Source organism: Notamacropus eugenii, chromosome X (genome assembly GCF_028372415.1).
Source record: "Notamacropus eugenii isolate mMacEug1 chromosome X, mMacEug1.pri_v2, whole genome shotgun sequence".
Lineage (NCBI taxonomy): Eukaryota > Metazoa > Chordata > Mammalia > Diprotodontia > Macropodidae > Notamacropus > Notamacropus eugenii.
Genome location: NC_092879.1, coordinates 26,972,454 through 27,116,632, shown reverse-complemented (window position 1 = coordinate 27,116,632; position 144,179 = coordinate 26,972,454). Strand labels below are relative to the sequence as shown.

Here is a 144,179-nt window from a genome sequence, read left to right as displayed (position 1 = left end):
TCCATCTTCCTCTCAGCTGCAAAGGGATCTTCCTAAAGCATCAGTCCAACAGTGGCACTCCTTTATTCCACAAATTCTAATGGCTCCCTAGTGCCTCCAGTATCAAATATAAAAGTCTTCTGTTTGGTTTTTAAAGCCATTCGCAAGCTGGCCCCTTCCTACCTTTCCAATCTATTTATGACCTTCAACCACCTACCTTGTCCCATCTACTCTAGAAGGTCCTCACACAAGCCACTCTAGACTCCAAGTACTTTCCTTGGCTGCCTCCTATGCCTAGAATCCTCTCTGTCCTCACCTCCACCTCCTGGATTCCTTCAAGACTCCACTAAAATCTCACCTTCTAACAGAAGTCTTTCTCTATCCCTCTTAAGGACAGTGCCCTCCCTCTAATTTATCCATCTGATTTATCCTGTTTGTACATGTTGTCCCTCCCTGTTACATTGTGAACTCCATGAAGGCCGCAGCTGTTTTTTTGCCTTCCTTTGCATCCACAGTACTCGTATCCAAGCAATGCCTATTGATTTGACTGGATAACACACAGTGGGCCTGCTGTCTTACAGCGATGAGCAGGAGCAGAAGGAGAATCAAGACAACAGGGCTGTGATGCAGACAACGAGAATTCCAACTGAGTCACCAAAGGGGGTGGCCTTGAATTCTCCCCTCCCCTAGGCCCCAGACTGCCCAGGAATCAGTGTGCAAGAAATAGTGTGCAAGAAGGTCTTAATCGTCTCATCTCTCAAGGGTCTTGTACTTGCCAGCTTAACTCATTGGGAAGACTTTTCAGATCCTCTATCCTTCAAGGTATGTTCTCCATTTACAGAACTGAGGTGACTCTGAGACCTCTCTCATAGTAGATAGAGCCATTAGGGAACCTGGAGAAATAGCAATTCTCCTGTGCAGGGGCCTCTTCATTTAGCAGAGAAGGAAGGCCAGGACCAATGATCTGAACCTCAGAGTCACATCTTGTTGAATACTACCAGCCATACCTAGAGGTAGCTAGGTGGCTCAGTCAATAGAGCTCTGAGCCTAGAGTCAGGAAGACCTGAGTTCAAATACAGTCTCAGATACTTACTAGCTGTATGAGCCCAGGCAAGTCACTTAACGTCTGTCTGCCTCAGATTCCTCACCTGTAAAATGGGGATAATAATACCTCCCAAGGTTGTAAGCATCAAATAAGATATTGTAAAGCTCTTAGACCAGTGCCTGGGAATTAGGCAAGAAATGCTTGTTTTCTTCCTTTCTACCCACCACTGGTACCCATGACATTGCCCTGTGTCTCAGGGCCTACACTTTAGCTGCTGCTCTTTCTATGGGAGAGGAATCGCTTCTAGTTCTGCTGCACGGTACCCACTGCCTACTGCTTGTATTCATCATGCTGCCCAGTAGTCTGAGGCCATGCTGCCTCTTTTGGACAGTGCCAGCGTCTGTTGTTCTGATAAGTGTCAATACTTTTTTCTTGACTGTGTCCAGAACCAATTTGGCTCTCCCCATCCCCTCTATTTCCCCAAATTTGCCTGAATGAGCCAGACCTTTGACTTTCCTAGAGGTGATCTCCTGTCCCTTGTTCCTTGGCCCCTGTCCAACTGAAAGTCTCTCCTACCTCATCTTACCCAGTCAACATTACATAAGTGGTGTAGTGATGGCCATCAGCACTGTTAGGTATGGGGGCCTCACCCAGCTCATGTTCACCAGACTTTGGCAATGAGAAAAAAAGTTAAGGTAGCCCAAGATATAGTGTGATCCTTCCCATGTCAGCTCCCCTGACCAGTGTCAGCTGTAAGAACAGACAAAAATGCATTAAGAAGGTCAATGACCCAAAACCACTTGCCTGGACTGGAGACTGACTGATCCACAACCTAGAAGATTCCTAAGATCCACTGGAAATCTCTAGGTGCCATCTGCCTCAAAAGGAGGGTTATCATAAGGGGAGTTGGCATCAGAAAGTTCTCAGACCTCCTTCTTCTCCATCACCCCTCCTGGGTACCCAATATTATTTAGTGTTAAGTACATGGGATGGCTGGGGCAAATCCAAGTGTTTCCATTTAGTTCCACCCACAGTATCTGGCATAAAGGTTGCCATAAATGCCTGTATAGGTACCTTTCCTTCCCTCCAAGATTTTATAACGATTTTTTCTTTTATGTTCTCTCCTCTGCCCAACCCCATGGAAACAGGGATGCTCCTGAACTGGCATGATGACAATCTTGTTTTTATGTATCAGTACTTTATATTGAAATGGCATGGGGAATTTAGAGAATGTCTTATGCCTTGGTAGTCTTATACTTTGTTTCGAAGGGGACCAATGACTCTCATGCTAGATGTCAAGGTACATGTCGAGTTTTACCAGCACACCCCTAAAAGAACCATCGATCTCCTTACCAGCATTATGGACTTGACCTTGCTGCTACCCACAAGTATTTTACTTCTACATTTCATGAACTTGGAAAGTCCTTTATTTGATCATGATCTTTTATCATTCTAACTATCATTCTAGTAATCTTCCTAAGTACGCCAGCCCTTTTCTTCCTCACCATAACCCCCAGACCCTTTACCTCTCACTTCTTACCCAAGTCAGTTTCCCCACACTGGCTACACCCACTTTCCTTTCCTAGCTCTACTTCTTGGTGAATCAGCTCAAATCTTCCCCATCTCCTTCTCTCCTGTGCCCTGATCTTTATCTTATTCCCAATCTTACCAAGTCTTAACTTTGGATCACTCCTAATATCTGTTCCTACTAAACAAAGCTGGAGGAAATTACAAAACTGTTGTAACTGGGTCCATTACAAAAGGATTACAGATTTTCAACTGGGACCTCAATGGAGGCTTCATCCTCTGTACCAGTGAAATCTTAGGAAGGTTACCCTGCTTTAGGGGAAAGGGGAGGGACTAGTACAAGAATGTCAGAACTTGGAGAGAAGAACTACGACATCGGAGGGGCTGACTACAATATCAGTGTTCATTTCACTAAGCCACAAAATCAGACCCACCTCACGCTGCAAATTTTGGTGCCTAAGACAAGTGATATTTACTGAGTGCCCAGGTAGAATAACAGCTAGCATTCCTATGCTCATCAAAACAACACTGGGATGTAGGTACTATTACCATCCCCACTATACAGATGAGAAAACTGAGATCCACATGGGTCAAGTGTTGTGTCCAAAGTCATACAATGATAATGATAATAAAACAAGAGAAGAATTGTAACAATGATAGTAATGATGATAGCTAGTATTCATATAGTGTTTCTAAGATTAGCAAAGTACTTTATAAATATGATTTCATTTGATCCTTACAACAATCCCATAAGGTAAGTGCTATAATCATTTCCCTTTTACACATGAGGAAACTGAGGTAAGTAAAAGGAAACTGAGGTAAGGTAAAGTGACTTGCCCAAGGACATACAGCTAGGATTTGCTGGACCACCCAGCATGGCATGTGCACATCAAAGAAGTCTGTGTGCTCTCTGAGCAAAGCAGAATTACAGTAGCTCAAAGGAAACATAAGATGTGTAATAAGAGTGGAAGCAACGATATTAACAACATTTATCATTAGTTAAAAGTATGCAGACAGGCAGACAGATGTTAAGTCAGAGTCACACAGCTGGTAAGAAGAACAATGAAATTAACAACAATTGTAATAACAATAGCTAATATTTCAAGAGTGTTACAAGGTTTGCAAATTGCTTTACAAATAAGGCTTTCTTTGCTACTCAGAACAATGTTGAGAATTAGGTGTTATTAGTGTTCTTGCTTTACGGATGAGAAAACCGAGGTACGCAGAGGTCAAGCAAATTGCCCAAGGTCACTTAGCAAGTCACAATTGTACTGGAAATGATCATAATAAAAACAACAATAACAACTATAATAAAAATAATGGATGATATGATATAATAATATTACATTATTATAATATAATGTAATACAATACAATATAATACAATATTATTTAATAAAATACAACATAATATAATAATATATAATAATTATTATAATAATATAATAATAATGATAATGAATGATAATGATAACAGTGGTCAACACTTCCACAACACTTTAAGTTTTCTTTTTTTTTTTTGAGGGGTTAAGAATCACTTTAATCAAGCATATGTATCATCCCTTTAATCAAGCACATATATCATTCACCTAATTCAGGGGAGTCAGCACCCTGAACTTCAAAGAAAATACAGAGAAATCAAAAGATCAGCAGACATGGCTTCCTCTGTCTGAATTCAACAGACAATTGGACCCCAACTGTCTGAACATAGTTATAGAGAGGGAAGCATGACATCTGGGTTCTCAAAGCCAGAGGGCTCCTTAGTGGTTTCCCAGAGTCCTCCTGTAGTCAAACAAACACCTCCAGTCAGTACACCCCAAAGTAATCAACAGACAAGGCTTTCTCTGCCTGACCATAATTCAATAGACAGGTACAGCTGTCTTACCATAGTCACCAGAGAGGGAAGCACCACGTCTGAGTTCTCAAAGCCAGGGGGCTCCTTAAAGTGGCTTCCCAGGGTCATCATCTGGCACTCAAACCTTCTTGTAAAAACTAAGCCCTGCCTTTAAATTTTCCAAAGAGCTTTACAAATACTATTTCTTTTTTCCTCATAACAGTGCTGGGAGTTTGGTGATGATATTATCCCCACTTTACAGATAAGGAAACTGAGGTAGGGATCAAGTGACTTGTCCAGGGTTATGCAACCATTATCTTCTCTCTGAAGAATTTTAGAATTGATTGTGTGATATGGGAGATGCTGGCGCAGGACCACCTAGAATGGTGTGCCTGCCTCATCAGAGAAGGTGCTAAAGGAAACATGAGGTGCATAAATCTAGAGAATCCATCCCAAATGTTCACACTTACTATTTGTGCCCAACTGGTGGTAAGCATTCTGAACTCATATTGGTCTGGTCAGACACACGGTAACTCGATTCCAATGAAGTGATGTCATTTTGATCCTCCTCGAGCATGAAGGTCAACAACTCATTCACCAACCAGTGTCACAGAGCTATTAGTAGAAGAAACAGGAAGGGTGATGTAAAGGAAGATCAGGAACAATACCAGTAGCAGAAACAACAACAACAGTAATATTAGCAATAATAGTCACCATTCACATAGGGCTCTAAGGTTTACAAACATTATTTCATATGATTCTTGCAAGTGGGTGTTTTAACTATCCTCAATTGACATATGACAAGCCTGAAGTAGAGGTCAAGTGATTAGCCCTGGGTCATACAATTAGTCATAGTTGTAAAAATAATAGCAAAGATAATTGTAATAGAAATGGTGATATTAATAAATTTTAATTTATTTAATAATAATTTGTTTATTTAAATATTATAAATAAATTTATAAATATTTAAAATGATATTTAATAATTAATAAAAAGATACCTAAATTAAAATGATCATAGGAATATTGTAATAGTAATAAAAAATAATCTGGCATTCAGAGAGCACTTTCAGCTTGAAAAGCATTTTACCAGCATTATCTCATTTTATTCTCAGAACAACCCTGGAATGTAGGAGTTATCAATGTGCCCACTTTAAAGATGAGAAAACTGAGACAGATCTAAGTCAAGAGACTCAGCCAGAGTCACATAGCAAATAATAACGATAGAAACCATAACAAACAAAATAACAGTAGTCATGACAATAGCTAACATCTACGTATCATTTTAATATTTACAAAGCAATTTACCAATGTCTAATTTTATCTTTATAAAACCCCAAGGAGGTGGTTGCTGTTATTATAATTACTTTACAGATGAAGAAACTGAGGCAGAGAATGGTTAAGTGATCTACCCAGAGTCATAAAGCAATTATAACAGTAGTTTTATTTTTACTCTTAAGAATTATTATGTTATTATTATATCCAGCATATATTGAGTATCATAAAGTTTGAAAAGCACTGTATAAATATTATTTCATTGTATCCTCAGCACAAGCTTAGAATGCAAATGTTTATTATTCCCATTGTACAGAAGAAAAGAACTGAAGGACCCATAGATAAAAGAAATTGTCCTGGGTCACACAACAAAGAAGTAGAACAACGATAAGAATTAAAACATCAATAGCAAAAATGATAATCACATTATTATTTAAATAATAGTATATAGAGTTCGTGGTAACACCTTAATGTTTACAAAGAGTTTTATAAATACGATTTCATTTTGTCTCACAACAACCCAGAAAGGCGAGGCCTTGTCTTCACTTTACAGATGTGGAAACTGATGGACGCAGAGGTGAGTTGACTTGTCCAGAGTCACATAGCTCATAACAACAATAGAAATGTTAACAGTAACAGTAATAATTGTAAAAACAGTCATGGAGTTACAAGGTTTGCCAATCATTTTACAAATATAACTCCATTTGATACTCAAAATAAACCTGGGCCAGAGTTTCTATTCTTATTCTCACTTTACAAATGAGAAGACTGAGGCAGTCACAGATAAAGTAACTTGCCCACAGTCATATGGCAAGTTACAATGATACTAGAAATGTTATTCTAGGAGTAACAGCAATTAAAAGCAACAACAGAAAGAATAAAAAAATAATGAATGGAATGATGATGATGATGATGAAGATGATGATGATGATAATACAGGCCAGAATTTATACAGCACTTTAAGCATTCCAAAATACTTTACAATTTTCACTTCATTTTATTATCACAGCAACCTTAGGAATTTGGCTGTTTTATTATCCCCACTTTATAGATAAAGAAACTGAGGTAGAGATCAAGTGACATCCAAGGACACACAGCAATTAGCAAGAGTAAAAGTGATGATGATGATGGTGATACTAATGATAATAACTATAGTCAACACTCATGCAGTACTTTAAAGTTTACAAAGTTCATTACAAAAATATATGATTCTCTGAATGATTTTTAGAGCTAGGTGCTTTGATTTTATCTGTGATGAACCTGAGGCAGAGTTCAAATGATTTGCCCAAGGCCCCAACAGAGCTAGCTGTAGTTATAATAGTCATAGCAAAATAATAGTCCCAAAATACCAATATTTGGTCATTCATAGTTATACATATGTAGTCATATGTAGATATAGATAGTTATATAGAGATAGTTATGTATATAGTTATATTATATATAGTTTTATATATATCGTTATATTATTCATTCATATTATTGTTAACAACAATAATAAATAGATAATAGTTAACAATGACCATAGCCAAAATCACAGTAAGAGTAGGATAGTGGTAGGAATAGCTGACATTCTCTAAGCACTTCAAGGTTTGGGAAGCCCTTTATAAGGGTTAGCTCATTGAATCTTAGAACAACACTGAGATGAAGTTGATATAAGCATGCCCACTTTACAGCTGAGAAATAAAAAGTAGAACTCAGTAAAGGGGCTCACCCAGAATGACACAACCAGACTTGCCTAGGGTCACACAGCAAGTCATAGTCATAAAAGTAATAGTAATTAGAATGGCCAGGTTAATAGTAATGATAATGATCACGGCAATAGCAATAGTCACAGGAACACCTGGCATTCCCAGAGTGCTTTGATGTTTGTAAAGTACTGTACAAAGTACAAAAGTACTTTACCTCTTTTTATTCTCAGAACCACACTGGGATGCAGTTGTTACAAGTATCCTATTTTACAGATGAGACAATTGAGGCACATATAAATCCAGGTTAACACTATAAGTTACAAAGATACCAGAAGTGATAATAAGAAAAACAACCAAAATTAAGTTAATAAATAGAATGATAATGTCAATAATGACTACCATTCATCTACTGCTTTATGTTCTCCAAGTGCATTATTCATATTTTTTCCTTACTACAATCATGGAAGTTTGGTGATGTTATTATCTTCACATTACAGGGAGGGAAACTGAGGCAGTTGTCAAGTGCTATCATCATAAAGCTATAATGACAATGATTATAACACTAATAGTAATAAATTGTCAACACTCATGAAAGGTATTAAGGTTTACAAAGATCTGGACAAATATTTCATCTGATTATCAGAACAATTCTTGGAAGTACATGCTCTGAATAACCCTACTTCATATGTCAAAAAAACTGACATAGAGGTCAAGTGACTTGCCCAGGGTCTCCTAGCTAGTCAAAGTTTTAATAGTCATGTTAATAGAAATAGGAAAAGGAACAGGAAAAGTTGGCATTCATAAAGCACTTTGAGGTTGGTGAAGCTCTTTACAAATGTCAGCTCATTGAATCTTAGAACAGCACTAAGATGAAGGTGATATCCCAGCTTTACAGTTCAGAAAAATAAGGCAGACATAGGTAAAGTGGTGACCCGGATTAACAGAGCTAGCCATTGCTGTAACAAAAACGAAAGTAGTACTAGTCAAGGTAATAGGATAATGATGGTAGCCAGAATGCCAGCAGTGATAACAATAGTGTTGGTAATAGTCATCAAAGGAGTAATGACATATTAATAGGAGCAGTGAAACTCGTAGTAATAGTAATCAAAATCATAAGAACATTGACAGCAACTGTGAAAGTGACAAGAACAGCCAAAGCAGCAGCAAACGCAACAGAAATAGCAACTGTTATAATGAGAACTACAGTAAAAGTAAGAGCAGCCACAATCGTGGTAGTAATAGAACAATAACTATCAACAAAAGGAAGAACCAAAGTCCATGCAAAAACAGTAACAACAGAATCAGCAACAACAAAAGTACCATAATTGTAACAGAATAGCAAGAAGAAATGTAACAGCAACAGTAACTGTAAAAGTAACAGCAACAGCAACAATAACTATCAACGAAAGGAAGAACCAAAGTCCATGAAACAACAGTCACAAAAACAACAGCATCAGTAACAACAAAAAGTACCACAATAGTAACAGAATAGCAAAAAGTAAAAGTAACAGCAACAGCACACAGTAACCACAACAGCAACAATAACTATCAACGAAAGGAAGAACCAAAGTCCATGTAACAACAGTCACAAAAACAACAGCATCAGTAACAACAAAAGTACCACAATAATAACAGAATACCAGGAGCAAAAGTAACAATAACAGTAACTATAAAAGTAACAGCAACAGCAACAATAACAACAAAAGGAAGAACCAAAGTCCATGTAACAATAGTAACAAAAACAACAGTATCCGTAACCACAAAAGCACAGGAACAACAAAAGTACCATAATAGTAACAGAATCGCAGGAGCAAAAGTAACAATAACAGTAACTATAAAAATAATAGTACCAGCAACAGCAACAATAACAACAAAAGGAAGAACCAAAGTCAATGTAACAAGTCACAAAAACAACAGTATCAGTAACAACAAGAGCACAGTAACAACAAAAAGTAACATAATAGTAACAGAATAGTGAAGTAAATGCAATAGCAACAGTAACTATAAAAGTAACAGTAACAGGAACGATAATTATTAACAAAAAGAACCAAAATCAATTTAACAACAGTCACAGAAACAACAGCATCAGCAACAACAAAAAGTATCATAATACAAACAGAAAATCAAAACGCAAATGTAACAGCAACAGTAACTATAAAAGTAACAGTAACAGCAACAATAATTATCAACAAAAGGAAGAACTAAAGTCAATGTAACAACAGTAACAAAAGCAACAGTATCCGTAACAACAAGAGCACAATAACAACAAAATGTACCATAATAGTAACAGAATAGCAAGAGGAAATGCAATAGCAACAGTAACTATAAAAGTAACAGTAGCAGCAACAATAATTATCAACAAAACGAAGAACCAAAGTCATTGTAACAACAGTAACAAAACGACAGTATCAATAACAAGTAACAACAAAAGGTACCATAATAGTAACAGAATAGCAAGAGGAAATGTAACAGCAACAGCAATTATAAAAGTAACAGTAACAGCAACAGCAATTATCAACAAAACAAAGAACAGTAACAATGTAACAACAGTAACAAAACAACAGTATCAGTAACAACAAAAAGTACCATAATAGTAACAGAATACCAGGAGCGAAAGTAACAGCAACAGCAGCAATAATTGCATCCACAATAGCAACAGGAACAACAACAGAAGCAAATGCAACAGCAACAATAAAAGCAACACTACCAGCAATAATAACGCAACAGTAACAGGAAAAACAAAAGGAAATGCAAAAGCACCACCAACAGTAACAGTACAAGTTTGCATTCTTAGAATATTCTTAGGTCTGAGAACTACTGGACAGAGATAATTATTGTTGTAATATTAATAGCAATGTTATTAGCTGTATTTATGGTATTGATGATCTCCTATTATTCTCAGAACAATCCTTGGGAGTAGTTATTACTAATGTCCCCACTTGACAGATGAGAAAATTGAGGCAGATGTAGGACAAGTGACTGGCCCAAGGTCACATGGAAAGTGACAATGACACTAGAAATTTTAACAATAAGACAGCATCAAGAATAGTAATAAAATAATGAATAGAAAAATAATTGTCAGTATTGATAGAGTGCTTTAAGTTTTTCTAAGTGTTTTATTTAAAAAATCATTTGATTCTCATAACAAATCTAAGAGTTCAATGATATTGTAATCCCCACTATAAAGATAAGGAAATTGAGGCAATTGTCAAGCGATTTGGCTAGGTTCACACAGCTATTCATAAGAATAATAGTAGTGATCATAATGATAATTAAGATAACAATAATGACAGTTAACACTCATGAAAGCTAATAAGGTTTACAAAGTTCTTTTAAAATATTATTTCTCGTGATTCTCAGAAAAATTCTTGGAAGCACATGCTCTGATTTGCTCCACTTTAACATATGAGAAATCTGAAGCAGAGATCAAATGACTTGCTCAAGGTCACACAGCTAGTCCTGGTTGTAATAGTAATAGCAATGATAATAGTAGTAATAATGTTTATAGTAGTAATAATTGTATTAATAGTACTAATAACAACAGAAATAGAAATAATAGGAATAGGATTGATGAAGGTCTAGAAAGAGGGATAGTTGCCATTCATAGAGCAATTCGATTTTTTTAAAGTGTTTTACAGGTATTATCTCATTGTATTCTAAGAACAAGCCCAGGATGTAGCTACTAATAGTTTCTTTGTTTTACAAATGAAAATAAAATGGGATCATGTTTGTAAAGGACTTTGGGAAACATCATAGCCACCAACCATGGGAATTTTTTAATGTGATTATTCCCACTTTACAGACAAAGAAACTAAGTCAGAGATCAAGTGTCTGGTCCAGGATCACAAAACTATTAGGAGGAGTGATTAGTAATGATGATGATGATGATGTAATAATAAGAAGAACTAGCCAATACTCATGAAAGAGATTAAAGTTTACAGATATCTTTACAAATATGCCATTTCATTCTCAGAATGATTTTTTCAGGTAGGAACTCTGATTGTCTCTACTTTACATGCGATAAAAGTGAGGCAGATGTCAAGGGACTTGTCCAGGGTCACACAGCAAGTTATGATAATAAAAGTGAGAGCAATGACCATTGTAATAGTAAAGGGAATGGTCATAGGAATGGTGATGACAGCACCAACACCACCAGCAGTAGGAACTACAGGACTAGGAACAGGAAGATGAATGATTGGCATTCAGAGAAGGCTTTGGGAATTCATAGAAGGTCTGTGAAATGCTTTACAAATATTATCTAACTTCATTCTCAGAACCCCAAAAGGTAACTATTAGTATCCCCACTTTCCAGATAAGAAAACTGAGGTAGATGTAGGGCAAGTGACTCAAGCAGGGTCACATGGCTCATTGTAGTAACCAAAATATTAGCAATGATCATAGCAGTGGGATTGGTCGCTGTAACAACGTCAACACTATTAACGACAAGAATAGGAATCCTAGGCATTCACAGAGTGTGTTGTTGCAAAGTCTTCTGCCTCATTTTATTCTCTCAAAAGCTTGTCCAAATTTTACAGATCAGACAACTGAGGCAGATATAAATTCAGGTTAACACAATAAGTTACAATGATACTGGAGATGAAAATAAAAACAACAGCAACAACAATAAAATGAAGATAATGAATAGAATAATAATGATTATAATGAGCAACATTCATCCAGTGCTTCATATTTTCTGAAGTCTTTTATGAATATTACATCATCTTATCCTCACCTTGGGAGTGTAGTGATGTTATCTCCACCTTGCAGATAAGGAAGAGGTCAGGTGACTTGTCCAGGGTCACAAAGTTATTTACTAATAGTGATAATGACAATGATGACAATGAAAATAATGCTAATAGCAATAAATCATCAACACTCATAAAGGGGATTATCAAGGTTTCCAAAGTTATTGACAAATATTTCATCTGGTTATCAAAATGATTCTTAGAGGTATATACTCTGAATATCTCCACTTTCTATATTAAAAAACTGAGGCAGAGGTCAAGTGACTTGCCCAAGGTCACACAGCTGGTCATAGTTATAACAATAATATGAACAGAAATAGTTGGTATTCAAAACTCACTTTGAGACTTGTGAAGTGCTTTATAAATGTTATCTCATTCTACTCTCATAACAACCCTAGGATGTAGCTGCTATCAGTATCTCCATTTTGCAGATGAGAAAACAGAGGCAGACATGGGTCAAGTGACTTGCCTAGGGTCACACAGCTAGTCATAGTTATAATAGTAATAGGAATGATAATAATAATAGAAACAATCAATATGGAATTGTTAATAGTCTATTGACTTCCTCTGAGTCACACAGATAGGCATAATTATAATAATATTACAAAGATAATAATTAAAATAAGGGTAATAATAATTGCAATCATAGTAATAGGAATGGGATTGGAAATAGAAATAGGAAAAACAATAGGAATAATTAGCTTTCCCAATATCATCTCATTTCCTTCTCAAAACAACCCTAGGTTGGTGTTAGTACTAAACCATTATTAGCATTAAATATATTAAATTAATTTAAATAATGGTAAATAGTATAATAATAGTATTAAATTAAATATATAGTATTAAATGCTCGTATTAGCAGCCCCATTTTGCAGATGAGAAAATAGAGGCAAACATGGGTCAAATGACTTGCCTAGGGTCACATAGCAAGTCATAGTCATAAAAGTAATAGCAATGGTGACAGTAATAAGACTGGCCATGATGATAGTAATGGTGATGATCGTGGTAATAGGAATCATAGGAATACTTGGCATTCATAAAGTATTTGGGGATTTGTGATGTGCTTTACCAATATTATCCCAATTTATTCTTAGAATAGCCCTGGAATATAGGTACTGTTAGTCTTCTTCACTATAAAGATGAGAAAACTGAGGCATACATAGCAAATGACTTGCTCAGGGTCGCATAGCTGATTATATTATATTATTATATTATATTATTATTATATAATAGCACTAATAACAGAAATGGCAACAGTTAGAGTTAGAGCATTAACCACAAAAGTAGCAAAATGAATAGTTATATTAATGGTTGTAGTATTCGAAACACCAATAACAAGAGTTGTAATCATTATTAGTCAGAGAACACTGAGGTTTATGAAGTGCTTTACAAATATTCTCTCCTTTTATTCTCAGAACAACCCTGGGATGCAGTTGTTAGGAGTAACCCCATTTTATAGATGAGCCAACTGAGGCAGACATAGGTCAAGCTACTCGAGCACAGTAACACAATAAGTTATGGTGATACTGGAAATTCAAATGATAACAGCAAATAATAGCATTAACAGCATGAACAATAATAAAAAGAATGATTATTATTATATAATATAACATATAATTATATATTATGTAATAATCATTAGCTTTCTAAAAGCATTTTAGGTTTTCCAAAGCGCTTTACAAATCATTTCATTCTCACAGTGTTTGATGGTTTGTTTCCATTTTACAGGCAAGAAAACTGAGGCAAAAGCTACTTGTCCAGGATCACATAGCTCTTTGTACAAGTTATGCTAGTGATGATTAAGATTAAAATAATAATTATGACAATAATAATAATACTATACACGTAGGGCTTTTATCTTTATGTAGTTCTCTACCAATATTCTTTCATCTGACTGAGAATTACCCTAGAGGTAGATGCTCCAATTATCCCCACTTTACATATGACAAAATTAAGGTAGAGGTCAAATGACTTCCCCTGGGTCACAGCTATTTATTTGTAGAACCCTCTGAAGTTTGCAAGGTGCTTTCCAAATATCATCTCATTTTATTCTCAGAATAACTCTCAGATTTTGGTGCTGTTAATGTCTACCCTTTACAGGTCAAGCAATTTGCTATGGTCACACAGCAAGTTGTACTGATACCTTGAATTGACAGTAATAAAAATGTCAATAACAAAGAAACAGGACAGACAGAATGATAATAGTGGTGAGCATCCATACGGAATTTTGTTATCCAAAGTGATTTATAAATATTACTTCTTTTTATCCTCATTACAACCTTGGGAGTTTGCTAGTGCCATCATCCCCATTTTATAGATAAGAAAACTAAGGATGAAATCAAGTGACTTGTCCAGGGTCACACAGCAATTAGTAGGAATAATTGTGATGACTGTAGTAGTATTAGTCATACTAGTAGTAACAGGAATATTTGGCATTCATATTTCACCTCAAATTTTCCAAAGTGCTTCTCACAACAACCCTGAGAGTTTAGTGATGTTATTATGCCCTTTTTTACAGAGAAGGAAACTGAGGCAACAGTCAGGTGACTCATCCAGGGACACACAGAATGCTATAGGAATTATAGTGGTAGTGATGAGGATAAAGATAACAATCACCATTCATGGAGCTTTACTTAATTCTTTACAAATATTATTTCTTTTTATCCTCACAAGAACTTGGGCATTTGGGTATGTTATTATCTCCACTTTCCAGATAATGAAATTGAGGGATTGGACAAGTGCCTGTTTTAGGGTCATACAGCTAAGGGTAATCCTAGTGATGATGATAAAGATACTGATAAATAGTCAACATACATGTATTGTGTTAAGGTTTCAAAGCCACTTTGAAAATCTCATCTCATTTTTTGCTCAAAACAGCCCTGGGTTCTACGTGCTATTTTTATCCCCTCTCTACAGATGCAAAAACCAAGGCAGACACAGGTCAAGTGATGTCTTCAGGGTCACATAGCAAACAATAAAGCTGATTGTTCAGAAAATAATTAACATGGGAAGAAAAAGAACAAAAAACCAACAAGCCCCCCTACAATGCCAGCTAGGATTCATATAGTGCTCTCATATTTCACTGGTTTTCAGTCATGTCTGACGCTTTGTGATCCCAATGGTGGTTTTCTCGGCAGAAATACTGGAGGATTTCCTTCTCCAGCTCATTTTACAAATGAGGAAACTGAGGCACACAAGGTGAAGTGACTTGCCTAGGGTCATGCTGCTAGTAAGTAAGACTCATCTTCTGATCAGGCCCAGCACTCCATCCATTGCAGCACCACCTAGCTGTCTCTCCCTTCCTATATCCAAAATATTTTACAAATATTATTATCTCATTTTTTTCATCATAACAACCTAGGAAAGCAGGTGTCATTATTATTGAAACTTTACAGATGTAGAAATTGAGGCAGACTCAGGTCAAATGACATGCTCAATGTCACACCACCAAGTCATAATGATGATGATGATACTAACATTAAAAACAATAACCACAGCTGGACTTCATATTCTGCCTTCTGGTTTGCAAAGGGCTTTATAAATGTTATCATCTCAATAGCCCTTACATTTCATGCTGTTATTATTCCTACTTTACAAATAAGGAAATTGAACTTAAGGTCAAATGACTTACCCAGGGTCACGCAAGAAGTAATAATTAGAAAGTTTACAATCGTACCACCAAAAACAACCACCACCAAAACCTCAACAATAATAGTCAACATTCAATGAGGGCTTTGAGGTGTGCAAAGTGTTTTATAAATGTTATCTCATTTTATCCTTAGAAAAATCCAAGGAGGTAGGTGATCTTATTATCCCCACTTTATAGATGAGAAGACTGAGGTAGACAGCGGTCAAGCAACTCATACAGGGTCACACAAGTTGCAATTACAATTGAAATAGCAAGAGTAATGCAAATAATTAAGATAATAATGAGAATAATGGCCAGCATTCCTATAGTGCTTTTAGGTTTCCAAAAGGCTTTACAAAAATTATGTCATTTTATCCTCATAACAATCCTGAGAATTGGGAGATGTTATTTTCCCCACTTTAGAGATAAGGAGACTGAGATAGAGGCCAAGTGATTTGTTCAGGGTCACACAGCTAGTAATTATACAAACACTATCAGGGATAAAGGACTAATAGTTGACAATTACATTACAATTATGGATTTAATTTTTGCTATATGCTTTACAAATATTACTTCATTTTATCCTCAGAAGAATCCAGGGAAAGAGGTACCTTTAGAATCTCCATTTTACAAATAAGAAAACTGAGGCAGTCATAGGCCAAGTGACTTACCCAGGGTCATCTGGGAAGTACTAATGATAATGAGAACAACAGTGGGGCTACTGCAGTGGACAGAGCACCAGGTCTGGAAGTCAGGAAGATTCACCTTCCTGAGTTCAAATCTGGCCTCATACAATTCCCTAGCTGTGTGACCCTGGGCAAGTCACTTAATTCTGTTTGCCTCAGTTTCTTCATCTGTAAAATGAGCTGGGGAAGGAAGTGGCAAATGACTGCTATCTCTACCAAGAAAATCCCAAGTGGACTCATAGCCAGACATGACTGAAGTCACCAAACAACAACAAACATAACAATAAGCAAAAAAATAATAGCCAGCATTTGTATCGTGCTTTATAATTTATCAAGAATTTTACAAATATTATCTCATTTGATCATCATGAACATCATCAGTGCTGTTATGATTCCTATTTCAGATAAGGAAACTGAGACAGAGAGAGAGGTGCAGTGACATCACACAGCTAGGGTCTGGGCCAGATGTGAACTCATTTGTCCCTGACTCCAGGCCCAGTGTTCTGCCCACTGCTCCACCTTAGCTACACTGTGATGGGATATCTGCCAGGTATGATCAGTACCAATTCAGTGGGTTGGTGGGCCAGCAATCTTATGTGCTAGGAGCCCAGGAAAAGACATCCACACCTCAAACCTTCACCCTCTAGCTCAATGAACTCTACGGTACATTTTTAATATAATATTTTATTTTTTCCCTTCAATACATGTTAATACAATTTTTCCTCTAAGGAACAGGTTGATGCCTTTTAGGAAAAATTAAAAACAGCCTGGCCTACATGCAGGTAACGTAATAGATATCATTCCTGATATACCAGCCTTATAGGGGAGACAGGAAAAACAAACATTTATTACATACCTACTACATACAGGCCACTGTTCTGGGCATCGCAGAAGACCCAGAGCATGGGTTTAAAAAAAAAACAAATGTCCCTATTTCTGTGGTAAGAAACAATATTCAAATGGGTCTTCGATCTCATTGATTCCAGTGTTCCCCCAAGTTCACCACCAAGGGTGTCTCCCAAAGTGCTTGGAAGCCTTGTTTTCTCACTGTCTCCCCAGTGGGAGGTGGGGTTGGTGGAGCACTCTCCCTGGTCATGTGCCCCCCCCCCCCCCCGCCACATGCCAACAGATATCTCTTCCTCCTCTTCTTCTCCCTCTATATGTTCCCACTTGCTGACCTCATCAGCTCCCATGGATTCAATGATCATTTCTATGCAGATGATTCTCAGATCCATTTGTCCAGACATAACCTCTCTCTTGGCCCTGGGTTTTACATCAACAGTGCTTATTAGACATCTGTAACTGGGCATCATGTAAATCTCTTGAACAACATAGCCAAAGATGAATTCACTATGTCCCCCCCCCCCCAAACCCTCCCCTGTTTGGAATTTCTCTATCACTAATAACAACACCACTTTCCTCTCCAGCAATGCCCTCCTATGACCAAGTCTTGTTCTCACTACTTTTTGCACTCTCTCTCCTGGTTTCCACCCACCCACCCAACACAGCCAACACCCTGGTGCTGGCCCCCTCACTGCCTCCCTCCTGGATTCTTGCAATATCCTGCTGGTGGGTCTATCTGCTTCAAGCCTCTCCCCACTGCACTGTAGCTGCCTCTCAGCTGTCAAATTGATCTTCATAAAGCTCAGACCCGACCATGTCACTTGCCTAATCGATACACTCCTCTAGCTCCCGATTACCTTCAGGATAAAATGTAAAAATTTTCCATTTTCCTTTGAAAAACCGTTCACAAACTGGTGCCTTTTTCCCCTATCTTTCCAGCTTCACTCCCCCCCTCCCGTCCCCCCATGAGCCAGTGACATTAGCTTTCAGGCTGCTCTTCATACAGGACACTCCATCTCCCGCCGACTTCGTGTCTTTTCAGTGGTTGCCCCCCAATGCCTGCATGCTTCCCCCCCCCCATCTCTACCTCCTGACTTGTTTCAAATCTCAGCTCAAATCCTGCCTTCTGCAGGAGGCCCTTCCCAGACCCCCTCAATGCTTCTAGCTTCCTTCTCGATTGTCTGATTTTCCCTGAATATATCATACATATACATAGTCACTTCCATGTCGTCTGTCCCCCTATAATGGGGGCTCCTTGAGAGCAGAGCCTGTCATCTTTTTACATCCCTGGCCCTCAGTACTATGGCTGCTACATAGGACTGCTTATATAATATATGCTTGGCGATTTGACTTGATTTTCTTTTCCCAAGTTCCTATATTATTTTTAAGTTGTAATATCTTGCCTCTCTCCATTGCCCCCCAAGTGATGGCCCCATTTAGCTTTCTAGAAGCAGCTGTGTTCTAAGCCTCGTTGTTGTGTTTCAACACCAGGAGACCATAGGGAATGAAAAGCGAGGTCTTTGCTTTCATGAGCAGGTAGGGGGCAGCATAGACACATCATGATTTCCGAAAAGTACTTGAGCCAGGATTGGTCTGTTATTGTATTTTTCTTCTTCTGCTCCAATTTGGGCCTCAAATCTTGTCCATCGATACAGTCTCTTCCAAATATACATGCCGTCTAGCTGACAGGAGACATGCACAAACAAGGATGATTATAATTTAGAATCTATTTTGAAATTTTGAATCGTCTGGGATATGGTGCAAAGAGCACTGGACCTGGAGTCAGAGACACTGAGGTTCAAATATTGCCTCCTAGATCTAGAGCTGGAAAGGACTTCTGAGGCCATGGAAAATGAGGAAACTGAGACCCAGGAAGGGAAGGAACTTGCCCAGGGTCACTCAGGCAATAAGTAGTAGAACTGGGATTACTCCAAATGAAATCCTCCTTGAGGTCCCATTTACTACCTGGGTGAACATGAGGAAGTCACTTACTGAACCTCAATGTTCTCATCTGCAAAACAGGGAGAATTAAGCGAAAAAAAGGAATATAAAGTAGATGACAAATCTTAAAATGCCATAGAAATGTCAGTCATTCCTGTGATTCTAAATGCATTTAAGAGATCCAAAGTCAAGAGCCCATGGTCAACATGACAATAAGAAGTCAATCAACAAACACTTATTAAACATCTACTCTGTGCCAGGTCAAGCTCTGAGAATGAAAATGCAAGCAGAAAGAAAGACAGTCCTTGCTCCAATTCAAATGGAGGCTGAAAATTCAAAAGGAAATGAAGGTTTCCAGTGCAGGACACAGTAGAAGGAGAAAGAAAGGAGAAGAAAGAGTACTTCCTCTTAGAAACAAAACCCACACAAAACAACTCAGTCCTCTGATCACCTGACTGTGTAGTCCTTCATGTTTCAGCATGTCTACAGGGTTTTAAGATTCATTATCTCTTGTGTTCTCACAAACCCTTGAGAAGGAAGTAGTAGGGATAGTCTTCTCTCCATTTGATGGACCATACTCAGGGAGCATCAGTGAGGGTGAGAGCAGGACTCCAAGGCAGGGATTGAGATTCCTTGCCTAGGGTTCTTGTGACAGTCCCAGGCTTTTCATGCAAAGAGAAGTTTTTTGGAGAGAAAGAAATTTCCACAGATAACATAATAGACTCTTCTGGATATATTATATACATTATACATTATTTATTATTATTATTTTTATTACATTATTATTATGTATATATAATGATCTATGGCACTGTTCTATCACCCATTAAAATGTACACCTCTTGAGGGCAGAGAAGTCAGCAGCCATCTGGTTCAGGATAACTGGACAAGAATTCCTCTCTGTTATACCCAGAAAACAAAACAAACGAGCACTTCTGAGATTTGGAACTAGCTATCAAGACCCCAGTCAGGTGGCCTTAATCTGAAGAAACAGCTTTGATTCATTCAAACAGCCCTTACCATCCCTAAGGCCTTGTGCCTTGTGTTTGTCCTTCATTTTCAAAGAGAACCATGCCATGAAAGAAATAATGGCATGACTTGCACTTGGCTTTGTTTTGAGAGAGGGAGGGCTGTGCAAGGGCACCAGCCTCACTTTCAGCTCCTGAGTCATCTGGATCCAATGACCAGATATTCATCAGAATGACTGGAGATGGCCCAAGATGCCATGGGAGACCTTGGCCTCTTTGGCCTTGGGTTTATTCAGGTACTCCCTTAGGGTGAGGTAAGGCCCATACAGCGAATAAGCCTGTTTAAGAAGTAGTCTGGGAGTGGCCCTTGTAATGAGCAAAAGAAAAATAACTAAATCAAGATGGAAGAGAAGGGAAACGGTTACAATTGATGATCACTCTTTAGCCAGGAGGGGTCCAGGAAACAGCCTTTAAGTGGAGTTTGGGCAGGGACCCAGTCTATGGGCTTCAGAGTGCAGTAGGTTTAAGGTTTAAGATCAGGAGGGGAAATATCTCAGTGGCCCTTTTCTGGACATTCCACCTTATCAACATCCTTCCTAAAATGCAGTGCCAGATAGAGCAGGCACTTAGTCAGGACTAAGGCAGGGGTCAATGAGTCTAGCACCTCCCTAGATTTGGACTCTTAGTTGGCATGGTGACTAGAGTGCTGCACCTGGAGTCAGGAAGCTCTGAATTCAGATGTGCCTTCACTTCTGAGCTGTGGGACCCTGGGCAAGTTACTTAACCCTATATGCCCCAGTTTCTTCATCTGTAAAATGGGAGCAATAAAAGCACCAACTTCCCTAGGTTGTTGGGAAGATAAGGAAGATAATATTTGCAAAAGCACTTAGCATGGTGTTTGGCACATAGTAAGCATCTAATGCTTACTCCTTTCTTCCTCTAGTCTTCCCTCCCTTCTTTCTTTTACTTCTTTCCTTCTCTCCTTCATTCTTCTCTCCATCCCTTCCTTCACTTCTTTCTTTACTTCCTTCCATATCACACTATTGATTCATTTTGAGCACACAGTCTACTAGCCCCCCTCAGGTCTTTTTCAGACAGACTGCCACATGGCTCCCCATTTTGTGCCTGTGATTGTTTTTTAATTTTACATGCATACATTTTCATCATGCCAATCTAGGCTACCAAGAATTTTTTGTCATCCAGTGCCGTGGCTAAGCTTCCATCTTTGTATTATCTGTGTGACCTTGCACAGCCCTCCCTCACTCAAAACAAAGTCAAGTGCAAGTCATATCATTATTTCTCTGATGGCATGGTTTCTTCAGCAACAAAGGACGAACACAATCCGTGAACATAATAAGCATGCCATCTTTGTCTTCAGCTAAGTCAATGGTACACAGCTAAATTGCACAGCACCACAGGAACAAGCACAGATCCCTGAGGCCCTCCACTGAAGACCTCCACCAAGTTCCTAGGTTCATAGATATAGTTCAATCGCTTCCTTTGATAGTTGATATTAACCAAGTGATTGTCTACTATTTGGGTTCAGTCACTCCATCTGTCCAGATTCTGCCTCCCTGCACTATCTTTTAGTCTAGGGGTTGGCACACTAAGGAATCCTGTCTGTAGTTTGCTCTGGTGGAGGATAGGAGCTAAGAATGTTTGGGGTTTATTTTTACATTTAAGATACAAGAAGACTTTATTTTAAAATATGGCTACCATCCTTGGCTTGCAGGGTCAAACAAAAATAGGATAGAGCTGGATTTGGCCTGTGGGCTCTAGTTGATAGAGCAGTTCTAGCCCATATTTCTCTACCTGGTCCACATAACATAAGCTGTTTTGCTGAAATCTAGAAAAAATATATATCTATAGCATTCCCTTGATCAATCAAGCTAATAACTTTGTCAAAAAAGGAAATGGAGTTAGCTTGGCTTTATGTATTCTTCATCAATCACCATGGATTTTTTAAGCATCTGCCACATGCTAGACACTGGGAAAGCAAAACTAAAAATGATTCCCTGCCCTCAAGGAACTTATATTCTATTGAGGGAGACAACTGGCTGACCTACAAGCATATACATGGTAAATACAAGGTCATTTTGTCAGGGTTGAGGGAAATACTAGCAGTCACTAGTAGATTCGAAAAGACTTAAACTAGTAGATAGTATTGGAGACAGTCAGTCAGTTAGTCAACAAGCATTTTTCATAAGTACTTACTATATGTCTGACACTGCCAGGCCCTGAGGATATAAAACAAGTCCAAAGCATGGATTTTACCCTCCAGAAGTTCCCATTCTAATGGAGGAGATACCACATAAACACCCATGTACATCCTAGGTATCTGCACAGTACTAATGAAAGGGAGACTCATTGGAAAGGTCCCAGCAGCTAGGAGAGGTGAGGACTAGGAAAAGCCTTCTGAGAAAGAAGGGATTTAGGCTGAAACATAAAAAAGGTCAAAGAAGTTAAGAGTCAAGAGAGAATTCTAGGTGTAGAGGAGAGTCTAGGAGTGAAATGCACCAAGTTGGCAACTGATGGCCAAGTAAAGAGAGAATTGGACCTGAAATTCAAGAAGACTTGAATTTGAATCTAGGCTCAGCCACTGTGTGACCTTGGGCAAGTCTTTTAATTTGTTTTCTTCCTTAATTTCTTCATTTGAAAAATGCGGATCATAACAGCATCTAGTTCCTGGGATTTTTGTGAGGATCAAATGAGATATCTGGAAAGCACTTAACACAATGTTTGGTGCTTCATAAATGCTTGTTAATTGAATTTTGCCCCCAAATTTGCATGCAAAGAATGTAAAGGGGATTGAGGTGTAGCAAGACTACAAAGGTAGGAAGGTACCAAGTTGTGAAGGGCTTTAAATGCCAAACAGCATCCTCAAGATAATAAGGAGCCACTGGAGTTTGTTGAGTAGGGGAGTAATGGGATCCCACCTGGTCTTTGGTAAAATCTCTTTGGCAACTGAGTGGAGGATGGATTGAAATGCCCTATTGGTGTGGGAGACAGTATCTGCAAAGACATGATTAGAGCAGATAGATGGATGTACGTGAGGACCAGTTTGAGTGGCTCACCAAGTGTGTGAAGGGAAGTTATGTGTAATAAGCCTGGAAAGGTAGGTTGGAGGGCAGGTTGTGAAGAGCTTGAAATGCCATACAGATGAGTCTTAATTCCATCCTAGAAGCAATAAGGAGCCCCTGGAGTCTACTGAGCAGGAAAATACCAAAATCAACATGACTGTCACTTTGACAGTGAGGAGAATGGATTGATGAAGGCAGCTTTCCTCTGTGTCTGTGGCTTTCTTTTTCAGATGTTCACTGGTAATCTCTTTAATATGGATAGAGGGACCAGACCTGTGATTTGGATTGGTATTGAGGACGACTAGGTCCCTCCACCAATGCAAATTAGCACATTCTCTTTAACTTTTAGCCTTCAAGATTGAAGTCTTGTAAGGTTCAATGACTTGCCCAGGGTCACACAGCCAGTGAGTGTCAGAGGCCTCCCAGGCCTCCCTATCTTTCAGATCAGCTCTCTATGCCCTGTGCCACATGGTGCTTCTAAATGTTCACTAACTATCCCATTAATGTCCTAGGATTTGATAATTAATCAGAATGAAGAAAGAGTAACCTGTCATTTTCAGACTACATTTTTCTTCCCTTATCAGCCTTACCTATCCATGGACACACACACAGTGACTCAGTCAGACTCAGGGGAGAAAACAGATCTGCTGATCAAACCATTTATCCACATTCTGGGGCCTAACCCTAACCTTGAACGGACATATTGTATGGGAAGATCACAGCAGCTCCTTCTTTTTACCCCTCCAAAGTCAGCTCCCCCAGTCCAGCCTTACTGGGCCAAAATATCCCTTGCCTCTGAAAGGAAGAATCCCTTCCCTGCCCCCTCCCATCCCATTAATACACCAAACAGTTTGATGCTTTATTGGCCAATACGCTTATCACATGGTTAACAACTTAATGCAGAAGGTAATCATTTGGGGAAAGAATAGGTGACATCCTACCAGATTGGAAGTAAGCAAATGTCCCAGCGTCTTAAATATAACCCTTCTTTGGCCGTACCCATTGAGTTCAGAATTGAGAGAGACTTGGGGGAAGGAGCCAACCTGCTGGCCCAGTGACTCCCCCAACATTCCCAAGTTCCAGGATCCACCCCTGACCTTGAACTACAATGGGTTTGTGAGGAGAACAAAAGAGGAAAGTGTCCAGATCTGTCTTGGGCCACTGCCAGAAGGAACTGTTTGAATTTGTTTGTTGTGTGAAGACTTTTCCGATCCTCTACTTGTCTGTACTTTGTCTCTCTCCCTCCCTCCCCAAGTTCTCTTATATATAGTCACCTATGCTTATGTCATCTCCTCAGGAGAATGGAAGACCAGGCATCCCCAATGCCTAACACAGTGCCTTTGTACAATAAAACTCATTGCTCTTAATAGAGTTTGTTGAATTGAATTGTTTAGGCTGGAGTGAACTTTTAACATAGCCTGTTAAAAAGCTTATTTTCTTATGATCTTAGAAATCTAATCTAGTGTTTTAAATCAGAAAAGGATAGGTAGATAGAGAGCTGTCCAAATAGATCTAACAAGCTTGCTACCCTGGAGAGTAGCAGGTGTTTCAAAAGAGAAAGAACAGCAGAAAAGAGGACCAGTAATTCACAGGAGATAATATCCGGAAAAAGAAATAGCAATAAAACCTATGGCCTCAGATGTCTATACACAATGTACAAATTATGGGTAATAAACAGGATGAACCAGATAGCCTAATGCAAAGAGGCCAATTTAACCTCATAGGCAGCACTGAGATGTGGTTTGATGATTGGAATATGGATTTGAAAAGGTCTATTTTATTCAAAAGGGACAGGATAGATAAAAGGGAGGATTGGAACAGGATTGTATATTAAGAGAGCACCACGTGAGCTTAGGACACGGCTCCCCTCTCTCTCCAACATATGCCCACAGGTTGCAAATATTTTTATGCAGCTGCTCTCATAGATGATAAGCCTCTGGCAATATGTTTACTCTTACTAAGATGACCTGAAAGGATTAGTTCTAGGTTCCAAGTTGGAAAGTACTAGTTCAAAGCAAATAACATTTAATGATAGCCAATTGAGGGACCACAAGAAAAAAAATATTCCATCTACAACAACAGGAGCACAATTTCCCACAGGTTACCACAGTGTCACTGGGATGAGAACACACAAGCCAAGAACACAGGTGACTGAGGTCTTCCTCCTCTGTGCCTCAGTTTCCCCACCTATTTTGGGGGGGATAATAATACTCACTAGGTTGACCATACACTTAATTGTTGTGGGGATTATACTTAATTAAGGCAGAATGACAAAGAATAGAATCCTAGACTTGAAATCAAGAAGACCTAGATTTGTATCCCACCTGAGACATTTGCTAGCTATGAGACCATGGGCAAGTTATTTATGGTTCTTGGAGGCTCCATTACCTCGACTGAAAATAGTAATAGTAATAATAACCCCTACCTCAATACCGCAAAGTCAACCAACAGTATATGCAATATTACACACTCCTTGAAGGTCCATGCATGCAAGAAGGGGAAGAGATTTCACTCTGCTTTTTTCCTCTCTGTCTCTTCACTGTCAGCCATGGAACTTTTCCTCAGAGCTACTTGCCCAGTAGGAGATATCACACATGTCAGGGAGCAGAGGGGTCCCTAAAGAACATGATTCCTGGCATCAGAGAAAAGAGCAACCTATGAATCTGAGAGAATTAGCTTTGGCAGTCAAGGGTTAAGCTGCTGAGAAGAGCTGACCCAGATGAGTGACTGCTTAGCAGAGATGTTGTTGTGCCCAGTGGGGATCAATGTGAAGAAAAAAGACAGGTCAGGTGATACTGGAGAAAGGAGTTTCTTGGACCACCATATGTCCTATATGTACAATGAATTACCAGTATACTCTCAGTTTGGGCCCATTCTTCACACTGAGGTTCTGTATATATGTGCCAAAGTGCATTCTAGGTTTATGTGGAGAAGGGTTCATAGTTCCTGCTCTTACTATACCATCTTAGTAAATGTATCTTGAGTTAATTGTATCTACTAACTGACTTTTTAAAAAAATACTGACTAAATAAAAGTTTTTGTTTTGAGTTAGTCATCTCTACTGACTGAATATTAAAGGTAAATGCACTGGTAGGGGCTCCTAAGCTATAGTTTTATCAGTGTGGATGCACAGAGTACTTTTGAACATGGCATAATAGTTGTTCTCTGCAAGTATGTGTTGGTGGTGAGAGAAGGGAAAAGTAGCTGGTGGAGAGAGTACTGCATGCTCTGTAGACATTAGACATTATGATATAACCCTGACCCATAAACCCTCCATTATCACAACAGAAAACAATTAAGCAAGACCAACCAACACAGAAATCTCACTGGACAATCAATGTACCCCATCTATAGTCTTCCCTCTCTCTGCCAGAGGAGAGAGGCAGATTTCATAGACTTTCATCCAGAACTAGTTTAGATTGTTGCCTAAAGTGTGAGTTCATCCCCCTTAGAATGCACAGCTATGTGCTATGGTAGAGTGCTGGGTTGAGAGTCAGAAAAACCTGAATTCAAATCCAGCCTCAGATACTTCCAAGCCATGTGATTCTGGGTACTTTTACTTAACCTCTGTCTGTCTGTTTCCTCACCTCTAGAATGGGGATAGTGATAACAGCTCCTTCCCAGGATTGGCATCAGGATAAAATGAGATAATATTTAAAAGCTGCTTTGCCCAGAGCATAGCATATAGTAGGTGCTTAATAAATGCTTGTTTCCTTCCTTCCTTCTTTATATTTCTCTCCTTTCTTCTTTCCTTCCTTCCTCCCTTTCTCCCTCCCTTCTTTTTTTCCTTCCTTCTTTTGATTTACATCATTTAAATCATTGTGTATATTGCTCTCCTGGCTCTGTTTTCCTTGCTCTGCATAAGTTCATGAAAGTCTAGCCAAGTTTCTCTGAATTCCTGACATCAGTATTTCTTACTGCACAAAATACTGAAATATTTTACATGCCACAGTTTGTTCAACAGCTTCCCAATCGATGGCTACCCATTTTGTTTCTAGTTTGGTTTTTGTTTTTGTTTTCTACCGCTACAGTGTTGCTAGGAATATTCAGGAGTGTTATGAGGCTTTTTGTGATTGATCATCTCAATTCCTTGTGGATCAGTCTAAGACCAAGAGAAAATGGTCGACATTTGCACACAGAGACTTTAGCAAAGACTTGGCTTGTGGCCAAGGTGTTGAGGTATGGCCCAGGAGATGGTACAATGATGTGAATTCATCACTGATTGAACAGTCAACCAGTCCCCCAAAGTTATCCTTTTGGGGTAGCTGTCAGCCTGGAAGTAAGGTTCTAGTGGAGTACCCCAGGAATTTGTCCCCAGTTCTGTCTTGTTTAACTTCCTTTTTAAAAAAAAAAAATCAGTACCTTGGCTGATGGCCTAGTTAGTCAGCCTCTAACACTTGCAGAGCTATGAAACTGGGAGGGATCAGTAACAAGCTGGATGATGGGGTCACGATTCAAAATTATCTTTTCTGTACAAGGATGATGAGCTAAATTGCATAAAATGAACTTCACTAAGGATCATTGTGGTCTGATACAATTGAGTCTGAAACACAGTACAAGTAGAAGACTGGGTTGGGCTGCAAGCTTGAGAGTTTAATATGTGGCAATAATGTGACCCAGCAGCCCTGAATCCCCAGGGTGGCTTTAGACTGCATTAATAGGGGGAAAATGTACAGACAGAGGACAATAAGAGGTGTGCTGGCCTCCGTCTTGGTCAGAACTCATCTAACTTACGGGGTTCTGTTCGGGCACACAGCTAATTAGCAAATATGTCAGGCAGAATTCTAAACTGTCTTACTGACTCCAAATCTAGGGTCCTCTCCACTGGCTTCTCTGTTTTTTGTCTGGGAGGCTCTGGCCCCTACATCCACAGACCTTAGAGATAAAGTCTGGCATAATAAGGATATGGTAGCAAAAATTATCATATGGAATAAAATGGAAGAAAACTGTAGAAATCTTTCACTCAAATTACCCACTTAAGAGATGATTCATAAGTGTACTGCTGATCAGTTGGAACCTCCTACATCTCACCAAAAGCCTTGAATACCTCCCTAAAAAAGAATACATCAATTTAAAACAGAATTAATGTGAGATGAATTGCAATCTTGAAAAATGGACAATGTACGTTGAGAAGTGGAGTAATAGCAGAAGTTTGGGGTATCTGATTAGCATGATGAAAGAGAGCTGGGTGGAAAAGTTTGCCAGGATTTTTCTAGCATTTTCCAGAGGAAATGGAACTCTGATCATCCAACCACAATGTACAGGTCAATTTGGCAAGGCTACTTCTCAGCAAATAGATATCTGGTCTATACTGAGAATAGCTAATATGTGTACAATGATTACAGGCATCATTTCATTTGATCCTCACCGCAACCTGGAGAGGTAGAGGGTGCAATTTTGTTATTCCCATTTGTTTCGGGACCAGATCTAGGATTCCACTGATATAAGGAAAATATGGTAAGAAATATAGGTCAGAGGGGCAGTTAGGTTGCACAGTGGAGTCAGGAGGCCCTGAGTTCAAATTCAGCCTCAGACACTTGACACTTCCTAGCTGTATGACCTTGGGAAAGTCACTTAACCCCAATTTCCCTGCCTTCTCCCCTCTGAGAGAGAGAGAGAGAGAGAGAGAGAGAGAGAGAGAGAGAGAGAGAGAGAGAGAGAGAGAGAAATAAGAAGAGAGAGAGAAATAAGGAGAAAAAGAAAGAAAGAGAGAAATGCAATCATTCTAACATTTATGCTCTTAGAGTCTTGCTTTGGGCATTGGGAGGTTCAGTGATTTACACAAGGTTGCATAACTAAGGTATGTCAGAGGACCAAAGGCTCCTGAACCTAGAGCTAAAAGAGAACCGAGAGGCCAGCTTGGCTAAGCTCTTCATTTTACAGAAGGGAAAACTGAGGCCCAGTGAGGGATTTGTCCAAGGTCATATAGGTAGTGACAGAAGTTGGACTTGAACCCATGTTTGCTGACTATAGTTCTTCCTACAACAGCACAGCAATCAATATCTTGGTTCTAGAGGCACAGTAGATAAAGCACTGAACTTGGAGTCAGAATGAACTGGGCTTGTCTCACCTCTGGTACTTATTAGCCATATGACATTAGACAAGTCATTTTGCCTCTCTAAGCCTCATTTTCCCCATTGTAAAATGAAAGGAGTAAATTAGACGGCAGCTGAGGTCCCTTCCAGCTCTTTCTTTTGTATCCTAGGCATTTATGATTTTTGGTATATGTGAGCCAGTTGCCCAGTGCCTGGTTCCCTGTCCTAATTCCTGAATGTGCAAAGCTGAAAATCAGAGCCTGGAAAATAAGGATTCTACCTAAGCCCAGCCTGTTTGTTTCCTTCTTAGTCATCATCTCAATTGTCATGCAGGTCACAGTTTTCGCTTCATAGGCTCCTGTCATCTTATCACCTCAACTCTAACACACATTTATTAAATACCTAGGATATGTAGAGCATCGTGCTGGGTGCCAGGGAAGATGCAAAAGATGGATAAGACAGGATCTCTGCCCTCAGTAAGTTTATTATCTATTAAGGGTAGGGGGAGGGTGGGAGCTGGGAGGGACAGTCTGTGACACATTTGGCCCATTTGCCTATTGATCCTGATTCTAACCACACATGCAGTCTACAACCTTTTCAAAAAGTCAGAATCCAAGAATCTCTCACAGAGGTCATTTAGTCCCAGACCAAGAATGGCCACTACAACATATGTGACAAGTAGTTGTTCATCCTTTGCTAGACCTCCCAGCTTGAGGGTATCTGCAAATTTGAGAAGGATGTTATCTATATACCTTAAAGCAAATCATTGCTAAAAATATTTTTTAAAAAAATACAAGAGGCCAAGCATAGATTCCTGAGATGTTCCACTGGAGACCCCCTGTCATGTTGATGTATAACAATTAAGACTGCTCTTTGAGTCTGATCATTGAACAAGTCCAAAATCCATGGAATTTTACTGTCATCTAAGGCCAGATTGCTTGTCTTGTTGACAAGCACAGCATGAAAGACTGTGGTACAATAGATGGATCGATTTCATAGACAATAGATAGATAAATAGACAGACAGAAAGACAGATAGATAGACAGGTAGATAGATAGACAGACAGAAAGACAGACAGACAGACAGACACATAGCATTTGTTAAATTCCTACTATGTGCCAGGCATGGAGCTTTGTTAAATGCTTTAAAAAGCACCTAGGTAAACTCTTTATCTAGAGAGTTTCCCTAATCTACAGCAGTTTAGTGACACAGTCAAAAAGGAAATTAGTTTTGCTGGCATGAGCTGTTTTGATGAAAGCCTGCGTGAACTTTGTGATCACGCTTCCTTTTCTAGATGGTCACTTACTGTCTCTTTAATAATAAACTGCAGATCGAGGCTTCTGAACCTTTTTGTGTCCTAAAGCCCTTGGGCAGTCTGGGGAAGTCTCTGGACCCCTTCTCAGAATCATATTTTTAATTGCATAAAATAAAACACAAGGATTGCAAAGGAAATCAATGATAAAGAAATGCAGTTATTAAAATGTTTAAAAAAAACAAGTTCCCAGACCACAGGATAAAAATCCCTGCTCTAATATTTTGATAGTTATCAAAGCCAATCTCACTGTTCTGTAGTTTGCAGACTTGAACAACAAAATAACAACTTGAGATAACATTTGCCCTTCTCCAGGCCTGTGGTACTTCCCCAGATAGTTACAAATATTTTCAAAAATTGTGACCCAGCCATCATACCTGCCAGTGCATTACATACAGTTGGACACATTTTATCTGGACTATGTGACTTGAAATTGTCAAAAGCAACCAGATGCTTTCTTACTATCTTCTTGGTTTTCTTGAATATTATTATTCCATTAGTCAATTTCACTGTCCTCTCTAGTGCAAAGATAATTCTGTATAGCCATGTAGTTGCCACACATGGTTGCCACATGTGGTAGCCATGTAGTAGAGTAGCTACAGAGTCAGAGTTTAAACACTGTTTCTAGTGCTTATTATCTGTGTGACTGAATAATCAATCGAATAACAAATATTTACTAAACACATACTGTGTGGCAGGCCCTGTCCTAGGTGCTAGGGGAACAAAGACAAAAATGAGCATGTCTCTGTTCTCAAGGAACTCATGCCCACATATAAGTATACACAAAATATATACCTTCCTAAACATGTGCTTCTGTAAATATGTACAAGGTTACCTGGAGTGGATCAGAAAGGCCTTATAGAAAAGATAGTCCTTGAAACTGAGTTTTAGAGAAAGCAAGACATTCTACGAGGCAGAGGTAAAGAGGGGGTGCATTCCAGGTGTGGGGGACAGTCCAATGCAAAGACATGGGAAAGACATGGAAAAAAGAGAAGGAGTATCAAGCAAGAAAGACAATTTGACTTAATCATAGAAGGCAAGGAATAATGTATGATAAAGTTGAAAAGGCAGGTTGGGTCTGGATTGGAAATAGCTTTAAAAGTTGAACAGAGGAGTTTAAATCTGACTCTAGAAGTAATAAAAAACCACTGGAGTTTATTGGATTATTGGGTTCAGTGAGTGACCACGTGATCACATCTGCACCTTGGCAACTGGGCGGAGGATTGGAATGGGGAGAGATTAGAGGCAGGGAGACCAACTGGCAGGTCATTGCAATAATCCAGGCACATGGTGATTTAGGGCCTGGAGCAGGGTGGTGATTCTATGAGTGGACAGAGACAGATGCCAGAGATGTTGCGGATGGAAAAATCAAGATTTGTCAAATGGTTGGCTATGTGAGATGACAGAGAGGGCAGAGTCTAGGACAGCACTAAGGTTGCCCATCTGGATAACTGGAAGGATGACGGTGCTCTCAGCAGTAAGAGAAAAAGTAAGAAGTCGATAGACTTGGGAGAAAGCCAATGAACTGTTTTAGACATGTTGAGTTTGAGATGCCTATGAGACATTCAGTTGAAAATGTCTGAGAGAGATGGAAATGTACAATGTGAGTTACTTAACATATCTAGTGCCCAATTTCCACATCTGAAAAATGAGAGTATTGACAAGATTTCTCTGTTATATAACTATGATCTGGAATGAACAATCTGCCCTTTGTTCTTGTTTTCTCACTTCTCCTTTGCTTGCCAAGGATATTGGCCACTTTCCCCAAACAACAGTCACCTTTTTGCAGCCAGGTGATGCCATAGTGCACAGAGTGACAGACTCAGAGTCAGAAAGAACCGAATTCAAATTCTGAACCAGACACTTCCTAGCTGTGTGACCCTGGGCAAGTCTCTTCACCTCTATCTGCCTCAGTTTCTTTACCTGTAAAAAGGGGATAATAGTAGCACCTCCCTTCACAGTGCCATTGTGAGGATCAAATGAGATAATACTTTTCAAGTGCTTAGAACAGTTCCTGACACATAGGAGACGCTATATCAATATTAACTGTTGTTGTTTTGGCTCAATGCAGCACACACACAAAAAAATCTATTTTATTGTCCTTAGCCTTTCTTGCCAGCATTAGCTGCTTTTGAGCTAATCCTGATGCACCTGACTTTGCCCTTAATCGTGTTATGTTATGTAGTCATCCTTCATTGAGTGGTCTTGCTTCCATCTTCTATACAAGTCTTATAAGAATCTAAGCAGATGGCTAGGTCCCTGTACATCCTCACAGTCCACTTTACACATCTCCCTCCTTTTCTCCTCTTTGGAATTGTCTCTGTATCTTCAGACTTCCATTTTTAAGAGTTTTCTATCCTTCCTGGGCTAAAACAGTCAGATGAGACTGGTCATCTTAATGACTTTGTCATGTCAATTCCCTGATATGTGTTATCCTTCAAGGCCTATTCCCAACTATTCACCTCCACCAAAAACCTGTCCGTTGTTCTTTGGGTATCTTGTCACTGCAGTGGTCACAAGATTGTGGTGGGCCATGATTTCTGGCCACCTAGCATCATCAGAGGAATGTTGATGCTAAAGAGATGGGTTTGCCTTTGGGTATTTAATTGCTTGGAGTATGTACTTTCATATTTGTTTTTGGTTGAAATGGAGGCTTCATGGGATGCTGGGAAGAATGCTGCTTTTTGAGTCAGTATACCTGGGCTGGATTCCTAACCTAGCCACTTAGTCCCTATGTGACTTGAAATGAGTGCTCTCCTCTCCCAAGGCTTCACTTTCCTCATCTGTAAGGTGAAGGAATTGAACTGTATGATTTTAAAGGTCCTTTTCAAAACTTAACACCAGGAACTGAATCCTGATCATGGAGACTGGAAAAATTGCTCTGATGCCCTTGGCAGATGGCTTCTCTTCCCCAGCCCCTCACTACCTTGGGCAAGTGCTGATCATCGCCATGAGCCCCCAGGAAAGGATACAAAGACCCTCTGAGAGATCTGATCCAATATTTTCTTGACTTTTGTCAAGTCATATGCCAGTGGGCATGACACATGGGCAGCCACCTACAAGACTAGTTATTTTCCTCTGACACATATTTAATGAGGAGCTTAAGAATGATTGTGCTATGTGGGAACCAGTTATAAATGGTCAACAAATACACAAATGACTAAGTCCCAATTCCCTGCACAAAGGCTTTCCATGGTTTCCCATTGAATTAAGTCCAAAGGACTCAGCTTAACATTTCAGGTGCCCTAAAATAACTTTTGTCTGATCTTTCCAGCAAAATTTCCCCCTGTGCTGATACATATGCCTTATGTGTTTGATCCCAACCAATCTGAGCTATTCATGGGCCCCAAACTGGAACTGAAATTTCTTCCCTCTCTGATGGCTCCAACTATCCCTCATGCCCAGAATGTCTCCCCATTGAGCACTAGGGAAGGAGGGAAAGTTGGAGGTCATCGAGTGCTTTCAATTTACAAATGAGGAGACTGAGGTTCAGGCAAAGGAAGTAATTACCAAGGTCACACATAGGATCACAACTCGGTTGCTCTAAGGGACATCAGAGGTCATCTACTCCAATCTACTCATTTGAAAGAAGTATAAACTGAGGGTCATGGAGGGGAAATGACTTGCTTATAGTTATAGATAATGATGATAACGATGATAATGATATTTATATAGTGCCTATTATATGTGAGATATTTTTAACAAATATTAACTCATTTGATCCTCACAATAACCCTGGAAGTAGGTGCTATTATTGGTCCCATTTTACAGGTGGGAAAACTGAGGTACACAGTGCTTAAGTGATTTGCCCGGGCTCACACAGCTAGTAAGTGCCTCATACTGAATTTGTCTTCAGTTTGATCTGACTCCAAACCCTCCACTCTTATCTACTGTGTCACCTAGCTGCCCTTGGTCTAGATTGAAATGGACCTCAGATACCATCTAGTCAAACTCATTCATTTTACGGGAGAGGAAATTGAGGCCCAGGGAGATTAAAGTCACTTTTCCTGTATCACACAAAGGATTCTAGATCTAGAACAAGAAATGGTCACAGAGGCCATCTATTCCAAAGTCATAATTTTACATATGGGGAAATTGAAACCTGGAGAATTGTCCACAGTCTCACATTGGATCCCAGCACTAGAGATGGAAGACACATACATCTAAGGTCTTTGAGTCTGGTCCCATCGTTTTTAAAGTTAATTTATTTATTTTTAGTTTTCAACATTTACTTCCATATGTTTTAATTTTTCCCCCTCCTCCCCAAGACAGCCTGCAATCTGATACAGGCTTTATATATACATTCCTATTAAACATATTTTCACATTAGTCATCTTGTATAGAAGAATTGTAATGAATGGGAGAAACCATGAGAACAAAAAGACAAAACAAAGCAACAAAAAAGAAAACAGTCCGCTTCGCTCTGCATTCTGACGCCATAGTTCTTTCTCTGGATGTGGATGACATTTTCCATCATGAGTCTTTTGGAATTGTTTTAGGTTCTTGCATTGCTAAGAAGGGTTAAGTCTATCAAAGTCTGCCACTGCATAATGTGGCTATCAGTTCATATAAGTCCTTCCAGGTTTTTCTGAATCCACCTGCTCATCATTTCTTATAGCACAATAGTATTCCATTACATTCATATACCATAACTTGTTCAGTCATTCACCAACTGATGGGTATCTCCTCAATTTCTAGTTCTTGGTCAGCACAAAGAGAGCTGCTATAAATATTTTGGTACATGTGGGGCATTTTCCCATTTTTATGATCTCTTTGGGGTATAGCCCTAGAAGTGGTATTGCTGGATCAAAGGGAATATACATTTTTATAGCCTTTTGGGCATAGTTCCAAATTGCTCTCCAGAATGGTTGGATCAGCTCACAGCTCCACCAGAAATGAATTAGTGTTCCAACTTTCCCACTTCTTCTCCAACATTTATCATCTTCCTGTTTTGTCATGTTAGCCAATCTAATAGGTGTGATGTGGTATCTCAGGGTTGTTTTGATTTGCATCTCCCTAATCAATAGCCATTTAGAGCATTTTTTCATATGACTATAGATAGCTTTAATTTCTTCCTCTGAAAACTGCCTATTTGTATCCTTTGATCCAATGGGTTAAGTAGGGAATGAGTTGTATTCATGTAAATTTGACATATTTTTCTATGTATTTTAGAAATGAGGCCCTTATCAGAGATATTAGTTGTAAAAATTCTTTCCCAGTTTTCTGCTTGCCTCCTAATCTTGATTGCATTGGCTTTGTTTGTGCAAAAACTTTTCAATTCAGTGTAATCAAAATTAAGCATTTTTCATTTCATAATATTCTCTATCTCTTGTTTTGTCATAAATTCTTCTGTTCTCCATAAATCTGACAGATAAAGTATTCTTTGCTCCCTTAATCTGTTTATAGTATCTAACTATCTAAATCGTACCCATTTGGATTTTATTATATGATCCCCTCATTTTTTTAGAAAGTAAGAAACTGAGACCCACAGAGGTGAAGTTAATTGACCAAAATCACACATAGGATCATAGAACTAGAGCTGCAAGTGACCTTAGAGCCCATCTGGTACAAACCACTCATTTGACAAAGGGCGAAACTGAGACCCACAGAGGGAAAAGGGATTTGCCCCAGGTTTCACATAGATCTTGAGCTTTAAGGGATTTGAGAGACTACCTAATCCAACTCCTTCATTTTAAAGAAGAGAAAAATGAGGCCCAGGCTGGTGACATAAGTTGCCCAGAGCCCCCAAATTGGAAGGGACCTCAGAGATGATCAATCCCAAACCCCTTAGATTACAGATGAAGAAACTGAGGCCAAGCAAGGTCAAGTGACCTGGCCCATATGTAGAATCCTACACCTAGAAGCCATGTAATCCAACCTCCTCATTTCAGAGTTGAAAAAATTGAGGCCTAGAGGGGGAAAGTGAAACCCCAGGTCACAATAAGATCCTACAAATAGAGATATAAAGGACACCTGTGGCCATTGATTCCAAACCATTATTTAATAAAATTGGAAACTGAGGCCCAAGGAGAATATGTGACTTACTCAGGACCATCCTAGCTCTAGAGCTGGAAGGGACCTCAGAGACCAGCTAGTCCAAGTGCCCCCCTCCATTTTATAAGGGGGAAACTGAGGACCAGGGAGGGGAAATAATTTTTCCAGGGTCACACAGGATCCTAGATTTAAAGCTCTGAAGATACATATTCCAAATTCCTAATTTTACAAATGAAGAAACTGAGGCCCAGTGAAGTAAAGTAAGTTAGGCAAGGTTCCACATAAAACCATAGATCTGGGGCTGGTAGCAACCTCACAGGTCAACACCCACATTTTTTCAGAAGAAGGAAAAGGGAAGGGAAGTCACTTGCCCTGAGTTACATGCAGGGTCCTAGATCCAGAGTGGAAAGGCCCTCAGAGGTCATCTAATTTAGTTCCCTCATTTTACAGAGGAGGAAACTGAGCCCAGGAAAGGGATGGGACTTTCTCTGAATCGCAGAGGCAGATCATAGATGCAGCTAAGTGATATAGTGGATAGAGTGCTGGACCTGGAGTCAGGAAGACCTGAGTTCAAAATCTGCTTAAGACAATTATTAGGTATGTGACCCTGGGAATGTCACTTCACCTCTGTCTGTCTCAGTGTTATCATTTGCAAAATGAGGGTAGCAATAGAATTTACCTCACAGGCTGTCAAGAGGATCAAATGAGATAATATTTGTGAACAGCTTAAGGTGCTATATAAATGGATAGAGTAATGAGCTTAGAACCAGGAAGACTCATCCTCAAGTTCAAATCTGGCCTCAGACACTGACTAGCTGTGTGACCTTGGGCAAGTCACTTCACTATATTTGCCTCAGTTTCCCCATCAGTACAATAAGTTGGAAAAGGAAATGGTGAACCACTCCAGTATCTTTACCAAGAAAATCTCAAATGGTGTCACAGAAAGTCAGACACGACTGAAATGACTCAACAGCAACAAACAGGAACAATTATTACTATTATCATGTATATACCTATTTATGTATATGCTGCCTCTCTCGTTACATCAAAAACCTCTTGAATGCAAGAGCTGCCTTGTGTGGATAGTTATAAGGGACTGCAGAGGCTATCCTTCCCAATCACCTTATATTACAAATGAGGAAACTGAGGCCCAGAGAGATGGTGTGATGGCCCAAGGTCACACAAGTTATTGCAAGCAAAACCATAATTTCAAAGCTCTGACTTCAAATCCTGATGGTTAGAAAACTCACACCATTGGAAACTGGGCCATGAAGCCCATAATGACCATGTGGTCAAGTCATTGAACATATGACAAGGCATGGAGAGTGAGAATGGACTCTGGATTCATGGTGTCTTGCTTTTTGACATAGGATATAGCTTCATGGAGGGAGGAGGGGTGTGAGAATAGAGAATGGACCTGGGAAGGGTCATGACTCCGTGATATCTTCCATGATGAACCTAATGAGAATACTGGATGTCAACAATATCTCAGAAGGTAATGTCAAGAATGCAGGTACCCAAAAGGCAAAGGTCCAAGGGGTGAGGAGGCACCTGAAGGCCAGAGTAGGAGAGCCGCATCCTACCAAGGCCTCCAACTCTATAGCCACAAAGACCCAGAGTCATCTGGGGGGCCTTGACTCCAAAGATTGGGAGGTCAGTCTTTGCCTCTGGCTTATCATGCCATCACCCCACAGTACAACTGGGAAAAATCTGAAACAAAGCTCAGGTATGGTTCTAGGCTCTCCTTTAAAAAAACAGGGACATAATGGTACTCAATGTATAATAAAGATGTACAGTACAGATTTTAAAAAATATCCTCCACCATAGCAAATACTTAAGGTAGTTCAGTAGAGTCAGGAAGGCCTGAATTCAAATCTAACCTGAGGTACTAACTAGCTGTGTGACCCTGGGCAAGTCACTTAACCTCTACCTCAGTTTTCTCATCTGCACAGTAGAGATTATAATGGCACCTACCTCCTGGGACTATTGTGAGGATCAAATGAGATGACATTTGTAATTTACATCCACACATAATTCATAAAATTATCCATTTATAAATGACACTTATAAAACCCAGTGCCTGGCACATAGTAGGTGTTAAAAACAAAGTTTGTTCCTTTCCCCCTGTCCCAAAGGATTCAAAGGAGCACATGAAGGAATAAATACAGCAAGCACAAAACATCTCAAATAATATATCCCATTGAACACGTTCCCTGCCAAAGTAAGAAACCCTTTGGGGCTTGAGAACCATATATTTAGGATGTTTCACATTCATGTCAGACCGTCACTCTCTAAGCAATACACAAGGCCCTGACCTGTTGACCAGACAAGGCATGACTTGGGTTTTCTTTATTCAATTAGCCTGAGGTTGGTCTAGCAGCAGTCACCCCTGCCCCCAAGAAACAGTGCTGTTGGGGAAATCGCCTCCTGCTGGGTACCTAGGGCACTGCGCAGAAGCTCCTCACCTCTCAAACTGCCACACAGCACCAGGACTGAAAAATGACATTGTCTTGGTGCTTGGTCTATTCTCAGAGAAGAAAACAGACGGATCTCTCCCCTCACCTTCACTTCCTGGCTTCACAAGCTTCCTTCAAGTCCCAGCTAAAACCCCCCTTCTCCAAGAAATTTGTCTGGTCCTCCTTAATACCAGCACCCGCCATCTGCCCATCAGCTCCAAGTTCTCTTGTCTAGAGCTAGCTTGAACATAGTTGTTTGCATGTTGTCTTCTCTATTAAACTGAGAGCTCCTTGGAGGAAGGAACTTGCTTTTCTCTTCCTTTGTGTCCTTGCTTCTTAGCATAGTGCCTGGCACTTACTAAATGTTTATTGACTGACTGACAAAAGAAGGTGACCAGAGACTCAGGTTGTAGGTGCTACTGCTGATGAGGAAGTGAGTAGAGTGAGAAGAGAAATACCCTCCCTGCTGGAAGTCTGAAAGAGAAACAATCACAAGACAATGTGTCCCAAGAGGTGGACTGTTCCTCCTCAACTGATAACCCACAGAGTGGGCAGCTCAGCTATACAACTGCCCCTCACCCTACCCAACCATGGAAGTACCATCAATTCTATTTCCATGACATCTTTCATGTGTGTCCTCTTCACCTCGGAGGCTACCACTCTGACCAGAAATTCTGAGGTTCTTTTCCTCCCAGATTGATTCTTTTGGGAAGTCAAACTGGGCCATTCTTTGCCTCATTTCTTACCTAGCCTTAATCACTGAATGGGTGTTTCCTCACACAATCTGAGCCCTGGGAAAGACCTTAGCTTAAAAAGACCAAGGCCCCCCAGTGCATCCTGGGACATCTCCAGTCATCCTGATGGATATCTTGCCACTGGACCCAGATGGCTGCAAGGACCCACAACATTCTGGAGAGCAACCTGAAGCAGATTAAAGTATAATTGCAAAATATTTAACAAAATAAGCAAAAATGCAATAGAACATAGATAATGTGAATATGAGGTTTTCTAAGCTAATATGGGGCCCACAGGGATGCTTAGGTATGGTTTCATGGCCTCCATTTCCATTTGAGCTTGACACCCCTGCTTTCAGGCATTGATAGGAAGATGGGAAGTCTCCAATCCAAACTTTGAATCTACAAGGGGGTGGAGGAGAGATGCCTTTCTCAGGCCCAAACTAAACCTTCTCCTCTCCCAGGAAGACTCCTGCTAAAAAGAGGGAGATAGAGCTGATGGTTAGAAAATCACCTCCTCTCTGAAAACTACAGACCTTTACTGCAGAAAGGACCACCAGGAAGCTTGGAGTCCCTTCCCAAAGAACTAGCTCCACTTAGAAGCTAGTATTACTGCCTGATGGTTTAATTCACAGAACTAGATGATTTGATAGAGGGAACTCCCTCTGCCAACACAGGTAGGCACCTTCTCTGCAAACAGTTTTCAAGATTTGCCTGGGAGCAATAAAAGGTTAAGTCAGGGATGGGGAACCAGCAGCCTTGAGACTACTTGTGGCCTTCTAGGTCCTCAGGTGAGGCTTTTTGACTGAGTCCAAGTTTGACGGATCAAATCCTTTTATTAAAGGGATTTGTTCTGTGAAGTGGGGAATTCAGTCAAAGGGATGCACTTCAGGACCTAGAGGGCCACAGGTTCCCCACCCTTAGGTTAAGTGACTTTCCCCAGGATCACAAAACAGGCTGTATGTGTCAGAAGTGGAGCGCCAGATCAAGGTCTTGGGATGCATTTCTATTCATTGTACCACACTGCTTCTGTCAAATGCCTGACAAACTGTTATCATCCTAATTCATCTGGAGAAACAGTGGGGAAAGGTACTGATTTTGAAGTCTAAGATCTGGATTTGAATCCCCACCCTTTCTAGCAAATCATTGAATCTACCTGAGCCATGTTTAAAACAGGGATAGTAATATTTACCACAGCAACGTCATGACATTGAGGATCAAATGAGATGAAGCCCAGGTTTGCTGGGACCCAGGAAGAGTCAGGAGTGCTGAATATGATAAAGGTACAATGGGCCAGATTGTGTGTAGACCACATGTTCTCCCAGGTCCTTTTGACCTTGAAGATGCCTTTATGAAGGCCTTTTTGGTCCACATTAGAGGTGAGGAGGAGAAGAAGAGGGAAGGAGAGTTACTCCAGGGCTTCCCGTGCTCATCTTGCCAAGCAACAAGGAGTGAGGAGAGGAAAGCAGAGGCAGCAAGGCTGGGAGAGGATAAAAGGTGAAGGCTGCAGAGCCAGACCCAGAGTCCTAGAGTAGAGACTGCCAGGGACAAAGAGCTTCTAAGACTTGCAGGTGCAGATCATCAAGTTGCTTCAGCAGCTTCAGGTGTGGAAAGCCAGGGGTGCCTAATCCCCTCCCTCTTTCTCTTCCTACTTCCCCAGAGTGACAGGGAATCTCCCACTCTCTTTTCCTACCAAATCCCTTCCCCCTCCCCCAGAACGACAGAAGTGCCTTCAAGGATTGTGTCCATCCTTCGTTGCCTAAGAAGACCATGTCATCAGAGGAATGATGACATGACTTGCACCTGACTTTGTTTTGAGTGACGGAGGGCTGTGCAGGTCACCAGCCTCACTTCTCCTCCAGAGCCATCTGAGTCCAGTGACCTGATATTCCTCAGGATGACTGGAGATGACCCAGGATGCAGTGGGAGGCCTTGGGACCTTCAGGTGAGTTCGAGGCTTAAAGGAACCAGCAACCTGTGAGCTGGAAGAATCTCTGGCCTGTTCACCTTCCAGCCCACCAAACTTCTGCCACCGCTGGTTCCCCTGAAATTTCTTGCATTTAGGACAACCTGAGCCATAGAAATGATATATGGGAAGCTCTTTGCAATCCTATAATCCCTATAGGAGAGATGTCCATGTTATTTTCTCTAATTGTGAATAACTGATCTTTCCTTGCTTTGATAGAAGGAAGGAATATAGCAAACAAGATGCCACTGTTCATTGAGGGGAGTAATGATCATATCCATAGCACCTACTATGTGCCCAACACTGCCAAATACTTTTTGATAAATATTATCTGATTTGATCCTTACAACCACCCTGAGAGGTAGGTGCTCTTATCACCATTTCACAGGTGGGGAAACCGAGGTAAACAGAGGTTAAGTGACTTGTCCAAGGTCACATAGCTAGCACATGTCAGAAGTCCAATATGAACTCAGGAGTTCCTGCCCCCAGGTCTGGTGCTCTATTCATTGCAGCACCAGTTGCCTCTGATCATTCAGTCAATAAGCACTTAAATAGTGCTTACTAAGCACCAGGCAAGAGTTAAACACTGGGGAACGAAGGCATAAACAGTCTCTGGCCTCAAGGAGTATAAATTCCAGGGAGGAGCATGTAAATGACCAGGTACATATAAGATATAGAAAGTTGATGAAAGGTGGTCTGAGCAAAGGGCCTGGGAGGACTATCAAAGTCCTCCTGTGGAAAGTGCAATTGGAGCTGTCTTTTTTTGCGGGGGGGGGGGGGGAGCAATCAGGGTTAAGTGTCTTGTCCAGGGTCACACAGCTAGTAAGTGCCAAGTGTCTATGGTCAGATTTGACCTCAGGTCCTCCTGATTCCAGGGCTGGTGCTCTATCCACTGCAGCTATACCTAGCTGCCCCATTGAATTAAGTCTTAAAGGAATGTGGGAGGATTAAGTGGCAGGAATGAAGAAAGAGGCCATTCCAGGCAGGTGGGACAACCAGGGCAAAGGGTGCCTAGATAGCAGGTGGGCTGCCATGTTTGAAGAATGCCAAGAAAGCCAATGAAACTGGAGCTTCCAGTGGATGGAGTGGAGGGCAATTAGGTGTAAGGAGAATGGAAAGGTAGGTTGTAAAGAGATTTCAGTGCCCAAAAGAGTTTATATCTGATCCTAGAGGTAGGTCCTAGAACTCACTGCAAACTGGTGTGCTAGTAAATGTTTAACAACCAGCTCTGTATGGAGTGTACATAGGGCACACTTTTACACCTAATCTGCATCATTCACATTTCCTCCATCACTTTATAAAATCTAGACAATGAGGCAACTGGATCTTCCACTGCATCCCAGACCATTTCCAGTTGTCCTGACCTATGTCTTGCCTCTGGACCCTGATGATTCTGGAGGAGAGAGTGAGGCTGATGACTTGGCACAGACCTGCCTCACTTAAATCTAATTCACTTGTAAGCCAAGACATCACCCTCCTGATGTCATTGTTCCTCTTCAAGAATGAGGGGACCACAACAACAAGCCCTGGACCTCACTGAGCAGTGGTGTGCCAGCAAACATTTAACAACCAGGTCTTGTGAGGGCATGTCCATAGAACACACTTGTCCATTTAATCTGCACCATTCACATTTTCCTCATCACTTTATAAAGTCTGGACAATGAGGCAACTAGATGATACAGTGGATAGAGGGCTGAGCCTAGAGTCAGAATAAAATTGTGTTCAAATCTGGCCTCAAACACCTCCCAGTGGGATCACTCTGAGCAAGCCACTTAACATTTGTTTGCCTTAATTTCCTCAACTGTAACATGGTTGAAATTATTTCATTTGATTCTCACAACAACCCTGTGAGGAAAACCCTAATACTAACATTTTCCTCACAGGGTTGTTGTGAGGATCAAATGAAATCATGTTTGTAAAGCTCTTAGTGTAGTGCCTGCCATGTGGTAAGTGCTATATAAATGCTAGCTTTTATTAAGTATTATTCTTATTCAATCAAGCCCTGATTTGTAGCATTTGCTGACTTCCAAGGTGTAAATGCACATGCTGAAATCTGAACATTGGTTTCATTGACCATAGCAGAAGCAGTTATAGCTGGCTGGCTCCATCATATCTCTGAAACTGCCATCAGACCTAGCCTTTAGGGAAGGCATTTTGGCAACTTTCAAGATCTGGTCTATAGACTGGACCCATGGGATGAGAAAGAATGATGACTCATGGATGACACTTAGGTTGTGAGACTGGCTGCCTGGGAATGTGGTGGTCCCAATGGTAGTAATAGAGAATTTCAGAAAATGAGAGAGCTCACTGAGCACTGTTGTACCAGTAAAAATTAAACAACCAGATCTTGTGAGGGGATGTCCATAGGACATACTTTTCTATTTAATCTGTGTTATTCACCTTTTCCCCATCACTTCATAAAGTCTAGATGATGAGAAAGCTAGATGATACAATGGATAAAGGACTGAGCCTGGAGTTAGGATAAAACTGAGTTTAAATCTGGTCTCAGATACTTCCTAGCGGGGTCACTCTGAGTGAATGACTTAACATATGTTTTTGACTGAAATACAGGACATCCATTTGGAAATGTTCAGTAAAGAGAGAGGTAGAGCCAAGATAGGGGAGTAAAAGCAGGGATTCACCTGAGCTCTTCCCCAAACTCCTCCAGATACCATTAATAATGACTCTAAACAAATTCTAAAGTAGCAGAACCCACATAAAGAGGGAGTGAAACAAATTTCCAGTATAAGACAATATGGAAGGTCATGTAAAAGGTCTGTCACACCTGGGGGAGAATAGAGCACAGTCCAGCATAGGTTGTACCACCACAAACCTGGCCCCAGTAAACCAGGAGCAGGCTTTGGGAGTGACTGATTCAACACTGACACTGGCTTCCTCCAGATCTCTCAGCCCAAAGATGGTAAGGGGGGCGGAACAACTGGTCAGAAGGAGATTACAGAAATTTCTCTTCTAGCACTGAGGCAGGACTGTTGCTTTGCCCATACTTGGAGCCAGGGTATAGTCCTGGGTGGCAGTCCTGGAGTGAGGAGGAGCACTAACATAGCAGAGCTTGCTGCAGCAGTGGAGGAAGGACCCTCCTCACAGTTCCAGGACAGAAAAGAGTGCTGGTGGTTGCTCACAGACCACAGCACAGGTCAGGAGAGGGTAAACACCACTCCTTTGATCATACCATGTTGAAACAACTGAAAACTTACAGTTTACTAGAAGTAGCTCAGAAAACAGCTGCACAAAACCCTTGAAGTTTGGGACACTGTGCCCCCCACCCTGGAGCAGAACCGTACTTTAACAAAGAATTAAAATTCAACTAATAGGCTGGGGAAATGAGCAAACAATGGGAAAAAATCTGTATGGAAAGTTACTATACTGACAAAGAAAATCAAAATGCACACTCTGGAGAAAACAACAAAGTCAAAGCTCCTACATCAAACACCTCCAAGAAAAATATGAATTGATCTCAGGCCATGGAAGAGTTCAAAAAGAATTTTGAAAATCAAAAAGGATTTTGAAAATCATTTAAGAGAGGTAGAGGAAAAATTAGGAAGAGAAATGAGAGTGGTGCAAGAAAATCATGAAAAATGGGTCAATAGCTTGGTAAAAGACACACACACACACACACACACACACACACACACACACATAATACTGAAGAAATTTGCACCCTAAAAACCAGACTAGACCAAATGTTAAAAGAGGTCAAAAAAACCAACGAGGAGAAGAATGTCTTTAAAAGCAGAATTGGTCAAATGGAAAAGGAGGTCCAAAAGCTTACTGAAGAAAATAATTACTTAAAAATTCAAATTGAGAAAGAGGAAGCTAATGATTTTATGAAAAGCCAAGAAATAATAAAACCAAAAGAATTAAAAAATAAAAGGCAATGTGAAATATCTCATTGGAAAAACAGCTAGAAAATAGATCCAGGAGAGATAATTTAAAAATTATTGGACTAAAAGAGCCTAGACATCATCTTTCAAGAAATTATCAAGGATAACTGCCCTGATATTCTAGAACCAGAGGGCAAAATAAAAATTGATAGAATCCATTGATCACCTCATGAAGGAGATCGCAAAATCAAAACTTCCATGAATGTTATAGCCATATTCCAGAGTTCCCAGGTCAAGGAGAAAATATTACAAGCAGCCAGAAAGAAACAATTTGAGTATTGTGGAGCTACAATCAGAATAACACAAGATTTAGCAGCTTCTACATTAAAGGATTGGAGGACTTGGAATTCCAGAGGGCGAAGGAGCTAGGATTACAACCAAGAATCATTTACCCAGCAAAACTGAGTATAATCCTTCAAGGGGGAAAAAAATGAACATTAAATGAGCGAGGCCTTTTAAGCATTCTTGATGAAAAGACCAGAGCTGAATAGAAAATTGGACTTTCAAATACAAAACTCAAGAGAACCATAAAAAGGTACACAGAAAAGGGAAATAAGAAGAGACTTAATAAAGTTGAATTGTCTACATTCCTATATGGGAAGGTGTTATTTGTAACTCATAAGACTTTTCTCATTATTCATGTAATTAGAAGTAGTATATATAGACAGAGGACACAGGTGTGAGTTGAATATGAAGGCATGACAACTAAAAAATGAAGTTAAGGGGTGAGAGAGAACAATGCATTGGGAGAAAGAGAAAGGAAGAGGTAGAATGTGGTAAATTATCTCACATAAAAGAGGCAAGAAAAAGCTTTTACAGTGGAGGGAAGGGGGAAAGCGAGGGGGAGTGAGTGAACCTTACTCTCATCAGAATTGGCTTAAAGAAGGAATAATATACAGATGCAATTGTGTATAAAAATCTATCTTACCCAAAAGAAATGGGATAAGAGAAGGGGGGGCAGTGATAGAAGAGAGGGCATATTGGGGAAGGGGTAGTCAGAAGCAAAATACTTTTGAGGAGGGATAGGGTAAAAGGGGAGAGAGAATAGAATAAATGGAGGGAGATAGGATGGAGGGAAATAAAAAATTTGAAGCAAGTTTCTTTGATAAAGGCCTCATTTCTCAAATATATAGAGAGAACTGAGTCAAATCTATAAAAATAAGGACCATTCCCCAATTGACAAATGATCAAAAGATATGATCAGTTTTCAGATGAAGTTAATCAAAGCTATCTATAGCCATATGAAAAAATAAGCTAATTCACTATTAATAGGAGAAATGTAAATGAAAACAAGTCTGAAGTACTGCCTCATACCTATCAGATTGACTAAGAGGACAGAAAAGATGAGTGATAAATGTTGGAGGGGATATGGGAAAAATGAAATATTAATGCACGATTGGTGGACTTGTGAACTGATTCAACCACTCTGTAGAGCAATTTGAAACCATGCCCAAAGGATTGACCTAGCAATACTGCTACTAGGTATGTATCCCAAAAGAGATAAAAAGAGGAAAAGATCCTATATGTACAAAAGTACCTATAATACCTCATTTCTGGGGGCAAAGAATTAGAAATTGAGGGAATACCCATCAATTGGGGAATAGTTGAACAAGCCATGGTATGTGATTATGATGGAATACTACTGTACTATAAGAAATGATAAGCAGGATGCTCTCATAAAAACTTGAAAAGACTTGCATGGGTTGATATAAAGTGAAATGTAGTATGCGCAAAGTGACAGCCATATTATATGATGATCATCTGTGAATGACTTAACTATTCTCAGCAGTACAACGATCCAAGACAACTCGGAATGACTTATGATGAAAAATGCTCTCCATCCTCAGAGAAAGAACTGATGGTGTCTGAATACAGATCGAAGCAAACCTTTTTTTTGGCTTTCTTTCTTTTTCTTGAGGTTTTTTCTCTCTATGTTTTCTTTCAAAATGTGAATTTATTATTATGGATATATTTTGTATGACTACACATGTATAACTCCTATCAAGCTGCTTGGCTTCTCAATGGCAGTGGAAAGGAAGAAGGGAGAGAATTTGGAAGTCAAAGTTTTAAGAACGAATATAAATAATTGTTTTTACATGTTACTGGGGAAAAATCAAAATAAAATACTCTGAAAACAAAAAACAAAAAAAGGAAATGTTTAATATGTAAGTTAGTGATGTGAGACTAGAACTCAGGAGAAAGACTGGCTAATAATATATATGACATATAATATATCGTATGTGTGTATACACATACTTATAGGAATTATCTTCATAGAAATATGACAGTTGGATCCATGGGAGCCAATTAGATCACCAAGTCACATACAATTGAAGGAAGATAAAAGAACTCCTAGGACAAAGCCTTGGGGGGTACCCATAGTTAGTGGGCATGACTTTGATGAAGAGCCAACTAAGGAGACTAAGGACTAAGACTAGTCAGTCAGAGAGGAAGAGAACCAGGAGAGAACATTATTGTGAATATTAGAAAGAAGGGAGTACCCAGGAGGAAAAAGTGATCAATGATGTCCAGTGCTGCAGAGAGCTTGAGAAGGATGAGGACTGGGAAGACAGCATTCAGTTTGGCAAAGAAGAAATTACTGGTAACCTTGGAGAGAGCAGTCTTAGATGAACGATCTAGGTCAAAAGCCAGATTGCAGAGGATTTAAAAGAGAGAGAGGTGGGAGAGGAATTGGAGATGTCTAATACAAATAGCTTTCTCTAGGAGCATGGCCAAGAATTTACGAGTAGAAATAGAACAGCTAACAGGGATCGTAGGATCAATTCCACACCTTAAAGATCTCGCCTGATGATCCCATTCTCTATTGCTTTGCTCCAGTTTCCAACACAGAATATGGACTTATTATCACCAAAACCCACCCCTTGACTTGTCCCACTCATCCCAAATCCTTCTGTCTCCTCACAGGACCTTGTCCTCTTTTTTCAGGCTTCCCTGCTCTTGATTCACTTCCTATCCACTGGCTCCTTTTCTGCTGCTTACAAACTCCCAAGTCTCCCCCATCCTTATAGAGCATTCCTCACAGGTTCATTCCTCCAATCTCAACTCAGAAGACTGGCAGGAAAAGTTGCAAAAGGCAGCTGCTTTCTTAGACCTCTAGAAGTAACTTTATGATCCCCCATCTGATTTGTTCCTCAGTATCAATTAACCAGTTGATATCAGTTTGCTTAAGGATAGTTCCTAGTAAAAATTTACTCAGAAAGAGGGAAAGAAGTACCAGAATCACCCCTCCCCCAAATCAGAGACACGCTCTCCTCTTTGCACAAACTTTATCTTTGCAGAGAATGACTCAATCTTCTGGTGGTGTGGACAAAACATCTCCCTCCAACATAGATATCTCTTCATATAAGGAACATATGGGGCCTTGGGAGACTTTTCTTCCTTTGAGGAGTCCCCACCAAGTTCACCCCTGCGTGAGTCATCTCCAGTGGATGAATGGCTTCCTTGCTTGAAAGACGAAGTGTTTTGACTGCCAGGTCAATTTGATTCACTGCTCAAACACAGTTAAGCGGGCCCTCCTCAGGACTGGTCCTTTACCCATCTACACCATTGCAGTTACCAGCACACCCTGTTACAAATTGTCTTTCCAGATAAAATAATGTAAACTTCCTGAGATCAGGGATTATTTCCCTCTCTTCCCTTTCTTTTCTTTTTTTTGTCTTTTATCCCCAGTAACTGGCACGTTGTAGGCACTTAATACATGCTGATAGAGTGTCTCTCCAAAGCCTCTAGCTCCTCCCTTCTCGTTCTAATATTCCAGCCCCACTTCTCAATAATATGAAATATACACATTCATCATGGCACTCCACAAACCAGCTTTTGGGGGTGGAACACAAGGAGGAAGAGAAGGAGGAGGAGGAGGAGGAGGAGGAAAGCTGCTACTTAATCAAAGTCAACTGCAAGTCATGTCATCATCTTGATATCATGGACCTCTTCGAGAAGGAAGGACGAACACAACCTGTGAGTGAGTAGCAGCACTCCTCCTCCTTCTCCTCCTCCTCCACCGCTCTACTCCCAAAAGTCACCTTTTTCCCTCTGGGTTTACTGGCTACACTTCTTGCTCAAAAATCAAGCCTCAAACCCAATTCACTCTAGAGCTCTTAGACTGGACAACAAGTCCTCACCCACCAAGCACAGAGTGGATTTAAATACTAAATAGTAATTGTTTCTCTTTTACCCAGGAACCCTGAGGGTCTTCTCCCAGTTTGTTTTTTTTTTTTTATTAAAGGGGCCATTCCTTGACCAACTACTTAAAGAAGCCTATTCATTGAATGGGTGTATCTCACTCAAAGTGAGAATGCTATTAAGACCTTAACCTGAAAGGGCCAGAGTCTCCCAATGCATCCTGGCCCATCTCCAGTCGTCCTGATGAATATCAGGCCACTGGACCCAGGTGGCTCAGCAGAAGAAAGTGAGGTTGGTGACCTTGCACAGACCTCCCTCACTCAAATCAAAGTCAACTGCAAGTCATGTCATCATCTTGATGTCATAGTCCTCTTCAAGAATGAAGGACAAACACGACAACAACAACCCCAAACCAAATGTCAGTAGGAAAAAATTGAAAACAACAAAAAGGCAAGTTTCAAAAGGGTCCAAGTGCTAACCAGTTTGTGATCAGTTGTAGAGTGATTGGCCTGATGTGCTTCCTGACTTCTCAAGGTCTCTTGTCTAATACAAGGATACAAGGATATTTCCAAATGTGCCTCAGTGAAATGAAGCAAATAAGATAATATTTGCAAAACACTTAGCCCAGTGCCTAGTATATAGTAAGCACTAAGTAAATGAGTGTTCCCTTCCTCTTTCCCAGTGAAATGACACTTAACAAATATTAGAAGCCTACCCAATGGGCTAGTGGTCTAGAATGGCAGGGGTGGGCAGGGATAGGAATGCATCATGCCATTGCAGAACAAAAAGTTCTTTAGCTAAAGGATTCAGAAAAAGAATAAGATCATAAGAATTGGTATCTCTCTGGTATCAATTCCAATACCAATATATGTACAGAATATCAGCTCCTTGTGAGCAGAGATTGTTTCATTACTAATACTTATATTTATCCCCACACAGGCCTGGTACAGAGTAAACATTTATAAAAATGCTTATGGATTTCATTGAAGGCACTTCACATATCTCATCACACTCAATCCTACTACAAGCTACAAATGAGGAAACCACAGCTCAAGGATAAAAGATAGCCTAGATAGACAGAGATATATGGATGTATATACATATCCCATATCCATACATTTGTGTACATAAATATGTACTTATATATTTATCATATATCATATATTTTTACATATCCCATATCTATCTATATACATATATATCAAACTATATCTGTATCTATCTCTATTTATCTTTCTGTCTACCACCTACTACCTGTTTTGTTCAGTCCCTGAGCAAAGAAGGGTTTTTTTACATTTTACAATAAAGCAGATTTAAACAATTTTAAGTAAAGTGCATTTTAAACTGTAAAGGCCATTCTTGACTTATGGGCTGTGTTAAATCTTAGAGCTTACACAGAGTTGGAATGCATAAGGTTTTTAAATTTTTAATTAATTAATTTTTATTTTTAATATTTATTTTTTTGAAAATTTGAATTCTGACTTCTTTCCCTCCTCCCACCCAGATTTGACCAATAGGCTGTGGTTTGCTGATCCGTGCTATAGAGACCAAATAATCTGACTGTGGTACCATTGCTAATAGGTATTTTGTTGCTGTGTTCATCCTTTGTTTTTGAAGACAACCATGACATCAGAGAAATGGTGACATGAATCGTGCTTCACTTTGTTTTGAGTGAGGGAGGGCTGAACAGATATAGGAGTCAGGGCTTGAATTACTGATTCTCTCAGGTCCAAGTCTGGCAATCCTTTCCATTACACTATTGCCTCATTAATTTATATTTTCGTTTTGTAGGCATTCCATTTCCTCACTCACTAGATACGACAAGATTTCAAGGTTAAGTTGTCAAGCACCTGGGAGAAGCTTCCCTGTTGTCAGGTTTTCATAGACAAAGCTGTTATCTTATAGACTGAAAATTCCTGTGGTTTGATTTTTCTCAGTTTTGACTCTTCTATTTAACACTTTCCATGAGCTCAGACTGAAAAAAAAGCTTCAGACCAAGGCTCTAAATTTTCCTAGTCACTACAAGAACTCTATTTTCCAATATTAGGATTGTCCTTTTTATTTAAATTTTCCTTTACACAAATGGTATATGGAGTCTAAGTTGCATCTTTACACTACTTACTTTCTGATTTAAAAATTAAAATGTAACCATTAGAGTTATTCCCCAATTTTCAAACGGTCAAAAGATATAAACAGGTAGTTTTCAGAAGAAGAAATCAAAGCTGTCAATAGTCAAAGGAAAAATGCTCTAAATCACTATTGATTAGAGAAATGCAAATTAAAACAACTTAGGTATCACCTCATGCCTATCAGATTGATTCACATGACAGAAAAGGAAAATGACAAATGTTGGTGGGGATGTGGACACATTGGGACACTAATGCACTGTTGGTGAAGTTGTAAACTGGCTCAACTATTCTGGCAAACAATTTGGAACTATAAAACTGTGTATATCCTTTGACCCAGCAATATCACTACTAGGTCTATATCTCAAAGAGATCAAAGAAAGGGGAAAGGATCCTATAAGTACAAAAAATGTTTATAGTAGCTCCTTTTGTGGTGACAAAAAATTGGAAATTGAGGGGATGTCCATCAATTGGGAAATGGCTGAACAAGTTGTGGTATATCACTGTGACGGAATACTATTGTGCTAAAAGAAATGATGAGCAGGATGGTTTCAGAGAATCCTGGGAAGACTTATATTAACTGATGCAAAGGGTCATGAGCAGAACCAAGAGAACATTGTAACACAGTAACAGCAATAGTGTTAACAATGTTCAACTGTAAAAGATTTAACTACTCTGATCAAGACAATGATCCAATACAGTTCCAAAGGACCTATGATGAAAAATGCTATCCATACCAGGAGAGAGAATTCATAAACTCTAAGTGCAGATTTAAACATGCTTTTTTTCATTTTCTTTAAATTTCTTGCTTTTATTTTTTTTTGCAACATGGCTAATATGGAAATAGGTTTCACATGACTTCCACATGTATAATTGATATCATATTGCTTGACAATTTGTGGGAGAGAGGTGAGAGGAAGGGAGAGAAGCTGGAATTCAAAATTTTCAAAAAAATGAATGTTACAAATAAAAATGAATAAAAGTAATCTTATGCATTCCAAGTCTGTGTAAGCTCTAAGATCAAATGGAGCAACAAATCAGAGCAGCAAAAGTGGAAAGAGAGAAAAGAAGAATCCATTCTGGATACCAGGGTCCAAATTCTTTAATATTTCACTTACCAACTTAACAACCCAAGGTGGGTAAGTACATATAGAAAAATATACTGTATAGTAAAACATGAAGTCCAGAATATAACAATTTCTTATTTATCTATTAGGACTATGCAGTTAAATGTCAAAGAGACTTGAAGGGGATATTCAATCTAACCTGCTCACTTTACAGATGAGGAACAGAGTGGTTCAGTGACTTACCAAAGGTCACACAACTAGTAAGTGGCAGTGACAAGACTGGAATTCAAACTCTCTGCCTCCAAATCTAATACTCTTTCTACTGTACTACACTCCCTCACATCATACCTTTTAAAAATAAATTTGTATTGATTTGATATCTTTTGCATTTATGTGACAGACATTTCCCAATATCCCTCTCCTCCCTTTCCCAGAAAGTCCTCTCTTACATCAAGATGAAAAATGAGGTAGGGGATAAGGGTGAAGAAAAACAGAACTAAACAGTGCATTGAACAAGTCCAACTATTACATACAGTGTGCCACATTCCCATTAAAAAAATTCAGAAAAATTTCAAATTTATCATTTAAAAAGTCTTGCCTGAGTCTATAATTCTTAAGCACCAGGAGTTTCTTTTCCAGGCACAAATTTAGTCCTCCCTTCAATGCAACAAGTCTTGGAAGCAAGGAATCTTCTCTTCCCCTTCTTTCCAGGTCAGAGGGAAAAATTAGTCTGCTCAAATCAGACTTGAACCCTAATCAGCTAGTTTCAATTTGTTTACTGATGTAACACACACTCTGAGGCTATTCTACTAACCCCACTCAGATTGGCACCAAGAGTTTGACAGATACAGTTTCCTTCAGAATTTTTAGGGGTAACCTTGAAAGCTGGGGTTCTTTTCTAATATGATCACTTTTGAGTCTCCAGCTAGTATGTTTCCTCTCCCCCACCTCCTACCCACATCAATCACCAGTTAATATCTTTCAATCAATCAACATCAATTAGCTTTTACAAAGGGATATTTACTGGGAAGGTATAACAAGAAATGAAGGACAAACTAAGAGTGTACACTCCTCTACCACTCTAGCCTCTAGAGAGAGTGGGTTCAAATCTCTGCCACAAAACATTCACCCCACAAAGTTGACTTCTGGGCCTAAGATCAATAAAGAATGAAACACAAAAGAGAGAAGCAACAGTGAGGCCATGTGTTCATGTCCACATGGTGGGGGAGATGAGACCATCTGCAGAAGGTGAAAGGCTATCTCTCCTTCCACCCAGAGGCTTCCAGCAGTTCCTCCTTCAATTGCTACCAGGGAAGAGAAAGAGAGTTCATCTGTTCAAACCTTTTTATGAATACTCAGTTTGGGCTCAGCGACCAATTAGAAAGCTTTTGATCGCCAGGCAGCAAGCCAACAAGAAAAATGTTAGAGGATATCTGCTTATGTTCTGAAGCAAGGAGGGAAAGGACCCCTCATTAGGCATGTAGATTGGCAGCAGACAGAGCATATTGCCTGAGCTCGAAGGACTTGACCCTCAGTGGCCATTCTGCATGTCCCTCCCCACCCATTATACTGAAGAGCTTGCTTTTCCTCCTTTCCCTGGCTCCAACTTCATTGAAGGTTATTTTCCCTTCTTATTGACTGGCACAGACCTAAAAAAAAGTATCATGGTAATCATTTTAAAAAGGAAAAAATGAAACCATTTAACTGTTTCTGTGCCACAGCCCTTAAATCCAGGCCAATCCTTGCCAATTTTCTCTGTTCCTTTCCCACCTCCCCCAGACAATACGAGATGTGGGAAGGGGAAAAGGAAGAAAAGAAGGAGAAGGAGAACAGGAGCAGGGAGGAAAGGTGACTCATCTCAGAATTTCTTTTTATTCCCTAATTGCTAGTCAAGTTGTTAAGCACTAATCTGAGGGTCGACTGGGTTTGTCGGTCCCTGAAATAGTTAACTCCCTTAACTCTGTTGTTTTGCAGACTCAGTCATGCCAAGGCTTTTCCTTGTACAGCTGTTTGCATTTTTCTTTCCTTAAGCCAGGCAAGTGCTCTGAACTCCTGGGGGTGGTGGAGGCGGTACCCTTCCTACATTCCCAAAATACAACCCAAAACAATTAGTCCTAAGCAACATTCAGGGACTAAGTAAGTAGCATTCTTCTCCTAGGACCCATTACCTTTCTAGGGAGAAAAGGCAAGTGGGTTTTGCCATTGGTCTTCTGGAACCTAGATGGATTACTACATTTAATCTCAATTCGCTGTGGTTTTCCTTTTCATTATTGTATCCTTTTTATTATTATTCACCTGGTTCTGCTTTCTTCTCTCTGTATCAGTTTATACAAAATTTGTTGTAGTTCTCTGAAATACTCTATTTGTTGCTTCTGCCAGTATAATAGTATTTCATTACATCCATAAAGGAAAATTTGTTCCGCCACTTTCCAATTGATGGGCACATAATTAAAAAAAAATATCCTTTGCACTACCATGAAAAATAAGTATCAGCTGCTGCAAGTATTTTGTTATATCAGGGGCATTTCTTTCTTCCTTTCATCTCCTTGGGTCATATGACCAGTAGTTGAATCCCTGGGAAAGGGGGGTTCTTAGAGTTCAGTCCCTTTTCTCATATAATTTGAAATAATGTTGCAGAATATTTGTCTTCCACACCCCCTTCCACGTTGACTATTTATCTTTTATCACCTTGGACAGTTGAATGGGACTGAGGTGAAGCCACAAAGTTGTTTTAGCTTGCAATTCTCTTATTATTAGAGAATTGAAACATTTGATGTAGTTGTTAATGATCTACATTTCTTCCTATGAACCTTGATATCCTTTGTCAACTTAGCTATTGGGAGAAGTTAGCCCTGTGTCCGTGGTCTGCATATAGTCAGACCATCGACTTGTCTGAGCTAAAATCAAAATGAGTAAAAAGGAAAGAAGAATGATGAGGAAAAGAGATGGCAGAAAATTGAACAACTCATTCCTGAGCTATTTAAACAAATAATTAAAAATCAAATGAGGAGGAATGGACAATATAAATGACATCAATGCCAATTATGATCATCTTGAGTAGTTTAACCAATGCAAGGCAATGGCCTTAACAAAAAAAAAAGAATCCCAGAATGTGTATTTGCCAACAAACATCTGACTTACTTGCCAGAGAGAGATGGCTGCCAACAGCAACAGCAAGTTAGAATATGAAATTGTTTATAAAACTTACTAAGAACTATGATGAATGATTATGAGCGGTAGCATCTCACAAAGCAGAGGGAATCAATGGAGGATAAAACCAGTTTAAAGACTGCTTGGCAGGATATCTAACTAAACAAAATCATCCCAAAGACATTTAAGGATGGTAACAGAAAAAAGAAAATTGAAAAAAAAATTATAAAAATTATTATAGCAACCTGTTTTATCCATTAAAGACAATGGAACCACCATCCTTGGACCCTGGAAGTTATATACGGGAGGTCAAAATGGCAATAAAGAGAAGAAAGACAAAGAAAAGCAGGTAGATTGAATTAAGTCTAGGTAGAGACTGGTACTTGAGATGAAACAATTGTGTGAGTGTTGATCTATAACAATACTCTTACAGATGAAGAAACTTGTGTTGAAGTCAGTTAGGCAAATTAGCCAAGGACTCAAAACTAGTAAGTGTCTCAGACAGAATTTGAATGCATTTAAATTCCTCGGTTCCATCTACTATACTACTTAGATGCCAAGTAAGACTAGATACCTGCAGGAATGGAAACTAGCAAAAATGTGGGAAAAAATCTTGGATTTTATTAATATTGGAGGAGAAAGGGTGAGAAAGAAATCACTGCTATCCTGTGTCCTTTCCTCCCAACTACACACAGTCTTTATGAGGATCAGCTATACATGAATTAGAGCTATCAGTCAGGAACAAAAAGGCTTACTTATATAAGTGATAGTCAACAGTGGACCACATCTTTGCCATCTTATATGTAACTGAAAGACATAGAGAATATAAGATCCCAATGTGTTTATTATTTATTGATTATGAAAAAATCCTTTGACTTGATAGAACAAAATGTTCCCTTATAGTCTCTTTTACAAGGTGAAATTTCCATACATTGAAATCATTTAAGATTTTTTGAAAAATAAACAGAAACAATCCTACTCAATAGGTCTCTGATTATAAACATCAGGCGAGGCATGTAATGGGTCAATATACGCTAGCCAAAGGTGTTCAGCACTGTAATGGAGGAGATGCAATGCCAAGTCTAAGCTGAAGAAGAATTCCCCATTGATCGGGAGGTACTCTGGATACTGATTTTTATAAAAAAAACTATGCTGATTTCATCAAGTTCTGAAAACATACAGCACTCACCAGTATGGTACACCTTACCTGTTGCTCCTTTTTGGAGAACAGTAAATGATGATTGGAGCTTGCATGACACATGATTAATGTCTCTGCAGCAGCTCAGAGATAGCGACAAACTTCTTGTTGCTCCTGAGTCCCTCAAAAGAATTTTGCCTGACCACTCATACAGGAAAGATCAAATGGAAGAAGAATATATTTTGCCAAACTTATAACATGTAATTAGATGGATAACCCAGAACACCCTCCCCCCAGATAATACCAATAGACAGTGAGCTGGGCCCGGAGTGGAACAGGAGGAGCAGAGGGACCTGGATTGTTTTCAGGAAATTGCAAACTCTTTTATTGACCTCAAATTTCCAAAAATAAAGAACAATCTTTGAAATTCTAACATTCTACTGGTGTTGTTTTATCACGGGGAGAATGAGACTGCTTCTGAAGAACTAAAGATGAGTATCACACAGAGGACAATGATAGGTGTGAGTAGGCTGCAACAAATAACCAACAAGGAATTCTAAAGAATAACGAGGGTAAATGATGTCATCAAAGAGAAGTCCTGTGGCTGAGTCCTGAGTCCTGTGGCAAGGGTGAGGGATGATAGGCAGACAGCCAGTGTGCTCAACTCCCTAACAATGTCAGGAAAAATTGAGGAAGGCTTTCAGCATGAGGTATGAACACATAGAGGTGAAGATCTTCCTATCTTTGGGCCTAGTGCTCTATCTACTGTGTCTTCTAGTTGCTTGGCATGGCTGGATCATTGGTGGGAACTTCCAGATCAATCAGATCACAGACTCATTTGATTATTTAAGTACCAGACTTTTACTGGATGTATTTGACACAAAACTTTTTTTTCTCACTTGAAAGCTTCTCTTCTTATTTTATCTACATTAATTTTGTTTGCACAAGGGCTTTTCAATTTTACATAATTAAAAAATGTCTATTTTATCCTTTGTGGTCTTTCTTCCCTGTATGATTATACAAATTTCCCCCTAATCATAGTTGTGATCTCCTTTCATTCTTTCTCCCTACCTCCCCAGGTGATTTCTCCCACAATAATCACAGTTTTCAGTATGAGCATCTACACCTCAGAAATCAATTAATACTACAAATCAAGATTTGATTGTTCTGTTAATTGTCTATACTTTAAAAGTATGAAGGAAATATTAATACAGATTAAGCTTAAAAGTGTGCCATGCATACTTTTTTTCCCTAGAGATACTAACCATTTACCATTATTTTTATATTTATATAAATTTACATATATAAATTTATGTATATTCATTTATATATTTATAAATATAAATTTTAAATATATATTTATATGTATTTATAAATATAAATAAATTTATACATACATACATGTATATATATATATATTTACCATTATCCCAAGGCTACATCTTCTCTCCAGGGTTCTAGGGATACCCCTGAGGATTCTAATACCACTGGCTCAAGCAGCCCCAACCACCTAAGCTTTCACCTAAGCTTATCAGTTGTGAATCAATTTAGTAAGCCAACTTTAAGTGCCTTTTAAAAAGGGATATTTACTATGGTGATACAGTAAGAACAATTGTTAAAAAAAAAAAAACATCCCCCCAAAAGTGTGTTACATACTCTCCCATAAATACATACAGATTCCAGGGAAAAGTGGATTGAAGTTTAGAGGGTATATGCGGCAAATGGTATAACTCACAAATTCTGGTTTCTGGAAATACTTTTCTCTGATTTATGGAATGCTCAAGAGGTTCCCCTTAGGCATGGTATAGTTTCTTTACTAGACTCTTTGTATAGCCATGAATGTATATTCAGACTGCCCTTGGCTTCTAAAACAGACACTGCTGCCAGCTAATCCAGGGGCACCACTAAGGGGAAAATGGGAAGTCTAACAACTTTTGGACCCTTCAAATGTAGAAGCTCCTCCTCTAGCCAAAGGGAGTGAAAATGGAGTCCTAGGCCAAGTCTAAAGCTGAGGCCTTTCCTTCCTTACTCCAAGAATTTCTCCTCAGAGGGTTTGGCTAAGAAGGCCCCATTTTGTTCCAACATCTTGAATGACTCTATTTCTAGACTAGCTTGATAATGGTAAGCCCTGGGGGGTAAGCAAGTTTCCTCAGTCTATCCAAACACGATTCCTGTTCAGTGTCATAGAGTTCCAAGGACTTTTCACACTTAGTTTAGGATTGAGACTTATGTACTGAGCATCTTATCATTTCCTTGAAGTGGGGTAGGGGGTGACTTGATTGAATAAATCAATCAACCCACACCCTTACACTGGCCTTAATGTCTTTTCTGCCAAATTATATTCCAATTTTCTCAACTCATCTTGTCGACTCCAGACATTCCCCATTCAGTTTGTTTTCTTGAGTTTATCAGACATAAAGCTACTGTATTCACTGTGTTCATTATCTAGTCCATTTCACTGAACTACTTTTCATTCTTTTTTCTAGTACCAAATACATTTGACAATTATTGTATTTGGATACATTTTCAGATGTGTTCATCTATGAAACCCATCATTCCTACAGCTTTTCCTTATCCCACTTGAGCTTTATCCCTCTCAGTGAATTTTGTTATTATGTTGTATATTCTATAAAATTATACCTTAGTATTGGTGTAGCACTAAATCTCTAAGTCAATTTATACTCAGATCACCATTTTTATCATAATAGCATGACTGAGCTATGAGCCAAGGATATCCCTCTAATTATTTAAATCTTTTATTTCTGTAAAGAATATTTTGGAGTCATGGCTATTTAAATTCTGAATGTGCTTTAGTTGGTTAATTCTCAGATAGTTTGTCCATTTTATAGTTATTTTGAATGGAATTTCTCTTTCTTTGTCTCCCTCCTGAGGTTCCTTGGTGATTTTTGTCAATTTATTTTATGTTCTGCTATTAGTGAAACTATTCATTGTAATTGGGTGAGGTTCTTTAACTACTCCTCAAGAACATTTGTAGATGAACTGAAAAGGATGACAATATGTCAGTGAAAAATAGAACAGATTTGCCAGCAAGTCTATAATGATCTCGTCTCATCATCAACAATACCAGAACCAGCACATTTGGACTCTACCACCTCAATACCTTACTTAACATATGAGGAAGCAGAAATAACACATGAGAAAATGAAGAACACTCAGATTTAATGAAATCTTCAATGACTCCCATGGTTCTATGATCTCCTCAATCAGGATGGTCCCTCCAATGATTCTGATCTCTGCCTATTCTTTATGACTCTTTCTTGGCCATGGCCTCCCCTAAGTTTGCCTCAAGGAGTTCCACTCAACATGCTGGGGTTTTTCTTCCTTTTTTCCTAAAGAAGAAATCTGCACTCAAGGTGACAACTTGAAAGGCACCTTGGAATCCATTTGGGGGATATCTCAAAAAAGAAATTATTCCAAAAGAATGGAAAATATTACAGATGATCACTATTTTTAAAATGTTGTCAAAGACACAGCAATAGACAGCAACATTGGGCAATGAGGAACTTTGGTAGACTTGGTTCTTTAATGATCTTAGACAATTCCAAAAGACTCATGATGGAAAATCCTATCCACATGCAGTGAAAGAACTATGAGGTCTGAATGCAGATTGAAGCAGACAATTTTCATTTGTTTTTTGATTTTTCTTTCTAGTCATCTTCCCCTTTTGTTCTGATTCGTCTTTCACAACAGGACTAATGTGGAAAGAAGAGTGGGGGCAGCTAGGTGGTGGTGCAGTGGATAGAGCATCAGTGCAAGAGTCAGGAGGACCTAAGTTCAAATCTCACCTCAGACACTTGACACTCACTAGCTCTGTGACCTTGGGCAAGTCACTTAACCCCAATTGCCTCATCCTGGGTCATCTCCAGTCATCCTGATGAATATCTGCTCACTAGATTCAGATGACTCTGGAGGAGAAGTGAGGCTGGTGACCTGCACAGCCCTCCCTCACTCAAAACAATGTCAAGTGCAAGTCATCTCATTATTTCTCTGATGGCATGGTCTTCTTTGGCAATGAAGGATGAACACACATGATGTGGAAATATATTCAATATGAGTGTATATGTATAACCTATATCAGATTGCTTGCTGACTTGAGGAGGGAGAAAAACAATTGGAACTCAAAATCTTATAAAAGTGAATGTTGAAAATGATCTTTACATGTAATTGGAAAAAAATAAAATACTCTTAAGCGGGGGGTTGGGGGAGGAATAGCAATAATTAGAGACTCAGGAAAATGTTCACAGGAATTCTCTGGACACTGAGCTTAGAGAAGGAAAATGTGAATTCAAAACCTGTCTCAGACACTTAGCTGTGCGATCCTGGTCAAGTCACTTAACTTATCTCAGCATCAATTTCCTCCTCTGTAAAATGAGGAGGTTGGATTCAATGGTTTCTAAGTTCCCTTACTTCATTAAATCTACGATCCTATGATCCTGTGAGTTCCCATTCTTTCATTGCCACTTATTATCTATTGAACCTCATCTCAAAACAAAGACCAAAAATGTTTAGACTACACAGAAACCTCATGGCTATATCTCATGAATACCTTCTTTGAGAAAAGAGTTGGATTGAAAAACTTACATTTCAGAGGATTGTCAATACAGAATTCCTCCCATCTCTCATTCGAGAACTGGCCAAATATAGGTGCAGAATGAGGCAAATCTAGTCAGACAGACAGCAAATGTGTTTAGTTATGTGGTTCTTTGTTCCAGTAGATGATTCTTTGAGATGAAGGAGGAGTCATTCACTGGAAAGTGACAATGAATTTTTAAAGAGATAGGAGGTTCTAAAACATGAGATTCTGAACAAAAATACTCCCTTAAAGGTGGAGAAAGGGAGAGAGAGAGAGAGAGAGAGAGAGAGAGAGAGAGAGAGAGAGAGAGAGAGAGAGAGAGAGAGAGAGAGAGAGAAGAAAGTCAGGAGGAGGTGGACATGGTGAGCACCAAATAACAAAACAAAAAATGAAATCGATTAGATTTTAACAGATAGGAAATTACTTGCTACTGAGTCATTCCTGAACTAGTTTTCTGTGTACAGGCAGACCACCGACTTGTTAAAGCAAAGATCGAAAAGGGCAGTAGCAGTTTAGAATAGAAATTTTTTTGCAACATTTTATAGTAGAAGTAGTAGAAGATTATAAGCAATATCACCTTATAAAATACCAAAAAAAGCCGCACAGGGAAAAACATATTTAAAGATCACTTGGTGAGAGACCCAACTAAATAAAATTTTCCCAAAGGCATTTAAGGATGAAAATTGAAAGATGACAACAAATAGATAGAAAATGGAAAAGATCTGTAACAGTTTTTATAACAAACTCTTTTCATCATCAAGGACAGTGGAGCCACCACATTTGGACTTTTAATATCACAGTTCCACATGTGCTGCATGTGGAAGTGTAAATAGCATTGAAGGAAGCAAAGATGGGACAGACACTTGAAATAAACCAAGTAGACATAGAGGAGGTCTGTACTGACAGCGACACAATTCTGAGGGTGTCGGGCAATCAATTCTCAATGTATCTAAAAGTGGGTAGGATATCAGAGAAGTGGGAAAAATTGGGGGCTGTATTATAACTGCCAAAGAACTGACTCAACCACTGGGTACTGATATGTGTCTCTTTCCTATCTATTCTAAAAGAATAGTTTATGCACATTGAAAGCATGGTTGATGAAGGCATATGAAGAGAAGAGGCAAGTTTACCAAGACAATATTCTACAGCAGACCCTATCTGTACACAAAGGGATGACATTGAATAAAACACAAGATTACCCTGCCCCTGTGTTTACTGTTTGATGATATAAAAACATACATAAAGACTCTTTTCAAAGGTTCTACCACACATATATCAAAATCATATAAGATTCTGTGAAAGTTGCAGAACAGAGAGGTCCTTTCTTAATGAGCTTTTGATCATCAAAATCAAGCAAGGCACAACCAATGGAGCGATACTCACCAAAGCTGAGTAGAGTCTTTGAAATTGAAACAAAACAATCCAGAGGAACCTAGAAAGGGAAATACATTGTGAGCAATTGGAAGGAACTGTGGGATGATGTAGGGCTAACATTTAAATAAGGGGAAAAGGAACAAGTATCTCTTCAGAACCTTAATGTCTTCAAAGGGGAGTAAGGGAGTTCAATAAGAAAAACAAAATGGAGGATCTGAGGATGGGTTGGTTCTGTTTTGAGAGTCTGAAGAGAAGAAAAAGAAAGGAGAAGAAAAATGAAGAAGAAGAGAATAGAACTTGGGATGTATGAAAAGAAACAAATACTTATGAACATGATGAAAGAGTGGGGGAAGTGAACATCCAATGAACTTGACCCATTTGTTTTGCTTTCTGAGGCAGTGGGGTTTATGTGACTTGCCCAGGGTCACACAGCTAGCAAGTAAGGCTGGATTTGAACTCAGGTCCACCTGCCCCCAGGACTGGTCTTCTATCCACTGAGCCATGTAGCTACCACCTACCTGCCCACCCACTGCCCCCCCCTTCACCCTTATCTGAAACAAACAATAGAAGACTGAACACACATTTTAGCAAAAAAAAACATTTTAGCATAGAAATAGATTGAACTCCACAGGGAAACAAGGGAAGGGAAGGAGGAAAAGAGCAAAAAGGAGTGATAATATTGGTCAGAGAATAATCAATAACAATAACAATAATCACAAGCAAAACAAACTTCCTGACCCTGAAGCTGTAATCCAAAGGGGGAGGGGTGAGAAAAGAATTAAAGAATTAAACTCTAAGGGGAGGGTGCCTTTGATGGGCTCTTAGACATTCACTTGTTTTTTTCTTTTGCTCTTTAAAGGGGTCATTTCCTGATTACTTCTTAAAGAGGCCTATTCACTGAATGGGTGTTACCTCACTCTAAGTGAGTACCTGCATAGGCCAAGGTGTCCCATTGCATCCTGGGCCTTCTCCAGTCATCCTGATGAATATCTGGTCACTGGATCCAAATGGCTCAGGAGGGGAAAGTGAGGTTAGTGACCTTGCACAGCCCTCCCTCACTCAAAACAAAGTCAAGTGCAAGGCATGTCATCATTCTCTGATGTCATGGTCTTCTTCAGAAATGTAGGACAAACACAGACAGACAGATAGACAATTAGTACAGCACATTGTACTTGAATGTATGGAATATTATTGCATTGTAAGAAATTATGAAATAGATGATTTCAGAGAACCATAGGTGGTATGAACTGATGCACAGGGAAGTGACGAAGAACCAGATCAGTTTATACAGTGACAGCATTGTAAAGACAAACTAAGAGACTTAAGAACTCTCATCAATAAATATCCAATCGTGTCTTCAAAGAACCTATAGTAATAGGCATATTACCCATCTCCTGACAGTGCAGTGATATCCACAGAGTGCCAAAAGAAATGTGCATGTTTGGACAAGGCCACTGGATGGATTTGTTTTGCTTGATCATGTTTATTTTTTACAAGATTTTTTCCCTTTTACTCTTGATTAATGGCGGTGGTGGGAAGTGGTGGGAAACAGTGTGTGTGAGGGGTTAGTTCTATGGGGAAAGGGAGAAGGAAGGGTATGCTGGTAAATGTTTAATAACAAGATTTCTGAGGGGGGAAATGTACACACAATACACTTTTAAATTTAATTTGCATTATTAACATTTTCTCCATCACTTTCTTAAGTCTAGACAATCAATAAAATAATAAATCAAGCCTTAATTTGTAGCATTTGCAGATTTCTGAGGTACACATGCTCATGCTGAAAATCAATCTGTTTTCTAGAGCCGATTTGAGCTCCCCTAAGGGGAAGTTAGTAATAGTGATGCTACTGTAGGGGACTGCTACAACATGTTTTTAAAAGACCCAGAGTTCAGAAAGAAATGAAGACAAGGAGAGTTTTGAAAGTAACACACAGATTTTTTTTTCTATATTTTAAAAAAAGCAAGCAGTGTTAAATGTAGATTCATGGTTTCGTAAGGAATCCCCCTTTTTAGGTTCTGCTATGTTCCCTTTGAGGGCTTAAGATTAGAATTTTAAAAAATTAAAGCACTTATATGCCTTTTTAAAAAGCAAGATATGTGAAATGGAAATTCATTGTTTCATATAAAATGCTATTTTCATGTTCTGTTGGGTAAATGGAAACGCTATCTTTTTCATATTTACATTAACCATAATTTTATAGACCAATATTCCTAATGAACTGGTTGATGCAATTATTTGCCATAAAATATTACCAAATAGACTACAATAGTTTTATTTTAAAAGATGACATTCTGTCACCAGTTTGGATTTAAACCAGAAATGCAAAGTTTTGTTCAATATAAGGAGAACTACAAACATAATAATTCATATTAATAACAAAAGTAATAAATTATTATTAATATTAATATAGTAACAATATTATTAATATTAATATAGTAACAATAATCACAAGCAAAACAAACTTCCTGACCCTGAAGCAGTAATCCAAAGGGGGAGGGGTGAGAAAAGAATTAAAAAATTAAACTCTAAGGGGAGGGTGCCTTCGATGGGCTCTTAGACATTCACTTGTTTTTTTCTTTTGCTCTTTAAAGGGGTCATTTCCTGATTACTTCTTAAAGAGGCCTATTCACTGAATGGGTGTTACCCCATTAATAGATGCTGAAAAAAGACTTTTGATGAAATCCAATGCCTATTTCTGTTAAACACTAGAAAGCACACCAATAAATGAACTCTACTTTAATATAGTAAGTAGTATCTATCTAAAATCAAGAGCAAATATAATATGCAATGGAAAACTCAGAGACCTTTCCAATAAGATCAGGAATATGGCAAGAATGCCCATTGCCACCACTACTATTCAACATAGTACTGGAAGTGTTAGCTAGAGCAAGAAGATGAGGAAAACACAAGGGGAGGAAATAAACCCAGGCGAAGATGAAACAAAGCTATAACGTTTTGCAGATGGTACTATGTTCTATCTAAAGAACCCTAAAGTATCAACAAAAATTAATTGAAACAATTAATAAATTCACTGATATTGCAGGACACAAAACAAGTCCACATGAATCCCTAACATTTCTGTGTATCACCAACAAAACCCAGTAAGAAGAGAAAGATAAATTTCATTCAAAATAGAATACAGAAGTATGCAAGAAATATGGAGGTCTATGGACCAAGACAAGCATGAGAACTGTATGAAAACACCTGCAAAACCCTCTTTAAAGGATGGATCAAAATAATTGGAGAACTATTAATTGCTCATGAACGAATCAACATAATAAAATGGCAACTACTTAAATTATTTACTTATTCAGCACCATACAATTCAAACTACCAAAGGATTATTTATAAATAGAATAAATAATAAAATTTATCTGGAGGAACAAAAGGTCAAGAATCTCAAGGGAAATAATGACCAAAAAAGTGGGAAATGTGATTTTAGCAGTGCTAGGTCTTAAACAGGCAATTAGGCAGCTCAGTGGGAGCCTGGAATCAGGCTCCTGGGCCTGGAGTCAGGAAGACCTGAGTTCAAATTTGACCTCAAACACTCATTAGCTGTGTGACTCTGGGCAAAGCATTTCACCTCTGTTTGCCTTAATCCACTGGAGAAGGAAATGGCTAACCACTCCAGAATCTTTTCCAAGAAAACCCCCTACAGGGTCACAAAGAGTCAGACACTCCTGAACAAAACAGCCATAAGGTCTTAAACTATATTCTACAAATAGTAATCATCAAAATGATTTAGTAGTGATCAAAAACATGTGTGTGTAAATATACATATATACATATATATACACCTGTGTGTGTGAATTTATAGGAAATCAATGTGTATGTGTGTGTATGTATGTATGTATACATATGAAATAAGTATAGTTGCATAGTGTTTGATAAACCCAAAAACTGCAGTTAGAGGGATAAGGACTCACTATCTCAGAAAAAAAAAACTGCAGGGAAAACAGGAAAAGCAACTCGGCAGAAATCAGGTATAGTTTTTCAAGATAAACTCCAAATGAATACATGGTTTAGATATAAAATGTGGCATCATAAGCAAATTAAAGGATCAAAAAATAAATTACTTCTCTGTTCTAATGGCTAGGAGAACAATTAAATGACTAAAAGAAGAGGGATGGTGAGGACCACAGAAGAAAAAGTAGGCCATTTTGATTATATAAAATGGAAAAAATTTTGAATTAACCAAAGAAATGTAGGTAAAATTAGAAGGGAAACAGGTAACTGGGGGAAAATCTTTGCAGCAAGTTTCTCTGAGAAAGGTCTTACTTTGAAAATACATAAGGTATTTATTCAAATTTGTAAGCACAGAAGTCATTCCTCAATAGACAAATGGTCAGAGAATATAAATAGGCAGTTTTGAAAGGAAGAAATTCAAACTAGTAAAAAGCCATATAAAAATGCTCCAAATCATCAGTAATTAGAGAAATGTAAATTAAAGCAACTCTGAGGTTTCACTTCATGCCCATTAGATTGGTAAGGATGCTTTTTTTAAACCAGGAAAATAGCAATTGTTGGATGGACTGCAAGAAAACAAGCACATTGTTGATATAGCTGTGAATTGGTCCAGCCCTTTGGGAAAGCAACACGGAATTATGAACAAGAAGTCACTAAACTGTGTATACCCTTTGATCCAACAATACCATGTATAGACTTCTACTACAAAGAGATCAAAGGAAGAGAAATAGAAGCCATATATACAAAATTGTTTTTAGTAGCAGTTTTGGTAGAAGAAAGAAAACCCAGGAAATTTAGAGAGTACCCATAATTTGGAGGATGACTGAACCAATTATGGTCTATACATGTAATGATTTTGTAAATGTCTCATTAGAAATAGTGAAATGGATAGTTTCAAGGACAAATGAGAAGATTTGTATAAACTGATGAAGTGAGTAGAACCAGGAGAATTGATACAATAACAACATTGTAAAAAGAAACAATTTTGAAAAACAAGCATTCTGATCAATGCAATGATGAACCAGGATTCCAGAGACTTGATTATGAAATATGCTACCTGCCTCCTGAGAGAGGCAATAGAGTCAGAATGCAGAATGAGACATTTTTCTGGACAGTCAATGATGCAATTTTTTTTTGCAAAGACTTTTGTTCTTCCTTCTTTCCCTCCCTTTATCCTTCCTTCCTTCCTTCCTCCTTTACTTTCTTCTTCCCCTTCCTTCATCCCTCCTTCCTTCCTTCCGTCCTTCCCTTCTTTTTCTTTCTTCAATGGGAAATGGGAGGTGGTAAAGAGAGAAAATAAATGCTTGTTAATTGAAAAGAATTAAAATTTAAAAGTTTAAAAATAAAGGAAGAATGTTAACTTTTAGGGTGCTACTACCCTATGTGATCAACTTTCAAGGAGACATTATGAAGTGTAATCAAAAATGGACCATTGTGGGCAATGTTATGACCTCCATCTTTGAAAGTAGCATTTACATCAAAGGTTATGAACTTGTTTTTGAAAAATATTTTGATAACTGTATTTCAATGTAATTGGTTTCCTTTGTAATCCAATGCTTTTGAAATTTTTAAAACATCTAAAAACCTGATTCTGAAGGGATCTAAAGGCTTCACCAGATTCACGGCCAAAGGGACTGTCCATGATATACAAAAAGTTGGGAATCCTCCATCTAGGTCAACCACTCAGTTATTTTTCATTTTTATTGAGGTTCTTTTTTTTACATCACCTTCATTTGCAAATACTTTTGGTCTCCATTTCCTCTTAAGCAAGATGTCATTTGCAATAAAGTTTTTTTAAGAGAGGAGAGAATAGTGGGTCAGTAACACTAATCAACATATTACCCATATCTGCCAGCATATGCCATGCTCCTCACTCATAGTTCCCCACCTCTGCAAAGAGAGAAGGGAGATGCCTGGCACATAGTAGGCATTTAATAAATGCCTACCAATTGATAGGATGATTGAGTAAGGATCCATTTTCTCATCACTTCTTCTTGGCAGCATTCATTTCCTGCTTTTGTTTACTTCTTTCCAACTACACTGTTGTTGTCATTACATGTGAGAAGAAGGGAACTGGAGTCAAGAAGACTTGGGTTCAAATTCTACTTCAGTTACTTACTGGCTGTATGACTTTGGACAAGTTACTCGACCTCTCTGTATGTCAGTTTTCTCCTCTATAAAATGAGGGGATTGGATTAAATGGCCTAGGACCCTGTATGAGTAGTTTCAGGAATTTCATTTTATCTTTCACTTCATAGTAGCCAGGTTGTGGAAGCCTATCTTAAACTCTCATTTGATTAGTTCAATTGGATGGATGGATGAATTGTGCTAAGCACTGAAGATACAAATAGCAAAGTAAGACTGTCTCTGCTCTCAAAGAGCTCACATCCGAATGGGGGAGACAATCCCAGGAATGTATTGGAGAGAGCTCTCTGAATGAGAGAGTCAATTGTTAAATTTTCACTGAAAACATTTACATCTCAGAAATCAACAAACCCTACAAACTGATGCTTGTTTTATTATTTTCTGGGTTGTCTAGATTTCAGAAAGTCATGGAGAAAATGTTCACGATGCTGATTAAATTTAGAAGTCTATCATGTCCGTGTTTTGGAGACCCAGTTGTTAAACATTTGCCAACACACCCTCCTTAGGATGCAGCAGCAAATCAAATACTAATGCATCTTCTTTAATGTTATTTCTACTGATAAAATGATGAGTTTCTGATGTTGAATCGTTTGACAGTGTGAAAGACTTGGGAGATAAGAACTTGCTTTTCTGGGTCTTTCCTAGATGTGTCTGTGACACCTTCAGGAAGAGTCGACATGTTCTGTCCCAAGCACAAGGTCGGCTTCCCAGAATGTTCACTGCAGACAATGGGCTGGAAATATTGCTAGGCTAAAAGGCCTTGGGTTTAGTTTCTGAAACCACTGAAACACATCTTCATTTATTCATATCAACACTTGCATTTAATCACTTAATAATCATTTATATTATTAAGCACCTACTATGTGCAAATCAGTGTGTTAGGTTCTAGGGTAGTGGGCATAAAAATAGATAAGTGGGAGGAAGTCCCTAATCCACATGAGGTGACAGGGGGAGAGGTTTTGTTTGGAGACATCAATTGGGTATCACCTTCCCATAGAGAGTATGAGCATGCCTTGGTGAAAGGATATAGAGCTCTTCATTGGTTTCAAGGGCTTGGGGCTGCCTCCAGGCTGATTGATTGATGTGGAAAGGGGAAGGCAGAATTTTGTAGGAGAGATCACCCAAAAGCCATGGTTCATAAAAGCAAGCTGACAGACATTGTCTTTTGGACTACCTCGTTTCATTCCCTTATTCAAAAGTCAAGCCAGACCAGCACATAGCAGAACAGGCCTGAAGGAAAGAAGTTCTATGCCTGTGTAGAAACAATCTTTCCCCCATGAATTGGAAATGGCTGCTTTGAGGCAGTTATATGGGCTTGCAGGTAGCTGCCTCAATAGAAAGATCCAGAACTTTTCTAGCCCCAAAAAGAACAGCAATCAAGGCACTTATGGATTTTCTGCAGAAGCCCATAGCAGAGGCAGATGTTTGCCTCTGTGCCCTCTGAGCCTGAGAGATCAGGTCATAGACAATGTCCTTAACCCCAACTTTATGTGGAGAGTAGGAGAGATTTCCATTCTTCAGGTCCTGTTGGTCTTAGAGGTTGCTTCTTGGATAACCCCAAGTTCAAAGAACTGGCTGATCAGACCTTCTAGAGAACAGATATCCTGATACAATATGGTCCTTGGAGAAAGAAGGGGATTTCCCCCATAGTTCCTGAAAAGTGCCTTTAAGGAACAAAACCGGTGAGTTATTTGGACAGTGCAGGTCCAGCAGGAAGGGGTTCATTTATTTATCAGTTCTCCCAAATATGTTTGTTTTCTGTGAGTAATCCAAACCATTGAGTTACATTTTGAGTCTGGGAAGGACCGTATAGGACCTTGAGGGAGGGTCTATCTTCTGTTGTCCAAGAGCTGTCTCAATGACCAACTCTGAGTTCAGTTTCCCTCGGAGGGGAGCTGATGTGTGATTTGAGTCTTTTATGTTTTTGTATCTGTTTATGAGTTCTTTATATCTTCTGCCTGGCAAAATGAAAGCTGTCCTACCAATATGTATTGCTAGCTAGCTTTGGCACCTCTCCAGGAGCTGGGACCCTGTCACTCACATTTGGGGAAAGTGAGACTCAAGCTCAAAGCTAGACTCAACTTAGATGTTTTCTTATAATAATTTCATGTGGGGCCAATATGCCAAAGAGATGCAGAGCCTCTTGGGTCAGTCCTTAGGACTATATTCATGTGAGCACACATATGTGGGGGGAGCAGGCACCCTGGGGTTAACACAGACCCTACTTTCATGGAATTCTCAATCTGGTAAATGTTCAGTTCAATTCAACAAATATTTGCGTCTTTGACATGCCGGGCCTCCTTGGATATCCCAGCTCTTCCATTCCACCTGGTCCTTGGATGCCGTAGACCTTATTCCAGGGAATCATAAGCACAGATGCCAAGCTCTAACAGCGTATGTCCCAGGTACTAAAGTCCCTCCAAGCTCCAACATTCTATGATTAAGGTCTCTTCCAACTCTGACAGTCTATACTCAAAACTAAAAGATTTAAATCTAGAAAGAATCCACAGCTCAGCCAATCCAACCTTCTCATTTTACAGAAGAGGAAACTGAGGCCCAGGGGAGTGAAATGCCTTGCCCAAAGTCACATAGGTGGATAGGTAAGTGAAGCAGGATTCTAACAAGGTCCTCTGGTTCTGTGGAAATCACCACTCTTTCCACTGTCTCTCCTAGCTCTGATATTCTCTGTTCCAAGGTCCACAGGCCTTGAAATTCTTGACCAACATCAATGGATTTTATTTCTTCCTAGTCTTTGTTGCTGATTCTCCCTTGTCTCCTTTTTCATAAACTCCCCGAGTGCCTCTTCATCGAGGTCACGGCTGAGACACGACATGATCTATGTAGGCCTTGGATGCCTTCCCAAACATTCCCATGGCTCATTCAGTTTCAGCTGGAGACTCAGTGTTTACCCAGCCCATGGGTCACGCCCACTTGGAGAGAAGAGGCGGAGACCTCTTTTGGATAGTCCCTCCCAAGTAGGGAGAGAGGACCAATGGTTCTGGGGCTAGGCCTGGCCTGGGCCAGGGCGGGGCTGGAGGCTGGGGCTACACGTGGATGAGTCAATCGAATATTTGCTGAGGATTCAATCCCCTGCCAGTTGAGTGTGTTAAGGGGCAAACTGCGAGCTGGGCAGAGTAGGGGGTCTGCCTGCTTCTCTGTCCATCAGCCTGCCCGTCTGCCCGACTGCCAGATTGCAGATCCTGTCTGACTCAGCCGCTGAGGCCACCACCTCCTAGACCGGTAGGGAGGGGACAGGCAGGTGTGGTGACTGCCCCTGGAGGGTAGTGGGTGGAAGGCTGGAATTACGCACGGACTTTGGTGGGGGGGGTTGGGGGGCTTCCGGGCAGGCTACCTACTGTAGATAATGTTCAGGACCTGGAAACGAGGCTGCTTTCCAGAGCGTCTCCCAGCTCTAGCTCCGCAGGGAGGTCCCGGCCTGAATGGGGAGGAAAGTGGAAGCCATTGTCTCTCCCTGGGCTTGGGCAGCTGTGGCCAGAATGAGTTGGCGGGCAGGGGCGCATTGGGGGGTTTGGGGGAAGGGGAGTCAGACTCGACCCCTGCCTTTGTGGCCCTAGGCAAGTTCTCCCTCTCAATTCTCCCTCTCTCGGCCTCAGTTTCCTCCTTTGTAAATGGGCTGGAGGGTCTGTAAGAGTCTTCTAGTTCAGAACTACATTCTAAGCGTCCTGAAAGCTCGAGATTTTTAAATTTCCTTTCCAACTTAAACATTCTGTGTTCCAATATCCCTTCCAGCTGTAACGTTAGACGTTTTAACATTCTGTGTCCTAACATTCCTGGACCCAAAGTCCCTTCTTTCTCTGATGTCCAGTGTCCTAACATTCCAGAACCCAAGGTCCCTTCTCTCTCTGATGTCCAGTGTCCTAACAATCCAGGACCCAAAGTCCCTTCTTTCTCTGATGTCCAGTGTCCTAACAATCCAGGACCCAAGGTCCCTTCTCTCCCTGATGTCCAGTGTCCTAACATTCCAGAACCCAAGGTCCCTTCTCTCTCTGATGTCCAGAATCTTAACATTCCAGAACCCAAGGTCCCTTCTCTCTCTGATGTCCAGTGTCCTAACATTCCAGAACCCAAGGTCCCTTCTCTCTCTGATGTCCAGAGTCCTAACATTCCAGAACCCAAGGTCCCTTCTCTCTCTGATGTCCAGAATCCTAACATTCCAGAACCCAAGGTCCCTTCTCTCTCTGATGTCCAGAATCCTAACATTCCAGAACCCAAGGTCCCTTCTCTCTCTGATGTCTGGTGTCCTAACTATCTAGGGCCCAAGGTCCCTTCTCTCTTTGATGTCTGATGTCCTAATATTCCAGAACCCACGGTCCCTTCCCTCTCTGATGTCCAATATGTTAACATTTCAGAACCCAAGGTCCCTTCTTTCTCTGATGTACAGCATCCTGAAAATCCAGGGCCCAAAGTTCCTTTCTAGGTCTCACATCAGGTTTTCTAAGGTCCCTCCCAGCTCTGACATTCTGTGATTCCATGACCTGGAGGCTGCAAAAGGAGCGGGCTTGGGAACATGCCTGGGCGCATCCCGCATCCTTAAGCATCCCAGCCTCTGGGAGGCCTGAGGGGGCGGGGAGGGTTGGAGCTAGAGGGAGGCGGGTTGGGGCATGGAGACTGAGAGGCCAGAGGCGGGCCTGGGTACTGGGATGGAGCTGGAGAGAGGCAGGGGTGGGCCAAGCATCCTCGGCATCCTGAAGGGAAGCTGAGCTTTCTGGCCGCCCACGTGGGCCTCTGGACAAGTCAGGGCTTGTCTGTCTGGGGGCTCTCCACTTGCTGGCAGCCTCTCTCTTTCTCTTGGCTAAGTTTCTCTCTCTCTCTCTCCCTCCCTCCCCCTCCCTCCCCCTCCCCTTCTCCCTTCTCTCTCTCTGTCTCTCTGTCTCTCTCTCCCTCCTCCCCCCCCCCCCCCCCCGTCTCTGTCTCTCTCTTTCTCTCCCTCCTCTCTCTCTCTCTCTCTCTCTCTCTCTCTCTCTCTCTCTCTCTCTCTCTCTCTCTCTCTCTCTCTCTCTCTCTCTCTCCTTCCCTCCCTCCCTCCCTCTCTGCCTGTAAGGCTGGACAAGGGCGATATTTTGATCTTCCCTCATCCCCCTCCCCCTCTTCAGACACTGACCTGGGCCAGGCAGCTGTCAGGCTTTGGAGAGGAGAGCTGCCTAGCCTGGACAGGTGTTGACCATGGAGTAATCTGAAGTGGGATTGGTTGGCGAAGAGGGGTGGCATCTCTCTCAAGCTATAATCTTAGGAGCAGGATTTACAGGTGGCAGGAAACTTAGTCATCATCTAGCCCACCCTCATTTTACAGAGGAGGGAACTGAGGCCCAGAGATGTCAAATGACTTTCTCAAGGTCACACAGATAGTGAGAATTCAATAGAGCAAGGTCTTCAGACTCCAAAGTCTAATTTAAAGGCTCTCTACCAGGCTGTAATTTAAAGGTCTTTTCGTTAGGGTTTCCTGTTCTCATCCACTTATCACTTAATGGTACTTCTAGTCTTTAGACTAGAACTAAGCTCTGCTTCAGAACTGAATCTCAGTTCCCCAAATCTCTATGACTTCCCTTTCTCTGCTTTAGGGAAAAGGACCTGTCTTAGCTAAACTCTTCCTTTGGGAGCTAAACAACAACAAATGTATTGGGCTTGTCTTTGAAAAAGAGAAGTTTGGGGGGAAATAAGCAGAAGTCTTTGGAAAGGGTCATTAGAACCACAAGTCATCCAATGGCTAGAAACTTGCACAAAGTAGCTATCCCTTTTCTTAAGGTGCACCCAAGTCACTAGTTTCTTTTCTTACTACAGCAACTCACTCTGCCATCCCTGGTCCAGACAAGAAAAAGAGAGGAAGAGGAGAGAGAGGCAGTGAAAGATAGGGAGAGAGAGGGGAGGGAGGATGGATGGAGAGACAGAGACAGGCAGGGAGGGAGAGAGAGGGAGAGACAGAGAGATACACAGAGAGAAGAGGAGAGGAGAGACAGAGAAGAAAGAGATCAAGCCAGTCTGAGTAATGCATAGGGAATGAAACTCCACATGCCACCTAAGCAGCTGCCTATAGGGTCAGCTCTGGAGAAGTGTAGAGTGGAAAGAGGAATTGGGGACAGCAAAGCCAGTAGGGAAGTTTGGAGCCAGATTCTGGGGTGGCCTTAAATACCAGGATCAGGAGTCTGCATTTTCACCCAGAGTCAATAGGGAACTAGAAGACAGCTATAAACAGGGGATCTTAAGGAAGATTAATCAGTTGGCTTTGTGAAGGATGGACTGGTGAGCTGGAAAGCAGAGAGAGGAGGAGGAGCAGGAGGGCTAGTCTAATAAATATTCTAGGCCAGGGGTGCAGAAGGCCTGTATTTACCAGAGTAGAGGCCTACTCTAAAGTGCTTTCCAGCTCTGAACCCTATGATGGGGAGCTCACAGTGTTCCAGAGGTCCAGTGAGACCTGTGATATGTGAATTGGAGTCCAGAGCTCCGGTGAGAACTGATGGGCTGTCTCTCTATATTCCAGGAGTGGTATTTCACTCTAGGACCCAGACTGAGTGAAGTTGGCAAGCAAGAGGGAAAAGGTCCAGTTTAGATGACAAGAATGGTGGTGACCCCCCCTAAAAAATAACAAATAAAAATGTAAGGTTCAAGGCTAACAGTCCCAAATGCATCCATACGATTCTCATCCTCTGGAGGAGTCCTAGAATTATTGACTCATGGATGGATGGAAAGGGACCTTAGGGATTGTTGTTAAATCCAGATCATTGTGTAGACAGGCAAACTCTGAGCTAGAAGGGCTCTAGAGGGAAGGGGGCCTTGCTTAGAGGTCACAAAGTCACTTAATCTCCACAAACCCTATGTCTTCCAGTACTCAACATCTTCCCTTTGCCCTCCCTCGATGATCAGGGTTCTGCTTTTCTTTGAGATGGAATTCTAGCATTTCTTCTCACCTCTGATGGTGGGTGCTTTGTGGCCCTAGAGGTAGAGCTGGATTCAAAGCCTAGCTGTGTGACCATGGACAAGTAACAAAGCTGCAGATTCCTCATCTATACAAAGAGGAATAAGAGTCTCCTCTCTGCCTCCCCTCCCCAGACGGAGATGTGGAAATAGATGGTTGAGTCCACTAGTAGGGAATGGCCATGTGATTGTAGAAAGAGCACTGAAGGTAGAGTCAGATGACCCTGGATGGGGTCCTGACTTGGCCTAAGTGACTTTGGGCATTTTGCCTTCTCTGAACCTCAGTATCTTTATCTGTAAAATGGAGATAATGAGACTTGTACCCCTTCACTGGTTGGTTGGGAAGAAAATGCTCCATCAAGGCACTAAAAGTATCCTATAATAATAACCAAAACAATAATAACTAGCATTTATGTAGCTCTTTAAGGTTTGCAAAGATATATATATATATATGTATGTAGAATATAGATTTTGTGTGTGTGTGTGTATGTATGTAGAAGGGGAAGGCAGACAGACTTATTTGATTCTCACAACAAGTCTGAAGTGGGTTTTATTATCCCCATTTTACAACTGAGGAAACGGGTGAAGTGATTTGCCCAGGTTCACACAGCCATTATGTGTGTGAGGCAGAATTTGAACTCAGGTCTCCTTGACTCCAGGCCCAAGTGGCACTCTTGCCACTTGGCCACTTGGCCTCTTGGCCTCTTATTATCCGTGTGTTAGAGTATGGATGCAAAGATGGCCTGGGACTCAGGAAGACCTGAGTTTAAGTCCCACCAATGATAAATCCTGGCAGAATGACCCTGGGGAAATCACCTACCCTCAGCACCCCAGGGAACTTGATAAGACTGTTCATCAAGTTGCAGAGAAGGTACTGATCTTCATTTAGGATGAAATCAGAAATCTGATTTAAAAAAAAAACAGTATAAACTACTTAATTATTTCCATCAGCTATAATAGTATCAGAGATCAGAGGAACCTCAGAGGTCATATAGTCAGTCAGTGAACATTTGTTAAGTGCCTGCTATGGGCCAGGGACTGTGTTAAGCACTGGGGATATAAAGAGGCAAAATACAGTCCCTGTCCTCCATGAACTTACTTTAAAATGGGTAGGGGAGGAACAATAAACAAATAAATCTGTACAAACAAGCTCTGTACAGGATAAATAGGAAATAATGAATGGAGGGAAGGCACTGGAATGAAGAGGGGTTGGGGAAGGCTTCCTGTAGAAGGTGGGACTTTAACTGGGACTTAAAGGAAGCCGGGGAGGTCAGTAGTCAGGCATGAAGGACAATCAGAGAAAATGTGAGGAGAAGGAAGGGAAGGGAGGGCAGACTGAGGCCCAAGGCAATGAAGTGAATTGTCCAAGGTCACCTGTAGGATCCTAGATCCCATGCTGGAATACCATCTAGTGCGAGCCTCTCATTTTTTACAGATGAGGAAACGGAAACTCAGGGAGGGGAAAGGACTTGTCCAAGGTCACAAATAGTAAAGAACAGAAGTGGGATTTGAACTCAGGTCCTCTTACACTACAACCAATACTCTTTCCACTTTGTCAGCTGTGAAGGCAACAGTCCAAACCAGGGAGTCCATAACCTCCCCTCTTCTACCATGCCCTATCTCATTATAGTGAGACAGAATAAGGGCAGGAGAAATCTCTGAGACCTTCCAGCTACTTTTCTCTGTCTTTCCTCGTTTTGGGGTGTGGGTTCAACACAGTGGGCTCCAGGCTGGGTGTTCATCACTGCCTTGCATTTGATCTTGTGATTTTTAATAATTACATCCCTATGTCCCAGGCTATGAAATTTCACTTTCTCTCACGTCGAGAGAACTCCTTCTCAACAGTTGCCATACTCAACCCAAATATTTATGTCTTTTCACTTTTTCTCCCACTCTCCTCATAAGCTTATGTTGTGTTTATCTTTCGGGGGGGGGGGGTGCGCGCACGCATGTGTAAGTGTAAGGAATTTAAACCATATGGCAAGCATCTGCTTCTGGCTGGGCAGAGAGGGCTGGCTCCTCCTGGCACACTGACTGCTTTTAATAAGGGTCCTCAGCACTCTAGCCTCTTGCTGGCACCGACCACCCTTCTGCTGTGAGGAGCTGGCAGCAGAAATTGTGTGGTAATTGGGTGAGGGTCCCTCAAGGCAGATATGCCAGGGTGCTGATCTTGGAATATTAAAGCCCGCTTCCCACACGTACTCAGTTAAAATTCTACTGTCACTTTGGAAACTGGAGGGACTCTCAAGCACTCCCCAAGAGTTGAGCCAGATACACAGAATTACTGTGGCTTTTCTTTTGTTTCTCTCTTCCTCACTTCTCTCCTTTCTTCTCTTTATCTTTCTTTATAATTAGGGCAAAATGGAGTTAAAGATTTTTCCTGTGACTCCAGATTAACATTCCACGCATACAAGAGAAAACTATACTGCCACGTCCCAAATCCTCATTTTTCTCTCTGAAGCATTTGTAGCTCTCAGAGTTGCCTTTCTTGTGATGTTCTGGCATGTGCCTCTGTGTGTGTGTGTGTGTGTGTGTGTGTGTGTGTGTGTGTGTATGTGCGCGTGCGCATGTACATGCTCACGGCTGAAAACCTGGCTTCTCTCAGTAAGTCAATAAGCATTCCAAAGCACCCACTATGTTCCAGACTCTGTGGAAGGCTAAGTGTTGGGGCTACAAAGACAAAAGTTAAACATTTCCCTGTTTTCTAGGAGTTTACAGTATCCAACTGGGGTGGGGGTAAGGGGCATAATATAAGTCTACAAGAAGCAAATACAAAGTAATTTGTGGAGGCCAAGAGCAGTAACAACTTGGGAAATCTGAGTCTTCCTTAGCTGTACCTCCTGAGCTGTGGTTTTCAAAGAGACAGAAAGGAGGAGGAGGGAGTGTGCTCCAGACATTGGAGGTGGGGTGGGGGGTGGGGTGTGTCACTTAAACAAAGGCTCAAATTCAGGATATGGAATGTTGTGTGCTGGCCCAAGGAGCAGCCCAATGTGACTAAAATGTAGACATATAAGTAAAGGTAGGTAGGAACAGGAAGGGTCTTGGAAGCCATGGAAAAGTCCATGAAAGATCATTTTCCAACTGTCCCACTCCAGGCTTAGCAATAGATCGGTGCAAAATTTTACCAACTTTTCTACTTCAAACCTGTAACCCTGAAAACAAACAGACAGAAAACAAAGATGGTTCGTTTTCATCTCCCTTGTTCTCAAGCTTTCAAAGGGCGAAGCAGTCTAAAGTAAATGGATAACTCCCATCTCTCTGGTGTTCTGCAGTGGACAAAGTAATTCCTCCTGGCAACTGTTCATAGAGAAACTTCAGCATTTTTCTCCCCCAGTTTCTAGGGGGAACTGAGCCTCAGAGAGGTGAAGTGACTCCTCTACAGTCAACACAGCTCCTGGTAGGGTCCTGGAAAATGCACTGGCTTTGGAGAGGGAGTCTCAGTTCTGTCACTTACTAGATGACAGTTGGCCAAGTTCATTTCCCTGTCAGTTTCTTCCTATGGGAAATGAGATGAGTTCTGACTAAGCCAGGGGTGGGGAACCTGCATCCTTGAGGCCATGTGTGGGCTTCTAGGTCCTCAGGTGTGGCCTTTTGACAGAGTCCAAGTTTGACAGAACAAATCCTTTTATTGAGGGGATCTGTGCTGTGAAGTTGGGATTCAGTCAAAGGGCCATACTTGAGGACCTAGAGGGGATTTGTGGTGTGAAGTTGGGAGTCAATCAAAGGGCCTCATTTGAGGACCTAGAGGGCCACATGTGGCCTCGAGGCTGCAGGTTCCTCATGCGTGGGCTAGATGATTTCAAAGCTACCCCTTTCTCATGGCTCTAAATCTAGGACCCTGAAGGTCAGGATCAAGACTTGGTCTTGGCCTAGGTCTCTGGCCCCCACGTCCTTTATTTGTTCTACTTCCTCATAAGAATTTAGTTCTTTTCTCTGATGCACAAGGTAGCTTAGTTTGGGAAACACCATTCTTGTCAAGCTCTCTACTTTTATCAAAGAAGAAAATGAGGCCGGGAGAATCCAAGTGAGTTGGCTTATCATACATCTGTCAAATCCAGATCTCCTGGCAAGTATTTCAGTGCTCTTTCCACCGTGCTGCCAATATTGTACCCTGATACTGGCTCGCAATTGTCACCGTGGGGATACGTGGGGATAGTGTTAATGGGAGAAATGAGCTTGGCCCATGAAAGGAGAATGGGACACCCTGTCCACGTGTCAAAACTAACTTCGTGAATTGCATGGGGGATCCAACGACCCACACCTGGAAGAGACAAACGCCTTGTGCAGTTCACAAGAGGGATCCCTGGGTCCTGCCTCTCCCTAGATCACTCTCTGCTTTGGTTTTGCAAGAAGAGGTGCAAACACTCTTGGGCTTGAGGGAGGGAAAGAATGAGAGTAGTTAAAGAATTGAGCAATGATGGGCAGGGTGCAGGGCTGCTACCTTGGGTGTTGTTTTCCACACCCGGTTTAATCCCCACCAAGTGCACTGTCCAGGAAAAGCAAATATCTTCCTTTAGGCATGGGGGCTTAATTTAGACCTGTCATCCCACCCTCTGCTTGGGATAGACAAAGTGTTTCACCCCCTAGGCATGCAGCAAACTGAGAATAGGCTGGGGCTGGGGGCGGGGGTGGGGTAGGGGTGGGGGTGATGGCCCCAATGACTGCACTGCCACTGCCCAGACCAGTAGGGCATTTCATGTGGAAAGAAGTTTGGACTTGATATCACAGGATTTTGAGGAGAGAGGGACCTTAGAAATCATGTAGCCCAAGGATTCTGAACCTGGGGTCTTTGAACTTAAATATATATGTACTATATGTATAAGTGTGTATATGTGTGTGTATATATGTATATGTGTGTATATATATGTGTGTGTGTGTGTGTAGATGTGTGTATGTATTTATGTGTGTTTATGTGTGTGTGTGTACATATGTATGTATATGTGTGTATATATACATCTATACACATATAAATATACATACATATATACATACACACACACACACACACACACAGAACTGAAAAGGAGTCTAGAGTCTTGACCAGACTGACTACTGAGGACTCCATTATACAAAGAAAAAGATTAAAAACTCCTGCTCTGCTCCCCCATTTTATAAAGGAGGAAATGGAGGTCCAGAGAAGGAAAGTGACTTGACAGAGGTTGCACAGTAATTGACAGAACCAGGATTTGAATGCAGACCCTCAGCTTCCACATCCTTACTCTTCACCCTATAGTTGTAATTACCATCAACACAAAGTTATTAAGCACCTGGCCTGTGCAGAGCACTGTCCAGGGTGCTGAGAGAGAGACAAAGCACCAAAGTATGTAAGATATGCTCACTGTCTTCATGGACCTTACAGTCTTTGACAAGATGTGACCCATGGAAAGAGAATTCTAACACATAACATTACTGGATTTGTGATGTTATCAAGAGAACCTTGGACCTTGAGTTCAAAAACCTAGGTTCCAGTGCTATTTCTACCTGTGTGACCTTGAGTGAGTCTCTTCTCTGGGCTTGAGTTTCCTCATCTGAGATCCTTCCAATTTTGGGTATCTCCCATTCCTGAAATATTTTCTATTTTTTGTTTATATTTTGTACTTATGTCTGTTTTTTTCTCGTTAGTCCCTTTGTAGGCATGGACTGTTTCATGTTTTGCCTTTTTATCTTCAGTGTCTGGCACTTAGTTGACACTTAGTGCATGCTTGTTGAATGTGATGGAATTGGACCTGTAAAAAGGCAGGTCATATGGTGGGAAAAAGTCACTGGATTTGGAGTCATGGGACTTGGGATGAGGAAGTTTCATCCCTGACAGTTGCCTATACCAGTGAAATCATAAATACAGTCCTCCCAAAAGAAAATTCCATCATCTAATTTTATAAAGAAACTCCTTGGTATTTTGATTGGTAATGAATTAAACATTAAAGAATTTGAGCAAGGTATATTATCCTTTTTTGTGTATTCATTCAGCCCATCCATGAAAGTTGACTGTCCCTCACGTTATTTAGGTCCTACTTTATTTCGGTCTTTCTAGGTTTATAGTTGCCCTTTTTTAAAGTAAGTTCTGTATATTTCTAGGTCAGTTAATTCCCAAGTATTTGATGGGTTTTGTTGTAAATGAGGTTTCATTTTTATGTTTCCTTCATCTTTATTGCTAGTAAATAAGAACACTAATGATATCTTGTGGCCTAATCTCATATTTGGTGACTTTGTTGAATTTCTTGAGGTCTCCGTTAATTTTTTTTTGGTTGAGACAGTTGACTTGTCCCTGAAATGCTCCCAACAAAATTATTCCTGAAATTTAATAGACTGTCTGAGCTGGAAGGTGTCACTTCTTGAGATCACCTACCTTCCCCTTACCTCTTCTTTTTACTGAGGAGCGAAAAGACCTAGAACAGTGAAGTGACTTACAATCACATAGCTAGTGAGCCACAGAGCCAGGGACCCTTTCCAATAGTCTGTGCTGTCTACTCCACATGAAGAAACTGAGGCCCAGAGAGGTGAGGATACTTGCCAAAGGTCGCACAGTTACTTGGCATCAGAGCCAGAATTTCATTCTGACTCCTATTCCACCGTTCTTTCTGCTGCATCATTCTGCCTTTTAAAACTTTCTTTTAAGAGAAACCAGGGTTTTACTTAAGGGATTGCTTGCAAATGTTTAACAATCAGCTTTCCAGGGGGAGAAATCAAAACACTTTTATGTTTAATTTTCATTGTCAACATTTTCTTCGGCACGACAATCGATGGAACAATCGGCCAAGCCCTAATTTGTAGTATTTCCCAATTTCTAAGGTGTAAATGCTCCCACAGAAAACTTACCAATCAGCTCTCAGGGAGGATCAGAGCTGGCTTCCACACCCTTGCCCCACCTAATATACTGTTACTCACTTTAGAGCAGGATTTGTATAAGGTACGTCTGACTCGGCCTTCCTCCCAAAGGCTCTGCCATTTAATAATACTGGCTGACATTTGTATATAACTTTTACATGTCATCTCATGATCTGCCCAGCAGCCTTGTGAGCCAGGTGCTATTATTATCATCACCATTTTACAGATGTTATTTAGACTGAGTCTCAGAGAGGTTAAGTGATCTGCCATGCATCACACAGCTAATGTGTCAAAGGCAGGATTCCAACCCAGATCTCACTGACTTCAAGGCTGCCACTTTATCCACTATATCAGGTGGTCTCCATTAATTAGTAGTACAACTGCAGCAGAGTCGCTTCTCTTCTTTGGCCTCAGTGTCTCCGTCTGATGATTTCCAAGGTTTCTTCCGGGTCTGATTTTCTGTGATGAATTAATTATTCTAAGGAGAACACAACTGGTAAATGGTCCGTATGGCCAAAATTGGGAGCAAGATAGTAGAGAAGAGAACTGGAAGTATGGAGGGGGATACCACTCTTGGTGTCCATTCTTGGGAAAGGGAAGAAAGAGAAATAGGTAGATTCATGGCAGAGACAGCACCAAGATCTGGAGATTATTGATAATACTTGCCTCCCTGGTACCCCAAGTCTAGTTATCTAGACTTGTCAACTTTGCTCGGTTTTTTTCTTTTTGTTTTGCATTTTTTGTGTGTGCCTGGGTGTAGATTGTCATGTAGTCTTGGGTGAGGTAGGTCTGTTTCCAGGGAGGGTTTGTCATACATTGATTTGGGAAGTACCAAAAAGGAGCAGTGGTGCAGGCCACTCCAAGAAAATAATAGCCCACTAATTGGGCAGCTCTAGGAACCTATAGGTAGCTAGGAGGCTCAGTGGGTAGAGCGCTGGGCCTGGAATCAGCAAGACCTGAGTTCAAATCCAGCTTCAGACGCTTAGTAGCTGTATGACCCTAGGCAAGTCACTTCACCTCTGTCTGCCTTAATCCACTGGAAAAGTAAATGGCAAACCACTTCAGTTTCTTTGCCGAGGAAACCCTAGGGACAGTATTGGTATGCTATGGTCCATGGGGTCACAGAGTCAGATATCACTGAACAGCAGTGACAATGAGGAACCTATAAATAGTGTTGCATGGCTAGTGCTCAAAGGATCCTAGTTCTTGAGCTGGAAGGGACATCAGAGGCCATCTACTCCAATCCCCCCATTTTCAAGAGGAGTAAAGCAAAGCCCAAAGAGGGCAAGTAACTTGCCTAAGGTCCCAGAGCTTGGACCCCCAAGGCCCTAGGACATGGACAATGCAGTATAGTGGAAATAAGACTGTCTTAGGAATAATAATACCTGACTGTAAATCCTAGTCATGTTACACCTTGGAGTAACAGTTTCCCCCTGTGTAAAATGAGGATTGTATCTCAGAGTGCTGTTAGGAAAACTCACCATAAATCACAAAGTGCTTTATGAATCCTACAGTGTTAGAGAAAGGGAAATTTGTCATTAAGAAGTTACAATTTCTATGGCCTGGGCCAGGGGTGGGGAACCTACAGTCTCAAGGACCCTCTAGGTCCTCAAGTGTGGCCCTTTGAATCCAAACTTCACAGAAAAAATCCCCTCTAGGTCCTCTAGTGGGGCCCTTTGACTGAATCCAAACTTCACAGAACAAATCCCCTTCATAAAAGGATTTATTCTGTCAAACTTGGACTTGATCAAAAGGTGGCACCCAAGGACCTAGAGGGCCACATGTGACCTCGAGGCTGCAGGTTCCCCACCCCTGGCCTGGGCACTTTGAGAACAGATTGTGGAAAGCTGATGATGATTCCTGTTCCAGTTTTGCCACCTTCTTCCTCTGTGCCCTAGGGGCAGTTAATGAGCCTCTCTGGACCTCCTAGGATGTTCTGCTTTAGAGATGGAAGAGTTCTTACAAATCCTTTAGTCACAGGACCATAGATTCTAGGTTAGAAGGGACCTCAAAGGTCATAATCATCTAGCCCCCTCATTTTACAGATGAGGAAACTGGGTACAGACTGGGGAAGGGACTTGTTCATGGTCCCAAAGCTCGGAAGTGGCAGAGCTGAGACCACACCCAGGCATCTCAGATCCAAGGCCAGGGCTCTTTCCAATATCTGCTGCTGTAGCTGCTTCTCAGTTGCCCCCAGTGTGAAATAAGGCTGTTGGACTAGAAAAACCCTTCCAGCTCAAATACCCTATGATCTGGATGACCTTGTGAAGCCCTTCCAAGTCCACAATCCTCTAAGAAATCATACTAGATCAAGTGTCTCCCCTCCCAAAGGCTAGGAGTCACCACCCTGGAGATTTGAATACCACTGTCCAGAGCTCACCCCAAGGACACTGTTGGTGGGCCACTTCGGGAAGCCTCTTTCTATTTCTGTGAGGAGAAGGATATAGGGGTACTGTCCAGACCAGTAGGTTGGCTCCCAGCCTCTGGCACTGAATCCTATTTGTCATGAGTGAGGCCTGCAAAATACTGAATTAATTTCTTTCCCTCCCTCTCTTCTTTTTCCCTCCCTCTTTCTCCTTCCCCTTACCTCTCTTTTTCATCCTCCTCCTCTTACACCTCCTGTGTGTGTCTTTCTCCCTCTCCTCTTCCTCCTCCTGATCTCCCCCTCTCCCCTTCCATTCCATTTTCTCTCTCCTTACTTCCTCTGTTTCAGTGGGGGGATGAAGATAATGGTTCCCCTGAGCCTCAGGTTAGATGTAGGGGCTACCAGTTGAGTTTAAGAAGTCAATAACTTCATTAAACGTAAAGTGAATTACAGACAGAGCACAGTAGAGTATATGTGTAATCCTGTCTCACAGGGCAGCTAAGGCTAGTGGACTTCTTTTTCTTTAGCTCAGGAGTTCTAAGCTGCAGTCATGTGTCTGTACTAAGTTTGGCATAAATCCAGTGAGCCCTCAGGAGCAGGAGATGCCACCATGTTGCCTAAGGAGTAAATCAGTCCAGGGCAGGTGAATGATCAAAGTGGGACTGGAGCAATGAGTAGTCCACTTACTTCCAGCTTGCATGAGATGGGGAGAGGAAGAAGAGAGGGAAGGCGGAAGGGAGGAAGGAAGATAGATTTGTCCAGTGGTTCAAGCTGGGTATAAATACTATCTTGTCCACTTACTACTTATGTGACACTTGACAAGTTGCTCCATTTCTTTAGGCCTCAGTTTCTTCATCTGTAAAACGAAGGATTTGGACCAGATAACCTTGGGGGTCTCTCCCAGCTCCAAATCTATGGGTCTATGACAGCTGTAGGGAGAAAGATTTTCCCTTTTCAGGAATGCCATTAGGGGTAGCTTTATCATGGAGGTTTTATTCTCCACACTCAATCCCCTCCTCTGACAGTAGGGTCAAACTTGTTCTATTTGTCTAGTGATTTTGAGTTTCTCACTCCAGCCTTGTGAAACAGAAAATGTTCATCTCATTAGTTCCTTTTTACAGATAAGCAAACCAAGATTCGAAGAGGACTTGTCTGTAGTCACAAAGATTAAACAGGTCTTCTGATTTCAATTCCAGCATTTTTTAAAAATTGCACCACATTGTATCAAGGGACAAAATTATGAGCCATTCTTATTTGTAGAACAATTTACAGTTTTAAAAAAAACATGCTTTGCTGGAAGTATCTTTAGAAGGCAAGGAGTAAAAGTATAATTGCAGCCATTTTACAGAGAAGAAGACTGAGGTTGAGGAAATTTAAGTGGTTTTCTCATAACCATGAGACAGTAGTGATGGTATGAAGGGATTCTAAATCAAGTCATCCAACATCAAATCCAATGTTCTTGCCATCGTGGTGTGCTGGTGTTTCCTAGTCTCAAACACATACAGACCCCCCCCCCCTTAAAAAAGAAATTAGTTTATTCCCCTTGGTGTGGGCTCAGAAAGGGCCTAACCAAAGAATCTTACTTCTTTATTTCCTAAGTCTTCTAAATGCCTTGAGTCTCTTATCTGGGCTTCTCTCACTGAATCCTGAGGACAATAGATTGGAGCAGATATTTGTGCAGATGAAGGAAATGGGAGTGGGAGTGGGTTACTAGGTTTGCCCCCATCCTCTGTGAGCTAAAGCTGAGTCTGAGATGGCCCCACTCCCTCCCCTGACATTACCCCCCACAGCTCTCTTGGCAGTACACCAGGCTATTTCTGCACCTCACTTGTTGCCAAGAGCATAGTCCCTAATTCTGGGTGGCATTTGACAGAGAAGGAAGCCGCCCCACAGCTAGTTAAATAGCAGTAACCCTGGACCTCAAACCCAAGGCCAGTGTTCTTCCCTCTGCACTGTGAGCAGCCACATCTCTCCTTGTTTCCATCTCAGACCTTTCCTTGGTGTCCGCTCCCAGCTTCCCCACTCCTAGACCAGACCATGGAGTGCCAAGAGAATCAGTACCGGGACCAGTGGGGACACTGTGTCACTTGCCAACAGTGTGGCCCTGGCCAGGAGCTCTCCAAGGTAAGATCAGCTAGTAGATCTTTTTTCTTCTGCCCTGAAAACAGTTGGGAGGGGGAAGGAAGTTGAAGGGGTACAGAACCAACCAGTGTCCAAATCAGGCAACCCCAAGCCAGAAGGTTGAACACATTCCCATGGTCCTGTGGGGAACTTCTTTTTGGGAAGGAGGCTTCTACAAATTAGAAAGAGAGAGAAACTTCCCAGTTGTTTTTTTTTCCTGCCCTAGGAAGGTAACTGTTCCTCTCTGGGGTCTGGGACAAATGGCCAGATATCAGAGAGGGTCTATTTTGGCCCAGCACTGAGAATTGTCTCTGGTTATTGACCGTGCAAGAGCCTTCTCTTGAAACAACTTTTAGAACTAGAAAGAGCCTTAGAGATCCTAGAATCTAGAATCTAGACCAAGCTGAATTTCCTAGAGAAGTCCCCACCCTCCCCAAGGTCAGAAAGGTAATGAGCAGCAGAGCCAAACTACATTACTCCAAGAGATCTCAGAGGGCACCTAGTCCCACAGGTATCTTAGCATGAATCCCCTCCATGAAAGCAGGATCTTAGGATTTAGAGCTGGAAGGAACCTTGGGAGATGATCAAGTCTGACTCATTTCATAAATAAGGAAACTGAGGCTCAGCAAGGTGAGTGACTTGCCCAAAGTCACAGAGGTGGTAACTGACAGAGCCAGGTTCTACTCCTCAACACATGATGCTGAAGACCTTCCATGATGAGGGCTTTGGGAGACAATGAGGACACATGGTGATGGGGAACTTCCCCAAATACTCCTTTCTACTTTGGGTCAGATACCATTAATAGAAATGTATTTTTCTAATTTATCTATATTGAGTGAAAACTTGGTTCTTTGCACTGTCTCTCCATTGTCCTTGGTCTTGCCTGCCCCTTTCTGTATGAGAGTGGAGATCTGGACTTGGAGTCCAAAAGACCTGGGTTAAAATGCTGCCTGTTGCACTTATTAGACCATAACCCTGGGCAGGTGACTTAACCGCTCTGCGCTGTAATTTCTGCAACTGTAAAATGCTGGGTTTAACATACATACATACATGTACACATATGTACATACATACACATATACATATATATATATATACACATACACACACATATATAGGGTCCCTTCCAGTTCCAAATCTATGATAGTGATCATATCCTCCATTAAGTCCTCTCTCAGCTAAAATCCTCCTACCCTGCCCACCCACTCCCATTTCCTCCAATTGCACCTAGTTCTGGCCTGATTTTCATCCCGGACACTCTCATGATCTGTTTCAACTTGTCAACATCCTTTGCAAAAAGGAATGCTTATTACTGAGCACAGTAAGCCAGATGAGATCTGAGCCTAGCAGCATATAGAGGCACTGGCCTGTCATCTCTCTAGGGTAGGGAGCTGACCCTTTCTGAATACAACCTAAGATGGTGGCATCTTTTGGTCTTCCATGTTCTAATGTCATTTCATAGCTCCACTAAAATCCTTAGATTTTTTTACATGTCTACGCTTGCCCAACCTCATCTTCTCTACCTTGTACTACACCCTTACACACGCACTGTTGCCACCACATACTAGCCTCTCTCCCATCACCACCACATCCCCCACTTCTGCCTCCCCAGGTACCATTTCTGGGAGGCCATACCATATCCCATTTGTATCCTGGGTCATTTCCAGTCATCCTGATAAATATCTGGCCACTGGACCCAGATGGCTCTGGAGGAGAAAGTGAGGCTGGTGACCTTGCACAGCCCTCCCTCAGTCAAAAGAAAGTCAAGTGCAAATCATGTCATCATTTCTCTGATGTCATGGTCCTCCTCAAGAACAAAGGGCAAACACAACCATATGCCATACCAAAGCAAGGGGGTTACATGGCTTGTCCTTCTCATCTGGATGATGTAGCATAAGGGACAAACAGTAATTCTGGATTGAAAGCCTTGCTAATCCCCAACTGTGTGATCATTTTTGAAATCTTTAAGAGGAAGTTGAGTTAGATAGCCTCCCAGCTCCCCAGGGAGAATAAATGCCTCCAATCTATGTCCTGTGTCCATTTCCTGCCAGGAATGTGGCTATGGGGAAGGAGGAGATGCATTCTGCACCCCTTGTCCCCCCAGAAGATACAAGAGTGGCTGGGGCCACCATAGCTGTCAAGCCTGCCTAACTTGTTCTGTCATCAACCGAGTCCAGAAAGTCAACTGCACTGCCACTTCTAATGGAGTCTGCGGAGACTGTCTCCCCAGGTAAGTTGATTCCTAGCTTTTTAGCAACAGGAAGGAAACTAAGCACTCCCATTTTTAGAGGACTTTATGCCTTTTCAAATACTTTCATGTATTTAGCCCTGCTTGAACAGCAACTTAACAACTTTCTGAAATGATGGCCATGTGCTTGCAGTAGCACTGTTGGCAAATGACTTTGCTGCCACAGACCTCTGCCTTCTCATCTGCATAATCTTCAACTTTGGGCCTCCCGATGTTCCTTCAGAACTGAGCATTCATCTATAAACCCATGACCTTGGGTTCAGAGACTTTCTTGGGTGTTTACTGATTGTGTGGCATTGGACAAATCTCTTGGCCTTTCCTTGGCGGCCATACTAAATGACTCCTGGGGTCCCTTTCACTGTTGACATTCTGTGTTCTAGATATACCCTCGTGTGGCCATGTCTCCTCCAAGGTAGCATGGCTTAGGGAAGAGAGAGCCAGCCATGGAGTCATTAAGACCTGGGCTCAAGGCCAACCTACATGCTATATATACTTACATGTGAACATGTCTCCTCCAAAGCAGCCTGGCTTGGGGGAGAGAGAGGACATTGTTAAGCTGTCCTCCAGGTGCAGAATAAATGGACTGATTAAGTCTCATGTCCTGTCTGTCATTAACATTCTACATTTTATGAAATTTGCATCCCCAACATTTCTCGATTCAGGAATAAAAACCTATTCCTTCCTTCATTCTTGCAGAAAACATTTATTAAGTGACTGTTGTATTAGTAGCCAGGCAAGATGGAGTTTAGATAAGACATAGTCTTTGTTCCCATGAAGTAAGGGATATGACACAAACACAGATAATAGGGATACACAGTATAACACATTACAGGACCTTGGGAGTGCTGTGTATCAACAGTATTATTGTCCACATTTTACAGATAAAGAAGTGGAGGTGACTTTCCGAAAGTCAAATCAAGTAAGTGGCAGAATCTGGTCTCCAACACATGTCTTCTGCCTTCTAATATATCATTCTTTCTGGAAATTCCACTCCATGTGAGAAAAAAAGTACAATCCTGGCCTCCACTGAGTGGCCATCAGTACATACTTATACAGTGGAAATAGTTCTTTAACATCAATCCAGCTTATGCCCAAGTAGGGGTTGATTTTCCTCTTTGGCTGATCATAATAGTAACAAAGGGTAACCATGGGTACTTGATGGTGAGGCCAGATCCTACAAAGTTGGAAAAGGTGATAGGATCTTAGATGTGGAAGCAACCTCAGAGGCCAACTAGTGAGAGACCAAGGTCCCCCATGGGATCATTGGTTTAGAACCAGAATTGATGTCAGAGGCCAGTTAGTCTAACTTTTACTTTACAGGGAAGGAATCTGAAGCTGAGGGAGGGAGAGTGACTTGCCCCAGGTCAGGTAGTAAGTGGAAGAAGCCATATTTGAAGTCAAGTTCTCTGACTCTAGGCTTCAAGGGCAGGTCTGGAAATGGAGCATCTATGGATCTTTGGGAAGCTTTCTACTGTCTTCAAGTTCATTTCCTATTTCCTCACCTACAGGTTCTACTGTAAGACTCGAATCGGTGGCCTTCAGGACCAGGAGTGCATCTCATGCACCAAGCAAACCCCTGTGTCAGAGGTTCAATGTATGTTATCTTTTCTCCTTCCCTCCTGGGGAAGGGCAGAGTTAGCCAACCAGGGAGGTGGGGGCCTAGAAAGTATGGTAAGGGATCTTAGGATGGACACGCAGGAGAGCCTCAAAATATCAGCTGGGCAAAGCCAGAGAGACCTCAAGCCATAGAAATCGGAGCCATGAAGAGAGGACTTTAGAGCATTGTTGTATAGCGAACACAGTGTAGCTCTGGAGTCTGGTGATGTAACTTCAAATCCAAGCATCGGGAGACCTCTGCTGAGTCACTTGGGCCCTGAGGCCATAGACCTCCATGATAAGGAAAAGAAGGGCTTTGGACCAGGTCTAAAAATAACAGAACTGGAGAACACTAAGGGACCTCAGCAGCCATCTAGAATAACCTCTGCCCAAAAGGAATCCCGATGTTAACATAGCCAACAAGGGCTGGTCCATCCTCTGCTTGAAAAGGACCTGTGAGGATACTTTGGGTTCTAGATCCAGGCTCCACTGAGCATCACGGTTAGAAGGAACTTTGGATATTTTCAAGTCTAAGAAACTCATTTTGCTGGTAGTGTGAGAAGGTCAATGACCTGCCCATGTTACTAGGTCTTGTGACCATATAGTGAGCAAATGGAAGCAGAGATGGACCCAGAACTCATGCTTTCTCACCTCCCAAGTCCAGTGCTCTTTCCAGGGCACCATGCTGCCCTGTTACTCTACCCCAGTGGGAAGGGGATCTCAATGCAATAACCTACAGGTAACCAGGATGAAGAGAGGCCTTTGGCACTAGGACTTGTGAGAGCCACAATAAAAATAGGGCTCTGGCTTGGAGAAGCCTCCCTCATGGCAGGAGCTGTACCCAGCAAAGATAGGAGACTACTACCTTACTCCTTGCCCCATTCTGATGGTCCTTTCCATCTTGTATCACAGGTGCCTTCAGATTGAGCTCCATGAAGCTCGAGGTACCTACAGCGCCCCCCCAGGAAGCCACACTCATGGTGCTAACAAGCAGTGTGCTAATTGTTTTTGCCCTGGCCCTCATATCCTTTGCCATCATCTACTGTAAGCGTTTCATCAAGCGCCAATTCCGGCATGGTAAGACATGATGCTGATGATGTTCATGTAGCTCTAGATGGTTTACAAAATGTTTTCCCTTTATTCTCTTATTTGATCCATCCTCACAATAACCCTGGGAGGTAAGTGCTATTATTATCTACAGTTTATAGATGAGGAAACTCACGTTGAGTGACTTTGCCCATGTTCACACAGATAGAAAATGTCTGAGACAGGAATGGAACTCAGGTCTTCCTGCCTCCGTGTCCAGATGCTCTGTTCACCACTCCACCTGCTACCTCTTGGGTGGCATGAATGAGGTCCAATAGACTGAGGAACACTCTGGGACTTGGAAACAAATTAGACCCACAGACGTAAGCAAGGTGGAAATTGTACTTGATTTAGAATCAGTGGACCTAAGATCAAATCCTGACTTTGCTGCTTCCTACCTGTGTGATCTCGGGCAAGTCATTTTCCTTCCCTGAACCTATTTCTTATTTTGTAGAATGGGGGTTTAGACTAGATGACCACTAAAATCCCTCCCAGTACTATCTATGAGGCTGTGTGTTAAGATCATACTTTAATAAAGAAACTGAATCCTATCTGCATTGGCATTCCAGGTGAAAATGAAACTGAAAGATGTAAAGTATAATTTTTAGCTAAATGGAAGATCTTCTCAAAATGGGAATAAAAGTTTGCTTATGGTAGACTCATAATGTTCCTACATTATGAGTGAAATAACATTTCATGAGCTACTTGGTAACTTTGTAATGTTTCATTCACTTTGTAATGTTTATGATGAGTGATCATGAACAGGCCACCATGAAGAAAATCTTAGCTTATGAAGCAGAATTGGATGAGGTGGAGAGATTCTCAGAAAAAAACTTGAGAAACCAAGGTATATATATATCTGTGTTTTAATGTGAAGTTGGACACTGGGGAGAGTGGCAGAAAATATGTTTAGGATTAAGACATAAAAGACACCAAAGGCTTGTAGAGTGCCCTCAATGGTCTCAGCTCTGTCGATCATGAATACTTTCACAAGAGTATGAGAAGGATCTCAATGTAGTTAGCCCCAAACAACATCATGAAAAAATGAAATTGACAAACAGAAAACAGCTGGTTACTCATGTGGGAGTCATTTTTAGCATCAGGTGTCTGTGCAATCAGATCATTGACTGGTTAAAGTAAAGGTCAAAACCCAAACCAAATTAGAAGAAAGGATGAACATGAGAAGACACTGTGTACAATTATAGCAGCTCCATCCTGAGAGGTATTCAAGTAACTGTTGACCCTGAAACATGAGCAATGGATAAAGAAAAAGAAAATGACATTGACCATCACCATTTGCTACAGAAGTGTAGCAGATGTAAAGCAGCGCCATAATGAGGAGGTCAAAAGAGCCCAGAAACCACTTTAACAAAGTGTATGCTCATCTTGCCAAGAGGAGAAACACCGTCATCAAGGATTTAGAATAAACTCATATTAAAAAACATTGTTGAAATAGTATAACCTCACATAACAGAGGAAAGCAGTAGAGGGGATTTGTTGTTAAACTTACCTGAACCAGGTTACCCCATTAACCTTTGCAGATGGAACTGAAAGGAGAACAATAAATAGATGTGATATATAATAGATTTTCATTCATTTGTATAGCAAGCTTTTCTCATCACTGATGATAGTAGAGCCATCATAGAGTAAACTCAACTAATTTAGGAAGTGATGTACTAGAATAGTACTAGAAATGGTACTTAAGATAAAACTGGTTACAGATCCCTCAGTCAATAAACATTTATTAAGTACTGTCTATGGGGTGGGCTCTGTGCTAAATGCTGAGGATACAAATGCAAATTAAAACAAAAGATAAACCCTGCCCTCAAGGAGCTTATGAGCTAAAGAGGGAAGACAATACACAAACAGAAATTGTAGGCAGGGTGAGAAGGCACCCTGCTGAGGATATCTTGGAGATTTCTGGAGAAGTCTCAGAGCTATATAGCTAGTGGGAAATGGGGAGAAAGACTTGCTGAACCCCCTCCTTAAACAGAGACCAAGAGCGTTGCATTGCCCTACAACTGCACCTAACTGAATTGTGTCCTTTCTTTTCAAAAAAATCTCAGTGGAGCTAATTCTAAAGTAGAAAAAATGGCACTACCTATAGGGCTAGTATAGTCAAGATAAATAAGAATCTGAGGTATCCTGAATCCAGCATGTACAGAACAGATTGTTAAATTTTCCAGCTTTGCATTGGCACCTCAGAAATCAGCAAATGCTCCAAATCAGGGATTGATCGATGGTTTTGTTGATTGTCTAGACTTAAAGTGAGGGAGAGAATAATAATAATGCAAATTCTTACATTTTCAAGAGAGCCTGAAGTTAAACATTTACCAGCATGTCCTCTAGCAAATTTTAGGGGGAAAGCTAATGAGCATTTGTTTGACTGTGTTGAGTTCAAGTGTTAGCTGGACAAACAAGAGGAGATGTCTGGATGGTGATTGGAGAGATGTAGGTCCAGGGCTCAGAGGAGATGTGAGAAATGGGGCTAGAGATTTGGGAGTCATCTGCTTGGAGGTGGTAGTTAAAGTGGTGGAAGTGACTAAGATTCCCAGGGAAGAGGAGAGAGAGAGAGAGAGGGAGGGAGGGAGGGAGAGAGAGAAAGGGGAATAGAGGAGGGGAATCATCAACAGAACCTTGGGGGAAAATGTGAGGTCTGAAAAAAGGATGGGGAACTGGCATAGAAAAGTGGTTTGCAAAGCTCTTTATAAATATTATTTCATTTGATCCTTATAACTCTAGGAGGTAGGTGTTATTATTATCCCCATTTTGCAGATATGCAGAGGTTAAGTGACTTTGCTTAGGGTCACCCAGGTAGGTAGTTTTAGAAGCAGGATTTGAACTTGGCTCTTCCTGACTCTAAATCCTGCACTCTATCCTTGGCACCACATAACTGCATGAGAGAGAGAGAGACAGAGAGACAGACTCTAAGAGAGTATAACCTCTCTGAGGTTGGGGACCAAGAGGTAGTCGTGATTAAAAGGTGGTCATCATTGTCCCAAAGTTGTTGAGGTCAAGGAAAATGAGAAGTGAAACAATGATGGTTGAAATTTGCATCAGGAAATCATTGGTAACCTAGTAAGTATCAGATCTGGGGCAGAGTTCAGTTCAAGAAATTCACCAAAACACACGTTAAGCACTTTCCAGGTCTACTGACTGACCCTCCAACTTCGCTTCTCTACACATGGCCCCTAGAAAACAATTACTAATAGCTCACCTTATAGTCGGCAAAGTGCTTTTCCAAATCGCAGCCCCCTGTCATGTAAGGCAATGTCACTATTCACAGTTTATAGACAAGAAACATAGGGCCGAAACAAATTAAGTGACTTCTCCCTTGCCCATATTCTCACTGCCAATCAGTTAAACCCAAGAACCCAAGATTTGTTCTGTAAAACTTGGACTCAGTCAAAAGGCCACACCCAAGGACCTAGAAGGCCACATGTGGCCTCAAGGCCACAGGTTTCCCATCCCTGCAATAGATAGTCTTTGAAATCTTTTGCAGTTCTGAGAATGTGGTTAAGAGGTAGTGTGGTGCAATAGAGAGAGTTTGGACTCAGGAGTCAGAGGCCCTTAGTTGAAACCCTGACTCTACCATTTACTTGCTGTATGACTTTGGGCAAGTCCCTTCCTGTTCCTGGGCCTCAGTTTTCTTATCTGTAAAATAAGGGAATTGGACTAGCTGACATCTAGGGTTCTTTGTTGATCTCGAATTCCAGATCCATTGCTTATGATCTCTCAGCTTCTACTACACTGGTTGACATCTAGTAGGTGCTTAGTAAATGCTTGTTGATTGATTGCTTGATTCCAGCAATCTTTCCACTTGGTTACTCAGTCTTTCACACCACTCTCAGTGACACAGTATCACCTGTGCTAATAATAATAGCAGCTAGTATTTATTTGGCATTCACTATGTGCCAGGTATTATGTTAAACACTTTACAAATAATATCCCATTTGATCCTCACAACAATCCTGAGAGGCAGGTGCTATTATTATCCTCATTTTACAGATGGGGAACTGAGGCAGACAGAGGGTAAGTAATTTACTCAAAGTCACACAGCTAGTAAGTATCTTAGGCTGGATTGAACCCAGGTCTTCCCGACTCCAGGCCCAGCACTCTATTCACTGCATCCCCCACATGCCTCAGCCAGTCTCTGGGTGGTCACTGCAAGTAGTCTTGGGTTAGCCAGTAGGAGGAGACCTATTGAGACAGGCCTCTCAGACTCATCATGGGTGGCCTTGACAGAGCTACCTAGAGGCTGGAAATAGCACTGGATTGGAAGTCAGAAGATCTGGATTCAAATGCTCACTCTGTGTCTATGTGGTCTCACTGCTTTTCTTTCGGCCTCTGTTTCTTCATCTGTAAAATAGGACCCAGAGGTTTGGGTCAGCTGATCTCTAAGGTCCCTTCTATCCCTATTGTTCACCTTTTAGATTTTAAAAAATGATAAGAGAGTTTGCCTCCTTTGGTTTAGGCTTAATCCTGCCAGGCGGCTGATAGTTGGGGAACCTAGGAGCATAGGATAAATTTCATTTGGATCAGTGAATATTTAAGGAGCCCCTCTGCTCTGGGCGGAACAGAGATGCTAAATGGGCAATCCAGAGATGCTAAATTAATCAACTGACAAATATTTATTAAATGCCTACTGTGTACTAGGCACTAGGGTGCAAAACCAAAAGTGAATGTGTCTGTGTTCCCAAGGAGCTTAGGTTCTTTCAGAAAAGGCCATCTTTGCCCACAAGGCGCTTAATGCAATTTTGGGGGGGGGGGGAGGGCTGCTGTACTTGACAAGACAACTAGGAGTACAGGGAGGTGGGTAATTGCTTAGCAGAAGTCGAGGCTGCTGCAAATAGCTGGAGGAGAGAACATGGGGGGTCCCCTTGTCTCTGCCTCTGCTAATCTAACCTTTGAGTAACTAGAACACTAGATTGGAAGGCAGCTGTGTGACCTTGGACGCTCCCCTCTTTGGGCTTGCTTCCTCATCTGTAAAACTAGTGGGTTGGATCTGGTGAACTCTAAGGTCACTGCCAACTTTACGTCATCTGATCCTGGTCACCTTGGGGCTGAGGATTGCACATTGATGGGGAATCGGGGCCTTGCTTGCGAGGTAGTCAGAGAGGCACAAAGTTGAATGTTGAAGAGATGAGCAAGGTGACCCAGCTGGAACCATGTGGCCAATGGAAGGCTAGGTATGGGAAGTGAGCAAGAGATGTGTGAGAGTTCCCCATGAAAGTGTCACTCATGGTCATACATGTCACATAGTGAGTCACTAGGGAAAGGATTGAGTTCTCCAGGGGAGCTAAGGACAGGGCAGACTTCCATTTTTCTCCAGCTCAGTCACTGTCTTTCCTTGAAGGGCAGCCAGCTGAGTCAAAATAGCCCACTGGTGCCCAGTGGGTCTGGATAGAGGGCACTGGCTTTATATCCAAGTCAGGGTCTGACACTGGCGTAAGGATGACTTGGGTAGCAGCAACATGGACCCCACTTGGGGCAGCTGAGCACTTGAGAATCAGACCTACCCTCTATAGTCTACAGCTATTAGCAGGGTGCCCTACTTCTCAAAGCCTCATCTATCAAACAAGGATAACATTCAAGGAAGGGCAAGTTAAATGACTCAAAGGTTGGTGGGACTGAATATGCCAATAAAAGAGCCTGTTATCATTCCTTAAGTACCATAGAATGTAACATCCTTGAGAGCAGGGATCATTCCATTTTGTCTGGAATCAGGAAAACTAGAGTTCATATCCAGTCTCAGACACTTACTAGCTGCCTGACCCTCAGCAAGTTACTTAAACTGTTTGCCTCAGTTTCCTCTTCTATGAAATGGGATGATAATAGCCCCTACCCGCCCCCCGCCCCCCAGAGCTGCTGGAAGAATCAAATGAAATAATACGTACAAAGCACACGATAGCTACTTAATAAACATTTATTCCCTTCATCCCTCCCCTTACCCATATATCTTGTGTGTTTCCAACTGTCATCTCTCCCATTAGCTCTTTGAGGGCAGGGGCTGAGTCTGAGGGTTTTGTATCCCTAGGGCCTAAATGCCTATCAACTGACTGGTGTCCTTTCCTCTAAGTGGAATATAAGCTTCTGAAAGGCAGGGATGTTCTGTTTTGGATTTTGTACACCCAGTTCCTAGTAAAGGGCTTGTTACATAGTAGGTACTATATAGTGCTTCCTGTGTGCTGTGCACTATGCTAAGCATTATACAAATATTACCTTAAATAATTCTTACAACAACCCAAGAAGCAGGTGCTAGTATTATCTCCATTTTGCAGATCAGGAAACTGAGGCAAAGGGACATGAAGACATCCTCATCCTTGTTCTCCTCATCCCGTTCTTTTCTTCTTTCCCTTCTTGTCCTTGCCCTCCTCCTCCTCCTCCTCCCATTCTTGTCCTTGTCCTCCTCCTATTCTCATTCTCAAACTTACCCTCATCCTTTTCTCATAATCACCCTTTCTTGTCCTCATCCTCCTCTCATTCTTGTCCTCATCTTCCTCCTGTTCTCATCCTCATCCTCCTCCCATTCTCATCCTCATCCTCCTCTGAATCTCTTCCTTGTTTTATCCTCATTCTTCTCTTGTTCTCATCTTCGTTCTCCTCCCATTCTCATCCTTGTCTTCATCCTCATCCCTTTCTCATCATCATCCTCCTCTTTCTCTTGTCCTCGTCCTCCCATTCTCATCCTTCTCCTCATCCTCCTTCCATTCCCATCTTCATCCTCGTTCCTTCTGTTCTCGACCTCATTTGCGTCCTCATCCTCCACCCGTTCTCATCCTGTCATCATCCTACTTCCATTTTCATCATCGGCCTCGTAATACTCCTCCTCCCATTCTTGTCCTCATCCTCATCCTCTTCCTCACCCTCCCCCCTTCTTTTCCTCCTACCATTCTTGTCCACATCCTCCTCCTCCTGTTCTTGTTCTCGTCCTGCTCCCATTCTCATCCTTATCCTCATCCTTGTTCCTCCTGTTCTTGTCCTCATCCTTGTCCTACTCTTGTTCTCATCCTCATCTTTGTCCTCATCCTCCTCCCATTCTTGTGCTTGTCCTCCTCCCATTCTTGTCCTCATCCTCCTACCTTTCTCATCCTCATTCTTTTCTCCTATCATTCTCATCCTCATCTGCATCCTCCTCCCATTCTCATCCTCATCCTGGTCCTCATCCTCCTCCTCTTCTTGTCCTTGTCCTCATCCTCCTCCCATTCTTGTCTTTGTCCTCCTCCTGTTCTTGTCCTCATCCTCCTACCTTTCTCATCCTCATTGTTTTCTCCTATCATCCTCATCCTCATCCACATCCTCCTCCCATTCTCATCCTCATCCTGGTCCTCATCCTCCTCCTCTTCTTGTCCTTGTCCTCATCCCCCTTCCATCCTTGTCCTTGTCCTCATCCTTGTCCTCCTCGCATTCTCATCCTCATCCTTATCCACTCCGTTCTCATCTTGTCCTCATCCTCAAGAGGATGAGAATGGGTTGAGGAGGAGGAGGAGGATACTTAGACACACAGAATCATGGCTTGGGGAGCTGATAGTATGAGCCATTAGCAGGTAGGGATCTAGTTGAGGGGGAGGAGAAGAATGAGGAGGGGGGAAAGACCCTCTTCCATTTTGTCTGCCTTCATCCTCACTCATTACCTTCTTTCCTTTCCCTGCAGGCTTTATTGGGTCACCAGACTTTCGGGGGCAGAGAGAACTATCTCAGGTTTCTGATTATGTAGGCCCACATCCCAGCAGAGAGCTAGGCATGAAGAATTTGTGTCCTGTTGTCGAGCAAAATGGAGGTGAGTATCTCTTACTCCTGTGTTAATGCTTTTGAAGTAGCTTATACAGTGGGGCATCTCCCTACCAAAGCCCCCTGGGAAGGGCCCCCTTAAGAAGGGGTGATCTGAGCATTTCAGCCCATATTCATTAGCTCTCTAGATGCCACATCTACCTTCTTTGGTAGGTAGGCTGAGCTCAGCCTTCTCCTTGAGGCTAATAGCACGTGGAACTCCTTACCTGATTCTGTCTGTCCGTCCCACCACATCCCAGCTAGAGCATGGTCAGTGAAAGACTTTGCCAAAGTGAAAAAGGAGGGTAAAGGGGGGATTCTGTCATTGGCAAAAGATCCAGGGTTCAAATCCTCCCAGCTTTTGTCCTATTGAGGAGATGTTAGTTCCTGTACCTGTAATAGCCACCCCATCAGGATGGTTGGTTGTGAGGAAATTATAATGCCCTAGCGGGAATCAGGTGCTATGGTCTCATCTGTGGGAGCAAGTCTTTGACTTCAATATAGGGTGGCTTTTCCCATTTCTAGCCCCTGAGGATTTGGTGCAGTTTGTGGCTGATAGTCCAACATCCAGAACTGAGGGAAATGAGCATCATCATCACCTACATGGCAACCTTGAGCCTTCCCCTGGGCAGCTGGCCTGCAATACCACTGATGCCCAGGTGCTCATCCATACCTGCCCACCTTCTGAGGTCCAACCCGATCCAACGGGGCAACCCCCGACACTCCCTTCCTGTGCTTCAGAAACACAGTCATGCTGGGCCCATGCCCCCGTCGAATGCACCGAGCTGGACCTTCACAAATTTTCGAGCTGCAGTCCTTACACCAGTTCAGAAGAGCACAGGGAAGCTATCATCTGGGCCATGCCAGGGGGCACCGGAGATAGAGTGGGGTTCACCCCTTCCTTATACCACTTAGAGGGAAAGTCTCCTGCACCGGATTCTTCCTTTAAGGTAACTACATAAGCCCAACCTCACAAGAGGGTAAGCGTACTGGGGACACACCGAGAATGATGGGTAAGAGATCCTAAGGGTCTAACCTGGCTTCTTTGCTTCCTCCCTAGGTCTCTTCGGCCAGTGGTGGCCACATGTCCTGGTAAACTGTCAAGTCACATACTGGACTTCCAGCCCCAGTATTGATGACTTATTCCATATCTGCTCTGCAAGTCTGGGGGGTACAACTCAGCTCCCCAAGTCTCCCTCCATTTTCCAAAAACAACTGGTTTAACTATTTGAATGGTCTTTTTTGTGTCTGGGCAAGGGGGAAGTAGGTTGCTACCACAACGCTGCTTGGATGTTTCTTGGTTTTTTTGTTTGTTTTGTTTTGTTTTGAACTAAGTTCTGCAAAAGAACCTAGAAGTCTAGGGGAGGGTTGGTAAAAGGGAGGAATTGAGATTTTCAATAGCAAGTAGAACCCTGACCACAACCCCTCCTCTTCTCCCATCCTCCTGAGGTACTTCAGAGGTTGGTGAAGGATCTGAATTTAGATGGGTTTGAACATTCACTTGAAAAACTCTTGGTAGCTCTGACTGCCAAAACAGTGGTGGGCCCTGGGAGGAAAAAAAACATATGAGAACCCAGGGCCAGATGGTTTCCATGAGCCAGTTGATTTCCACTGCCCATCCCCACCAACTCAGGAAGTGCCCATCCTGTGGGCCTCACCTTCTTGACTCCTTCTGGCCTTGGGTCCCCTGTGCTTTCCTGGTGTTATTCCCAGCTACTTCTGGGGTCCCCCAACTATAGCCTGGGTCAAAGACTTTTTTTTTCCTTTGGCTGCTGGAAAATGGAATGCCAGCATTGGATACCTCAGAAGAGGCACTGGGGTATTGAGATTGAGGTGTCCCTTGTGGGGCTCAGGGATCATATTTATGGTGCTTTCATGAATTCAAAAGACTTCTGCCTCACATGTCTGTCAGTTACAAGAACAGTCATCTCCCCAAGATTCTAGAGTGTCGCTTTGCAAAGACCAGCCAGCCCGCTGACTTGCACTGTTTTTTCTACTTCCCCTGTGCCCTGTCAGCTCTGACAAGCCTAACAATTATTGAGCACCTTCTTTTACAAGGCCCTGTGACTATTCTGATGGATGGAAATGATGTAAGGACTTAATTTATATAGGAAGTTGCTCAGAAGCTTAATAAGCCCTGAAATATTCAGGTTCTGCCCTAACCCCCGGGGATGTTGGGGGAGGAGCAGGAGTTTGGGGGGGCTCCCCATCCCCTCGTCCCAGTTGTGCTCCAGAAGCCCCAGGGAGACTGCACAACACGTTACCATCTGAACGGGCCCTGATCCCCAGCAGGCACCCTCTTAACAGAGCCTAGCAACACTGCAGGAGGTTTCCTTTTTCCTTCTGGTTTGAATTACTCAATCCCTCTCTGCTTTTAGGGATCTGTGCCGTGCTGGAGCGCGAATATGTAAATGTGTGTGTTGGGAGGGGGGGGAGCAGCCTGCTCAGGGGCTGGAAGGAGTGTCAAGACTGCATTTTTGAAACTTTGTTCTAGATACTCCAATATCCAGTCTCACCAACCCAGACTTCCCCACACCTCTGCCCTGTCCTTGCCCCACTTCTCTGTCTTTCAGATGTGATGTGAGTGAGGCTTTGAATTGGGGATGGGGGAGAATTGATAAAGTATTACCTGACTTTGCTCCATGGAGTTGAAGACATTTCCAGTTTTTGTTTTTTATAGTCATTCGTAGGAAGCCTTGAGATTGTCCTTTTTTCCCCAGTTGTAAGGGATCAAAGCACACTTGACTCTGCTCCAGAGCTGAAGACATTTCATGGTTTTGTTTTTATAACTGAGACATTTGAAAAAAGCCTGAAAACGGTTTTGAGGTTCTCGTTTTTCCAGAATTTCAAGAGGCTGTGAGGGGAATGGCGATGACGTTGGGGTTGTAGTGGAGCTTGGGTATAAATTTAGGGACAGCATCCAGCCTGGAACATTGCCAGGGACTTACCAGCCCCAGCAGATTCTGTATGCTTAGCTCACTGTGTGCAATGGGGGCAAGAGGGAGGCAGAGAAGCTCTGGAGGAATGCCAGCAACCCAGTGGCCCCCAGGAAGATTTGAGGACAGTTCTAGAACAATTTTTGATCAACTTTTTTTCACTTGTTTCTAGACTCCTATAGAAGGGGAGGGGAGGGGCGCTAACTTTGGAAGTGATAAGCTGCAAGTTCCTTCCCTCACTGGGCCTCAGTTTCCCTCTTGATAAATTAGAGATTTGGAGGACAGGTAGGATCCCCCCTTTCCAGCTCCGAATCCAAAATTATTTTCCATATTGTCTCTTCATTTTAGTCTCTTTTTTGCATAGCATAATTTCTTATTTAATGTCATTGAGGGAAAAATATATATTTTTCCCCTTTGTGGGTTTGGGAGTGGCAATTCAGACTACATAGTTCTTAGTTTTCAAGGCTTATAATTTGTGAATATGTTTTCAGAGAGGATTGTATCAAGCTATATTTTGCCACATTTTGGTGAGGACAGGGCAGAAGGAGCCCTTATCTCTTCCTCCTCCTCCTCTCCTCCCCTACTCCTCCCTCCTCCTCCTGGCTAGTTGCCAAGCTGCTGTGCTTTCTTTTCCGGAGCCTTAGGAGCAGCCAACTTGGCCAAGAGGCCCAGTTTCCCCTTTCCCAAAAGCCTGTTCAGGTGCTCAAGTCTCTGCTCTCAGAAAGGGGGGTATGTACGTATGTACTGTAGGGGATGTTATTGCCAGAGGTGCTCTTGGACTCTTAGGGGACAAGGAGCGTTTTTCCAAATAAATGTGACTCTTAACTCACCTTGGAGCCTTTACTAGGGCCAAATTAATTCCCCATCAGACTGGTGCTAGGTCATCCAAACTCATCCCCTCCACCCTCATTCCCCATTTGGGGCCAGCTGGAGCATGAGGAGGGGGGTGGAAGAGGGAGACCTTCTACTTTTTTGTATAAATACTATAACTCAGGGCTTTCCAACTGGTCACTAGGGAACTTTGCCTCCCTTTGCTGGGATCTGTTTAGAGTTTGTTATTCCTGAATCCAAACTTACGGGTTCTATGGAGCCATTGGCTAATATAGAATGTGGGCAACTGAATCACTGAGGTACTTGACCGTGAGGTTGTCAGGCAGAACATAGCCATGGACCAAGGATTTCAGGACTAGATTGATTCATTTGGGATAAACCAAGCTAGCCTATAGGCTAGATCCACTGGACCAGGATAGGAGGGGTTACCTGAAGAAAAATCACTTGGGTGTTTGGCAATACAGCCAAGCCCACTGCAGGCACTGGGAGCAAGGTCTTTTTAAATGTTTTTTTTTTCTTTTTTTGCAGGTACTGTATCCCCTCATCCCCTTTTTCTCTAATAATGGGGATGTGTTTTGTTTGTTTTTTTTTCCTTTCCAGTCCCACCCCCTTGTTTTTTCATCTACTGGTAAATGATGATGAGCAAACCAGAATGCCATTGACATGAATGATTATTCCTAAGTCCTTCATGAAAATTGTAACCACAGTGCACACTGTATTAGCTGAATGGTCAAGGAGTCAAGTCCCAGTACTGCTGAATGCTGGAAGATGGAACACTGTGTATATAAACTGGGGGAATACACAAGCTTGTATGTATGATTTCCCTACCTCGCAGGGGATGTTGTGAGGACTTTGCTTAGTTAGAAGTGTGTATAAGCTGAGTGATTATTATATTATTAATTATCATTGTTGTTAAATATTATATTGTGCTTTCCCTGGAAGGGTTTTTTTTTTATTGGTGAGATTCATGCCTATGAAAGATTCCCCAAGTGGCTGGCATTAAGGATTCAACCCCTTGGTTGGCTTTGCTTAAAAGTGCCCTCTGCATTGTCATCAAGTGGGATTTGAACCAAGTTGTAACTATTTCTACACTTGTGAGAAGGGTTTGGGTGGTATCGTGGTTGAAATGCTCTGGTGGGGGCTTCTATAGGGAGGGGAGGAGAGAAGGGGAAGGAAGGGAGGAGGAGAGAGAGGGGAGAGAAGGAAGGAGAGGGGGAGAGGGAAAGAAGGGGAGGTGGAGAGGAGAAAAGAAAAGGAAGAGAAAAAAGAGATAGAGAAGAGAAAAGGAGAGAAGGAAAAGAGTAGAAGGAGAGGGGAGTGCAGGAGAAGGAGGAGAGAGGGCAGAAGAAGGGAGGAGAGAAGGGGGCAGAAGCTGGCCTCCATTTGCCAGAACTATCTTCTCTCTCTGTTTATCTCTCTCCCTAACACCCTCCATAGCTCCCCTACCCCACCCACCTCATATCCCAAGGACCCTTCTCCCCACCATTTTCTTCTTTGACCCTTCCCAGGTGAAATTAAGGGGTCAGCAAAGGCCTTCCATTTGTTAATATAACACTATTGGCTTAAGAGTTTATTGATAAATCTGGCTCCTAGACTATAAATAAGGTGGAGTTTTGTTGATGTTTTTTTTTGTTGTTGTTCATGATTTTTCTTGTCATTGTTTTCATTAGTTTTGTAGATGTGGAGTTAGAAGGGTGCTCAGAGTCTACATGGGTGAGACCTAAGATATAAAGTAATGAAGTGAGCCCCAGTCACACTGGTATGGATAGTGGAAGAGCTGGCCCTGGGTCCTGCAAGGCTCCAGGTTCACTTGGATCTCTATAGGGTCTCTGCTCTTGCCTTTTTTGGGGAAAATTGTGATATGTGTGAGGGGTGCTGTTAGGGGCAACGTTGCCTGCCAGCTCTGGGATTTACTTGGAGTTCAAAAATCTCAGTTCAAATCCTGGCTGAGCAATTCATGTGAACTGGACCTCACTTTCCTTATTGATAAAGAAAAGGCCTCTAGAGTGTCTTTGTGACTCGAAATTCTAATAAATAGCCATTTGGGCTATTTTGTGAAGCAGGGGGCGCAAGCAGGGAACCCCAGTGGGGGATGGAATGTCTGCTACATATTTATTTTGGCAGCATTTCCAGGGAATTATTAGATAGTTTGAGATTTGAAGGCTTGTCCTCAAACCAGAGGTTATGTGGGGTGGAAAAGGAGTTTGGAAGGTTTTCAAATCCTCCTACCCATGGTTCTTCCCCCAGAGCTTCCCATCTTGGGTTGCTTATTCTTACCTCCTCTAGGGGCTCAGTGACTTGAGCAGGAGCTCCCTTACTTTTGGACAAGCCTGGGGATTTTATATTAAATGTAAATGATTTTCTGTTGTAATCTGTATTTATGGAGGTTCTACACATCTTTGGACATCTTGCATGTTTGACTCCAGTATGTTGGATTTGGCTTTCTGATACTCTTTAAATAACCTCCTTAATTGTCCATGAAATAAAGAAACAAAGCAACATTGGTGGTTTGATTGAGTTTCTGTGTCTTCACGTGGCAACAGGGTTACATGGATGGGGAAGGGGGTAAACTTGGATCTCCAGAGGGATGTGAGAATTGGGAAAGAGAACTGGGAAACTGACCAGCAAGATCATGAAAATTATTTTCCTTTAAAGCTCACATGGGACATTGAGGAGAGAAAAGGTAGAATTAAGAAATTGAATAAAGAAAAGTTGAACCATTACAGGGATATCTTATTAGGAAAGAAAGTTAAGAGTTGAGAGAAAGGACCTTATATAATCATGGATACTGAAGCTAAACCAGGCCAGGCAGGGCTACCCTTAGCACCAGTGCCAGACTGTGCTGAATTCAGTCCACCTCCCTACTCCTGACGAGCACGCAAGCCCTCCTGAGTCTGATGGATGGAGGCATCGAAGTTGCTCTTTAAAATGTTGTGCTGGGAGATTCTTGCCTGATTGTTAATGATCCTTTTATATGGTCCAGGAACACTTGCATATTTCTGGACTGATTCAGTATGCTCCTCTCGCCTTGGAGTCAGTGTTGGACCTGGATATTTGCCCTGGATTCAGCCATCCAGCCCCCACAGAGGCATTCCACTAAAGGCCTCAGAATAACTTCAGGGGGGAGGTCGGATGGCTCAGTAGAGTGATCAGCTTATCCGGGGAGATGGTGGGGACCCCCCCCCCCGAGGCAGTGCAGAAAGAGCTACATCTGCAACTGGTGATTACGTGGCATCTCAAGCTGAGAGGGTCTACAGACACCACCTGGCTAGCCAACTGGAGAGCTCTGAGGTCAAGGTCATACTTATAAAATCATATATTGGGAGCAGAACTGGACCTTAGAAACCCCTATTCAGAGATCCTTATTAACCTTTTTTGTATGAGACTCTTTTGAGCATGAAGCCTACAGAACCACCCTTCCTTAGAATTATATTTTTAAATGCATAAAATAAAAAAAATATGAAAAACCCTTGATAGTCCAATCCCTTCATTTTAGAGAGAAGGAACTAAGACCCAGGGAGGTCACATGTTTTTATACCGAAGGGCTCACATAAGATTATAAGATGACATTTTGAGTGGACCTCAGTGGGTCACCCTTTATTCTACAGATGAGAGCAGGCACCAGGGAATGAATTATAAATCTAAAGCTGGGGGGAGGGGAGGATTCCAGAGATCAGTTCCAAATCTCATTTTTCATTTGAGGAAACTGAGGCTCCAGAGAGGTTGAAGTGGGGACAGGTAGGTAGCACAGAGGAAACTCAGGTCAGGGAGTTTAATTTCTGTGCCAAATTCACACATATGAGCAATATGAAGGCAGGATTTGAACTCACTGGTTTCTGCCCATGCCTTTTCTACTGGCAAAATCAGTGACCAAGAAGTCATTTGACCTCTCCAGGGGGAAGTGTGACTCCCCCGCCTCTACAAAATTTGGGATATTCTCTTAGATATCTCTTATACCTAGAATCAGGGGTCTTCACAGAACAAAACCCTCCAACTCTTATCAAGTACTGTCCTTAGAGTTCTGTGAAGTTTGGATTCGGTCAAAGGGTGGCACTTGAGGACCTCAAGGCCACAGATTCCCCACCCCTGAAATCTTTTGGTTCTCATCCAGTAGACTAGACTGAACTGGTCCTTCTTCCATATCCTAGAATCTCAGTACTGGAATGAATGGACCTCCAGGGATCATCTTGTCCAGCTCAACCAACAGGAATTCTCTGAATATCTCTTATAAAGAGGTCACCCAGCATCTGCTGGAAGGCCTTCAGTGACAGGAAAGCAGCCTGTTCCAATTTTGAACAGACCTAACACATCAGGAAAGTATTTCTCTCCTCTAAAGTGTTTTACATCAAGCATAAACTTGCTTCTTTGCATTCCCCAGCCCCCCCCTCCAGGCCTCCCTTCCCCCACATCTCCTAGTTCAGCCACTGCTGAACAGCAGGACAATATGTATCCCTTTTCCATGTGGCAAATGTATCCTGATGATGGCATCTTCAGGCCGAGCATAGTGGGCTTTTCAGCTGATACTTATGGCAAATTTTCCCCCTTCTCCTTATCTGAGTCCCCTTCTTTAGGACACAATCCAGCTATCCAAAGTCTGCCCCAGAATCTGGTGCCTCAAATTGGATATATTATTCCAAATGTACTCTGTCATCAATCAAATTGATCAACAAGCATTATAAAATGCCCACTATGTGCCAGGCACAATCCAATACTTGGCTCAGCATATTAGAGCTGAACTATCCGTAGCCTTCAGAATCAAGTCAAATCACATGCACATATGGAGGCAACTAGGAGGCGAATGAACGAATGGGATAGATGGATGACCCTACTATGTGCAACACTGTGAGGGAGATACAAATAGAAAAGTAATCGTCCCTGCCCTGAAGGAGTGCTCACATTCGAATGGAGGAGATAATATGAGGAAGGCAAGTCATAAAAATGTCCTATGGTCCCTTGGGGTCCCTTAGCAACAAACACATGGCTTTTAAAGCCTGTTTTTAAGTGCCTTTTCCTCTGAGAAATCATATCATTTTCTGATTTTGAATCACTTGAGACAGTGTCCAGGATGGTGGAATCAGGAAACCTGAATTAGAACTAATCCTCTCTCAAACGTCTACTTACTAAGCCATGTGGGCAGCTAGGTGGTGCAGTGGATAGAGCACCAGTGCAGGAGTCAGGAGGACCTGAGTTCAGATCTCACCTCAGACACTTGACACTCACTAGCTGTGTGATCTTGGGCAAGTCACTTAACCCCAATTGCCTCATCCTGATGAATATCTGGTCACTGGATTCAGATGGCTCTAGAAGAGAAGTGAGGCTAGTGACCTGCACAGCCCTCTCTCACTCAAAGCAAAGTCAAGTGCAAGTCATGTCATCATTTCTCTGATGGCATGGTCTTCTTTGGCAACGAAGGATGAACATACATAACTTACTAAGCCATGTGTGACAAGTCACTTAATTTTTCTGAACCTCAGTTTCATCCTCTGTAAAATGGGAGGTAATAATAGAAATTCTCTCACAGCCTTGTTGTAAGGATCTCATGAAATTTAAGCTCACAGAGTGATGGGCCTGGAATCAGGAGGACCTGAGTTCAAATCTGGTTTCAGATATGTTACTAGCTGTGAGACTCCAAGCAAGTTTCACTTCCCTTCTGTTTCCTCATCTGTAATAATAACATCTACCTTCCAGGGTTGTTAGGAAAATTGAGAGAGATGGTATTTGTAAAGTGCTTTTAACACAGTCCTGGCACATAGTGTTATATAAATGTTGGCTATTATTATCTATTATTAAACACACAAAGCATTTTTGAACATCTAAAAGTACTATATAACTTTTTAATTAGTTTTCCTTATTTGCTTAGCGATATATCATTAAGATATAGAAAGACACAAAATACTGAGGATAATGCGGGGGTCAAAGGCACTAAGCAGCTTGGGAAATCAGGAAAGATTTCATGTTCCTATTGAGAGAAATACACAAATAGGTAATTAGGGTTTGAACTTTGTCTTGAAAGAAAAAAGAGCTCTAAAAGGAGGCAGGCACTGCATACCAGGAGGGACAAAACCAAACAAAAAGCAAAAACCAGAACAAAAGCAAAGACATAGGAGAAGGGTTCTGTGTGCACAGAAAAAGTAAGAGGGTTGGTTTGGCTGAACCATACCTTGCATGAAGGAGATGCATTAACCACTAAGTCTATACTAAATATTAATGCATATTAAGGCTGAAAAGCTGCCCGATGGACCCAGGTTGTGAAGAGTTTAGGGGTAGAGTTTACTAAGTAGGAGAATAATGACAATTAGTCGAACCATTAGAAAAATCACTTTTTGTGGCTGTGTAATGGAAGGAAGGGAGGAAAAGAGATTTGGGGTAATGAGATAAAATTAGGAATATTGAAATAGTCTGATCAAGAAGTGAAAAGGGCCTGAAAGGGCCTTGACCAATATCCAAGGGGAGAGGGTGGCATGATCCCACAAAACTTGAGTGCTGCCTAAACAGATTCAAATTTGTCTTTGGGAAATATTTAACAAAACAAATCAAAATACAATACAACAGAGATAATGTTCATTTGTGGTTTCCCAAGTCAGTATGTGACCCACATAAATCTGTTTCTATTAAGTTTGAGACTGTTGGTCAACCGTGCTAAATATTGTGGAGGGGGTCAAGAAGGATGGGGACTGAGGAAAAGGCTATGAAATTTGACAATTAAGAAATTATTGGTAACTCTGGAAGGAGCAGCAGCTTCAGCTTTGTGATGCTGGAAGCCATATTACAAGGGGCTGAAAGGAGAATGAGATGAGATAAAGTCACGGCAGAGAATATAAACAATATAAAAATATAAACAAGGTGTTTGTCTTAGAGAAGGAGGTAAAATATAGGCTGATTAGTAGAAATGACTGGATCTAATGAGGGTTCCTATTAAAGGATGAGGAAGACCTGGATAGCCGTTATCATTTTTGTTTGGAGGCTGAAGAGAAAGACCCAATAGATAAGGAAATATTGAAGATAAGGAAAAGAAAGGAGATCAATTATGAGGGTAATTTGCTGATGGAGACAAGAAGGGATGACATCAGGTGTCAGTCTTGGCAAGGAAAATGGGTCACCTCTTCCTCAGATACTGGAATAAAGGGTGAATGATGGGGATGATATCAAAAGTCAGTCAATAAATATCAATCAAATGCCTACTGTGTGTCAGACCTGGAGCTAAACACTGGGGACACAAAAAGAGGCAAAGGGGTTTGTACCATATAAAGAGTGAAAGAATAGGATGTTCATGATAAATATGCTCTATTTTCTGAGTCAATTGTAAGGTGTAGTTCCCAGCTGAGAGGGAGGGAGGAGAAGAAGAGTGATTCTGCAGGAAGCTTAAAGAGAGAGGAACCTTAAGGAGAGAAGAGTCAGGATCAGTCTCTGCAAGCAGACTAAAAAAGGAATTAAGGAATAGTAAGCATATGTGCCTGGCTGCAGTGAGGACCCCAGGGTGAGGTGATACTGCATCAATCTGTGGTGGATCCAGCTTGGTTGAATGATTTCCTCCTGCTCCTTTTAGCAGCATGTCAGCAAGAGAAAAAGAGGTAGTAGGAATAATTCAGGTTAGTGTTTGACAAGGTATAGAGAGTGATTATTCAAGAGAGACCTTGTTAAATCCTACTCAGTTTTCACCAGGTTGCTCCAACTTGAAAAGGTAGAAAAGAGGGTCTTGATTGGCATTACCTTGAGGGTTCCAGTGAACAGGGGGCCTCTGCAGTCTTCTAACACTGGCAGATGTCACTATAGGGGGTCTAGTTGGCCATTTAGTATTCAAGGTATTTCTGCCCCCTTCTCCCTGCTAGATGGGGGCAAAGCTAAATACTTTCTCAAGCTTTTCTTAGCTCACCCCTGGGTAGTAGAAGGATAGAGTGGTTTTAGGATATGATCTTTTCCCTAGTTCTAATCACCTCCCTTCCTTATCCTTTCTGTCTCTGGAGAGTTATGTTAGAAACATATCTATTAATTTTTCATCTTCAGTCCTCAAGACCATGTGGTCCCTGTCTCTGTTTTATGGTGTTTATAGACAATAAAACATTTTAACAAAAGTTTGAAGTCACTACTTAAGCAAGTTTCCACCATTCAGACAGAAGTTTAGTTCTCTGTCCTAATTTAAATATTTGTGTATTGTAGAAAACCTCTGACCTTTTTATGTTTGAGACAAAAATCAGGACACAGGAAATGTTTAGTTAGTGAATGAGCATAAGAAGTGAGCACAGTATATTATAGTATCCAATATTACACCAGCATGGAGAGAGGAAGTTGGGGAAAAAGCTGGGTTTTTTTGGGGGGGGGAAATTCCAAGCCCACCCTTTGTAGCCAGTGCAGTCAGTTGTGTCTTCTGCTTCCAGATGCCTAGAGAAGCCCAATGGCTTGCCTCAGTCTCTCTGTTTTCTGCCACAGCTGAGCCCTACGTTTACTTTCTCCTTTCAAAATCTTTATTTTTACTTGTATTTGTTGTCCATATGCTACTGATTCTTTCTGACTAGGGTCTCTGGTGGGGTCAGGGACTTTGTCTCCTCTTAGCTTTCAGTGAAACCATAAACCTGGAGCCCTGGATTCTAATAGTGGCTATACCACTAACCTGGGTGACCTTCATAAGGTTCTTACAACAATCCCTATTTTATAGTTGAGCTAACTGAGACAGACAGAGGTTGTGACTCATTCAGGGTCATACAACTAGTAAGTTTCTAAAACCAAATTTGAACCCAGGTCTTCCTGACTCTAGGGATATAGCACTGTGTCACCTAGCTGTCTCAGACTGTTGTTTGTCCTTCATTCTGGAAAAGGACCATGACTTGCAAATGAATTGGATTCAAGTGAGGCAGGGCTGTGCAAAGTCACCAGCCCCACTTTCTCCTACTGAGCCATCTGGGTCCAGTGGCACGATATAAATCAGGAAGACTGGAGATGGCCCTCAGCTGTCTTAGAGTTAAAGAAAAAGGGTAACAGGTCTTCTCTGTGTTCTGAAAGAAATTAAAAAATGCAGTTCTTTCATTTCGATCCACTAGCTATCTGAATGGACTTGTTCTAGAGAAGTTATTCATCACGTCTGTCACTCCACTGTTCAAGAAGTTCAAGTATTTCCCTCTTACATCTAGGATAAAATATATACCCCTCTGATTGGCATTCAAGGCTTCTAATAGTCTTGCTTCAGTTGGTCTTTCCAAGCCTACTGCACCCCATGTTCTAGCCAAACTGGCTTGTTTTCAATTCTCACACCCTATGTTCCATTTCTACCTCCAAACATTTGCCCAGGTGTTCCCCTGTTCCTCAAATGCTCTTTTGTCTTACCTACACCTCATAGATTTCCCTAGTTTTCTTCAAAGGTGAGCTCAAAAGCCACCTCCTACAGGAAGCCTTCCCTAATCCTCCACTTCCTAGTACCTCCACCCAGTCATTTATTTCTGTTGACTTTGTATGTATTTTGTATTTATTTTTCTAAATAAATGAAAAGATCACTCTAAACCTCAGATTCTTCATCTGTTACATGAAGGACTGATCACGATGGCCTTTAAAGTCTCTTCTAGCTGAAAATCTATGATGCTAGGCTCTGCATAATACAGACAGGCTGGCTTCTTCTGGCCATCAATCAAAGACTGGTGATGACCTTTAATACATCTCTGTGAGCTACCAATACCAATAGAATGGCTCAAGCTCATACACAAATTTATTATACAAACATATATATTACATGTGTATGTGTGTATGTGGATGCACATATACACACATGCATAAATAGATATAAATAGCTGAGCGGCCTAAGTGTTACTATAGATAGATGATAGAAAGATATGTACAAACACACATCATATGTATACATACATACATACATACACACATATATATATATTCAATAGCTGGCCAACCTAAGTGTTTTTATAGATAGATGATAGATATGTACAAACACACATATTACATATATATGTATGTGTGTGTATATATATGCAATAGCTGAGCAGCCTAAGTGTTACTACAGATACATCATAGAGTATATATCATACATGCACATGCATACACACATATTACATACACATGAATACACACATGTACTACACACACGTGTATATATAGTATATACCTATGTACCTATATATATTGGGGAAGGAAATGGCAAATCACTCTAATATCTTTGCCAAGAAAACCTCAAATGGGGTCATGAAGAGTCAGACACAACTGAATAACATTCATACATACATGTAAACATGCATACACATATACACATGTTTGTGTATGTATTATATGTGCATTTGGTACACATCGATATGTGTGTATTATATATATGTGTGTGTATATATATATTTAAATCCATACTAAGACTGGATTTAAATATATAGCTCCAGCTCTTGGGGGAATCCTTTGTTGCAGTTACTGTCCAGTAATACAAAGAAGTGCACCAATCCAGGTGGGAAAGGAGTAAGGGTATTGGATATTCACTGCGTACCAACCAGCTGAGAGAACCCTCTTACCAATGAAATGTATCTAAATGTCCATCACTGTAAGTCTAGCCAAGAACTTTCAAACAGTTGGACTGGAAACTCCATTAGAGCAGGGATGGAGACTTGGCCCAATTTTTATCTCAAGAAGTATCTTGCAAAGAGAGTTCCCTGTGCACAGTAGGCATTTCATCAATGTACATTAAGGGCATTGGAGCTGTCCAACATTGGAGTATGCTGCCTTATAAGGTGATGAGTCAGGGGAGGCCTTCAATGTTAAAGGAATGTCAAAACAGGGATTCTCGCTTCAGTTAGGGATTGAGCTAGAGGGTGTTTTCCATCTCCAAGATTCCTGGGCTTCTGTGATTTTCTCTGTGATTCCTTCAAGAAGTGATTTTTTTTTTTTTTTTTTTGGCTGCTAGGGAAGGGGAGAAATATTCTTCAAATTTTAGCATAGGTAGTAAATGTGTTTCATCCCAATACAAGTATAAGGGGTTTCAAGGACTACCATAAGGAAACTGAGTGGGAAATGAGCCAATAGCAGAACCACTCGAGCAAAAGACTAACATGTGTGAGAGGTTGACCGGAGATTTTGTATGTGGGCATACAACTCTCCCCTTCCCTCCTTGGCTATTTGCGGCTTTTTGCCCTGGGATGAGACTTACGTCTCATCATTCCAATCTTGCAAGTGGTCAGAAAAGAGAGCATCCTAGGGCTGGGAACTCTAAGTGGGCCAGGTGACCGGCAGCCACATGCTACTTACAACTACTGTCGTTGCTGAGCAGTGCGCTATTTGGTGACAGCAGAGATGGAATAGGTCCTGGGGAGGGAGGGGGGGGCACAGTGGAGATTCAGACCTAGAATAGAGATACTTACTGGGACTAATCAAGCTAGCACAAGAGGGCAAGAGTTGAGCCAGACTTATGAGGGTATCATATTCTCTGCTGAGATGAAAGAGGACAAATTGTCTTCTCACAGCATTTCCCTTGCTCCTAGATGAAATAAAGCATTGACCCTTGAAAAGAGGGGTCCAGACATTTAATTCCTCCTCCTCTCCTCCCATGAGCAACAAGGGTAGTTGGGAATATCTGAGGAAGATAACATTGAACAAAACAATTTCTTTATAGTTTGACTATATGACAGCTCCTATACCATGTTTTAATAAATCATGTGATTAATTTTACAAGAATGTGGCCACTGAAGAGACCATCTTCTATACCTTATGAATAAAGCTGGACAATGAGAAAAGCAGATTTCCCAAATGAGTGGTGGTAGTACAGCCATTATTTCCATAATTTTAATATTTCAGTGATCATCTATTTTCCTATTCCTAGATTAATATTGAATTGAGGCTAATACCTAGGTGCCATGGACTGAACTAGCTTGGGGTGGTGGGAATGGGGAATACCATAAAAGTTTATAAGCAAGCACCTCTTCGTGAATATACTGTAGGGATATTGGGGCTTTGGGGAAATTTAGTGCGTGAGCACTGAATGCCTTTTGATGAAACCACTGGGTTGATGAGCAAAATATGCACTACATTCCCTAGATGATCGGTTAATTAATTAAGTGACAGTGTGTCTTTTTGTAGATGGCATAAAGCAAGGAAATGAACCTATGATGGACAGATATTTTTATGGTAGCAACGCCAACATTACTGATCAGCCAGAAATAAGTCTCTACCCAGTTTCACTCTGATTCTCTTATTAGCTAGATGTATGACCTTGGATAAGTCATTTTCTATCTCTGAGGCTCAGTTTCCTCATCTGAAAAATAAGTGGCATGGAGCTGATGACCTCAAAAAGCCCTTCTAACTTAAATATCCCTCTGGTCCTCCTCCCCCTAGCTATCGCTTGTCCCTCCGGCCTTGGGCAGAGGCTGTCATGCCTGGACTTTGCCACCAGGAAACTCCTATGAAACTAGTGATTGCTGTAACCAGAAGGGAATGCTTTTCCCTTTTAAATCTAGCTCTTCACCTTGTGAAACTGTATTTCAGCTTATTCCTAATCTCCAGGGAATGCTCCCTTAGCAACCATTCCATTTAGAGGATCAGGTTCCAAACTGTACACTGGTGCATACTGTCCTTCTGTTTGTTTTCTGCGCAAGGTCTGGAGTAATAAATTGGAGCTACAGGAAAACTTTGAAAAAATACATGCCACTTTGTAAATAGAGGCATAAAGTAGTAGCTTTCCAGGTCTAGTCCTTGGTTGTCCCATTCTCTGACCTGACTCCTAGTGAGCTAAGATGCTTGATGAGTAGCTTTAACTGGGCCCTAATTTTCCCAGGGTACTTTAGCTAAGCAGTGACAGGTTGGGCCTTTAATAGGGTCTTCCTTTCCCAAAAAGGCAGTAGTCAGGTTGTACCCTTCAAGTAAGGAAAGGAAAAAGGACTAGTTGGTGGGGCTGGGTCAGAAAAATCTCTATTCCTCATTTTTCCATTGGTTCTCTCAGTGATTTCTCATTTTCCCTCTCTAGACCTCAGTTTCTCCCCTCTGTAAAAAAGAGAATGGGGAGAATAAACCACATAATCTCCAACATTCCATCTAGCTCTTAACTTTGCCTTATTGACCTGTAGGAAGACAAGGGTTATTTTTCACTCCTCTATTTCCCTCTTTTTAGAGTCACTTCTGATCCATTGATAAATCCAGAAAGTCAAGTGACCTTAGTGTTCAGTTCCAAGATCTGGGGACCGGGGGCTGGTGAAGTAAGATTGACTTATGTTCATCTCCGGATTCTATCTCTGCTCCCCCTACTGCCTTCCCCTTTTTCTCCTCTCTCCCCATCCCCCACCCCAACCCCCATGACTGTTATATGTTCTCAGCTCAACTAAGGCCAGAGCTATTGGAACCCTTATGACCCCACTACTCCTGAATGTAGTATCGCCAAAGTGAGTTAGAAAAGGTACCTAAGCTTACTCCATATTCTGCCCCAAGATGTATCTCAGCTATACTTTGGTGGAATTAGAGTCAAGAGTAGAGGGTTATAGCCTCTGAGAGTCATATATAAAGTGGGGCAGCTAGGTGGTGCAGTGGATAGAGCACCAGTGCAGGAGTCAGGAGGACTTGAGTTCAAATCTCACCTCAGACACTTGACACTCACTAGCTGTATGACCTTGGGCAAGTCACTTAACCCCAATTGCCTCATCCTGATGAATATTTGGTCACTGGATTCAGATGGCTCTGGAGGAGAAATGAGGCTGGTGACCTACACAGGCCTCCCTCATTCAAAACAAAGTCAAGTGCAAGTCATGTCATTATTTCTCTGATGGCATGGTCTTCTTCAGCAATGAAGGATGAACACACATATATGAAGTATGGCTAGCAAGCCAAATGACCCAGGAGGAAATGGAACAACCATTTATCAAGTGCCTACAATATGCCAGATACTATGCTAAGTGATTTACAAATACTATCTCATTTGATAATATTGGTGAAAACTAGAGATTCTGATTGCAAGAAGACAAATTTGACCTCATGCATGCTACTGAAAATTGTCTCAATCCTACATCACAGTGTTGGAGCTAGAGAAGACCTTGGAGATCATCTAGACCAACTCCACTTAGTCAAAGGGGTTGAGAAAATGGGCCCAGAGCTTGCTTAAGGTCACAAAGATAGTAAGGGGCAGGGTCAGAACTTGGAATGGGTCCTTGCATGGTTTGGGAAGGGAGAAATGTCCCTTATTCAAAAGAAACAGGATAGATAAAAGGGTGGGGGAAGGATGTATCATTGTATATTAAGACATTAAACTCATGAAAAGAAATCCAGGAATCCAAAAAAGGGAGGGATGTTGGAGAATATTGGAATAAAAGAGGCAAAAATGAAAGCGATATTATCATTAGAGTATACTACAGACCACCTGGACAGAATGAAGACATAGATGAGGAGTTCGGGAAACACAAACCTGAAGTAGAGGTCTATAGTAGTGACAGAGATTTCAATTATTCAGAGATCTGCTGGAGCTCTCTCTACCAAAACTGAGCAATTCATAATTTCTTGACTTCATCATAATTCAAACTTTTAAAAAGGTTGGAGACATCAGCATGGGGAATATCTGTCCTGGATCTTATTTCCACTAACAGTGAGAAAATTGCTTCTAGGATGGAAATTATTGAAACCTTGAAGATAAGTGGCTACTCCTTAGAATTTGTGATAGGGGAGAGAAAAACAGGCATTGCTTGAAATGCACCATAGATTTTGGGAGGGCCAGAGAAAACATAGATAGGATCCTATGACCTGAAATTCTGTAGGGGAAATCATTCCAAGAGGGAGAGGAAGTTCTCAAGTATGATATTCTGAAAACACAAAGTGTAGGGGAAAAATCCAATGGGAGAAAACAAGGAATTGTCTGGTTGTGGATTGTTAGAAGATTTCTGCTGAAGACAAGCCAGGGTAGGCAATGACAGATGAATACAAAAGCATGGCAGTGTTGTAATAATAGTGTGTTCAGAGTGCTAACACTCAGAATGACTTTTATGTTGGGGAGAAGAAACTTACAAGAAGAAAAAGGGAGTTTTTGTTTATTTGGTTGATTGTAGGGATTTTTGTTTTTGTGGGGAAAAGGTATTTAGAGCACCAGTTCAGGAGTCAAGAAGATTCATCTTTGTGAATTCAAACCTGGCCTCAGACACTTACTAGCTGTGTGGCCCTGGGCAAGTCACTCAACCTCATTTGCCTCAGTTCCTCATCTGCAAAACGAGCTGGAGGAGGAAATGGCAAACCGTTTTAGTATCTTTGCCAAGAAAATCCCAAACGGGTTCATGAAGAGTTGAACATGACTGAAAAATGACTGAACAACTATTTTTTTTAGCTATGTCTGGAGAAATGAAGGCTAGGACGTGGGCAGAGGATGGATGGGACAATGAGAACCAACTGTTTAACTCTTATTTGGCTTCTAGTTTCTCTTCCAAGGAAAATGGTTTTGGGGCACAGAGAAAAGAAAGAGACTGAACTGAAAGTTTATATTAAAGAGAAATTAGGTGCTGGGAAAAGAGTATCTGACCACTCTTGATGAGTTCATCACCTGACCCCCATCAATGACATTCTCAGGCACTGAAAGATTCAGCAGATACAATGACCAAGATGATGTCAATGATCTTTGAAAGATGGTGATGAGGAAGCAAGGTGTCATGGGAGCATGTAAAGGCAAGCATCCTCCTAATTTTCAAAAAAGGGAAAAGAATGGAGCCTTCCTACTCCAGGCCAGGGAATTTGACTTTCTCTTCTGGACAAAATTCAAGAACATAATCTTAGGCCATCGATACCATAGATACCAAACATCTTTTGATGGTTAACACAAAGGCTTCATCAAGAACAGGTCATGTTAGGCTAATCTTACTCCTTTGCAGACAGGGCTACTAGGATTACTGATCAGGCAAGAATGCTGTAGATAAGAATTTGCTGCAATTTTAGGAAAGTATTTGATATAGTAGCAATACTAGCTTAAATCTTTAAGTTCTTTACAAATGTTCATGCTTATAATACTCACTACATCTCTGGGAGGTAGGTTCCCCATTTTACAGATAAAAAAAACTGAAGCAGACAAAAGTGAAGTGACTTGCCCAGGGTCACATAGCTAGGAAATGTCTGAGGCTGGATTAGAACTCTGATCTTCCCGATTCTGGGTCCAGTGTCCAGCTGCCTAGTTTCATTTAATAATAAGCACACTGCGTTCCAGCTCAGCAATTTATGAGTCATTAGTCTTTTCAAATTTTCAGCCAACTGGAAGACTTTTTATCATCACACAGCACCAATCCTGCAGTTACTCATGGCTGGAAGCAAACTCAATAAGCTGCCATTTTGGAATCAGGCAGAGAATATCTGGACATGCTCTGTATCACTGTAAGAGGAAGAGCAATTCTGAATACGCTTAAAGGTTTGAGTCTTCGTTGGCCAGTTCCCCCTTCTGTATATGTGTGTATGTGTATTTATGTGTATGTATATATGTATATATGCATACATGTATATATGTGTGTATGTATGTATGTATGTATGTATGTATGTAAGTATGTATATCTGTTGTCTCCCTGATAGAATGCCTTAAGGGCACTTTTTGTCTTTATACTACCCACTCACCCCTACCTCCCTGTCCACCTCCACCCTCCCCCTCTCTGGTCTCCCCCTTCCCCCTCAGCAAGACCCCTGGCACATGGCAGGTGCCTGTTTAATAAAAAATACTTGTCATTTGATAATGGAAAGAGTTCTAACTGGAGTGTCATGGACAAGTCAGCCCCTGAGATTCTCAGTTTCTACATCTGTAAAATGGGAATAAACTGCTTGTTCTACCTTCCTCCCAGGGCTATTGCTAGTAGAGCTCATCATATCCTTTAAAATGCAGACATTGTTACAACCTCATTCTTTTGGTGCTATTGGAAAAGACCAAATGCTTTCTCTTTTCTTCCAAGTAGCTGCCATCTGCTACAACCCCCTAAGGACATCACAAGCATCTAGCTTCATTTTTCCCCATGCAAAATGGAGATAATTGGGAACAGCATGGCGTGAGTGGAAAGAAAGACCATGGGCCAATTAGAAAGAACTTGGCTTAAGCAGTCAACAGAGTGTTGGTCTGGAGTCAGAAAGACCTAGGCTCAAATTTGGCTTCTGACACTTGTTAGCTAGGCGATCCTGGGCAAGTTATTTGGGCCCTAACCAGCAGTTCAGCCACATATATCAGAGGTGACAAATACACCACCCAGATCCATATCACCTGCACCACTCTGCTTAGATCGGAACCAAATTGAAATGTCATTGAAAAATACTCTACAAAATAAATACAAATACAACCTAGACAGCATATTTTACAACAGTAAATATGCCACCCACAGGGATTTTAGTATATGGATTTGTGGTCCTCATTTCTATTTGAATTTGACACTCCTGATCAACATCCTTGGGCCTGTGGAAAAGTCATTTCCCTTCTCTGAGACTCAGTTTTCTCATCTTCAAATGGGGCTATACAATGTTAATGTAGTTTCCATGTCATCTGCCTTGGAGTCTAAGGGGCTGAGTCATGGCCCTGCTATTTTTAAGGCCTGGTGGCCTTACATGAATCACTTTGCCTGATCTGTAAAATAAAGGTATTAGGCTAGTCAAGGGTGGGGAAGCTGCAGCCTCGAGGCCACATGTGGCCCTCTAGGTCCTGAATCCAAACTTCATAGAACAAATCCTCTTAATAAAAAGCTGAACCCAAGGACCTGGAAGGCTACATGTGGCCTTGAGGCTGAGGGTTCCTCTGCCCCTGGACTAGCTAATCCTTACTATGTCTTCTAGCTCAAAATCTGGGCCTATAAATTATTATAGGGATATGTGGTTTCATTATTATTCCTCCAACATACTTTCTATCCTAAGGTGGATGGTGAGAGAAAGGAATAGTGAAATCGGACCTAGGGAACATGTCTGGAACATGAGAAGACAGGAAAACATGCCTGAAGGACATTGAGCTTGGAGAAGAGAAAATTTAGGACAGACTATGATAGATGCCTTCAAGTACAGGCTTTCTCAATTATACTTATTTAAATAGCTTAAAACAATTATAAGACTTTGGGGACATCCTGTACTGAAGCAGCAGAGAACAGTGGAAAGAGTGCTGTCTTTAGCATCTGAGGATGTGAATTCAAATCTCACCTGTGTCCGTACCTATGTGTCCTTGGGTGAGTTGCTCCCTTTCTCTGGGTCTCAGTTTCTTTTTCTGTAAAATGGAGGGGTTGGATTTCTGAAGTACCTTCTGGCTCTCAGTCTGTGATCCCTGATGACAAAGGATTAGTCTGGTTCTGCCTGGCCCCAGAGGGCAGAATCAGGAGTAATTAAGGGAAGCCCCAGAGAGACAGATTTAGGTTAATTATAAAGAAAAATTGCCTGAGGTTGAGAACTATCCCAGAGTAGAAGGAGCTGCCTGCCTCCCAAAGGTGGTAGTTGCAATCCATAAATCAATCAAGCATTTATTAAGTCCTTACTATGAGCTGGGCAGCAGATACAATGAAAGCCAAAAACACGGTCCTTGCCTTCAGGGACCTCATATTCTAACGAGAAAGATAACATGCAAACAAAGTGTGTCCATACAAAATATATTCAGCGTAAATGGGAGATGAGTGCAAAGGGAAGTCACTAGCAGCAAGGGGACCCAGGAAATGATTCCTGCAGAAGGTGAGAGTGGAGCCCTTTTTACCAGAAGCTAAGAGGTGGATGTGATGTGCAAGGGCATTCCAGGTAGGGGGGGCAGTCAGTGAAAATGCCCGGAGGCTGTGCCACGGGATTTCAGAGCTTAGCAGGGAGTAAATAAGGTGGAAGACAACTGGAAAGGTCAGAAGGATGTCGATTAGGAACATCTTTAAAAGTCAAATAGAGTGTTTAAAATTTTATCCTGGAGGGAATCACTGGAGGTGATTGAATGGGGTGGGGGTAGGGGGTGTCATCCAAACACTTGTTGGGTGACCCTTAAAGAAAAGTTTTGCTCACTTACAGATTTTAGTGCAGGTCCCCTGCCAGTTTTTCTGACTTCCAGATCTTCCGATTCTGTACTTCACAGGGCCTCAATTTCCTCCTCATCTCTAAAACTTGGTCCCTTCTAGCTCCCGATTCTCCTCTCTGATTCCTGAATCCTTTACAATTTGTGTGTGTGAATTTTTCACTATTTTTCCCAGAGAAGGCTGTAATGGAAGAAAGATGACATAGGACAGTAGACTCCTCTGGCCTCTCACTTGGACAGTACCCTCTTTCCTCTGGGGTCTTGAAGGAAGGAGTCTGAGCTGGATTTTTTTGGGGTGGATGACAAGGGACCCTTTTCTAGTAATTGCCAGGGGCAGGAGGGATGACTGGTTCAGGGATCTCTGCCAGGGAAGGAAAAAAAAATCCTTGAAGCCCTTCCTTTAGGTCCCCAGGGAGCTGTCCAGCAGGCTAAGAGAAATATCAGCAGCTGTATGGGCATCAAGCAAAAGGCTAAAATATTCCACTGGCATTGATTCTTGTGGGGGAAAGTGATTTTGTACGTCTCTGCCCAATCCAAGAGATGTATCAACTGCTTCAGGAGCAAAGAATGTATTTTCTTTAACAAAGCCCAGAAGAGACCTCATTCTCTCTCTAGTCTCAACCCCTCCCGTCTTATAGTCCGTCCTCTCCAGTTAGCCCCAGAGAGGAGGAAAGTGAAAATGAGTTTCTGAAACTCAGACTAGAGGTTCACTTAAGAGATCATAGCACCCATTTCCCAGTCTCCCCCATGGTCTGGGCAGAGGGTGATAGTGGAAAAGTTGTTGCCCTTGTTGTCTAGAAGGACAGGTTTTGCCAGCCTTTACCAGCTATGTGACTATGGGCAAGTCACTGAATCTCAGGTTTCCTCATCTGTTAAGAGAGGAGCTTGGCCTCAGTGATCCCAGAGGTGTCCTCCAGCTCTAACAGGCTGGGTTTCTGTGATTATACCTGCTCTGTTCTGAGCCAGGGTAGAAGTAGTTTTATTTAAGACTCTGCGGGAGCTAAGTGTGAGCTTTAAACACTATGGGGATTTACCCACCCAGGATCTCCCAGTCCTTTCCAGAAACTGACAATTCCAAGAGACAGGATTGAGGTGAGGCATAACCACAAACTTCCCGGGAGTGGCAGCTGTTAAATAATGAAATAGGAACCAAGAGAGGTTGTGGAAGGACTTTAAATATAGGATATTGAAAAATGAAAACAGGTAATGGATTGTTGTTGTCAATGTTCAGTTGTTTCACTTGTATCTGACTCTTCATGATCCCAGTTGGGGTTTGCTTAGCAGAGATACTGAAGTGGTTTGCCGTTTCCTCCTCCAGCTCATTTTGCAGATGATGAAACTGAGGCAAACAGGGTAAAATGACCTGCCCAAGGTCGCACAGCAAGGAAATGTCTGAGACTGGATTTGAACCCAGGTCTTCCTGATTCCAGGTGCAGCGATTTATCCATCATGGTGCCACCTAGCTGCCCTGACAATACTGGAGTTGATTTTAAAAAACAATCCTGCTTCTTTAAAGACAGGATATAACATGGTAGAGTAGAAAAGATGCCAGAGAACAAGCAAAACATTCCAGGTTTAAATTGCACTTTATGGAATGTATGACTCTGAGCAAGTCACCTGACAAGTTCAAATTCGAGCTCTGTCATTCACTGCCTGTGTGACTAAGTCACATAATGATAATAAATACACATATATAATTTATATATCACTTTAGGGTTTGCTAAGCATTTTTCAAATTATATCTCATTTGATTTTCACAACAATCCTGGGAGGGAGGTGTGATTATCAGCCCCATTTTACAGATGAGTAAACTGACAACAATCAAGTGACTTGCCTGCAGTCAAGTGTCTGAGTCTCCATCTGAATTTGGGTCTTCCCAATTCCAAGCCCATCTATAAAATTAGACACTTGGATTAGGTGACCTTTAATGTTCCTCCTAGTTCTAAATCTAGGCCCCTATGATTCTACGGTCCTAAGTTAACCTGTGTGAACCTCAGTTTTCTTATCTGTAAAATGGGGAATTGGCCTAGGCCCCCTCTAAGCTCCCTTTCAGCTCTAGATCCTGGATCCTAGGATGCTCTGAAGTTGGATGGAAGCAGGAGCTATTTATTTTACAGATGGAACTACTGAGTCCCAGAATGAATGACTGATTTGTCCAAGATGTAAGTGTCAGAATTACAGTCCATGTTTCTTGACTTTCAGTCTGAGAGGAGGAGCTATACAATCACAGAGGTGAATAGAGCCTACAGGTCACCTAACCCTGTATCGTGGCTATGCCAGAAGTTCAGAGCTGAAAGGGCCCTTAGAATTCTTAGAACACAGGATGTCAGAGCTGGGAGGAACCTTAAAAATAGATTTGTAAGAGCTATGAGAGACCTCATCTAATCTACCTCAGGGATTTTCAGATGGGGAGACTGGAGCCCTGAGAAGTGGTACTACTTGTCCAAGATCGGGACATTGTAACTTTGGCCTAGGACTAGAATTCAGATCTCCTGATGCCTGAAGGACATGAAATGTTCTGACATAGCAGAACCATTTCCATTACACCATTACATTTCCATTGCCTCTCAATAAGAATCCCTTTAGGCTCTCTCTGACATATGGTCATCCAACCCTTATCTGATCCTCTAGTGACAGGGAGCACACTTCTCTACTCATTCCATTGTTAGATAGTGCCAGGTGTTAAACAAGTCTGAAGTTGAGTTGAACTCTGCTTGTTTATGCCTTCCCTTCCCCTGCCCCTAAGCCTCACCCCATATTACTAGTTCTGCCTTCTGGGGTCAAGGTTACTACTTTTTCTCCATCACAGCTCTTTGGCTATGGGCAGTGTGATAGCAGGAACCCTGCAAGGAGTGAGGGGTCCTCGGAGAATTTGGGTTGGAATCCTGGCCCTTCTCTGCTTCATACTAATTGCACATTGTTTAGTTTCTGTTCTCCGGGATGCTTTCCTGATCTTAAAAATGAAAGGATTGTGTTTGATGACCTTCAGGCCACCTTGAAACTTCAAGCCTCATGAGCCTAGGAAAGGAGCAGGCACATCCTCCCTTTGCTCCACAAAGCACATGGTCTCCCTTTCCACAGCTGTCTAGAGTTCAGAGCCTGGTTGGCAGGGGATAAGGGGAGTTTGGGACAGAAAAAGACCTGGAGAATACCATGTAGGGAGCAGGCCTGTCTCAGCGGGCCAGGACAGGATGGCAAGGATCTCTCCCATTCCTCTGGTGTTGCTTCTGGGGCTCATGAGTGCCCAGGCAGTCACGAGATAAGGGTGAGGACTTTAGAATGACCCCAGAGGGCACAGACTGAAACCAAAGAAGTCCACACAGCTGTTGAAAATTGTTGCCCCTCATGTCTTCTCTATCAGACCTAGTTTGCCTCTGACCTACTGAAGAGCTCCAAGGGCAGGCGGGCCTGTGTCCCATCATGCTCTATAAATGACCCATCAGTGGCTGCCAAGGCTGGGACTCCAAAGGCCAGGCACCTGGCAGTCATCCTAGGCAACAATGCCAGCTCAAGTAATAATAAGGATTATAGTTACATGTATGTAACAATCGGTATTCTTTATTTTGGGAATGAAAGACAAATAGATTGGGTTAAGAATATAGAATGTCAGAACAGGAAAGGACCCTTGAACATAAAACATAGGGTGCCAGACTTGAATGGACCTTAGAACACAGAATGTGAGAGTCGGGAGAGGCCTTAGAACAGGGAATGTCAGAGCTGGGAGAGATCTGAGAACAGAGAATGTCAGAGTTGGGAGGGGCCTTAGAACAGGGAATATTAAATTAAGGAGACCTTAAAGATAATCCAGCGGCACACATACACACACCCCATTTGACAGAGGAGGAAGATGAGACCCAGGAAAGTGAAATGACTTATTGTTGGCCCAATAGACAGCAAGTAGTACAATCAATATTGGAATCGAAGTCCCCTGACCCCAAGTATAATGTTATTTGCACTATCCCACAATGCCTTTGTCATAATAAGGTAACATTATTTTTATAGTGGGAGGACATATGGAGGTTCTTTTTTTTCTCTCCTTTGCTTTAATATTTGTACAACTTCATAGTTGTGGTTACTTTCCCTCGTCCTCCCCCCACAGTGGAGATTGCATGGCCTCCATACTTTTTCCTCCTGTGCAATTCTTATCCTCAAATCCTACCTTCCAGGGCTGAGGCCAACCCTCACCCCCAACCCCAGAAGATTCACCCAAAGATTCACCCCAGAAGTGGGGGGGGGGAGGCTTCCTTGAATTATTTTGGCCTCTTGATGACACCATGAATTCCTTAGACTTTCATTTTCTCCCTTTTCTAGTTCCACAAGGCTTCAATGATGCCTCTTATAGCACTTAGCATGCATATGTAATATGCCTGCTTCCACCTGCCAAGTGTCTTTCCCCTGCCCATTGGCTTCTTCCCCATTGCAATTCCTCTGATGTGTGCTGTTATCTGAATCATGGACAAGTTAGCTTTACTGAGCAAACATTTCAATATTTTAACTTTAAGGACTGGCCATTTCAATGTCATGAATAACCTCTCCAAGGATGAAGATCACCTTCTTGGCAGGTGGTTTTCTGCTATGGCTAAAGCATCCATCCTTCTGTGGCTACTTTGGTGAGGAGACTCTTGGAGCTAAGATACAGTGGTCTCAAGATGGCAGATGTACATTCCACTCATTGACTGGCCCATGCTTGAAACTTGTCCAGCTTAAGGGAATCTTCCAGTACTTGTTCTCTGCGACCATAGACTTTGAGGATCTGGGGTTACCAGCAGAATATTTAATGGGTTTGAGATCACTGAAACTTTTTAAAATGTTATCCTAATGTAAATCTAATTCTTCCACTTTCATTTTGGGCCCCTTCTATTGGGGTCCATGGCAGCTCATGTCTAATAGAGATATACTGCTCAAGTATATTCATACACACACACACATACACACACACACACACACACACACACACACAAGCTCAACAGGATGCCCACCCAACCCTAGGGCATCCTTTGGGCATTGGAGAGGCAAGGGGTGGAGACGGCAGACCTTTGATTTCATTGGTGTAGATTATAAAGAATTCCCCAGTGAAAAAACTCCCTTCACGGTGCAGATCTGAACCTGCTCTGCAATTTTGTAGTCTTAGAGAATTGCCTGGAAGCAATGAGAGATTAGGTGACTTACCCAGAGTCACGCAGCTAGTGTATGTTAGAGATGAAATCAGAACCCAGGTCATGTTGGTTCCAAGTCCAGCTCTCTGCTCAACATACCTTGCCACTCCATCAATGTGGGCAGGAGACATTTTTCCAATATTTTGTTTTTCTAGTGTAGATGGTTAAACCAATTTCTTTCATTTTACTGTAGACTTCACTGAAGAGACTTTTTATTGCTCTGAGACCCAATGCAATTAGTATGATGTCATATGTAAATTGGAGCATTCTGCGAATCTTGCTACCAATGGGAAATCCTCTTATTTAGACTATGTAAAACAGTCTCCAAGACACTGTTGAACATATAAGTTCTTGTTTAACACCTCATTTGATTTCAATGTTCAGTGAATCAATAAACAAAGCTTTCCACTGTCAATCAATCAGCTAGTACCTGCTGTGCACCAGGCACAGAGACACAGACAGAAATGAACCAAGCCCTGCACTAAGGGAGATTGTGTTCTACTGGGAGAGACAACCTGTAGATTGCTAAGTATACATGCAATAAATAGCTGTTCAAATTGGAGGGCAGGAGGAGAATGGGTGGGGGGGGGTAGGGATAAGTGAGGGGAAGCCAGGCATCAGTAAGGGCTCCATGAGCAAAATTGTGAAGCAAATAAGAGATTCTAGGGTAAGGGGTTGAGGAGGCAGTGCTATGAATTCTTGTGTGAATTTAGCTACTATCCATATAAAAAACATCTACTCTAAGGAGGGGATTCAAGTCTCCACTTTGCTCTAGCAAGGGCATTGATTTCTCAAAATCAATAGAGTCAATACAGTGGGACCTCATCATCTTCATACCTTAAAGTCCATTATACAAATAAAGACAGTCAGTCAATAAGCATTTCTTAAGTGTTGACTGTGTAGTCAGGCATTGTGCTAAGTCCTGGGTATACGGAGAAGGACAAAAGAAGCCCTGCCTCAAGAAGCTCTCAGACTAATGGGACAGACAATAACTTTGTACAAACGAGCTAGAGACAGGATGAACTGATGAGAACTGACAAAGGTAAGGGGGATCCATGTAAGAAATTCCTGAAAGGAATGGGGATATCATCCTGTAAGAGGTAGAATTTTAGCTGAGCTTGAAGGATGCCAGGAGAAAGAGGAATGAGAGTACTCCAGGCATGGGGACAGCCAGAGAAAAGGCCCACAGCTGAGACATAAAACAGCAAAAGAGGCCAGTGTCATGGGATGGAAGAGTGTTGTTGAAAATGCTAGTCTCAGATCACCAACTGCCTCTGGGACATCTCAACTAGATACCTCCCAGATAGCTTAAATTCTATTTGTCCAAGGTAACAAACTTGTTATCCTTCCCATGAAGGCCTCCCCTCTTGCTTAGTTCCCTCTTGCTGTTGATGGTACTACCATCCTCCAGTCACCCAGGCTCTCTCTCACCCTCCATATATAACTATATGCCAAGTCCTCTTGCTCCTATCTTTGTAACACCTATGGGATCCAAGCCCTTTTCTCCTCTGACCCTGCCACCACTTTGGAGGAGACCCTCATCGCTCACACCCATACTCTTGTTATAGCCTGCTGTCTGGCCTCCTGACTCCAAGTGTTTCCCTATTTGCAGCTGTCTGATTGATCTCACTAAAGCACACTGACCATGCTATCCCTCCCTCCTCCATTCAATAAACTCTGGTGGCTTCCTATGACCTCCAGCATCAAATATCAAAATCCTCTGGTTGGCTTTGAAAGCCCTTTATGAACTGGCCCCATCCTACCTTTCCACTGTTATCACAACAGACTCCCCTGCATGTACTCTGAAATTCGGTGACACTGGTCTTTTTCATGTTCCTTACACACACAACTCTCCATTACTGGACTGGGCATTTTCACTGGATGGCTTTCATCCCAGGAATGCTCTCCCTCCTCATCTCTGCCTTCTGGTTTCCCTCAGATCCTAGCTAAAATCCCACCTTCTGCAAAAAGTCTTTCCCAGTCAGCCCTCCCTAATTTTGGGCGCATTTTTTTTTCTGTTAGTTATCTCTAATTTCCCCTCCATTAGAAGGTGAGCTCCTTGAGTTTGAGGGCAGAGACATTGAGTGGGGGGAGGCTTTCATTTTTATCCCCAGCTCTTAGCATTCTGTCTGGCACATAGTAGGTGCTAAATAAATGCTTGTTCATGAATTTCCCTCTTCGAGGCCTCAGTTTCCTCTCTGTGAAATGAATCCTCCAACATTCTATGTTCTATGTTCTATGATTTTTGTGATAAGAGGACTTTGTCGTCTGCTGTAGATCATCTCCCCTTTCTCAGCTTTCAGTATTTGTCTTTTTTCTACTCTGGGTAAAGTCAATACTCTTTGGACGACCCTACTGAAAAAGCTGCTCTCTTATATCAGCAATAAGAATGCACACAAGAATTGTCCTTAGATAATAGACAGTCAACTGAGTTGACTAGCTAGATCTCAGTAGGCCATAGATGTGGAGTTCAAATCTGGGGCCTTGGATCATTCTAGAATCCAACACTTCACAGCTGTGTGGCCAAGTAAAAATCACTTAGCCTCTTTGAGAACAATAACAGCTAGTATCATTTAGTGTTTTAAAGACCTTTACAAATACAATCTCCTTTGATTCTCACAACAAGCTTGTGAGGAGGGAGCTATTCTCATCCTCATTTGACAAATGAGGAAACTGAGGCAGACAAGTTAAGTGACTTACCCAGGGTCATGCAGCTCATAAGTATCTGAGGCAGGATTTCAATCTGTGTCTTCCTCAACTCCAGGCCCAGTGCTCTGTCTGCTGTTGTCTCATCTATAAGTGAAGATAATAATTTCACTCCTTACCTCCTGGGAGGAGATAGGAGAGAGTCTTTTATAAACTTCAAAGCACTAGATCAGGGATTCTTAACTTTTGTAGTATCAGAGAACCTTCTGGCAGTCTGGGGAAACCTAGTAACCTCTTCTCAGAATCATATTTTTAAATAGAAATAAAATCCATGGGATTACAAGGGAAACCAACTATACTGAAATAGTTATTGAGATTTTTTTTTTAATTCATGGACTTCAAGTCAAGTATTCTTGAACTAGAGAAATCTGTCATTTAGTTGTTTCAGTCATGTTCGATACTTCATGACCCCATATGGGGTTTCCTTGGCAGAGATACTGGAGTGGTTTGCCATTTCCTTCTCCAGCTCATTTTATAGATGAGGAAAATGAGGTAAGCAGGGTGAAGTAACTTGCCCAAGAGTCTGAGGTCAGATTAGAACTCAAGAATGTGGGTCTTTCTGATTTCAAGCCCAGTGCTCTATCCACTGTGCCACATAGCTGCCCCAGGATGAGGTTATTCATAAAGAATGATGGATGTGGTGTAGCGGAAAGAACGCTATCTCTGAAGTAAAAAAAATCTGGATGCAAATCTGCCTTCTGATGCTGTATGACTTTGGCAAATCCCTGAGCCACCATTTTCTCATCTGAAAAAAGAGGGTTTTGGTGGCCTCTGAGGTCCCTTCCAGCTCTAAATCTAGGATCTGATGTGTGATTTCATGCCTCAGTTTCCTCACCTGTAAAATGAGAGGGGTTGGAATAAATAACTGGCCTCTGATGTCCCCCTCCCCAGCTCTAGATCTTTGCTATCTGAACCTACATCCCAGCCCCGCCACTTACTGGCCTCATGACATTAGACAAATGCACTCAACCTTCCAATTTTCTCTTCTCTGGAATAGTACTTACACTATATAGCCCATGAGGTTGTGGAGGAGTACTTTATAAAGCCTAAAACACCCTATAAATGTGAGCTCTTATTATTATGGGCATCATCTCAGTCATTAAGAAAGCTGCCTCTGTGCCTTCTTGTTAGGAGCAGCACAGACAAAGACGAAGAAGATGCGCCAAGAGCATGAGCCCGAGTTCTGCAGTCGGCTCGGAACTTTGCCCATGACATGCCTGATGGATGGGTGGCCTTTCGTTCCTCCCCTCCCTTCTCCCTGAGCCTCCTGACACTTTGCAATCTTCCATCCTTCTCATTTCAAGAAAGAAACATTTGAGCCCAGACTCAGCAATTAGGATTATAGATCAAGAGACCTGAAGAGGGACATGAGAGGTCTTTTAACCCAACCTCCTTGTTTGGCAGAGGAGGAGACTGAGGCTCAGAGAGGGGCAGGCACTTGATCAAAGTCACACGGGCAGCAAGTGGCTGAGCTGGCATGCCAATTGAAATGATTTACTTCAAATCTGGCATTCTTTCCAATGCAGTGTTTGTTTCTCTCTCTCTCTCTCTCTTTCTGTCTCTGTCTCTCTCTTTCTCTGTCTCTGTCTCTCTTCTTCTCTTCTGAATCTCTCTCTGACTGTCTCTCACCATTTCTCTCTCCTCTCTGTCTCTCTTCTCTCTCTCTTTTCCTGTCTCTCTGTATTTTTCTGTCTCTTTCTATTTCTCTGTGTGTCTCTCTATTTCTGTCTCTCTGTCTCTGTCTCTCTCTGTCTCGCTCTCTGTCTCTCTCTGTCTCTCTCTTTCTCTCCCTGTCTCTCTCTGTTTCTCTCTTTCTTTCTCTCTTTCTCTCGCTCTCTCTCTCCTCAGACTCTCAGTTACCAAGTTCTCATATACATCTCTCAACACCGTGAAACAAAGAGAAAAGTTTTCCTTTATGCAAGTAGCTCATTTTTTAAGAGCATTCACAGCATCAGTGGGTGTTTTGTTGGTAGGAGAGAATCTGTTGGAATCTTAATGTACTGTTTAGATAGTTCACATCAATTGAAATGTTCTATGTGATGGCAAAATCCCTCCCTCCCCCGCCCAATCTAATTTAGCCAAAGATGTTTTTTTTATTAAAAGAAACTTTCTGAGGATGAAATACAAACAGATAATAATTCATTCATTCAACCAATATTTATCAAGCTTGATTTCGAATGCTCTCAAACCCCAATCTTGTCCTCCCAGCTGAATCACCCATCTTTGCAGAGTTGCCTGATGGATTTTGTTGTAAGTATCAACTTCCTTAATTGTGACAGAAAAGAACAATGTGAAAATAAATGTTTTGGCCTCTCTCCACCCCTATTCCCCCTCCTTATTCCTCAGTGTCTGTCTCTCCACTGAGCTCCCATTGAGAAAACCTGGTAATTGACTCTGTTACCTTTCTGTTACTAATGTGCTAGCAAAAACAACTGGTTGCTGAGCCTTCATTTTCACAGGAAGCACTGTGTGACAGAGCTGGAAGTAGTGACCAGGGAGTGGTAGAAGCTGGGGGAGACCTTAGATGCCACCCAATTTCACATGTTCATTTTGCATGGAAAAGCTCAGAAAACTGAGGCCTGGAGAGACGAGTGAATTTCTCCATGTTGCATAAACAATTCCAAGATTCGTGTTGCTTATCATTCATTTTAAAAGTCAGCTTCTTAATTCACTATTCTTTTCACTATTAAAGTTGAACCATATCTTCCCCAAGTCAAGTCAAGAAACATTCATGAAGCCCTTGTGCCAGGCACTGTGCTAAGCTCTAGGTATACAAATAGAAGCAAATAAACTGTCCCTGATCTCAAGAAGTTGATATTCTAAAGGGGAAGACAGTACACAAAATGGCCCTGAAAGGGAGAGGAGAGGGAGGAAAGAAAGTACCCATGTGAAGGCATGGTAGCAAAGTCCGGAGAGTCAGAAGCAGAGCCAGAAAAAGAATGAAAGATGACCAGTCTGGATGCTTTCTCAAAATGGAGGCCATGGGAGGAACAAGCCAGTGGGAGAAGGGGACCGAAGGAATGGAGGGATGTTCAAGAGTGAGGACCTAGGGACACTGAGTGAGCTGCAGTAAAGTCTAGAGAGTCAGAAGTAGGGCTGGAAGAGAAATGAAGGATGGCAGGCCTGGACCCCAGGAGATTTCATGAGCCATTGCTAAGTTGGGTAGCTGGTTCATGGCAAGGAAAGCAAAAATATATCTTGCTCCTCTCCACCTGGTAAAATCCTACTCATCCTTCAAGGTCCAATTAAGGTACTGACTGTGAAGCCTTCACTCATCTCCCCCAGGCTGAAAATTATTTCTTCCTCTTCAAATTGTCCTGTGTATGGCTTTCTCTGTTGCCCCATCACATTCTATCTTGTTTCATGCTTATATGGGAATTTATTAATCTTATTAATGCCTTCTAAGAGTTCACTTGGGGAAACTGAGGCAATGAGGGAAACACAAACACACATATACATTTCTTATTTCACTCATTGTACGTGTAAATATATATGTGTATATATATAAAATATATATGTAATGTATGTATTTCTTATGTATGCATGCATACATGTATGTATGTATATATAGGTGTACATTTCCCAACATGCTAAGGTTTCCTTTTCTCTTTGCCCTTCTCGAGACTTCTGGCCTTTTTTTTTTTGGCTTCAATCCCAGGCAACTCCTAATGCAGAGACTTCAGTGATGTCCCCTGAGGAATAAGGTGGCCCATTGTCACCTGCTGGTTATAATTCTGGCTCAAGTTTCTTCTCACCCTCACCCCCTCCACTGGAGGAACTGGGATGGATCCTGGAACACACCGTGGAGATCCATCATGGAAAAGTGACCAAGATGATGTGAGACAAACAGATAATCCACACCGGGGCCTGGTAAGCCTGATGGTTTGCTCAACTTACCTAATTCAGTAAGTTCCAAGCATTCAGTCCTTTCCTTATTCTTTCTTCTATCTCCCAATTGTAAGGAGGCATGGAAGGAGGAGAGACCACCAGGCCAAGTAACCCCGTGCCAGCCCTGGAGTCAGAAAGACTCATCTTCCTGGGTTCAAATCCAGCCTCAGACTGTATGACCCTGGGCAAGTCACTTCACCCTGTTTGCCTCAGTTTCCTCATCTGTACAATGAACTGGAGAAGAAAATGGCAAACCACTCTAGCATCTTTGCCAAACAAACAAACAAATGGGGCCACAAAGAATTAGAGACAACTAAAAAACAACTCAACAATAACAACAAAGTACCACAAATAAGGTTGGTTGACATGAGAGCAAGAAAAGAGTAGGAGCCTAGGAGTAGAGCATAGGAGCCAATAAGAAATTTTCCCATTTTAGTAACTATGGAACAAGCTCTTTATCACATTCTATACCAGTATCAACACTGGGGTCAGGCCTCGCCACCCAGGCTTTGTGAGCTTGGGCAGTAGGGAAGGGGAATGGCACAAGAGTTTGAAGGTTGAGACCTTCTTGTTAAGCATGGGTCTACTACGAGCTTTGTGCACTGAGGAAAACTCCTGGCTGGTGACATGGGTATACCACAGCTTAGCCAGGCTGATATTACTCTCCTTGAACGGTTAGTTAATTAACTAAGTGAAAGTCTACTTCCCTGCTGGGCATTGAAAACAGGGAAGTGAGCCAGATGGGACTTGGATTGCCTTTGAAGTAGCCCCAAATGTGCATATCACCCATACCAGGTTTTGTAACCCCAGTTACAAAGACCCCAGCACATCTTGTGTGGAAAGCCAATGAGAAGCTCATTTATATAGAACAGGGTAGAGAACCTGCGGCCTCCAAGCTACATGTGGCCACAAGGGCATAGGTTCCCCACCCCTGAAGAACTTTCTAAAGTTTTTTGCATTCATGATCTCATAGATTTATAGACTTTGGGAGCTGGAAGGGACTATATAAATCATGTATTCTCTACTTCTTAGCCTACCTTCCCATTTCTCAAGTGAGAAAACTGAGTTTCACAGGGCTACCTAACCAGATTAAAATGTAACTGGGAAATATTTAACCAATTAAGAAAAAGACAACAGAACTTAAGATCATAAGATTTAGAGATGGGAGTTTCTCTAGCCCACATCTCATTTTACAGATAAGGAAATTCATTAGTAAGGAACAGAGCTGGGATTTGAACTTGGGTCTTCTGACCGTAAATCAAAAGTTCTTCTCTTCATACCCTTTTGTCTCCTTGTCTTTCCTTCCTAGTAAGAGACAGTCCAGTATATAGAGTGATGAGACTAGAATCAGGAAAACATGATCTCAAATTTGACTTCAAACACTTACTAGCTAAATGAACTTGGGCAAGTCATTTAACCCTGTTTGCCTCAGTTTCCTTAATTATAAAATGAGGATAATAACTGGGTTGTTATGAAGATCAAATGAGATAATATTTGTGGAAAAAACGCTTAGTGCATCTTAGTAGGTACTTAGTACCACTTAGTAGGTACTATATAAATAAAATCTATAAACTCTCAAACTCTTTCAACAGCTTCCTACATGGACTCTTGGCTTCTAGTCTTTTCTCTAATCCATCCTTCATACACCTGCCAAAATCATCTTGTAATAGAACAAGTCTGACTATGATACTATACTGCTCAATAGCCTTCAATGGATCGCTATTTATCTGAAAATTAAATACAACTATCTTGGCGTGTGGAGCCCTTCATTGCAAGAATCCAGTCTACCTTCTAGGCTTTCCTCACCTTACTTACTTCCCCTTCACATACATCTAGCTAAACTTGCCCTGTCGCTTGCTCTCAGACAAACTCAAAACTCCAAAATTCTACCTCTGAGCCTTTGCACTCAACTGTCCATATGCCAGAAATGCCCTCTCTCCTCACCTTTGCCTCCTTCAGTGTGCTCCCTCCTACAAAAAAGTCTTTCCTGATCTCCCCACTTGTTCATTCTGTTCTCTCCTTCCTCAAGGTCTATTGGATTTCTCTGTTTAAATGTTGTGTCTCCAAGTAGGATGAAATCTTCAAGGTAGGAGTAGTTCTTTATAATAGGTCTTTATAACCTCAGTGCCTTGTATACAGTAAGCACTTAATAAATATCCATTAGATTGGACTTGGAACTATCAGATGATTTGTAGAGGTAAACCTCACACCTTGCCCTTCACTACTACATCTTGGGTATCTATATACTTTCCATCTGTCTCTCCCCTCATTCCCTAAGTGAGGACATCTTTTCTACCTCTTTCCCAAAATTCAAAAGTCCCTAGTTATGACAGACAGGAAAATTGATAGATTTAGAGGCACCAGGAGAAGAAATGAGCCTCTCCCATAATCCTGTCCTCAAGCCTAGGAGCTGGTGAAAGCAATGTGTGAGATCGGATCCTTTCTGTGGACCCTGGATACATTCCTCAGCACCAACTCAATCTTTCCACCTTCCCATACTGGCACAGAATTGAAACCTGAGGAAAGTGGTGACTCACCCATCTGTATTCATCCTGGAAGGCATGTCAGATGCTCAGAGTCAGGGGAACTATGCAGCTGGGAATAGGGCATTAGGCCCACCCTCTTGCTCTGGGCCAATAAGTATTTTCAGCACTGTTACCCCCTCATCTTACCAATACAGGCAGATCTCATGTCAGGAGCCAATGAAAAGCTCAGATGTACATAGAGTTTTCCAGAGCCCTTTTACATGTATGACTTCATAGATTCATAGACTTTTGGAGCTAGGATCATGTAGTCTCTATCCCCTATACTACCTTCCCATTGGATAGATGAGAAAACTGAGTTTCACAGCTACCTGACCAGATTAAAATGTAACTGGGAAATACTCAGAAAAATTAACAATGATGCAACAGAACACAGATAATGTTCATTGACAGATGTTCATATGCAGTTTTCTTAGTCAATATGTACCCACTGGGATCCATATGTACAACTTAGTGGCCCCTCTTTCTGTTGAAATTTAATACTGATACCTTAGAGCACAGAATGACAGAACTGCAAGGTGGTGCAGTAGACAGAACAGTGGACTAGGAGTCAGGGAACCCTGAGTTCAAATCCAGCCTCAGACACTGTGTCCCTGGGGAAGTCACTTAACCTCTGTTTGCTTCCGTTTCCTCAACTGTAAAATAGAGATAAAAATAACACTTACCTCTTAGTGTTGTTGTGAGGATCACAACCAGGCGATATTCGTAAAAAGTGCCAAGCACAGTGCCTGGCACATAGTAGGTATAAATGTTTATTCCTTATCTGTTGTTATTATTACAGGTTACCTTAAAATACCAAAAATAGAATATCATTGCTGAAAAGGACCTTAAAACAGGCTATCAGAGCTAGGAGGGGGCTTACTATGTGTTTAGCACATAGTAGGTAGTATGTACATGCTTATTTTTTACCCATTCTTCATTATTATTTTTACAAGGACTCTTAAAACATTGAAGGTTGAATATCAGTGCTGAAAAGGACCTTAGAAGAGACTGTCAGAGCTTGGAGGGTCTTTAGCATGGTGAGTGATCCTTAATGAATGTTAATTGACTGACTGATAAGAGGGACCCTAGCCCATATAACATATAATGTTATGCTTCCAAAGGATCTAAGAATACAGAATGTCAGAAGAGGACAGGTCCTTCCAGCACAGTGTCAGAGTTAGAAGGGACGCTTGAGCAGATAACCTAGAAAGCTCCACTTTGGAGGCCCTCAAGAATATGGTTATGCCCATGATGGGAGGGGGTAAGAACATCAAATGTCAGTGCTAAAAGGGGCCTGAGAGCATGTAGTATCAAAGCTGCAAAGCTCCTTTGAGACTGATGGATTGCACCTGAATATTCTCACTCTCTGCACCCCCTCTTTCCCTGCTAATTTTGTTTCTAAGCATGACACCTTGTGTCCCTTTTCATAATTTCAGTCTTTAGCATCCCTGAAAACACAAATCAGATCAGTCTCTTGGCTGGTTGCCATGACAACCCCATACACAGAGGAGCTGCTCAAAAGGCTGGGAAATGCTAGGAGCCATTACCAACTTTCTTCCTCTTCACACCTTGCTTTCCTCAGGGGGACACAAAGGCAAGATCTAGCATTATTACTGGGTAATTGAGGGCTAGATTGGCTGTGTCCAAACTGCTGACATCAGGCTTAAGCCTCTGTTAATGACTATTTACAGGTGGAAGGGGGAGGGCCATGTGATCCATGTGCTATGTGCTTGTTATCCAGGCCCTGACTGGAGGACTGGCAGGTAAATGATTTGTTCAGTCAGCCATAGGCATGAACTCCTTGCAACCCCATAGCAAAAGTCAGAGACTTGAGTCTCAAAGCTTTATGATCAAATTAGGGAGACAGGAAAAGGAACATATACCCCTGCCCCCACCCCCAGTGACCCAAAGGAAGGGAAAGGGGGAGGGAATAAAGTGATGAGTATTTACGAAGTTCTTACCATACTATACTATACTGTACTAAATACTTATATTTTTACAAATATCGCCTCTGTGATTATGTGTCCCTCAGAGATGAGGACTTGGCGGGCTTACAGAAATTAGTCAAAGTGTCCACATTTTTAGGCTTTTTGGCTTTTGGAAGGAATTTTCCACAGCCACAGGGCTGAGATGTGGACAAACCATATGGAGAGACGGTAAAGGAAGAGAATCACATTCCATGCTGGTTTCCCAGGGTTCTTCTGCTGAGCTACTGGGGATTCTTGTTGTTGTCATTGTTGCTGGTTCTTCATTCTTGAAGAGTGCCAGTGACATCAGGAGGGTGATGTCTTGACTGGTAAGTGAGATGGATCTAAGTAACATCATCAGTCTCACTCTATTCTCCAGTCATCTGAGTCCAGTGGCAAGACATAGGTCAGGACAACTGGAAAGACCTCAGATGCAGTGAGAGACCTTGACCTTTTTAACCTAAGGTCTGTCCCAGCTCTCAGTTTGTCTGAGGCAACACCCAGTCAGCAGTGATTTAAGGCTAGATCAGGCTAGATAAGAAATGAGACAAAAGATGGCCTAGTTTGCTTACTCAAAAAAAAAATGACCACTGTCTCTACAAAATAAAAGGGGGAAAGTGAGTGGAACTAAGACCTTGTGACATGGCTTGACAATATGAAGATAGGTCAGAAGATTGGGGTTGGTGAGACTGCTGAAATCATTCTTGTTTTCTTCCTACTTCTTTGAGGCATTACCCAGGAAAAAGTTCAAGTTCCTGTCATCTTTCTGACCACTTCATTTCTCATTTCTCCTCTGATTCATGAGAATAAAGGGCTGTGTGTGTGTGTGTGTGTGTGTGTGTGTGTGTGTGTAGGGAGAGGTTCAAAACTCCCCCCACTTCCTCTATCATGGCCCTGCATATGGAAACCTCCTCCTTTAAATGTTTATTGCAGCTAGGTGGTGCAGTGGATAGAGCACCAGTGCAGGAGTAAGGAGGACCTGAGTTCAAATCTCACCTCAGGCACTTGACACTCACTAGCTGTGTGACCTTGGGCAAGTTACTTAACCCCAAATGCCTCATCCTGGGTCATCTCCAGTCATCCTGATGAATATCTGGTCACTGGATTCAGATGGCTCTGGAGGAGATGTGAGGCTGGTGACCTGCACAGCCCTTCCTCACTCAAAACAAAGTCAAGTGCAAATCATGTCATTATTTCTCTGATGGCATGGTCTTCTTTGGCAATGAAGGACAAACACACACATACATTTCTGTTCGAAATTGTTATTAAAGGGGTCGGCCAGTTACAGTTATTTGTCCCTGGACCCATAAGTTCTCAATTTGGGATTATAAGACAGGAACTTAACCCAAAGAGGAAAACAGATTTTCCTCAGTTCAGGTTGAGGTGGAAGGCAAGTTGATTAAAGAGAATTTCTACAGAGTTAATAATCTTCAAGCTGTTTCTACCTGCTAAGCTGTTCAGAATCCAGAGGGAGAGATATAACAAAGAAACAAGTCATTAGCAGTGAGCAGTAGAGGTTGGTGTATTTATTCAGGCCAGCTCAATCACCTAATTTTAGTGTTGAGGGGTACCTTAACAGCAATCTAGTTATACTCGTTTCTGACAAAGGATCTCTATAAGATCCCTGATGCATGGTCATTCAGCCTTTGCCCAAAGGAGGAAACTGCCACTTTCAGAGGCAGCCCACTCCACTTTTAGACAATGCTGTTATGAAGGTGGTATTTTTTCCCCTTGATACCAAGCCTAAATCTGACTCTCTGCCCCAATAACCCTGGGATGTAGGTGCTTTTATTATCCCTATCTTACAGAGGAGGAAACAGAGGCAGAGGTGAAGTGACTTGCTCAGGGTCACAGCTGGAAAGTGTCTGAGGCTGGATTTGAACTCAAGTCTTCCTCACTTGAGGCCCATTGCTCTGGGCCCTGTGCCACCTTGTAGGTTTGTCATTCTGCATTCTAAGGGCCTGTACAGCTCTGACATCCTGTGTTCTAAGGTCTCTCCCAGCTCTGACATTCTCTGTTCTACAACTTCTCCCAGCTCTGCCATTCCATGCTCTAAGATGTTCTAATACATGTTCTAAGATATATTCTACTCTGACACTCTGTGTTCTAATATTGATATCCCAGTATAGGTTGACTGTATGTTAAACGACTGGGGCAGCAGGGTGGGTAAAGAATGGGGAAATAGCTTGAGTCATCATTATCCTGGTCCACATGATCATTATCCACACATTAGCTGCCTTGGGTTCAAATTCTGGTTCAGCTAGATAATACTTCTGCAGCTGTCTCGGAGTCTCAGTTTCCTATTCTGAAAAATGCTCGCTTTGGACCACCTGGTGTCTAAGATCGCATCCCAGCTCTGAATCCTAGGCAGCTTTTTCTGTGTATCAACCCTGTCATTGCTATTAAATTCCACTGAATATCCGAGTGCAATTTTCCCGATTGGAATGTCCAAGCCCCACACTTCATTTCTGCTTCTTCCCTCTCAGGGGTAAATGAATCGTCAAGCAATTGATTGACCCAGGTACTGAGAATAATGTCAACAATGCTGCAGGGGAGCAACAGGTAAGATAATTAAGCTGGAACATTTCTCTTCCATTGAGGGACATGGTTAAAATAAATCAATTAGTCAGCCTGGCAAACAAGGGATTCAAAGACCCTCAAGTCACTCTATGGGATGTCTGGGCAGGCTGATTGAACAATAAATAGCCTGGCATGTTCAGACCTCTGGACTTAACAAGCTTGGTTTAGTGGGAGGCCAGCCTGCTGGAGAAAAAAGAAAGCAGAGTGAGCCACTGCCTGGCTATGAGAAAAACTGGCAATTAGTCCCAGCTCTACCGGTTAGGGGGTTAAGTTAGCCAACCCCCGCCCTCCTCCCCAGGCCTAATATTTCTCCTCTATAAAATGAAAGCATTGGACAAGGCCATGTCCAAGTCTCTTTCCTGTTTCCAGTCCAATTCTCCAAGTGCCAGAGCTGGATTTGTGCCTAGGTTCTGCTGTTCACTGACTGGGTAACCACGGATAGGTTGTTTTCCCTCTCTGGGTTTCCTCAACTGTAAAAAGAGGGGTTTTGCTAGCCAATGAACCCCTCCAGCCATATTCTGAGACCCTTTCATCCTGTACTGTTCCGGGACCTTTCTCTACCTGCTGATTTCAGGGTGCTACTTTATTGCTAGACACACTTGGCACATAAATCCAATCAAATGTTTAATTAAAACATGAGGCAGGATAAATAACAAGAGAAGTAAATCAGATAGTTAGTGAGGGGCGGGGGTACCCATACCCAGAGGACTGCCTCCTTCCCCCATCACTCCCACCCCTAAGGCAACTGGTGAGTCATGGTCGAATGCAATTCTCTGGTATCCCAGTCCCTCAGGAGAAGGGCACAGTTCATCTCAACTCAGGACCAGGTGTTAGAGCAAATCGGCTCTACTCTACACCTCCTTCTCAGTCTTGGAGCAGCTGCTCCAGTGTGTCTTCCCCTCTGGCACACTAGAGTCCCAAGCACAAGGGCCACATTAGTTCCGCCTTATCTCTCTCTCTCTCTCTCTCTCTCTCTCTCTCTCTCTCTCTCTCTCTCTCTCTCTCTCTCTCTCTCTCTCTCTCTCTCTCTCTCTCTCTCTCTCGCTTCCCCCCCCCCCCCCCAGCTGGCTTTCCTTTTCATAGCCTTTCCCTGATTAACATTTGCTCTATCACCTTCTTAAGTCTAAACAATCAACCAAACAATCTGTAGTGTTTACCTATTTGAGCATTTAACAATTGGCTTTCCCACTTTCACAAGCTGATTGGAACACCTCTGCTCCAGTCCTAGTTTTTAAAATATTTGCATTCCCTGTAAATCACAAAATCAAAGAATTTAAGAATTGGGAGGGACCTCAGAAGCCATCTACTCTATCCCATACCCAAAAGAACATCCCCCTATAGCCACACTTGACAAATGATCAGCCAGTTTTTGGTGGAAGACCTCCAATGAAGAGAAATGTACTGCCTTCCAAGGCAACCAGAACAAGCTTAATCATTATTACAAATGACAGTCTTTCCCTTACAGATTGTTAACATGCCCCTCCTTACCCTCAGCCTTCTCTTCCCCAGGCTAAACATTCCCAGTTCTCGGAACCAGTCCTCTCATAACCCCAATTTGAATCTTGTCAATATCTTTCCTAAAACGTGGCACCCAGTAGGGTGCCCCCGAGGGGATCTTCAATGTTAAATTGAAAATGAATATTCATGATGAATAGCATGGGGATGGTCACCTCAATATCCATGCCCCTGGGCAATTCACCAGAGACTATTTTCCTAGTTGACAAGGAGATATCAAATGCTCTTAGAGACTGCTTATCCAATGAGCTCTGACTCTATCTACTTCTGCCCTTTTTAGCTGATATCTCCCCAACTTTTCCATAAAAAAACTGGAGTTATTTTATCAGATGTAAATGCTACATCACTCCCTTATTCTAGCAGATTTGTCACATTATTATAAAAAGAAACAATTAATCTAGCCCACTCTGTTTTTCCTGAAGTCATGGCCATGCCTTGTGATCAATCCTTTTCTTTCAGAATGTTCATTAACCTTTCTAATAATATAGTCAAGCATTTTCCCAGGAATTAAAGTAAAGCTTACTTGCCTACACAATTCTAATACCATTCTCTTTGACTTTTTCGCAAATTAGAAGCTTTTTTAATCCAGAATCAGTCCTGGAGCGCCTATCCATGATCTTTCAAATATTGCTGAAAGAGGGTTAGCAATCACAATTTCCATTTCCTCTGGTGCCCAAGGATGCAGTTAATGTGGACCAGGTGACACGTACATCATAAAGATTCATCAGTGGGCACACTGCATCCTCTCAGGTAATTATCCTGTATAAACTGTACATATGCAGGCAAATAGTATATAACATCTACACAGGAGTGTATGCATCAGACCAGGCACATATACGGCATGGAGAAATAGAATTTATACTGCCACATAA

At 41.6% G+C, this 144,179-nt stretch overlaps 1 protein-coding gene, 1 non-coding gene and 1 pseudogene across 4 annotated transcripts; all 3 read left to right on the top strand.

The window, feature by feature from the left end:
* Positions 1-57,308: 57,308 nt before the first annotated feature.
* Positions 57,309-57,440, top strand: LOC140516497 (U8 small nucleolar RNA). Its single transcript, XR_011971385.1, has one exon. It is a non-coding gene; the product is annotated as a U8 small nucleolar RNA (small nucleolar RNA).
* Positions 57,441-72,383: 14,943 nt separating this feature from the next.
* Positions 72,384-105,379, top strand: EDA2R (ectodysplasin A2 receptor). Of its 3 annotated transcripts, XM_072626943.1 has the most exons (9): positions 72,440-72,583; positions 85,812-85,847; positions 87,453-87,587; positions 89,636-89,814; positions 91,341-91,426; positions 92,341-92,505; positions 100,169-100,294; positions 100,810-101,234; positions 101,345-101,511. In XM_072626943.1, the coding sequence occupies exons 3-9, from the start codon at positions 87,501-87,503 to the stop codon at positions 101,378-101,380; spliced, it is 1,104 nt and encodes a 367-aa protein (XP_072483044.1). In that variant the 5' UTR covers positions 72,440-72,583; positions 85,812-85,847; positions 87,453-87,500; the 3' UTR covers positions 101,381-101,511. The 3 variants fall into 3 exon arrangements, with proteins under 3 accessions (XP_072483043.1, XP_072483042.1, XP_072483044.1); XM_072626942.1 differs by lacking the exons at positions 85,812-85,847; positions 101,345-101,511 and adding an exon at positions 104,652-105,379 and having other exon boundaries at positions 72,384-72,583; XM_072626941.1 differs by lacking the exon at positions 85,812-85,847 and having other exon boundaries at positions 72,384-72,583.
* Positions 105,380-120,998: 15,619 nt separating this feature from the next.
* Positions 120,999-144,179, top strand: part of LOC140516289 (large ribosomal subunit protein uL6-like) — a 75,732-nt pseudogene continuing 52,551 nt past the window's right edge.

Bases quoted from the DNA above. Each gene is read 5' to 3' on its own strand.
- EDA2R (XM_072626942.1), top strand. From the start codon at position 87,501: ATGGAGTGCCAAGAGAATCAGTACCGGGACCAGTGGGGACACTGTGTC. The intron at 91,427-92,340 runs GTATGTTATCTT...CTTGTATCACAG, and splicing joins CCCTGTGTCAGAGGTTCAAT to GTGCCTTCAGATTGAGCTCC. The intron at 100,295-100,809 runs GTGAGTATCTCT...TCCCATTTCTAG, and splicing joins TGTTGTCGAGCAAAATGGAG to CCCCTGAGGATTTGGTGCAG.